This window comes from Phyllostomus hastatus, unplaced genomic scaffold (assembly GCF_019186645.2).
Source record: "Phyllostomus hastatus isolate PE091 unplaced genomic scaffold, TTU_PhHast_1.1 phas_scaffold_755, whole genome shotgun sequence".
NCBI lineage: Eukaryota > Metazoa > Chordata > Mammalia > Chiroptera > Phyllostomidae > Phyllostomus > Phyllostomus hastatus.
The window spans coordinates 7,634,834-7,779,012 of NW_025334039.1; the positions used below are offsets into that span (position 1 = coordinate 7,634,834).

Consider the following 144,179-nt stretch of genomic DNA (forward strand, 5'->3'; position numbering starts at 1 on the left):
TAAATTATTTCTCAGAGATCAATAAATATGGGTCTAGCCAAACTGAGACTAATAACTTCTAGCAGATACAGTAACTTGGAGATCAAATTCTGTTTACCTAATGGCAAAACCTGGTAATCTCCTGGTGCAGTGACATAAATTCCACAAGCATAAGGAGGGTATCTTAAGTAGCAATGAAATTAAAAATTATTCTTAAACTTTAAATGCTTCACATACGCAATTTCGCACATGAACCAAGTGGTTGGAATATATTCGGAACGCACAAAAAAAGCAAACTGAGAACTTGGTGGATATGTTTACATTTTAATATTTGAGAAAATATGAGTCCTATACAAACGATGCTGGCAGAAGGAATTACACAAAATTGTATTCGGATAGTCAGTATGTGAACTTGGGGGTAAGAATGCAGCACAACATCATAACAGATTGTTATGGAAACCTTTTAAAGAAGCAATAGATTTTTAAATCAGAGATAGAGTGAAGAAGGAACAGTCATTTATTTCTCACAATATTTCCTGTATCCACTAAGAACTGTAAACTCACTGTGAGGAGAAGAGTTAGAAGTAATCTAATTTGCTAAGGCATTTTGAAGATATAAGCCTTAGACACCTAATGTAAAAATAATCATAACTTCATGTTCCTCTAAAGATTAATTTGATATATTAGTCATGTTAAAAATTTATAGCAAGAAAAACCCCTTTATTCCATTTTTTAAAAAATACACATTATTTCTTCTTCTGGTTACTTTAGTAATTTAAGCTTAATATGAACTTATTAAATATCAAACACAAAAATCTTCATAGTCTTGCACTATGATTAAGAGAAATAAAAACTTTCCAACTTCAACGATATATATTTTTAAATCGTGAAAATGATTATCGAGACAGTAGTTCTTCTTTAATAGCACTTGAAAATATATTTGAAGAAAGTATCTGTCAGGCATTGTGTATTTCAAAAAAACTTTCATTTTGGAAGGGTAAACCATACGTAAATAAAAATTCACTCAACATGAATATAAGTGGAAAAATTTCCTACTGATGAAGAATAAGGCTACTTATAAATGAATTTCCAGTTTTTCAAAAAATAATTATTGGAATTTGTGCCAGATATCTATGGGATACTCTATTCCTGATGGCTCCCCACACAAAAGTTCACATATTGTGAAATATACTTGGATTCATAGGTTGGCTATAATATCATTTACTTTGTTTTTAAGTTCTAGAAGTTACCGATACAAAAGTAGTGTTTCTTCTTAAAAGGAAATAAACTCCTTCTTAAAGGTAAAATTTTTCCTCTCTGAAACATGCATTAAATATTTCTGATCACTAAAAATATAAAGTTTCTAGCATTTCTTGAACACTGACTTTACTTTCCAAAGTTGAACATATGATCTCTCTCAATGCCCAGATCAACAGCAGAACTAAACCAAATATTTGGTGAGTGTCTCTTAAAAAGAAAAGCATCAGTTATTCCAAAAACTAGCTTGCATATATCTTTGATTTTAACTAGATGCCTCAGACAAAAGATCATTTAGTTTTATACAAAGTTTTCTTGTTTTATGATCTATAGAACATTCGTAGTCAGCTTAAAATGCTTATTCTGATTGCACATTTGTATAAACCATTATTTTGCTTTACAAAACACATTACAGTTTAAAATAGAGAATCACAAGCCTCAATATTGAATATAATAACCTGCGATAACTGATAATACTGTACAGTTATTAAACATATCCCAAGACTTATGAAAGTAATATTTAATACTTTTTAAAATATTCACAATCTCTTAAAAATCCATTTACAAACACCATCTTACACTGATGGGTCTATGCAGTCAGACATGATCTGGATACGTCCCTTGGAGAATCTGACTACAGAGCAGAAAATGCTGCATATATACTCTTACTTGCCATTGCAAAACTGAAGGCAGCATGGTTTTATAAGAGAAAATGAATGTCGTTGGAAGAAAGCTAATTAAAACTGGTATTGTGCCATCTAAAGAAAAATAACCACATGATAGAATTTTTATATAGCACCTTTTAATATAGAGTTCTTATTCTCAGATAAGAATTCTAAGATTCTTTATCATCTTAATTTTAGGATTGTTAAAATATAATTCTGATGTTAAAATATTACATTAATGTAAGAATTCATATCTGCTCCTATAAGAAATTACATTATTAAAAATATTTTAATGTCCTAAAAGCTACTAGGTCAGTTTCCCCTTTCACACTGCACAACACCCATCTAAAATACAAACTGTACATTCTTACAAGTAATATGAAAAACCTTGGATTTTACCAAATTTCATTGGACATTTCACAATACCTCAATTGGCTTTCTTTTTTAACCAAAAATATTGATAACAAATTATTACCAATGGTAATAAGCCAGTTAAAAATTGAGTTCCCTCTGATTTGGAAAGCTTAAAGAAAAGTAACAACTTTACCAAACCCAGAATAACACAACCTAATCAGCAGCAGCCACTGGTATTTAACTTAGTATTGTCTGATCAGACAATCCTGATCAGAAAATTAAATTAGGTGCCTTTTGTAAGACAAGTGCCAAACCGTTTTTGTTTTTTTTTTTTACTAAAATCAGTAACTAATATTAAGAGCACCACTGTTGCTACTAACAGGTATGTAACATCTCAATATAAATATAAACCTATACTTAATACATATTCAAAATAAAGCAACTATAATTAAAGCTCCAGTAGTGTTATTTGACTTTACATTCCCCTTAAAGGGCAGACACTAACAAAGATTCCATGGACTGAAAACCAGATAAATGTCTATTATTCATAAGAACCGTGTGGTGATTTTACTACTGCCTGCCTCCAAAGGGTACATTCCAGTGAATTCAGATACCTAATTCCGATGAGCTCTCTCCTTACCACTCCTACCTCTGTCCCAGCCTCCAACCCCTATACTATTGTACTCAATGTCTGCACCCGTTTAGACAAACACAAACAGAACCTTTTAACATGTGAAACTAACACATTCACTCTCTTATCGGTTTTCTTAAAATGACAGTTTCATTTACTTTCTAGGTTTCTTACTTCCAGTCATAACAAAATAATGGTCATCATCTTCCTTTTTCTTTGCAGTAGGTTTTTTATCTCCACTAACTGCTTCCTTATCAGATGAGGGTGGTTTCCTGGTTGAAGCTGGGGCTTTGCCACTTTTGGGAGGTCCTCTGGCTGAATACTGGCTCTTTGTGGCAGTCTGTGCTGCCTTTGATACAGTGTGCATCTTTGTAGAAGACTGAGGAAGGCTCATGATGGACAGTGGGGTACGACTGGGGGACTTTGAGGAGCTGAATCCTGTCTTCTGGGATGTACTTATATTCCGAGGCTGCTTTTTGACGACTGAAACTATATTCTTATCTCTTGATACCTGTGCTTTTGCAGGAGCAACTGAGGATACAGAAAGTGGCTGGTTTAAGTTCAAGGCTGACTTAAGCTTCTGTGCCGGCACTGCCCCTGCTTGCGGGGCTCCATCAGATGGCTGAGACCGTGTTCCTAGACCTGCGGTTATTGTTTTGGAGCTGGATTTAGTCATTTTTGCAGGGGACTGGTCAGAAGGAGAAGGTGTAGGTAGCTTTGGACACTTTGATGATGAATTTAAATGTACAGCTGAGTGATACACTACGTTATCCCTGAAAGATACATGATTATGTTTCAAATGCTTTGGTGTGGTTTTTCCAGAACACTTATTTGACAAACATGTAGACTCAGGCACATCTCTTGATTTCTGGGCTGGGATAAACTTGGCCTTTGGAGTACTGGGTGATGAGATACATTTTCTTAATGACTCAGATACACAAGGTGTAGTTCTTGATAAGGCTGGTGAAGAAGTGCTTTTACCTCCTGGGTTTAAAGAAGCAAGTGAAGGTGATACACTGTTTGAAGGAGCCTGTGGTTTCTTTGTTATGCCTTTTGAAGATCTGAGTTTGAGATCAGAAGATACTGCTGGAGAACTTGGCATTTTAGAACGAACTGACACGGAGCTCAGGTCACGTCCTTTCAGGGAAGATACTGGCAGCGTCACACCTGGCGGACGTACCTGCTTTCCTTTGCTCCTTGTAACCCCAGCTGGAGTACTTGGTTTTGATTTTTCTTTCTGAATCATGCTAACTGCTGACATTGGATTCATCTCAGGAGGCTGAGGTGTTCTGGCAGGTGAATCAGGTACACTTTCATTAGAAACTCCTTTTTGAAATGCTAGAATTTTTTGTTCTAGTGTAGCAAACTGTAATATTCGACAGGGGTCATATTTTAGCAAAAATCCTTGAAGAGTATCCCAGCCTCCACCAACACGGACCATGACATGTTTTCCATGAAGCATCTTTCCCCCAAAAGAAAGTAAAAAACAAAGGTGTAAAACTGTAAGTTTCACAGTTACAATTCATTAGCAGTCACCATTTCTGATGTCTGTGCTCTATGAAATTCAGAGTATTTGCCAATAGCTTTATTATAAATTGACAGTCTCTTCTTTGTATTATTAAAATAATAAATTCAATCCAATATTAAATCATGCAAATGACAAAACAATATCCTCCAATTTGTGAGGAATATATTACACACAACTTGCATCCTAAACAATGAAAATTACTAATATACAAAATTGCAAAGGCAATATTGTTCAAAAAGGAATTCAGTATTAAAGGAATAAGAGAAGGAGAAATGGAGAATTACAGAAAAAAAATGCCACATAAAAACAAAAGAAATTATTATGAAAAAAAGATAAAAATGACTAATACATGTACTTTATGATTTAATAAATTACTCTCATATATATTATATCAATTTGATCATTTAAAAACTTTGATATAGCCCTGGCTGGTGTAGCTCAGTGGATTGAGTGCGGGCTGTGAACCAAAGTGTCGCAGGTTCAATTCCCAGTCAGGGCACATACCTGGGTTGCAGGCCACGGCCCCCAGCAACCGCACATTGATGTTTCTCTCTTTCTCTTTCTCCCTCCCTTCCCTCTCTAAAAATAAATAAATAAAATCTTAAAAAAAACTTTGATATAACTTATTACTAGTTCTTTGCAGATGAGAAAATTATGGCTCTGAGAGATTAAGGAAATAGTCTCAAATCACAATGCTTGGTCTCGCCTCAAACGCACCAGGCCGCGCCAACCCAAATGGTGCTTTTGTGCAGGTAAGGCACATCCTGAGTCTGCCAGTGGAGATTGGGCTGGATTTCTACCCTACCCCATCCATTAGACAGGAAAGCTGCACAACTGTATGAGACTGCTCTGAAAATCTGAACTCCAAATTCCATGCTCTGTGCGCTATCACTAGCCAATACTGCCTTCAAAAAGAAAGCAAATTTTAAGAAAGTACACGTAATGTTTCTGTGTGATTTGGGTAGGGTGTAGGGAAGAAATGACAATATATGAAACAAAAAAATACAGAGGCTGAAATTATATTTTTTTAAATACTTTTGTATTATATTCCTAAATTAGAAATAAAACAGCTCTTGTATCAGAAATAGACAGAATGCTGAACAGGTGAAACTCCTCTCCCCTTTTCAGCAAAGGGGATGATCAGTTGCAGGGACAAAGAAAGGAAATAAATATGTACACCAGCATTTTGTAAATATACTGATGCTGTCTGTATTGAAGTAAAAAGGTTTTACACCTAAGATACAATGTATATATTACTATAAACTGCAGTGCTTCTATTTCTTTTTCTTATTATGACATTTAATGTTATTAGATGTACTGTTTTGTGTTTTTCTTACTAAAATGAAACATTATTCCTTTTTAGGAAATTTGAAAACTGGAGTAAGTTACCTGAGATATACAAAGATTTTTTCCCCTGCTTATATTTGATTTCAAAATACTGTTAGCTATTCTGTAGTTAGTTGTTTGTCATGTTAAAGGTGTTTACCTAAATTTGTTACATATTCATGAAAGAACTCTGTATTTTTTCTGTACAGTGAGATTCTTTCATTAATAACACCAATTTTTTAAAAAGTGAAAGGGGAGCAAAAGGATGTAGGTAAAGCAGTAAATCTAATTTCAAGACAAGACTGTAAATAGAATATAAATGGTAGACTTACTCTTATAAAGAGTATTTTGTCCCCTAGTCGGTACCGTCCTTCAGATAAGTATTCGATAGAAAATCGATGAGAACAACTACAAGGAGGGTCTTCAGCAATATGTGTAACCTAAGATTAAAAAGAAAGAATAATTAGTGCTTGTGACAAAAGTATTTTGTTTAACGCTAAAATGTAATGTTATTTGATAGCTAGGAAAATCAAACTCAAAGATAAAAATTTGAAGGCAGTGCAACTTTAATTCTCTTCTTCACTTGCTGAAAAATATTGAGATTAGACATTAGCTAATGCATTAAAACTTCATCACTGCTAGTTAAACTAGTGGTGATAGTCTTCAGTTTCTTTCTGTTTCTTTCCTCAGTGCCATCAGGCTTGTAGTGCATTCACTGACTACTGGAGAAATTTCGTGAATGTGTACAACAGTAAAGTCAACTCAAAATACATTCATTAAGCCACATTAATTCATTAAGCTTGAATTATTTTAAGCCCTAGATTAATGTACCTGTGTAAAATCAAAGACAGGGTCAGTCAGCCCTGGCTGGGTGGTTCAATGGGTTGGACCATTGCCCCATACACCAAAAAAGGTTGTGGGTTTGATTCCTGGTCAGGGCACATACCTAGTTTGTGGGTTCCATCCCTGGAGGGGGTGCATGTGGGAAGCAACTGATCTATGTTTCTCTTTCTCTCTCTCTCTTCCCCCAACTCCTTCTCTCCCTCCCTTCCTCCCTCTCTTTCTAAAACCAATAAACATATCGTTGGATGAGGATTAAAAAATAAAAATAAAGAAAGATAGGGCCCATCAGATAAAGCTTATGTTAAAAACTCTCATTTGTCTCTTAACACTGGGCTAACTTAATACTGTGAGAGAATATCTAGATTTATTCCAAAGCTAATGCTAAAATACACAGAGACATTTATATATATTCACCCAAGGTTTGGTGAAATTCTAAAAATTTCAGTCCAAGAGGCATTTTTCTAGAAGTTCTCACTTTGTTTCAACAGCCTGCTAAAGAGATGAACGTCAGGGAGAAAATCCTACCTCTACACCTGAAGAAGCTTACAGAATTTTTTACTGCAGCAAATATCTATAAAATGTAAAAACTAGGATAAATACAAAAAATAAATCCAGGAATTCTATATTTAAAACATGGAAATTAAAATAAACAGCTTAAATAAAAATATCTATTGAGATATGCTTGACTGAAAAAAAAGTCACATATCAGCCACCAAGAAAAATATTTTGTTTTCCTAAAATTTTATTTTTTAAAAAGCCATAAATATTTTTCTCAATTACCTGTCACACAGAGTATCAAAACAAATTCATTTAGTTGAATTTATGCATGATATTTTAAAAAGTCCTTTCAGGTTTGCCCAGTTTAGCTGACCACTAATAGAAATTAATGACCGTCTTAATTGTCTACCCAAAATGAGTGAACACATGTGGATTCACCAGGGCCTGACCAGACGGGCCCAGAATTTATCTGCCTACATCATTTGTTGAACAAAATAACATGATCATAAATAGAACTGAGTTTCATAAGCCACTCAAGTTTATCTACTTCACTTCCTGGATGTATGTGTACATGTGCACACGTATTCATACGTACACATCCATAAAATGCCTAAAAATAAACTAAGCTTGGGCAAAGAATGTACAGTTATTAGAACTGTAATTCTAATAGAACTAGCACATTAGTTAACCAAAGTAATACGAAGAGAGGTATTTATTTCAATCACTACTTTCAATCTATAAAATTTTCATGTATACGGAATTGCAGCGGTATACTACTTCTTAACAATATTCTAAATAATGAATCAGATAATAATTGTTCCTTATTTTAAACACGACCCCAAGTTCTCTGTAGTTCACATATGCACAGGTGGACATTGAATATCTTATAACATAGAGAAATGTGTTCCTTTTTAGTTTTCATAACAAGAGTGCAGACAAGAGACAGTCACTTATTCTCTTTGTTTGAAATATCCAAATCTCATTTATATTCAACATTACAAATTAGCACCAACCCATTATCTAAATAAGGAAGGTGGGCCTAAAAGAAATAAGTGCTACAGATAAAAAATGTTCTCTTCTGGTTTTACATACTGCATGCTTGAGCTTATAACACCAATGGAACTAGCTAAAGAAATGGAAAGTGTCTGCAAAGGCACTTCCCTACTATTATTTCCATTCTCCTTATTCTTATACAGTTTGTCTATATATACACACTTTACACAAAATAAATATTTTTCTTATTGCTACACAGTCTTCAAAATCATCACATAAAATGACTGATTACTCGTTAGGATAACAAATCCTAACTTGACTAGCCATCGCCCTATTTGAGAGTATTTACGTTGCTCCCAATTTTTCACCATTATCCATAACAGTGCAATAAGCACTTGCACTCATGCTTTTTTCTCCCCTCTTCAATTATGATAAAAATGAAAGAGCAAAATTTTTGTGGCTCTTGATATCCATTTGTCAATTTGTTTTTCAAGTTTACCTCATTTGCCATTGCCCATAGCAATCCCTAAGTATAGTGTTACTAGAATTTACCAGCACTAGGTTTCATAACTTCAAAAAATTCTAACAGTGCAAATTATATATCCGATTTCCTTGATCATCAGTAAGTTTCAACACTGTATTTTCTTCTTGTGTGAACAACAGTCCTTGCCCATTTACCCACTGGAAATGTTTTTCTTACCAAAGAGTATATGGCCTTTATATAATAGGGAAATTAACACACTATATTTTCTACTTAATAAAAAATATTTTACAAATGTTTCCTTTTTATTTTATTGTCATTATTTTAGGTTATATGAGATTTAAAATAAGTTTTACTTTTACCTACTGCATCATCATTGCATCACATAGTGATATTCAGAGTCACCATACAAATCAATAATATAATATATGTCAATACATTTTGACCTGATAAAGTTGTTTAGGCTGATATTTTCTTAGTCTGTCTTTCAAGCCTATCCAAATGTTTTACTATATACTTTTACTATTTTAAACAAAACAAAGCAACACTTTCTACATACTTATTAGTAATGACTTGTTATTTCTTAAATAATTTTGCATATTAAGTACTTTCATAAAATACTACGATCCAAAAAAAAAACAAGAAATCTAATCAACAGCCTAAGCAGAAAAACTATTTGATACTTAGTTCACCTCCAACACTTGTTACACTATAGTAACTATAGAAGATCCACGGCCTAACCAACTGCAATTCTATCAATTGCCATGTAGTGATCATCAGGGAACATTAAGGAGACTTTCCAGCTGAGACCCAAGTCTGCATCTATCCTGTCAGCGGGGACATACTGGAAAACCCCATCAATCTGCTCTCTCAACTTTTCTGCCACCTATATGCCCCACGTTTCAGTGTACCCTTTACTTAGACACCTTAGTAATTATCCCAGACTTTCTCCCTCCCTATCAGAATTGGTATTGCTGTCAGTTCTACCTTCTAAATATGTCTCCCATTTTTTCCTTTTGCTTGTTTCCCACTACTACTGCTTGAATTCAGATTCTCATCATCTTATGCCTGGATTATTACCCCAAACCCATATAACTTCTATGTGACCATGAGAGTAATCCTTATAATTTTAAAATCAGATTATAACACTACTATGTTTAAAAAAAAAAAAAGAATCAATGAATTCTCATGGCCCATAGTACCCTTCAGGATGGACTAAGCTTTTATTGGCCCCAACATTCCTCAACTCCATTCCTCACCATACACAAGTAACAAAAAGTCACCTCTATCATAGTGCCTTGAACTCACCAGGGAGTGAAAGTCAGTACTAGTGTATATTCTGAATAAGAAACATTCTCTTTTGAACATAGCATCACTAGGCAATCTAGGAGAGGAACACATCATGGTCAAAAGTGCAGCAATTACTTACAGCTTCATGCAGCTCCTCGTGTTGACAGCATGATTTCGGGATGCTGATGGAATCTTCAGGCCCAGAAGTATTAAGTAAGGTCTCTTCTAGCTCAATTTCTTTCTCAAGTTTTACTAACACCGGTGGCTCAACCCCATATCTGAAAACCAATTAGGAGACCTCATCATTCAAGTGGAGTCTTACCCAAGCACTTCCTTGCATGTCACGACAGGTTATATTTTATTTTTAAATGAAGTCTGTATGACTCTCTTCTCCCAAGTGTTTCACCAAGATATCTAGAATGCTTTTTTATGTCCCACAGATTGCCAAAAATTCAGATTATAAACTTCACTTCAGAACATACATTTGGGTCATTAGATACTCTCAATATTCAACCAGGGATTTTGAAAGGCACCTCAAAGACCCGTGTGTGAGTAAAGATGGGGCTGAGCCAGGCAGGGAGGACACCAAGTGTGGCCTTCGTATCAGCTCCTCCTTGTGTCTTGAGGACTTGCCTTGCCTCGACCTGCTAACCAAGACTACGTGCTCTATATTCTTCACCTAAAAATATTAAGTTACCACTTTTACAGTTTAAAATATTAAATGAAGGCAAGTTATGTGACCAAGCAGATGTTGGTACATGACTTGGCTCATGCAAACAGAACAAAGTTAGTAAAGACATAGAAAGAAAAATAGAAAAAATGTTACTTATTTCAATAAAAGTATTTTCTTCTATTTATAGAAAACAGTGTTCTAGCTAAAATAGCTTAAAATATTTATGACATTGAAATTCTGAAATTGTGGAATACATACCTTGACACAATTCGACCAATTTCAAGAAGACAAAGATACACCTGTCTTGGATCTTTGTGCAAAACTGTGAAGAAAAAAAAAACACATTATACAGGGTAAAATTAAATAGAAAAATGTATTTCTGGCATAAAAGAAGTAAAATAAAAGAATGATGAAGACATTTCTCATTTGGAAACTTAGAAAAGACATTTTGTTTTCTCCACATATTACTGTCACCCATAAATTTTAAAACAACAGTTAACAAGAAGAGGATGAAGACTTACATGCACCTTTATTTGTATAGCATTTTAATTCTAAAAAAACTAAAGGCTTAAGTAACATTAAATTATTTATAATTTAGATCTCTCAACAGGAGATACTATTTGAAAAAATAAATCACCTCAATTTTATTCCAAAGTACCTTTAGTGTAGAACTATGTGTTAACGGCTTTCTTAAACTCTTTCAAAATAATAGATGAGGGAGCACTCCTAACTCATTGTACAAGGCCAGTATTACCCTGATACAAAAACAAACAAACAAACAAAAAAATCACAAGAAAACATAAAGACCTTTATGAATATAGATATAAAAATCCTCAATGCAATACTGGCAAACTGAATCCAGAAGCAAATGGGATTTATCCCAGAATGCAAGGTTGCATCAACATATGAAAATCAATCAATACACACCATATTAATAGAATAAAGGAAAGGAAATACACAATTATCTCAGCAGACAAGGAAGAAACATTTGACAAAATCACAGACACTTTCTTGATAAAAGACTCAATAAATTAGGAATAGATGGAACTGTATAAATATAAAACAGACACACATATAAAACCCACAACTATTATCATTCTCAATGGTGAAAGACTGAAAGTCTTCCTCCTAAGACCAGGAAAAAGACAAAAATGTCCATTTTTACCATTTCTATTCAACATTGTACTGCAGGTTTTAGCCAGGGAATTTAGACAAGACAAATAAATAAAAGGCATCCATATTGGAAAAGAAAGGAAACTATCTCCACTCACTGATTGCAGGGTCCTTAGTATTAAAAAAAGCCCTAAATAATTCACAAAAAAATAACTATTATAGCTAGCAAGCAAGTTGAGCAAAATTGCATGTTATAAGATCAATATAGAAAAATCATTGCACTTTAAACACTAGCAATAAATAATCTGAAAATGCAATTAAGAAAACAATGCCATTTACAATAGCTTCAAGAAGAATAAACTACTGAAGAATCAATTTAATGGAATAAGTGTAAGACTTGTACACTGAAAACTACAGAACACTGTTAAATGAAGTTAAAGAAGATATAAATAAATGGAAAGATATCCTGTATTCATGGATTGACAGACATACTGTTGTTAAAATGGCAGTATCCTCCAAACTGACCTACAGGTTCAATACAATATCTATCAATTCCTTTTCTTCCAGAAGTGGACAGGCTAATGACAAAATTCACATGGAATGGTAAGAGACCTGAAATTGCCAAAATAATCTTGAAAAAGAACAAAATTGGAAGACCCAGACTTCCCAATTTCAAAACTTACTACAAAGCTGTACTAATCAAAACAGTGTGTTACTGGCATAAAAATAGCGATATAGACCAATGGAATGGAACTGAGCACCCAGAAATCAATCTATATGTTTATGTTCAGCTGATTTTTAACCAAGGGAGCCAAGACAACTCAAGAGGGGAAAAACAGGTTTGCAACAAATGGTGCTAGGCAAGCTGGATATCTACATGCAAAATAATGAATTCAGACCCCTACTTCACACCATATACACAAATAACTCAAAATGGATCAAAGACCTAAATGTAAGAGCTAAAACTACAAAAATCTTAGAAGGAAACATAGGAGAAGAGCTAAAATTATAAAAGTCTTACAAGGAAACTTGGATTAGGCAATGGTTTTTTAGATATGGCACCAAAAGCACAAATAATCAAAGAAAAAATAAATTGAATTTCATCAAAATTGAAAACTTATACAACAAAGGACACTATCAAGAAAGTGAAAAGACAACCCAAAGACTGGTATCTACAATAAAGAATTCTTAAGCCCTGGCTGGTGTAGCTCAGTGGATTGAGCATGGGCTGTGAACCAAAGTGTTGCAAGTTCGATTCCCAGCCAGGGTACATGCCTGGGTTGCATTGCAGGCCATAACCCCCAGCAACCGCACATTGATGTTTCTCTCTCTCTCTCTCTCCCTCCCTTCCCTCTCTAAAAATAAATAAATAAAATCTTAAAAAAAATAAAAAAGAATTCTTAAGAGTCAACAAGACAAGGCAAATGACTCCTGGAAGTGAGCAAAAGATGTGAATAGACATTTCTCCAAGATATACAAATGGCCAATAAACCCATGAAAAGATGCTCAATATCATTAGCCATTAGGGAAACGCAAATCAAAACCACAATGAGATACCACTTCATACCCCCTACGATGTGAGAATAAGAAGGAAAAGGAGGAGGGGTGGGGGGAAAGGAAGACTAGCACAGAGGGGAGAAAGAGGAAGAGGAAGGAGAAGGAAAAGAAGTACAACAGCAACAAGGCAGAAGGAAGAAAAATAACAAGCGTTGGAGAAAAGGTTAAGAAATCGGAACCCTTGTGCATGCTAGTGGGAATATACAGGGGTACAGCCACTGTGAACAATCTGGTGGTCCCTCGAAAAGATAACCATAGACTTACCATATGACCCAACAATTCTACCTCCAGGTATGTCTCTGAGAGGATTTAAAACAAATGTTTACCCAAAAACTTGTACGTAAATATTCATAGCAACATTATCCCCATAACCAAAAAGTATAAACAACCAAAAGGTATTAATAGAAACAACCAAAATGTCCATTAGCTGATAATGAATTTTAAAAATGTGGCCTATCCATATAATGGAATATCATTCAGCTGTAAAAAGAAATGAAGTATATACTGTTACAATCTACAACATAAATAATCATTATGCTAAACAAAGAAGGCAGACACAAAAGGCCACATACTGTATGATTCCATGTATATGAAATACCCAGAACACACAAATCCATAGAGAAAAAGTATAGATTATTAGTTGCCAGGAGATGAAAGTGGGGAGTACATAATTAGGCCTAACTGCTAGTAGGTATGGGTTTTCTTTTGAGACTGATGGAATTAGTGGTGATGGTTGCACAACATAGTGAACATATAAAAAAATCACGGAAGGGTACATTTTTCAATGATGGATTTTATGTTATATAAAGTATATCTTAATATTTTTAATGCTATAAAAATCTCATATGCTTAAAAATGGTTATAGTAGTACATTTTGTTTTGCATATTTTACCACAATTAAACATTTTTTTACATTAAAAAGAAAACCAAATGCTAAGCCTAACAGTTCAAACAGAGATCCTTAAAAAAAAAAAAAAGCAAAACAAAAAACCCTGATGATTAGAACTCATGCTAAATGCACCAATATGGTAGCTGTGGATCATCTAACTTCCTTTCCCTGTGCTTAGAGTGAAAAGCTCTAGGTTAAACTCCTGAAACATAATATAGTAATGGTTTTGTGTGATAAATTGTACATATACTGACTCCTTGAATGGAAATGACAGTTGTTTTTTGATTTATCAATAACATCTATTATACCCCCAGCAGGAAGCAATAAAAAGGCCTGTTTGACTTTAAAATTCATACCAAAAGGAATTTATCCTGAAATTTTTATTAAACTTGTTTCTCTGAACACTTAGACATACCTTTAAATAGAGTATAACCTTTTTAAAATTGGCTTAAGTTCCTAGCACAATGTAAAAAATGAAGAAACTCATCTCTGAGATCTTAGAAAGTAAAAACATTAGCTCATCAGCTCAATGCCTAGAAATGAACTCGTTATTGGCAGTACTTTATTTAATCCTATACTGACTGTCAGAACAGTTGGAAAATGCCTCCTACTGAGAATGAGAAATATACAACAATCTTATATCCTTTCAGAAATAATAAACTGGAAACTAGAGAAGTCAAAGCATTTCCATTCCCCTTTGATTTCTAGAAGCAGTATATGCCATTAAATCAATCACACTGTCAATAATAATCAGCACACCTGGATTCAAGCAGAGTGCAACCTGGAGGTAAAACATCGATCAGCCGCATTGTTTTTTATTCTGTAGTGGATAGGAACCTCAGAGGCATACTGAATGGGAAGCAGTGGGGGCAGTCTGCCCTGAGTGCAGGCAACAAGGGTATGTATGCAATGTCAGTCAAGGACTTTAAAACAGTAATAAAGCCAACTAAAAGTCAGTTTGCTTTTTCTTATCACCATGAACCAGCAATTCTACACAATGTGATAAAATACTACTTCTCTCTACCAGGGCAGACTACCACTCCCATGATCCACTCTTGGGATACTACTGCTCCCAGCAAAACATTATAAATTCTGTGTGTGTGTGGTATAACATAGATAAAGAAATAACTATACACACACACACACAGCATATATATACACAAAGCATATATATATGCTTTGAGGAAATATATGTTACAGTCTAAAACTTAGATAGTTTCCACTTTAGTCACTGCACAGAGAGTAGCATGTCAATAATTCTTCAGTAGAGCATGACTTTGTCAAATGAATAGTCAAAAACATTAACCCATTTAATCAAGTTGGCAGCTGCTGCTTACAAGGTAAAGCTAAAATCATGAATGTACATCATTTAGTCTTGTTATTTCTATAATTATCTAGTTAAGTAGAGTAATTCTTGATGAAACCATTACTAATTAGTAAAGCATTCATCTAGAAACTTCCTCCAGCCAACTCATTTAGAAAGTAAAATATTTCTAGGGCATTCTAGATATATAAGATCTTTAACAATAAATGAAAAGCTTAATATATTTGATTTAGAATCAAATTCTCTAATTCTTTGACATATATTTAAAGTATACATTTTTCTAGGAGAATGAAATGTGGCGTTTGAGTCCTTCTTTGGAAAGAAAAGTCAGGAACAAGGCATTAAAAAATATTATAATAGACACTGAACACAATGATGACGACACTTACCTAAACCTTCAGATTCAAAGAGATACGTCTCATCAACCCCAATGCGCCTACACCAGTGCAGGAAGTTTGCAGTATTGTCTCGAGCAAAGAATGAACCTGAGGCAGCATCTTTCTTACAGGGCACTTTTCTCATTGGAAAATTCTGGAAAAGACAAAAGAGTAATTTCAAAAACGCATTAAGGATATTTTCATTAGATACCCATTTTAATATCACTAAACAAATGTCCAGTGCATTGAATGCAAGTAAAAAGTGTATAACATTAAACAGGTATCTTCAAAATTATTTTACTTCATTTTATTTTGCTCTCCTTTAAGAATATTTCAGAAACAATTTGATTAAAATTAGCAGTAGAATCAAGAATTTCTAACCTTTTTCTTTTTGAAATGACAAAAGAATCATTTAAATTTAAAACAAATTTAAGTTGAAAAATTACAGTCTACTACTTCCAAAGTACCTCTCTATAGTATGTCTCTCCATACATAATTCACTACAAACACAAAATTACTGCCTTGTAAAAGATTAACAGACACACTCATGTCTGCTTACTTCCTTATTTGCAGATTCATAAATATGGTTCTGAGTTTCCTGAGGAGACTATCAAATAAGGAAGTAGGAACCCATTCTTAATTCAAACAGAATCCTAGTTTTTTTGACATCTATTTTTTTTAACTTTTTTTTCTTTGTTGTTCAAGTACAGTTGTCTCCATTTCCCCCCCAGCCCCAGCCATCCCTACTTTTCACCCTTGATCCTACCCCTTTTGGTTTAGTCCTTTATAGAAGTTCCTGAAAACCCTTCCTCCCCCCCCATTACCCCCTCCCCCCCCTCTGGTTACTGTCAGTTTGTTCTTAATTTCAATGTCTCTGGTTATATGCTAAGCCAAAAGTATTTAGATAATACTGCTGAGGTTGGAAGGTCTTTTTGTTTTATTTTACTTTAAATTTTTACTTGATTAAGCAACTCATGTATGTAATCTTTCTAAATGCAATAGGCAGAGTAAATACAAGTCTCTCTCCTACCTCCGCCCCTCAGTTCCTTTATCCACCTAGAGATAACCACTATTACCAGTTCCTTATATATATCCTTCCTGTTGCTATTATTTTCCAGAATTAAAATAGCTTTGTGAGCTTTTCTAATGTATACAGAATATATTGACCATGCTCCGCTCCCCGAAAAAATCAAACAATACAACCAAATACAAAGGTTGTTAGTATCAACTAAATCCTCTGACCCACATTTTAGCAAGACATATCTAGGCACAAATATACACGTGGAAGATATCTGTGTGCCTACAGAACATTAAACAAACGCACTATTCTGCAATCTGATGTATGTGTGTATGTGCTTATGCACACTACTTTTTCCCTTTTTATTGAATTTATTGGGGTGACAATGGTTAACAAAATTATACATGTATCCAGAGCACAGTTCTATAACACATCATTTGTACACTGTATTGTGTGTTCACCAATGCAACTTGTGTTCATGCACACTTAACAGTAGGTTGTAGGCATCCTTCAGGGTAAAAAAGAACAGATTGAAAGAGTCATTTCTCATAAATGAATGAATAATATTCCTCTGTGTTTAGGTACCATAATTAATATTGAACCAATTTCTCTCTCGATGAGCATTTAAGTTGTTACTAATTTTTTGCACAGTCATTTTTGTGAATTTGCAATTTCCTTAGAACAAATTCCTGAAAGTAGAATTACGTTATGTATCACAGGAGGTGCTTTATTTTCTTTATTTTATTTTATTTTTCAATTACCATATATATTCAATATTATTTTGTATTAGTTTCAGGTGTACAGCACCAAGGTTAGACTATCACATACTCTGAAATACCAGTTCCCCCTGATATTTCCAGTACCCAACTGGCAGCACACACAGTTATTACAATATGACTGACTATATTCCCTATGCTGTACTTTACATTCCCATGACTCTTTTGTAATTATCAATTTGTACTTAACTCCTTCACATTTTTTATGATGTGCTTTATTTTCAATGTGAGATATGTAAGTATAAATAGATCACCCACTGTTCCCCAGAAAGATGATGCCACTTATACTTCACCAACAGTGTGTCGAGACCCCATGTGAAAACTCGTGTTTGATGAAAAGAGAGAAAACCTCATCTACTTCAAATCATAACTTGAGAGTCAACAGAAAACAACTGGCTAAAATTATTATTCATTTAACCAATATTTATAGAATTGTTACTCACCAATCCGAAATATGAAGAATGAAAAGATGATACTAGCTACTAACTGTGTACCAGGAGCCACTGCAAGCTCTTTTCTCATTGAACTCTCGCGACAACCCAGTGTTTCTGTTCTCAAGAAGATCTATCTGCTGGATATTTACTATGCACTAGGCAATAACTGAAACACCATCTATAGATTATCTCATTTAATTTTGCTGAATCCTTGCAAATAAATTCTACAGGATAAATGTTAATACCTCCGCTTCACAAGTAAAAACAGTTTTATAGATCCTCAAAAAGATTAAGTAAATTATCCAAGGTCTTACAGATAGTCGGGGTGGAAGTTTATAATCTTGCAGAGATAATAAGAAATGTACATAAACAAGTCAGTATGCACCAAGGTATAAAATCACCACTGTCAGGCATCTACTTACCCCTGGTTCTTCAGAGCTGCATGTTTTCACCATGTTTTGAAGAACATCAATCAGCTGGCATAACAGTACTCCATTATCAAGTTCTTCCAATAATCTTTCTGCCTTAACTTCAATACCTAAAAGCACGTTTCAAAGTTAAGATTCATGTAGAAACAGTAAATTCAAACACTATGGTTAAAATTTAATTAGATGTAATTAGATTAGGGCTGACATACTAGACTAGAATATTAGATCAGACCACAATTATTCACTCCTAGAAGGTACAGTTAAACAGCAGAGAATGTCAAGTTTAAAAATGACAACTGAAACCAAAATATCTGTGACACAGAAGTTCAAGGAAAAAAAAATAAAGGAAGTTGACATGTCTTTTATTTCATTTTAAAAAGACCAAAGTGTTCTGTATTTCAATATCGACTATTAAGGTTAAGTTTTGATTCACTGCGAATTACTGCTGCTTGCACAAGAAAAAGAATAATTCTCTATAAATAAGATGGGCTCTGATGTAACTTAAAAATTAAAGACAGTAACATAACAAACCCCAGGGAATACTAACTTTTCACTTCTAAAATGCCTTCTATAGAAGCTGTATTAGTTAGTTAATAACCCTTTAAAAACTTTCTAAATCACACAGATGCCAGATATCTGAAGTGAGTGTTTGCTGTTTTTAATTATCTTGGGAAGATAATTAAATACATAAATGAGGCTTACGTATTCCTTTTCACAAAAACCTTGCAATGATACGTGAAATTGTATATTAAAAGGAGAATTTTTTCCTGCAAAGAAAGTTCATAGCACTTATATTCTTTTTAAAAAAAATTATTAATTTGTTTTTAAGAGAGGGGGGGAAAGGAGGGGGATATAGAGGGAGAGAAACATCGACTGGTTGCCTCTCACATGTGCCCCAACTGAGGACAGAACCTGCAACCCAGGCATCAGCCCTGACAGGGGAATCGATTTCACTTTGTGGGATTATTCCCACTCAACTGAGCCACACCTGTCAGGGCACTTATCACAGCCTTTAACTGAGTAAAGCAGTATGATACCAGACATGCTCCAACCCCACATTTCCTCCTACGTTTCATATGCCTCTACCTCTCAATGCCTGAGAAAGAATAATCACTGCAATTGCAGTATGAATTCCACTCAGAATCTCATGCCTAATACAAGATTAAGTGGGGAAAATCAGTAAAATATAGATTCCAAAATTAGACCTATATGCTTAAAAGAAGATTTTAACATTTACAGTGAAAATTTTGATTACTCAAAGTTTACTGACCCCTTCTGTTAAACCTCAAACTTCATGACTATTCAAGCCCTAAGGGTCAGAGTGAAACCAAATCTCTCTCCAACTAGAATATAAGCTTTGTGAGAACAAGAACATTGAATGCTTCATTCACCAGAGTATCCCCCAGCCTCTAGGACAATCACTCCTTGACAAAGAGTAAGGCTCTCAATAAATATTTACTGAATAAGAGAACACAATTTTGAGTATCTTTTCAAGTCTTACCTAACAAACCAGATAACCAGATCGATAGATCTTCTTGCATGGGCAACAAGGTAGCTTTGTGCCTCACGGCTAACCACTCATCATACTGGTAAACGTCAGCCAGACCCGGCCCGTGTCTGGGGATCAGAGGGCTCCGTGGACTTAGAGGCAGGTCTTCTCCAAACCATACCTAGAGAAAACACCAACCACATGAATGGATGCGACCTTGTGAAGTCAGCAGAACCCATATCTATATTTAAATGATGCATTACAGACATATATAAATGTATATAACACAACATATATAAAACTACAGCAGCTCACAGAAAGTATATAATCTAGAAGCAAACTAGTAGTCAAGATACTTGAGTCACTTTCAATAGTCCATGTCTTGCTTGGTAAATGTAAGTGAACCTCTAATTAATGAATGGATCCTATTATCAAGCCAAGGGGATAAAAATCAGCAAGTTATATTTTTACTTCACTTGTTTTACTTCATTTATTTTACTAATTATTATAATTTTATTATACTAATCACATAAAAATATTTTTCCAAGAAAAACACTTACTTGAATTGCAGGCTGCATGGTCATCAATTTTGAAATGAAATTACTTTCCTGAAAATAGAACAAAACATTAATATGCAGACAATGGCAGCTTTCCTACTCCCCCAAGCCCTCAAATTACAAGGAAACTGTTTTACTCTACTTGACTGAAAACCTAAAACTTTTTCTTCTCATTAGAATTATTTGACTATATAAGAATTCAATAATTGCTCCCAGCTTCTTCATAAAAGTACTCTTCATTTGAAACAGCAATACCTGAAACACATTTCACTATCTAGTTTCTGGCACTAGTATCAAAGTGATTCTTTTTTCTCTTCTTCCCTAAGACAGAAAAATAATGCAAGGGAGGAAATGGTGTGCTGTGGCTCAAAAGCCCTAGTGCTCTCTCTCTCTTTCTCCCCCTCTCTCTTTTTAATCTAGTAATCTACCAAAAAAGAAAATGCTGTGTGGTGGGAGCTCTCACTAACTAACTATATGACCGCAAGCAAACCAGTTCTTGGAACATCTGGCTTCAAAGTAATTCTTGAAGCTCTGGTTAGTAAAATAAAATTAATGATAAAACTTAGCCAAGTAAAAGTCTCCCAGAATCTCCCCCCTGTAAACATAACGTAAACACATACGTCACAACAACCGATACTAAAAGTCAAGTATCTCTCACCTGATGTTTACATGGAGATCATAAAAGTTCATCTGGACTTTGCATAAACTCACAAGCCATCCATCAGCTTCTTTTGCCAGACAACAAGGTAATAGACATAAATATCAATTTTAACTATGAGACAACATCCAGTGCCTCTCTATAATAACTTTTCATCAGTTATTTTCTCCATGAGGTGCTAAAGACAAAAAAAAAAAAAGAAAGAGCATAATTTAGCTCCAAAGTACTCTTCTTGAAATCTACAAGACAACCACAACTTTAATTAAGTTAGGTTAATACAATTCATTAATGCATTTTCAGAAGGAAACAAAGTGAAGAGTTTAAAAACACTCAGAATAACTAGACTATATAAAACCTAGGATTTTTAACTGTTTACAGCAGCATTATATACCAGGGGGTTTTTTTCATTGCAAACCACTATTTAAAAATTCTAACAAAAAAAAATCTAAAATGGTCTATAAGGCTATAATGCTATCAATTTCCAAGAAAAAGTTATTTTCTCCTCTTAGTTACAGCAGACATACCTCATGCACAGCGGCCAACTACACATACCACCTTCCTTTCAGGAACATTTCTTCTAGTACTGAAGTTGAACTTGAGCTAGACCTAACTGAAAAGTCTAATATTACATCACATTTTCTTTGCGGGAAAGCAAAGGATAGCAGAATGTCCTTTTTGATATCGTTTTCCCTCTCTCTACCATAGCAAAAGGGCAAAGTACAACTGAGCATTACTAATGAGCTTGTTATGCTTCCCACGAGCTAAATCAGTGGGGAATACATTTTCCTTTAGCATAAATAATCCTTTGTCCCCAACAAAGATCCACAGTAAGAAGCTTCCGAGTCCATTTTTTAAAAATGCAGCAAAGAAGTTGCTCCCATTAACATAAAAAGTTCCACATAATCAGACAAGAGCTTTAACAGTTGGAACTTCCAACCCAAAACAAAAGAAGGCCTAAATTATAAACCATGTGCAAATCAAGAACAGTGACACTTTCACAAAGAAGCTATCACAAGAATGTTTAGTAGTGGCATTTTTTTATGGAAAATTCAGCAAAATAGGTTTTATGAAAGAAACAAAGAATTTGTGCACAACCTTCAGTCACTTGAACTTTTTTAGCAGAAAGTTTTTGAATCATGCCTCTTGTGTAATGGAAAAAACTACTTTTATGATGACAAAAAGAAAACCACCTGGGTTACCTTTAAAAAGAAATTCTTTAATAAAATACTCAGACAAGTACTCACATAAGTTATAACATACATTCCATACATTAAAAAAAAACTATCATGTCCACAAATATATGCTTTTATAAAAAAAAACCTTTACAAACTGATGAGATTTTATCAGTGAATCATTAATTCCTGAGTACTCATTATGTCCCAGATACTAAGAGCCAGTTATTGATATTGTCTAGTTATTCATTATTCTCTTTATAAACCATTTTTGTGTCTCAAGCATTTAATCCCAAGAGCAGCATCTATTTTGTGGTTGGCCCAGTTCTCATCTTCACCACGGTCACAATTCTTGATTACTTCTCACTCTTTTATTACCTGTCTTCCTCTTTCCTATCTTCCCTGAAAAAAAGTCTTGATCTCTACTTTCTCCCATAAACCAATCACAAAACTTCCTTTCTGAAGCTACATCATAATTAACAACTTAACGGCTTTATTTTGTTTCTGTTTTTGTTTCCTTGTCTTTTTGGAGATGCCTCCTACAAGTTGTTGCCAATTTGAGGAAGTCTTTTCCCTTAGCTGTGGGTGTAAAAAATAACAATAATAAAAGACTTCCCATGTGACCAAGTCCAAACTCCGCCTATTCTTTGACCCTGCTGGGAATCTCTCACCAGACGTGGAGCACCCACAGACTGCATAAATGAAGACAACTACACTTAATTTTTAAACCTGGGGGAAATGAGAAACACAGAATGTGCTCATCCGCCTGGAACTTAAGTTGGATTTAGGCCTAACCCACTCATTTTACAAAGTTTCAGTCACGAGGTCCTCAAGATTATTTATGGTGGGTTCTTGGTACCCATTTGACTTCAGATCATGATGGAGGAAAATGCCAACCCATCGATCTTTTGTCTCATAGTTGTGGGCTCTGAGACACACTTATGAGCGCATTCTTATTCCTCACCCACATTATAGGTATGGTGGGATGACTAGGTCCTGGTACAAATGGGGGAGTCATTTTTTTTAATTGGCAAAAAATAAAAAGCAGACATAAGCTAAGTTACTTAGGAAAAATAATAACATTAACACCACTGCAACGCATAAATTCAGCACTGAGCCACCAGACTGTTGCCGAGATACACAAGCTGCAAGGGTATGATATATGCCAACACTGGGAGAGCAGTTACTATAGAGGAGAAGGAGAAGGATGAGACTGGGGAGGAATGCATGGTGCTGGGGCGATTTTATTTCAAGAGAAGTGGTGAGAACACAGGTGTTATGATATGCCTTTCTGAATGTCAAAAACATGTTATCATTTTTTGATGCTTTATTTAGAAAAACAGTTGAAGATAGGCTCCCTGATTTGTTCAGGAAAATAAACAACAACTTTAAATGGTTCAATGTTTCCCAATTGCCTAGTAGAGAAAATGGAAATGCTATATTCACACCAAACATATTTCATATTTTATGTATATTAAAATAAGTCACCATAAAGACACTACTGCAGCAGTAGAAAGCAGTAGAAATATCTGGTGTGAATTCCAGCTATATGACCTTGGGATAATTAACTTCTCTGAGCCTCAGTGTTCTCACTTATAAAATGGGATACCACCTCCTCCGTGTGGCTGTTGTAATGATTAAATGAGATGATACGAGAAAAGTACCTGCCACATAGCTAGCACTTCACAAATGAGTTATAATGATTCACACTATGATGCAACATAATTATAGTACACGTATTTTAATTTATCAAATTAAAGAGATAAGAAAACAAGGCAAATAATACTCAGAAATCATTAAATGTAATTTGGAAAGCTGCTTTTACTGACATAAAAATAAAGATGGTAACAAATAAAAGTAAAAGCTTTAAAATATCCACATCATAATTGGGAGTACAATGAAACATGAATTCGTGACTTGTAACTGTCCTGCTAGAATAAAAGTATCCAGCAATTCATGTAACATACGTGTTTTGCTCCATTCAGCCTTCCTCCTCACTGTCCCCCCGCCCTATCAGTTTTGCTCATTTCTGTGGCCCTATCACTATTCAGAACGCATGTTTTTTCATGTGGGGTACACTCGCTCATGTATTCAACAAGCCTTTACTCACACCTTTTATAAAAGTAGGCATACTGGGAAGAGACACAGCAATACACATACCAGACATGTGACTGCCCTTATGGAGCTAGTAGTGAATACACAAATAAATATGCAATGTTAAGTCACGATCATTGCTTTGAAGGAAAGAACGAAGAGAGAGACATCAGGGGCCAACTTTAGACTTAGATTGAGTGGTTAGAAATGGTTTTGCTGGAGAGAAAACATGAATTTGAAGAATGGTAGAAATTAGCCAGAGAGAGGAAGAAGGAAGAGTTTTATGCATACAGCATCATTTGTGTAAAGACTCTCGAAAACAAGAGTTTGGTGCATGCCAAGAACTAAAAGAGGCCAGTATGGCCGAAGCATGGAGAATATGCAACTCAGGACAGGGTTGAAAAGTTAGACAGTAGCCCCACCACACAAGGTCATGCTGAGGAAACCAGATTTTATTCTAAGTGTCACGGGGAAGCCATGGAAGAGTTTTAACCAAGAGAGAAACAGAATCTAATTCATAGTTTTAAAAGAGCTCTCTCAGGGGTAGAACAAACATGGGAGTGAGATAGTGACAGGTTTAACAGTTTAAAGGCTGGAAGAGGAAGAGTTAGGAATCCACTGCAGTAGTAGTTCAATGGCGGATGATGGTGACTGAGCTAGAATGCTGGCAGTGTCTCCACTGGAGAGGAGGGGTGGGTTGATAATCTATTTTGGAGTTAGAAGCAAGACCTGATCATGGTCAAAGATTGATGGGTGAAGAACAGGGATGTAAGGGCAGAGTGAAGTGTCAAGAACGACTCCCAGGTTTCTGGCTTAAGCAACTGAGCAGATAGTGGTAGCATTTACTGAGAGAAGGATGATGGAGACTGAATAGACTGAAGCAGGGAACACAGCACAGAGAGGTCAAAAGTGCTGTTTTGGCCATGTTTAATTTAAGAAGCCTTTAAAGACAATCAAGGGGAATGTCAAACTGGCAGTTAGAAATAATATTCTAGCCCTGGCTGGTGTAGCTCAGTGGATTGAGCGCAGGCTGCGAACCAGGCATCACAGGTTCGATTCCCAGTCAGGGCACATGCCTGGGTTGAAGGCCATGACCCCCAGCAAGCGCACATTGATGTTTCTCTCTCTCTCTCTCTCCCCCTCCCTTCCCTCTCTAAAAATAAATAAAATCTTTTAAAAATACAGATGATCTTTTAAAAAACAAACAAAAAAAGAAATAATATTCTAGAGCTAAAGAGGAAGTTCAGGAGACAGAAACTGTCAGCAAATACTTGGGAGGTAAAGCTACTGGAAAGAACCAGATCATCTGAGAAAGAAATGAAGAAAGCAGTGAGTGATAAGGGTCTAAGAACAAGTCTGTGAAAATCCAAAATTTAGACATGGGAGAAAGAATCAGCAAAGGGAACAGAGAAGAACAGTTGAAGAGATTCCTCATCATCTCAGCTAATCGAGGATACAACTTTTTTGATTTACCCCTTCTCCGTAGTCCTTCTTAATTGGACTGAATTAATGAGAGCTTTAGCTTTTGAAGTCACATAGCATTTCTCCCAATCACTTGCCTTTACAATGTTTTATATTTGTATTTTGAGTTAGTTCTGTTGCTTACTTGGCCAAGTATATTATAAATTCCTGGCTTGCTACTAGAAAGTTGGGTTTCTTTTTTTTTATGACTTTTTAGAGAGAGGGGAAGGGAAGGAGAGAGAGGGAGACAAACATCAGTGTGTGGCTGCCTCTTGCACATACCCCACCCTCCCCTCTGCTGGGGGACCTGGCCTGCAACCCAGGCGTGTGCCCTGACTGGGAATCAAACTGCAACCCCTTGGTTCACAGGCCCACTCTCAATCCACTGAGCTACGCCAGCCAGGGCACTACTGGAAAGCTTTGATAGAAGTATTCAAGGCTAAAGTTTAGGCAACACTGTTGTTAGGAGAAATGTGAGTACCTCTAGGAAAATCTGGGTTGTCTCCCTTCTCCACAGTGTTTTTGCTGTGGAAGAGAGGTGACGGCACAGCTGAGAAGCAGCCACGCAGTGGACGATGGTCTGAAGGGAGACCTCCTTTGGTACTGTTAGTTTTTATTTTTATTTATTATGTAACCTGAATTGATATTTTTTCCTCTCGCCCAACATGTCCAAGGGGAAATATGTAGAGTGGTTACTAGTCAAGGTACCAGCAGTTCAGGTGAGTTGCCTGACACACCAGAGGAATCACTAAGAAAAATATTACTAAGACTGGTGTAGAGGCAGAGGGTCCAAGTGAACAGGATGGAACGCCGTGCCAAGGGGCAAGGGTTCTGGAGGCAATGTGCTACTCAGACATTCACGACTGCCCCAGTGAATGGTACATTTTTATTACATTGAAACACCGTTTATGCTGGATAGAATAATGGTCCCCAAAGATGCCTATGCCCTATTCCCCACCACCTGTGAATACACTACCTTCATGGGCAAAATGGACTACAGATGATTGAGTAAATTGAGGACCTTAAAGTGGGAGATTATCCTGACGGGCCCAATGTAACCAAAGGAGTATAAGAGGGAAGCAGAAACGTCCCAGTCAGAGAAGGCAATGAGAGAACAAAAACAGGAAGAGAGGAGGTGACGTTATGATGAAAGATAGGCAGAGAAAGAGACATGTTTGCACGGTTACACTGCTGGCTTCGAAGAGGGAGGAAGAGCCAAGGAATGCAGGTGCCCCTAGAAGCTGCAGAAAGGAAAGAAATGGACTCCTCGCTTCTGAGCCCCCAGAAGCGACACTGCATGTCCAGTATCTTTTTTAGCTCATTCCAGACTTTTGTTTTCCCAAGCGGTAAAATAATAAATTTGTGTTCTTTTAAACCACTAAGTGTGTGGTTATTTGTTCTAGCAGTAAAAGGAAAGTAACATGCTTAAGGGAAGAAAGGAAGATTTGCCCAGAGGGTCAAGACATTTGACCTACCCCAGGGAAAGCATGTGTATCAGTGAGCCCAGCACGTTGAAATGATAACAAAAGGGCATCACTTTTATACAGCATGCTCAAAAAAATAAGATGCAAAATGTATAGTGATATGTGTTTGCTATTATCACCATCTTCTCCATCATCACCACTAAATGCTCCTGCCTTTTTATATATTTAAAATAATTTATATATTCAATCGTTCATTTAAATATTTACAAAGGTTCCTGTATTTAGTATCTCAGGAAATGACACCAAGATTCCCCAAGTTACCAGGTCTTCTGTGATTCCATCCTCGCTTCCCTCCTCGCTCACACCTCCACCGCCTCATTCTCGGGTCCCTGCCTTACCTCAGCCAAAACAAGCAATGGCCAGGTCTTGTTGCTTCTATGTCTAAACTTTCTCTCTGATACTGATAGCCACTCCTCTAGTTCAAGCCACCATCACCTTTCTCCAGGTTTACTGAAACAGCCACCCAACTAACTCACCCTTTCTTCAGCCTTGCAGGCCTCCAACCTTTCTTCCTGTCCTGCAGCCAGTGGTCTTGACAAACTCCCACCTGAGGACATGCTTAAAACCCCTAATGGCTCTTCTTCGCTGCCTTTAGGGTAAAGCCCGGAACTTCTTAACAAAGCCAAATAGAGCTTTCCAGGGATCCCTAACAGCCTCATCTCTTGAACCCTACACTCAGAGCTATACTGAACTTCCTCTGAGCTCCATGCTCTCGCATTTCTAGTTCTTTGCACAAGCTGATCCATCTACATAGAACACTCTCTTCTTCCTCTTCTTCCAGACTCGCTCCTACCTATCCTTCAGACTCAGTTTCTCTAAAATTGAGCCCCATGGACCCACTCTTCAATTTAGGTTATATAGCAAGATATGTTGCAATTTTACTGTACTCCATACTTTTTAAAATAAGGTCCTTGAGGGAGTAACAGTCTCCATTTCTTCTACTTCTATGTAGAAACCAGTGCTAAAATTAGTGCTGGAATTACTCCTAAGTGTAATAAATGTTGCATTCATTACTAAAAGGAATAGGAAACGATAATGAAATAAATCTGTGGTGTATCCATTTAAAGAGAAAGGCAGCTTCCAAAGCCAAATGAAAACTTTTAAGAAAAAGAACTAAGATTCTTACAGTTTAATAAAACATCACATATTAGTTGCAATATATAAAAAACTGTTCAATTGTTGAGTCTTAGCTTTTTTATTTGAGATTTTCTTCTTTCAATGGCTGGCAGAGATTCAACCTGATAACTTAATTTTATATTAAACAGATTAATTTGTCATAAAATTTTGAGTGACACAAAAATTTAAAAGAACTTAAAATCAGTTTGCCTTTATACATGACAGACTAAAAGACTCTATGAAAAATATACACACAGAGACACTAATATAAAGAAATGTAGCCCTGGCTGGGTAGCTCAGTTGTTTAGAGCCTCATCAGATAAACCAAGGTTGCAGGTTCGATCCCAGTCAGGGCACATAAAAGCAATCAGTGAATACATGAGAAGTGGAACAACAAAAATCAATGTCTATCTGTTTGTCTGCCTCTCTCTCTCTCTCTCTAAAAAAAATGAATAAAAAGAAATGTAGAGCCAAAGCAGTCCCGCCTAGTCTCTCTCCTGTGGCTTCTCCCATCCTAGGTCCTTCCTTGTTTCACTGTCCCCAGCTCTAATAAAGGTACTCTCAAAATAAAAATTTTTAAAAACATAAAAATAACTTGAAGTGTCTGTTAGCAGGAAACTGCCCAAATAACTCATGGGGCCCTTATACAGTGGATTTTGTTAGCCACTTCAAACAATATATGATAGAGCTGCATCTACTGATCTGAAAAAATGTCTATTATACCTTATGCAACCAAAAATATAGTTATATTACTTAGATCACAATGTTTTCTGAAGTGTGTGTGTGTGTGTGTGTGTGTAAAAAACTTCTGAACACAGCTAAATTATTTTCAACAGCCAATTTTACTTTTGGAATCAAAAATATTAACAAATCAGCCATCAAGGGAAAACAAGTCATTATGTTTAAAACGACATAAAGTGAGCCGTTCACCATAGATAATACTATACTTCCCCACAGAAAAGTTTATGTTCTGGGACAGTAGGCAGAAGTCTCTATCAGTCAGCAGTCCAGCAATATCTAGCATGTCATGGTCATAATACTGCAAATGCCTCAGATACTTTTAGCACCACAGACGAAATTACATTTAGTATATATGCTACATTTTATTACATTCTAATTCTTTTGGAAAGTAGTAACATTTTGTTAAAACAACCTACTCTGTAACAATGTAATAATATAAAAAAGCTTTTGAGATTTTAGGAGAAACACTACAGAAATACGATTATTATTATTGCCTATATCTTGTAAACATTACTTCTGAGGCATTTTCTATGGCAGTTACATTTCAATTAAAAATAGGGAAGCTCAAAATGAGAAAACTGACAGACTCAAGTTTCCTATTTTCTCAAATCCTATTGTACATCACGTGGTTCATTAGGTATGGAGAGGCATACCTGATATCAAAGTATAGACAGCAACAATAGGAAGTAAAACAAGCACACAGATATACACGCAGACATGTTACTTTACGAAAGTAAAATATCATGATACATAATAACCTCAATCCCTTACTTTCCTCATCAACAGTTGGCTGGAAAACAATTATTAAATTAGCTGAACCTCCTTCTCTTCAGACTTAAATTAAGATTTACAGGAAAAAGTGACAGCACGGATGGAACTGGAGACTATCATGCTAAGTGAAATAAGCCAGTCAGTGAAAGACAAATACCATGTGATCTCACTTATAAGAGGAATCTAATGAACAAAATGAGCTAATGAGCAAAACAGAACCAGAGACATGGAAACAAGAGAATAGTCTGACAGCTGCCAGAGGGAAGGGGGGTTTGGGGGACAATGGTGTGAGGAAGGGGAAGGGAGTAGTCAAAGAACACGTATGAATGACCCACGGACATGGACAATGGCGTGGGGACCGACTGTGGGAGGGGGGTGGGGGGACAGAGGATGGCAAAGGGGGGAAAATCGGGACAACTGTAATAGAATAAAGAAGAATAAAAAATGACTTACAGGAAAAAATATACTATTAGAGTGCTGTTTAGTAAAAATATAGGGAATAAGCAAAAACTAATGTTTTTCCAAAAATATAAATAAGGAAACATTTCTGAACTGACCAATTCTACAAACATCAATGGACTCGTTTAGTTGTTTAGTAATAGCATGTATATTGTTGGCATTCTCTCTTTTCACATACTATGATCCACCATCACAAGTTATTTCTTATTTTTTAAATTAATGACGTATCAAAATAAACCCATACTCACAGAAGAAATGAACCTGGGCCCTACAAACAACTCTGGGCAGAGTAGTCGCTTAATGCTGGGAAAATAAATGCAAGGGCAGCACGATACAAAAAAGAAGCTGGACATTGGAATGCGACAGTCTGGACTGAATGCTGATGGACCTGAGTTGGCTACGACCTTTAAACTCTGTCAGTTTACTCATCCACAACACGGAGATAACACCAACTCCAGGGCAGGATTCCTCAGAGGTTTAACAATAGTATAAATAAAAAAGCACAAAGAACACAGTACCTGGCACATTCTAAGTAATAATGTATTTGATAACTGAGAACGTTTAGTACCAGCCAGATGGTAGTTTAAGAGCCTTGCAGGTGTTAATCAGTGAGTGATAACCATCACTGCCTCTCCGCCAAACTAAACAGCCCAGACATAATAGCTGTGTGTCAGGCACTGTACTAAACTAGTTACATGGATTATCTCATTAGGAACTCTTAGCAACCACCTTTTACAGAGCAGGGAATGTAGGCTTGCAAAGATGAAACAACTTGCCTAAATTCGCACACATAGTCAAGTCTGGTTTCAGAGCCCACACGACACTCTGATACACTACAGAGAAATTACTTTTCATTCAGTAACCTCAAAAGAGCAAAGACACCTACAATTCCTTGCGCACTAATTTTTAATGAGTTTCTAAAACAGATCACAGACAACACGAACCAGTTTCTACACCAGAGTTTCCCCTTTTCCGTTTAAATCCATTCCAATCTCCTCCCAGAGGGAATCTCAGCTGGCAAGAATTCCAATTCCTAATCATTTAAGTGTCATGAGACGTGATCAGAGAGCGAGCAGTTCACAAACCACTTAACTCGAGGCAGAAGTTATCATCAGCGCTCTCCACACACACGAAGCAAAACCCAAACTGACCTGGACGGGACCTGCAAACACCACCTCTTCACTGAGAAGCGACTGAATCAGCTCCTCCACCATACACGTGCCCCGAACACGGTAAATCCACACGATGCAATCCCTGGGTTTGAAAGGGTTAGGTAAGGAACCAGGACTGACCGCATGGGCAAGCAGGCCCTCCTACACTTTCCTCCGGTTTACGCGCCATCTACCAGCACCCCCACCCCAACCCACGCAGCTCTGCTGCGCGAGGGGCGTGAGTAAGAAAGCACCGCGCGGATCTCCTAGTTCCGTCCATCTCAGCGATCTGGGCCTCGCCAGGAGTGGAGAGGACAAATAGGGAAGAGAGTGTAGGGGAAATGACTGCGTCGCTCTCTTTCCAAGGTCTGTGACTTCATCAAATCTTCCCGACGGTGAAGTGGGGCAATCAAGTGATCCTACATTTCCTAAGTGCTCGCGTAGGCGGGTGCCCCGGGAGACCCTAAGCTAGCTTCAGGGTCTGATCCCTGTTTGGATGCTGAAGCTAGAGTGGTGGCGGCTGCAGACGTCTTCCCCAGACTAGCGCGCAACCACCTGCCGTAAGCCACCCCTGCACACCTGTTGCCCCTCGCACCGCACCAGAGTGGGCAGCTGACGGCAGACCCCATTTCTCCTTGACGGCCCCAGGAACCAATCAGAGCACGCGACTCCCGCAGCGGGCCAATCACGGAGCGTCTTGGATCCCGAAGCTTAGGGTCCCAACCTCCCGCCTCCTCGACTCCTCGGAGCGTGGGGAATTCCTCGAACCCGAAGGCTGAGGCGCCGCAACCCGGAGAAGGCGAACAGAAGTTCGCGAGGATAAGAGAAAGCAAACAGGGAATACTCACCAGCGCAGATGCAGAAGGGTCACTTCACCCTGGAGGGCGACATCACGACTCAATCTGTGCCGAGCCGCAACGCCCCTGACCAACCGCCGCCGCCTGAGCCTTACCGTTTGCCGCGAATCGCCACCGCCTATTTCGAAGGGACCAATCGGAGGGCGGGAAGGGGGCGTGGCTGGAGGCCCCGCCCCCGCGTCTCCCGGGGAGCACGAGACTTGCGCGAGTGTCTCAGTCAGCCCCGGGGCGCCCCTCCTGGGTTCACGAGTTCAGCGTGCACGCCAATCTCGGTCACTGAACACGTCCTGCCCTCTAGCCCCTCGGCTACCGCAACATCCCCTTCTACTAGTCCCGATGGGCAGGAAAGTTGGGCCAGCCTTTCATCTTGGAATGTGGCCCGGGGGAGTGTAAGGGCGTTGTCCTGAGTTTCATCCTGATCAGTTAAGAGTCCCTCCCAACCTTAAATCCACTGCTGATCCGGCTGTACTGAAGGCGCCTTCTTTCGCGGAGGCAGTCGCCCAGCAGGAATGGGAGTCCTGCGCAGAAAACTTTCAGCGAGAGGCCCCTCTTCTCATAAGGGGGTCAGGGTGACAGAGGAAGGAAGGGAATCCTGTAACTTCAGGCCAAAACCAAAATCAAAAAGGGGATGTTGGCACTTCCTTAAGAAAACACAAGAACTAGGGGAGAAAAATTAACCTCAACACAGTGAGCAGCCCGGCACCAAGGAGTAGACAAGAGTCACACACACTACTATGCTATTCACTCAGCCATTATTAAATGCAGGTTCGCTCTAAGTGGAACATCAACATACCTTGATATCCTACTCACACTCTAACAACCTAAGAGAAACATAACACACACATAGCAATCAATGGGGAATAACGAACCCCAGTCTCAGAGTCTCAGGCTGCAGGTCCAGGAGACAGCACGGTGGGCGAGGGAGTTGTCAGTGCCTTGCAGGGAAGGATCTCCTGGGCCAGGTGGGCAGCAGGGCAGACAAAGTCCTCAGTCCGGCAGGGCAGAGCCTTGGGTGGCCGATGCCAAGGGAGATCACCGTGGCGTGGAGCAGCATTCTGGTGTGTGGAGCTCGGTAGTCTCAGCAGTGGTCTGGAGCCTTCCTCAGTTATACCTTTAAAGTGGTGCACTCCAGCCTTCTGGGTCTTTTTGATAAGTGTCTTGGCAGCCCTGATGCCCAGTAGGGAATTTGCCCAGGAGCCTATCTATGGGTGGCCCCACTCTGCAGACATGGCCGTTCTGACCACGTGCGCGGATATCTTAGTGTGTCTCCTTGCCAGATGTGTTTACTCTGACTTAGGTAGTTTTCTCTTGAACCAAAGTGTCAGGGCTGACTGACAGACATTTTAGTTGACATACGTGACTCTACTTTGTTGTATATACTTTATGCTATCTTAATTGGACCTATGCCATTTTATTCATCCTGCTCTCCACAGGTTGACATAAAGCAGGGACTGGATTTAAATGGAACAAGAGATGGGTCTGTAATAACTGTAAGTGTGGCATGTTAATTGAAAAAAAAAATCAATGACCAAAAACCTGGAGTTTCAGGCCCTTCTGCTCTTGTTAGTTTAGGTTTGTCAAATTAAGTCACCTCTGTGGGACTACGTTTCCCTGTGTACAAAGTGTGGGGATTGACCTGGAATGATTCACACTCTCTCTCTTGCACATGCATGCGCATTTACTCCTTCACTCACTCACCAAAAACAAACAGGGAGTACTATTGCTGGTGGAAGAGACTAAAATGAAGACAGTCCTGCCCTCAAAGTGCCCTGCAGCCTTGTAAAGCCCCAATCAATGGAAGTCTGTGGAGGTCTGTGCAAGATGGAACCCCTAACAGTCTTGGACAGGGGTGGTCAGAGGTTTGAAAGAAGTTGAATTTTGAAGGATGAATTCGAATCTGCCAAAAGGAAGGATAATTGGGAATAGGAAGTGCTTTCCAGGCATAGAGAACAACAAGGTTCCAGGGATGGGAGAGCACCTGGGATAATCAGGGCATAGCAGGTATGAGTGAATGACTGAAGTCTGGAGATCAGGAGATAGATGAGGCTGAAGAGGAAGGCACAAGTCCTGGTAGGTGCCAAGGACTTTAGATTCTTTCTTATAGGCAATTGGAATTGATTAGTAGGAGGAAATGGTATGAATAAGTTTGTTTTAGGAAAAAAATTATTTTCAAGGATTTTAAAGAAAGGAGTAAGACTGGCAGCAATTTATAAAATAAAAAATGACACCCTGGCTGGTGTAGCTCAGTGGATTGAGTGCTGGCCTGAGAACCGAAGAATTTCTGGTTCGAACCCCAGTCAGGGCACATGCCTGGGTTGTAGACCAGGTCCCCAGTGGGGAGTGTGTGAGAGGCAACTACACATCAAGTTTTCTCTCCCTCTCTTTCTCCCTCCCTTCCACTGTCTCTAAAAATAAATAAATAAAATCTTAAAAAAAACACAAAAAATAGATGACAGTTATCTAAACTAGCTCAGAAGGGAAGGTGAGGAAGAAGTATCAAGAGATACCTAAGAGTTTGATGTATCTGGACTCGGTTATCATGTGACACTGATACCCATCTAAGGAATGCAGGAGAAACAACTCTGGGGAAAGAACAATGTGTTTTGGTTTGGGATGTGTTCAGTTTGACGTATGAGAGGAACATGTAGGCAGAGGTGTTCAGAAGATATTTGGGAAGTTAGGTCTGAAGGTGATTAAATTGGTTTGTGCAAGAGATACAGATTTGAGAAATCAATTCAATGAGTACTATTGAGCACTTGCTCTTCGCCAGACTGTACCCTAAGCACGGGGTCCTGCTCTTGCAGAGCATATCTGCTTTGGGGGATGGGCAAAGATGGACATCAAAAGGTTGGCATGTAAGTGGTAACTGAGCCTGGTGCCCAACAGCCCCTCCCAGAACACTTTATGGCCCGTGACTGCAATGGGTCAATTTTCACAGGACGTGCTATTCAAATCGGTCTACGTTTTATAGTGTTTCTACTTAAAACTAGAGGTAACTGTCATACCCCTTCATTTAGCAAAATGTCCAGCTGCTTTGTAGTTTTAAATCAGATTTGTTGAGCCCTACTATTGAAATATGTACACTTCTCTGGAGAACCTTAAAAATAAATTGTGTTATATAGATCTTGTTCGATGAGTCATTAGTTAACAGTTTTTATTTTTTCTTACATGCATAAAACATGCCTAAATATTTGAGTACCTCTTGTTAAAAATTGCTATATGAGGTATATACAGCAGTGTTCTCTCTTTCTCTCTCTCTCTCTCTCACACACACACACAAACAATAATTCTAACCATTTATTGAAACTTTGGTAACAGGGTATTTTATGGTTACTTACATTTTATTTTCATTGTCTACTTGGCTTGTCCTGGTAATTTATCTTCCTTATACAGATATAAGACTGTGGAAAAGCGCATCCATAGCCAGCCTGTGGAAATGGCTTCTCATCTCTAAGGCCACATTCTTCACTGGTGAAATGTGGGGATTCTCTTCTAGATTCTTTGATTCTTGTTGTTTCCCCCTTCCACATAAACACGAAAACAGCTGTCTTCCTTTCCCAACCTTGCTTTTACATGAATTGTCAGTTAGTGCCCCACTTGATAAGTGCACTGATCATCTTACCTACTTTTAACACTGCAATTAGTAATTGAGGGTTCCACCTAATGAGCTGCAATCTACTTTCATGTGCAGATTTCCTAATTGGTGGTTGGGTTAATAGTCACATTTTAGAGAATCTCGCTTTACTTGAAATCGACATGATTGCAACATGCAGAGCAAGCCCCATTCATTTGCTTTCATCAGATGACAGGGTCTATTAGTTCTGTCTTCCCCAGCACTGTGAAGATGTGCCCCACTTTAATGAGTATTGAGCTTAGAGATCTAAATTTTGAGTTATTACGTTAGGAATAATCAATCATCTCACTAACCATCTTTACAGAACACCGAAGAGACTCTCTCATGTACCCCTTGTATATTGAGATATGATTTGGCTCTTTCACAGTTCTACAGGAATGCTCTTTTGCTTTAAATACACCATAGTTGAAGGGTTTTTATTTTTGCTTTTGGTTTCCTAGTTGTTTTGTCCTGCATTGCTGTGGTTGCTGCTATTGATTTTAATGTCTTTATATTATTGAGTCGATCTCAATATTTCTTCGGGTGATATGCTAGATGAAATTTTGGGTCAACAGAAATCTTGATTCATTCACAATTAATTAAACTACTCATTCGGCAGCTAATCTTTTGAAAGCCAACTTCATTAAAACCAATACTAAGTTCTATCTTGGAGGACTGTTACCAATTTACATGAACAAAATGACATATAAGTAATTCAATGATATAAAATTTTATAATCATTGTTATTAATACTAAAATATTAACTATATGATGGGTTGAATAGTGTCCCCTCTAAAATTTATGTCTGCCTGGAACGTCAGAATATGACCTTGGGAAATAAGATCTTTGCAGGTATAATTAAGGTTAAGGGTTGACATGAGATCATATTGGACAAGGGTGGGCTCTAAATCCATTGAGAGTGCCCCTATAAGAGATAAGATTTTTTTAGTTCTATATGAAGGGAAAAGTTCTCAATTTAACATACGAAAAAATAATTGGCTCATGTAATTAAAATCCCTTGATAGAATTCTCTAGTTTTAGGTAAAGCTTAATCTAAGATTTCAAATAGTGTAACCTGAATCCAGCCTCAAACGGCTCTGCTGTTTAACTTGGCTTTATACTCAGATTTTCTCTGGTTACAAGATGGCTTCCAGCAGTTCAAGTTCCATAGGTTCAAGTATAACCAAAAGAAAAAAAGGAACTGTCTAGTCAGGCTCAAGTCAGAAAACGTGAACCAGTCTACGGCCATACCACCTTGAACACGCCCAGTCTTGTCTGATCTCGGAAGCTAAGCAGGGTCGGGCATGGTTAGTACTTGGATGGGAGAAAACATGAACCACTGTAGGTGCCTCAGAAAGAAGAAATTTAACACAGGAACCTGGTTTCATAGGAGAAGAAAGAACAAAGACAATAAACAGGAGCAGACGAGACAACCCAGAGATGAGCAACCCTAGGAAGCCACTGCACTTTGAGGGCTTGGAAGTTCAAAAGAGGAATCCAGAAGCCCGGGCCTTCAACAATAGGGTAGGGTTTGCCCAAGAAGGGATTCAATCATTACTAGAGATGCCATGTGAGGCAGAGAGCAAGGGGGAAATACCCTGAATTTTCCCTTTCTGTCCTTCCATTGATTTAACTTAGCCACAGCTAGCTGACAGGGGAACCTATAAAATGCATCTCCCAACCCCCAATACGAACCGAAGTCATTTCTGTGTGTCCGTCATCTTTGAGTTCTCCCGTGGTGTTCAGCAAAAGAATCTTGTACTTTTAGTGGGGATTCAAGTCTCTGTTGTTGGAGCAGATGGAATCCAACTGATGCAGCCCCAACTCACCCTCTTTTCCACTGACTAGCTAACTTTAGGACTTCAGGGTTGCCCCAGTATTTTAATACAAAAAAAAAAAAAAAACTTTGCTTGCTAAGCAAGCTCCATTTTGGCTGACTTCAGGAGAAAGGGAGATAAAAGCCCATTACTTACAGAAGGTGTTTTATTGTATTCACCAAAGGATAATGGGGAGAAGAATGCAACAGTATAACAATGAAGGAAGGAAATGAACTAATTCCTGCTTTGGAGTAAGTATACAACAGCTGTGCACCTGGCTAATGGAGTGTTTTCCAAAAGTAAAGCAAAACAAAACAAAAAATGATTAATTATATGCACTAAGTCAACAGTGAGCACTTTTCAGAGAGAGGAGGAAATGCCCCATCACTGGAGTTATTTGCATCCTCTGAATTTGTAAATGCTGCCTCAGGACGATGACTATGGGAAGTATTCCTCCTAAAAGTGTAACTAATATCCATGGGGATATTTTATGTGACAATCATTCATTTTTTCGTATGCTATTCTCTTTGTATGTCAAAGAAAATTAAATGATCAGAGGGTTACTACAAGTGAATGAATGTTCACCGTGGCTTCTCCGGGGGTGAAAAATATACCATTTGTGTTGTGAGAATTCATCTTTTTATAAATTATCCCCTCAGGCTCAATAGGGTGTCATTTGTTTGCATATTCTTTGAAATCCTGTTCCCAAATGAAAGCTTGTTGCCATTACGTTCAGTTTATTGCCAAAAGTACACACAACTGTTTAATAAAATATATGCAATAAGGGAAGATGAAGAACGAAATGAGATTTTCCCTATTTCAACATAAAGAATTGAAGTAATCATCAATTTTATTAGGCAAACAGGGCATGCCAATTAGAATAAAAGATTCCCTGAAGCCGTGTCAAATACAAAGTAGAGAAAGTAATTCTACCTAGCCCCCTATTTACAGTTGTGGAAGTTATATAATTACTGCATAAATACTCATCAAAATTCTGGTGCGAAACCAGGTACAAATGAAATAAGGGAAAGTTACACATCAGACTTATAACAGGCGGAAAACGGAGAGGCAGCCCCGCCCCTGCGGCACTCATCACTGCACGTCCCAGATTTCGCAGAGCAGCGGGGTGAACTTGTGGTCGTTGACCCGCCACGACATCAGCATCTCCGCGTGGTGATGATTGAACGTCCGCAACTCAGTCAGGCGGCCCAGGAGGCAGGCGAAGTGCTGAGGGTTTTCCGGCTGGTGGATCTTGCACAACTTCTGCAGCACATCGAGCAGAGGTTCCTGCAGCTTCTCTACTGCCTCTCTGTCCTTTATGTATTGCCTATCTGTTTGGAAGTTGAAGATAAAACCACGAAATTAAAAAGTGGAATGTTCAGCATAAGTATATCGTATCGTTACCCTTTTCTGAAGTAGAACTTAACACCTGTTGTACATTTGAAATGTACACATGAAGTGTTAAACTGGATGAATTTTTACACATGCATTCAATCACAACCAGGTCATTTAATCACACTCACTTAATCACGTCTAGATCAAGATACAGAAAATTTACTGCCCTCAGAGGCCTCCCTAAATTCCTCTTCTGATCAATGCCCCCAAAGTAACCTGAGTGGTGAACCTAAGCGTCATTTCTGGTGGCATATCCCATGGACCGGGATTGCTGGGTCACAGGGTTTATGCATGTGTAACTTTAGCAGGTACTGCCAACATGTTTTCCTTCTTTTTAATTATAATTTTTATGGTAAAACAACTAGCTTCTGACTTAATACCATGTATAAAATGGTTTAAGGCCACAAATTAAGGCCATAAATGTGGCATCACTTAAACCCAAATAATTAAGCAAAAACCAGAAAAATATATGTACAAAGGTATTCACTTCAACATTGTTTAAAACAACAGAAAATTGGAAATATTCTGAATATTCAAACATATGGTAAAAATTAAGTAAATGACTGGTTATCAATACAATGTTATATGATACATGCATGACAATAAACTTTTACCAGTATAATTTTTAATGACATGAGTAAAGACTTTTAAATAAAAGTACACTTTTTTAAAAAGCATATTTTATATTATGCTAAAATGTTTATCACAATAAATTTAATTAAAATTATAATAGATAAATACAAAGCTGTAAAAAATATATATGTAACTTCATTTAGGTCCCTGCCCATATCCAGAGAAAAGCCTTCCCTGACCACTAATTAAAGTAACACTCGACTGCCACTTTCTTCTCTTATATTCTCATCTCTAGCATTCACTACCTCCATGATTACCGCAAATTATTTTTGTTTCTTCAGTTATTATCTTTACCCTACTAGAGTGTGGAGAGCTCCGTGTTGCTGTGTTCTCCCCGTTTCTTTACCGCATGTCCCCCAGTGTCTAGAACCATGGTTAGTGCACAGTCGGTATCAAAAGTGCATTTACTGGATGGACATGAGGTTTTGAAAACAGGCTGAGGAGAAATACGCTGATGTGTAACCATGACTCAGTGTGAAGCCATGGGGGTATAAGCATTTTACTTTTTTATGTTTCTGTGTTTTCCTGATTTTCTTCATAACAATATTATGATTATGTTGAAAAAAAAAAGAACCAACAGCATGCAAATAAAAATCTCACATTGAATTACCTGGAGAGAGGATAACGATTGCTGTAAGCAGAGCATACTCTTCTTGAGTCATTTTTAATTCTGCCACACTTTTATAAAAGCTAAACATCGGTGTTATATATTCATCAGAGATACCTGTGAGGGAATTTAAAAATTGCAGAGGTAAAGTTGTTGTAGAACTGAGAAGCATAATATTACAAACACATGACACACACACGTTAATATTTGCACCCATGCGCAGCCATTTAAACAATACTATATATTCCATGTTCCAGCCAAAGGCAGGGCAAAAAAGGTCAGATAACAAAATCCTCAAAATACAACTAAATCAATGATCTGTATGTCTTTCATTTTGACAGCGCCTTTGTTTTAGTCACTACTGTCTGACAATAAATGACAATGTTCCTGAAGAAGTTGCCAGAAGAATCTTCCAACTTCACCATTTTCTACATGGGATTTGTTCATCTTTTATATATTAATATCTCTAATTAGGGCATAGATAGCATCTTACACCCCCCACCTCCCGCAAATTATTGTTCTTCAGCCCAGAAGTATGAACAGCTCCACTTAATAATGGGTAGAGTTCTTATCAGAGTTCTCGTCTCTCTCTGAAGTACCAAACCTGTTTATCCATCGCCTACTAGGCTCTGGTACTTGGCTGCTCTCTTCAAACTCAACATGTCAAAAATTAAAGACACCACGCACAGAACTAAACTCTTCATCTTCCTCCAAGTCCACCTCATTCCTAGCGTTCATGTGATTGGTATTCCTACCCACCCAACTGCTCCCTCCTGAAAACTGAGATTCAGCCTCCCTCTCACTCGGCCAGGTGCTGACTCCTGTGATTAGACCTGCTACCTCTCACTTAGGGGCTCCCTTTCCTCTCCACTACCCCTGGAATTAACTTAGTTTAAGTCTCAATTCTTTTCATCTGGAATACTGCAATGGCCTCCTCACTGGCCTTCCTGTCCTCAGTTTAATCCCCTTCCACCCATCCCGGAACTACCTTTCTATATAATTCAAATCCCACCCCGACTTCCTACAAACCTTCTAAGACTCTCCGTGGCTTTGCATAGACATTCTTCCTTTTTACATAGGAAACTCCAGGACCTGCCCCTGCCTATCCCACCACCCACTGCTCACCCACATGATAATCTAAGAGATCAAATTACTGAGTAGTAGTTATATATTGGGCAACATTTCAAATACTCCTCATGGCATAGCTCATTTAATCTTTCTGACACCCCATTAGATAGGACAGAGAGGTTATATAGTTTGTCCAAGGTCACACACCTGGTGAGGGGTGGAACTAGAGTTCAAACCAACGCTAGCAGGCTCCGGAGTCCTGGCATTTATTTGTGACTAAGCTGCTCGACCTGTCCGTCATATCACAGAGCCCTCAGTCCAGCTGTGCTCAGCCACTGCAGTCCCTACACGATGTACATTGCCCGTTTCTGTACCTGTGGTTCTCTCTGATTGGAATACCCTCCTTCTTTCTTTAGCTAGCTTACTCCACTTTGTAAATGAAGACTCCTTTGTGTCACTTCCTCCACTCATTCAACAAATACTAGTTTGGTGCCTGTGCTGTGCACGGATCCACTCCAAAAGAGCTTTGACTGGGAAATGTGGAGAGAAAAAGAAAGCCTATGATGCGACCTAGGGGTGGATTACGATGATCACGAGTTCCCAGGACTGGGCCAGACTAGAATGCTCTATTCCATCCCCAAACAGACCTGGAGCCATAGAGCTTTGGCGAGTCGAACCAGGATAAAATTGGATTCCAGATTCTAGAAGGTCTAATTATCATCTAATATTACATTTCACAGAATCAGAAAGTCTAAATCCTCACCTTTATTTCTTTATTTTAATTGTTTCCTTTTTATTGAATTTATTGGGGTGACACTGGTTAACAAAATTATATAGGTTTCAGGTGCACAATTCCACGACACATCATCTGTATATTGTATTGTGTTTACCACCCAAGTCAAGTCTGCTTCTGTCACCATTTGTCTCCCCTATACCCTCCTCTGCCTCCCCCCACTCCTTCTGCCTGGGCAATCCCCACACTGTTGTCCTTGACCATGAGTTTTACCTCTTTTTAATCCTCACCTTTAGCGGAACCTAAAGAAGTGTGCCATACTGACCCCTTAACCTTACTTTTAGTCAAAATGCCACGCTTTTCTCCCCTTTGACTTTGGATTCTCTGAGCAACTCCAATGGACTCTCCTAACAGCAGTGTCTTTGTTCAGCACCTTGGGGATTACACCATGTGGAAGGCTGTCCTCTACCCAGCTGTTTGAGATCGAACTGAATACCCACGACCAACCTAGACACAACTTGAAATGCAGAGGGTTGGAGTGTGAGTCTGGCAGTCCCAGTCCTGTCTTCCAACAAACATAATGGTTCAGAGGTACTGAGCCAGCTCTGAATTTGAAACCTGATTTATGACTTGATCTTGGGCATATTATGTAATCTCTTTAAGCCTCAGTTTTCTCATCTATGAAATGTAAATTATAACAATAGTAAACCCTCCATAAATATCAGAGCAAATAATGACAATAAGAGCTATTACCATTGTTATTCAGGAGAATTGGATTAACACATTAGTTCCATCTTAGTCTCAATCATCATAAACTTAGATGAAGCTCATGAATTTTTGTGTTTGCAAAGCTATATTTTGCTTTGCTTTTACATTCTGCTGCTTACTAGGGATGAATACAAACTGACTGATCAGTGATTTGCCTCAGTATTTTTCAAGGTAATAAAGCTAAGATCTGTATTTTCCTGGGAAAGTTGTTCTTTTACACCTTCAAACAATGGCAGTCTCTGGCATTTGGGGACTACACAATCAGTTGTGTTTATCTAAAATAATACCTCATGACTGTGTTATTATTTTAAATAGTAGGTGGCAATTTGGGAATAATATTAAACACAACTGATTTTAAAATATTTAATTTTGAGAGATCATCTTTGACTACCTAATTTTCTATTTTATTTATCTTTATAAATCCCAAATCACCTTTCAAAGATGTTACTTCTACTGGCTATCTAATTGCAGTTGATAATTCTGAAGGTTAAATGAAGGTTAATTTTGATAGGTTAAAATGCTTATTACACTTTTTTATCTCATACATGTTGTAAAGAACAAAAGTGAACATAGAGAAAATGTAGAAAATAAATAACAGAAGGGTTTAGAAAAATAATTTTCCTACAAGATGAATCAAATACAAATATGCTTTTGAATTAGAATCAATCATCAGAATTAACCACAACAGCATAAACTAAGTGGTGTTTTAAGTCTCTGTGAACAGCAATTTCTAGCATGAGAAATGTAACAATAACATCAGCCTGAAGGGGCAGTCTTTTCCCATCTTCCTGCTTCCTCCTTTCTGGAGGCTGGTTTCAGGTTTGTTTCAATTGGGCTCTTTATGCCCAATTAGCTGATTTTTGGTCGCAAGGTGGGGCTGTTCTCTAACTTAATCACAAAGGCTACTATGAAAAAGGTTAAAAAGTTGTGAAGAAGCATTTATGTTTCTATTCCTCTATTTCTTCTTTTCTTTTACTTTGTTTTTTAAAATTTTCATGTTTTTATACATTTTTTAAAGAGAGATCTCTTTTAAAAAAGTGATTGATAAATTAATTGTTCAATGATCAGAAATATTCTTGGAAAGAATAACCATTTGGTAGGATTAACACTGTGCTGTTGTAAGTTGTTATTTTAAATATAAATTTCTATATTTCCCAATTAACTTTCTAGTTTTAATAGGAGACAAAAATGGAGCAGAGGTAGGGGTGTGCGTATTACATATAAGTGTGCATTTTATACAAGGGATCCTTGTCAGGCTAGGACACCCCATCAAGGCCAAGGTGAAATCGTGTTTTCTCTCTGAAGCTTTCTCTGTCACGGTGGAGCAGAATTAGTTGCTCTCTTCTGTATGTTCAATTCTATTGCACCTGTCAATTCATTTCTCTCCATCATATTAGGGTGTGAAATAGCACATAAATTTGAGGACAGCAGGAGCCAACTGCTGTACCAGTGCCTGGCACACTGCCGGGCCCGTAAACTGTGCTCCATAGATACTGCGCATTCATCTCTGTCTCCTTGGTAACTAGCATCCTGCTGGAGACATGGCAGGGGATTAATAAATGTATACTAAATTAGGCAATATTACATTTTGCTAGTATTTCTGTGATGAAGGTGACATGGGTATAAGATGTGAAGGGGGACAAGGGTGCCATTAAGACAATGGAAATGTTCTCGTGGTGCTAACAGATGGGACCCTGGCCTCTGTACCACTGCTTACTGTACTCAAGAGTCATTTGTGCCATAGGGTTGGCCTGGAGGTAAAAGCTCCCAACAAATTAGCAACTCAAAACAAAACTATTTACATTATAAAATATTTAATATAAAACATTTCATAAATAATATACTTTTCATTAGTCCTAGTGGCTTAAACTTATCTGGCCACATTAGACCTCACCAGTGTTCAGGAGCTGACAGGGTTTGGACCATCAAGTCCCAGATTCATCTCAATGAAATTCACTGCGTTTTGCACAGCTAACCTGTGCCAGGCACTGTGATAGTGCTGGGCACAATCCTGGAGCAGTTCACAGATTAATGGAAGATGCAGATACAGAGATAAATACATAATGCCCAGAATGGAACACATATTAAAGGCTTGGGAAATACAGCTGAGCACTGATGGGAATACAGACTCTTCCATTAGTTTAATATTTTCCCTTATTTTGAAAAAATGTTCTTCCTATGATTTGAGCCCCAAATTTGTCCATGCCAAAATTATCACATGACCACTTTGAAAAGCCAAAGGAGAGGTGTTAAGAGTTGTAAACTCTAATGTAAGCATTTACCTTCCTTACAAAGATGCTGCCATTTGTTTACATTTCTAACCTTTCTTTCAAAGACAGTACTGGAACCACAGCTTACATCTGCTTCTTTAGAAAATTTAGTTTATAGTATTGTCTTTCATTTGTTTTCAAGTCTAAGGCAGCAAATTCACATATATTTAAAGAGCAGAAAAGTAAACATAGTATACTATATACAGTATACTTTACTATGCTACTATAAACTAACTGTGACTTTATCACTCTAATAAGAATTTCTCCTTTCTCTGACCTCACTGCCTCTATTCGTTTTATCATTTACTCAAAAACCACTGGAAATTGCTAACTGTGCTTATACTTTATCTCTCAACCAAAGGGCAGGAACCATGTCTTCCTGGTCTTTATATTCCCTACCAGCTGATACGGGGCAAATATTAGATCTTGGTGAGTGACAGGTGCAACACAGAGAAAGATTGCAGGGCTTTGAGGGGAACAGCTGTGTTCATCCCTGGCACTCTGCTGATGTGATTAACTGCGTGACCTTGGGCAAGTCGTCTAGCCTCTCTAAGCCCATTCTCCCACCTACAAGACAGCAGCACAGCATCCACCTTCGGGGGCCACTGGGAATACAAGGATGGCATATGTAAAAGCAAACCACTGCCAAATCACAAGATAGACTGTCCCCCTGATAAACACTTACTAAATTGAACACTTCACTTCTGCCTGTTATAGAGATCAAAAAGGCCACAAAATACTATGAACTTCAGAAGTTATTTATATTTTAACTAACAGAACAAGTTTCATTGGTTTGTGAGATGTCATGGCTAATTTCTTTGTTAAAATGTGAACTCTTTCAGTGTTAGCAAGCCTATTTCAGTCCTATCGTATTTTATGGTATTATATGATTATTCCTATTTTTAATGAAAATTTCATCTTAAAATCTAATTTTCATAAAACTACATTACGAATAAAGAAATTGATGCACTAGAATTGTGTGGAAACAACCACAGGTTGTGTCAGATATATGTTCTGAAGCCTCACTTCACATAAATAAACACTGTAACCTTCATTAAGTAAATGTATCTCAGGAGACAGTATCTTAATGCATGTAATTGGGATTTAATAATAGCAAACAAAGGAGTATGAATTTGGACAACAAGAAAAGAAATTTACACTATATTCTTTAAAGAGTTGTGTAGGCATAAACAGGGCAACTGAGATATTATTTTACTGTGGAATTAGAGGTACAATAGAAATAAGAATGCGTTATATTTTCATAGGAATGAGAAGTTATTCTAAAAGGTCATCTTGCAAGATCAGGTTGTATGTGATGTGTGGAAGAGCTAATGTTCTGAAAATCCACTGGGAGAAGCAAATTCATAAATATTAATAAGTAGAACCATAATTATAGGTAATAAAAGACTACACAGCATGTGAATCTGATGCTTTTTATTTTCACAATATGTGGTTGATGTTTGGGTAAAGTATCTTATTATGATCTAGAGGCATGTGTATTTATTTATAGAGATCGCCCGTTAGAAAACGTTGATTTTGGACTTTTCTGAAACTTGCAGAATCAAGTTCTGAAATTCATGCTATCGAGTAAGATTTTTCTTTTTGCTTACATGTTTTTAACCTGCAAGACCCTCACCATTTCTTACCTAGTGACTTCACTGGTCTCTTCACAGGCCTCCGTGCTTCTTGCTTAATCCCTCTAAATCCTGCCTCGTATCACTGCTGGGAAGATCTTTCTACAGTACCTCTGTGGTCATGTCACATCTACCCAGAATATTACAAAGGCACCGCATTATATAAGGAATAAATTAAACTACAGTACTTTTGTGGCATTCGACATCCTTAATAATCTAGTACTTACTATAATTTTAGCTTCATAAATATTATTTTTAAATAATATTACAGTACTTCTGAGTCCTAGGCATGCTTATTCCCTCTCTCATTCCTTCACATCTCTGCACTCCTCTATTATTATATTATAATGGCTATATATCTTGGAATGCCTTCCTCAGACTTTGGTGGCTTGAAAAGTTCCTAATCCTCTTCCATGATTCAATTGTCAACTTTCAAGCCTTTCTGACTCACCAAACAGACTCACACTGGAGGCAGGGATTGTCACAAGGAACGAGACTGAGCCGAGTTCCTAGAATTAGACGCAATATAGGGCTCCCCAGAGTTTGCTGAGTCTGGGGCAAGACTGGACCTGTTGGGGTGAATGGGGTGTTCTATACAAGGAAAGAACCATCTAAAAAGAAAATAAATGTCCAGAGTCATAGCTTCAGATAATCCACCCACCCATCCAACCATCCACCCATCTACCCACCCACCCATCCATCCATCCATCCACCCACCCACCCATCCACCCACCCATCTAACCATCCACCCACCCACCCATCCAACCATCCACCGACCCACCCACCCATCCATCCATCCATCTATCTATCCATCCATCCATCCATCCATCCATCCATTTCACAGATGTTTGTTGAGCACCCACTCCAAGCCAGGCAAATGCTGGGTACTTAGGATAAAATACTAAGTCAAAAAAGAGGCCCCCCCTGCCTACAGTTTTTAATATCAAAGTCCAGGGGAGACTCTAGAACAAATACTAAAGTTAGACATGATTTCTAAGAGATCAAATTATTCATGGGGGTGTATTTCAATAGTTTTTAACAAAAAAGGGGGGGACATATAGCTGATAAGTAGTGGAGCCTGGATTCAAGTCAGATTCTTAATCACCAGTGTCTATTGATGTATAAACCAAAAATACATCAACCAGAGTAATATCTTCTGTTAATGAGACATAGCTGTAAAAATTAAAAATATTTCATCCCATGAGTCGTCATCTGTTTTTACTTTATTAGTTTTTTAAAGACTAGATTGGATTCACGTATTTTCTTAAACAGGGCCCTCGCAGTGTACAGAAACCAGGGCCCAGAAACCAAGAGCCAACAATTCACATTCAACAGCCTGAACTAACAGATTCATGCGTGTGAAAATTCAGCAGCTTCCATCCTTGATTCCTTCCTAAGGTGAACTGTTGATTACTAACCACAACTTTAAAATCAAGGTATTTGCCCATTAATTAGTAACTCCTTCCCCCACCCCAATCAATGGGCATAAATTTTCCGTTAAGCAAGATGAGTCAATTCTGGAGATCTGTTGTCTGTTCGACATTGTGCCTATAGTCAACAATACCACTAAAACTTTTGTTAGGAGGGTAGATTTTATGTTAAATGTTCTTACCACCATAAAGTAAGTTAAAATAATAAAATTAATCAGGATACTTAAGCAGCTGATCAAGTGACTGGCTAAACCATCAATCAGGAATATTTACTGAGAACATTAAATTGAGAAGAATTAAGAGAAGCAATAAAAGTTGTAGAACTCGATTGTGCCTTCCTGGTTACCTGATTCAACCCTTCTCTCTTACCCCGTCTCCTGGAGACAGACAGACAGACAGACAGATGCACACGTGCGCACGTGCGCGCACGCGCACACACACACACACACACACACACACACACACACACTATAATTAAGACCTTGAACAGGTAAGTGATACTATTGGTCCCGGACCAGAATCCATATTTCTGGACAACACAATGTCTTTCAAAGGGCGAAAAGCTGCAGTAATGTATCTCTTAGCTCCTTCTCTTCCTCCCCATTTGCCCCAGAGCAGGGGTCACATTCCTGGTATCTGCTGCCTCCTACCAGATGTCTCCCATCCTGGCTTATCCTAACATTGCTGGAAGGCTTGTAAAGCATGCCGATATTTTCCCTTCCTGCTCAAAAATCTTTAATGTCTCCCCATTACGTAGGAAATAAAGAATAAAAGCTTTCACCAAGCATTCAGAGTCCTCAACCATTTGGTTCTGACTCTATTTTCTTTTTATCTCTTTTTAATATAACTCTTCATCCAACCAAAACCAACCATTCACTCCGTGTGCATAACCTGAGCTTTCCTGCCTCCGTCCTTCTGCTCCTGCCCGTCCTCATCTCCTGCACCTCCACTCTGAGTGTCACATAAAACATCCTTCACGGTCCTGCAGAAATGCCAATGAAAACTTTCCCAAGCCCTCCCAACTGGAAGTCATCTCTCTCTGTTATTCCTTTTCCACATTTTATTTTAACTGTCTCTGTACAGTTCACATCTTCCCACTAGACTGCAAACTTCCCAGGGGAGGGAGCATGGCCGATTCCTCTCCTCACTATCACCATAGTACTTTGCTCTTACAGAGTTGTTAAACTAAAAAAAAAAATTAGTGGGTATATAGAAATAATGAATCTTTTTAAAATGTTTTAAAATCTACCAATGATGCTAATGATGCTTTTAGTCTTAAACTAAGAGGAGAAAGCATAATGACTATGGTAAGGCTGCGTTTAAGAATAATTTTTAATTTTCTTTTTTAAAAAGACTTTATGTATTTATTGTTTAGAGAGATGGGAAGGGAGGAAGTGAGGAGAGAAAAATCCATGTGTGAGAGATACATCGACTGGTTGCCTCTCGAACGCCCCCAACTAGGGACCTGGCCCACAACCCAGGCAGGTGTCCTGACTGGGAATCAATCCAGTGGCCCTTCGGTTTGCGGGCCGGCACTCAAGCCACTGAGCCACACCAGCCAGGGCAATTTTCAATTACTTTACTTATATTAAAGATACAGAGTGGCCTGAAAATGTTTCTTCCAATCTCTATTTTATAATACTGGTTTTATAAGTATTTAAACTTGTTCCAGTCAATTATAGAAATAATAATACTTTAGGAAAAAAACACCTTCAAAAGTCATCTCATTGCATTTATACCCCCAAACCATACATAAAATCTCTCAGGAAAATAACAACTTATTCATATCTTTTAAGAAATATTGCACAAAATTCTTGGTAACCCATTCTGATGTCTATCATTATTATTATTATTGTTTCATAATTTTCCTCATCCCTTACCTTCTCCCCTTTAGTAACCATCAGCTTTTCTCTGTGGGTTCATCTATGGGTTCTGTTTCTTTTTTTAAAAAGATGTCGTCTATTTATTTTTAGAGAGAGGGGATGGGAGGAAGAAAGAGAGGGAGCAAAACATGATGTGAGAGAGAAACATCCACTGGTTGCCTCTTGGACTCGCCCAGACTGGAACGGAATCCACAACCCAGATATGTGCCCTGACAGGGAATCGAACCAATGACCTTTTGTTTTGCAGTATGATGCCCACCCAACTGAGCCACACCGGTCAAGGCTGTTTCTGTTTTGTGTTGTTGAGACATTGTTGTTTTTCTGTTGTTCTGTTGAGATGTCACTTGACCCTCTGTGTTACTGTTACTCTATAATTAGTTAAACTGAATTACTCATACTATTGATATTATTTCATTTTCTCTTGAGAGGCACTGCAGCACAATGCTTAAGACATATGGCTTTCCCATTTATAAAATGGGGAAATAGGAACAATAATGGTATGCATTTCACAGGATATTTCAAGGATTTGATGGAATTATATATGTAAAGTATTAGAACAGTGTCTGAAACCTAGTAAATTACATATAAAAGTTGCTACTATTATTCCTTCTTATTTTTCCTTGAATAAAGATTGATAATAGTTTGATATATAGGCATTCAGCACTGGGGGCTTTAAATAAATGAATTTTTTTTCTGGACCGAATAACCAGGGCTCCTTTATGCTATATTTTTTACCAGACTAATTTTCCAAATTTTTGAAAAACCCCTCCTGTGGCCCTTCCTCTCAGCACAGTGAAAAGAGTACTGTTCGTATTTTGCTATTGCAACAAGGTTTTTTGAACCAAGACTCTGAAAGTCCCACCTACTCCACATGTATCTTTGCAGAGCCTTTCTCCTTGTTAGTCATAATGGGCATGTAACACTGTGGAAGACAAGCAAGAGTCCTGCCTTCATGAGTTGTGCAAATTCTTTCTTGCAAAAACAAACTCTTTTAACCATGAACCACGTCACTTACCACTCTTTCGAATTCTCTCTTCCAGCAAGTCAGCATGTCCCGCCGGAAGTTTCTTATTGAAAATCTCGGCTGAACGGAGGAACATGGCTTCAACTGCAGACCCTTTCAGCAGAGCGATCTGATCTTCGTGGTCCAACGTCTGAAATCCTGGGTGAAGAGGATAATCGAATCAGTATCAAGGTGCTGTGGATGCTGGAAAACAGTATTTCGTCAGCACCAGCATCCTCTCTGATAAAACATTTTCATAAAATTATTTTGTAGTTGTTTTAAGATTGGGTAGTCAAGCTCAGTCAATAATTATCTATTGATCTCTCCCAAAGAGATGGTGACTCTTATCTTCAGCAAGTAGGATCTGACAAACAAGTTGGGCAAAAGAGAATGTCAAACCCCGTCAAATATATATAATGGCAAAGACAGGCTGATACGGATGAAGCAACCCTCAAAATGTACAGGCAAACAGATTCTCTTTGATCATGTTTGTTACATCTGGTGTCACAGGTCAACTCTACAGAATGGAAGTATTCACAAGCCAAAGAAATCTTTATGTATCCAGAGGTTTAAAGAATTATTTGGCCAACTCATGAATCTTCAGCCAACCTGGAGAATGGGTAGCATTTCCAACAGGTGGCTCCATTGTGCAATGGATATGTGCAATGTGCACAGCGCATTGGACTTCCAATATAAAATCTAATGAAGGTCAAGTTGAGATACCTTCTCTGAGCTCAGCACTGCGCTGTGCAGGGCGGGGGGCGGGGGGAATGACTGAAGTAATGAATGACGAGAGTAATGAATGGGAAACAAACACAAGCTCATGTGCTCATGTGTATACACATGCCCCATGAATAGAGATAACATAATGCCTCCAGGGTCTAAATGGCTTAGGGAAGTATTAAATAGCAACGGGAGTTTGGGAGTTTAGAGAAGAAGGTAATGCTGAGGATCAAGAAATAATGTCAGAGTTTTTTTTAATTGTTTATGCTATTACATTTATCCCAATTTCCCCCTTTATTGCCCCTCTCCACCCAATCCGATCCCCACTCCCCTAGTCAGTCCCCACACATAGCAGTGCTATTTACAACAGCCAAGATGTGGAAGCAGCCTAGGTGCCCATCAGCAGATGAGTGGATGAATGTCACTGTTCTGGAGATTCTAAGGACCCCTTTGAGGGCAGGAGACATGCCACGTCTCTAGCACCCTGGACAGGGCCTGGCACAGATGCTACTCTGTGAACTGCAGGATGGGATGAGTCAACTAGGTCCCTCACAAAACACTCTTTCATTATTAGTATTGCATTGCTATTATTACTATTTGTAATAATGGCATTGCTATAATTATTGTTAAAATGTTTTTTTCTCAAGGGTTTTATTTTTGCCTTTTCTTTCTTTCCGTATTTTTAATTTTTTCCTTCTGATTTATTCACTCAACACACATCAATTGTACTCCTCTTCTCCCTCAGGAACCAGTCCAGGCACCGGATGGAAGAGACGTGTAAGATATTGCCATTGCTTTCAGATAAGCTACTTCTGATGAGTGAGACAATTTTTGTCTTCAAATATTTCCTAGTTCAAGACCAACTGAGCATTTGAAATGAAAAATCTTTTTCCATAAACAAATAAACATATTTCTCTCTTCCCAATGTCTTCTCCCATGGTTTTTACTCTTGAATAATCTTGTTTGTGATCAAGATTGCCTTCAGCTTAATTAGCATATAACAAATTAAGTTCTGCTTTCATTGTTAGTAAAGAAATGAGAGAATATTAATGTTTTAATGATAACAAGAAATTTCTCCTGAAATTTATGAGTTTTATGTAGGCTTATGTTTACCAATGACACATTTAATAAAATAATAGCAAATGCTGACAAAAGAAGGCAAATTAACATGTTTAATTAAAATCTGATGTCAGAAGTTACCTTCTGTAATTTAATATCACAGTGTTATGCAGCTATACAAGGTGTTTATTATACTCTTCTAGATCATGAAATTTTAATTTTTAAAAACTTACATTGAAACTGGGTCTAAAAGAATTGGAGGCTGAGAGATAAGAATCTTGAATTTCGGTTTCTTGTACTTTTCACAACAGATTTCTTGACTCAAATGCCCCTTCTCCTTCATACCACCTGAAAAACTCCTTGTTGTTTTAGATCCAACTCAAATATGATTCTCTCAGAAGCCTTCCTATCCTTCTCAGATACAATTAGCAATTACTCCCTCGCTATTTAAACAGCACTTTGTATATAGACTTTTACTATAGCATTTAATCTCTCCTTGAAGGTAATAGCTAGATACTTAGTATAGAGTAGGTATCAACACATATTTTTAAATGAATAAATTACAACTTTGCAAAGTCTCAATTTCTTAATTTGTCAATTTGGAAGAATTACTGGAAATGATTTTAAACATCCTATCTGGCTCTAACATTTTTATGTCTATAGTAGACACATTAAATCAGATGTGAGGTAATTCTCATTTTGCAACAAAGAGATTGGCTTCTCTTAACCTCACAAGAGCATTGCACAGCATAGCAGAGAAGTAACCACATGTAAAGATACCTGGAAGTTTCTTTGTGAATTCTACAAGAATCTGTACATGACTGGTAGCCATTTCAGTTAAAATGAGAAAATTTTCTTCTGCACTGAATTCTTCTTTTAACTAAATTAGAAGAAAAAAGCAAATGATTAATAAATAGGTAAAAGGATAAAGCAATATAAAAGCATTAGGCTCTAGAACCAAATTTCGACAATAACATTTAAAGACTCCACTCATATTCTGCAGATCCTTGGACAGCAATTACTGTTACCAAGATAGATATGAGACTTCTTACTCATTAGTTATTTAATGCTGCTAAAAGTTTAATGCATAACAAATTCTCAGCTCTAATCATCTCAAAGTAATATATTTATATATCAATTGCACTGGTAATGTAGGAAAGGCCCCAGAAAATATTAACTTTAGCCCATGCATTTTCAGATATTCTACATACAATTTTATTTGTAATTTCCTGAGGCATCCTCTGTTTGCTGTATGAATCCATAATATAATGTAGGAGAGTCTGTTGTTCCGGGGTGAGTTCAGTTTTCTCCTACACTGGCAGAAAAATGAAAGGTGTTAGGGAGGGGGGTTGTAAGGCATTTTTCATATACGCGCACTCATCTGGAGTAAACCAGTATCAGACATTGTTGGGAATACGCTCTGATACAATGTGTCATCGCCTCTTCTGAGTCCCTGGGCAAGCCAAATCATATTTCCCTAAAGCTGTCCCAAGTTACTCATTTTCTTCTCTGTAAAACAGGGAAGACAAAATATTTTGTCATGTATTTCTGAGGAATAAATAATGGCTTGGATATAAAGCCTATTGAGCCCATTCATAGACAAGTTCAGTGAAAGTTCAAGGTTTAGTCATAACTAAGGAAAAGTTCCCAAATATCAAACGAAGAATCCATTTGAGGTTATTCATTTAGAGCAGGGGCTGACACTATGGCCCATCAACCAACTCCACCTGGTTTTGGAAATCCACTGGGACACAGCCATCCTCCTTTGTTCATGCATTATCGATGCTACTGTACATTGAACGGTAGAGATGGAGACCATGTGGCCAAAGCCTAAAATAGTTGGCTCTTTACAGAAAAAAATTCACTGACCCCTGAAGTAGAGAGTCATTAATCTGGATGATTCCGACCTTAAGCATCTCTTTCTCCCTTACTAACATCTTTTGACCAGGGTGGACAATTGTGTTAATTCTTTGCTTCCTTCTACCAAAGTGTTACTGATAAAGCATTATGGCAAATAATACATTTATACCCAATAATTTTTCTGAAAAAAAAATAAAATAATATATTTGAAAAACTAAACATGGATGAAGTTTCTTTTGCCAGTAGTATAATAAATATTAAGAAGGATGGGACTTGAACAAAAATGGATTATTGGATTTTCAGCTATTAGCAAATTAAAATTCCTTGAAATGCCCCGTGCCTTATCAATTTGTTTAGCTAATCATACAAGAAGCTATTCCTCTATTTGTCCCAAGTTGCTCAAAGGATTTCTGGAGCAATTCGTGACCTCAATGAGAAGGGCTTTTCTCTTTCGGTCCACAAATGTGTATTCACCCTGTGTTACCCGTGAATAAAAACTAACTCATAAGTCTCTACTGGGTCCACACCCTTCCCAGTCTGATCCTCCCTTCTCACTGGCAGGTCATCAAACTCAGTTTGAAAAATCCATTTCATACACCACACCACTTTTTACTGGCAACCTTTGGGAAGTAGGAATGGAATGGAGCCAAGGAGAAGACCTGTCACTTATTTGAAATTTACACATAAGGATGTATTACTCCCTTGATTAAAAAGAAGCCCATTTAATGCACAATTGAAATGCAGTTCTGCTCATAGCTGTGGTTCTAATTTGCAAGTCCCCCAGCCAGATCACCGCATGCCTAGAAGCCCAGCCGCTGCCGGCTTTGGCAGGCGCCGTTGCGTGTCATTACCCTGCAGGGCTTGGTTGTTGAGGTCACTTGTCGCAAGTCACGTCCTTTGCTGTCTTCATTAATGGTCTGATCTGCATGCTGTTTCACGTTTTTTCTCAGTCGTTTAGATTTACACTGAATTTCAGTTAACAAGCCTGAAGGAAAAACAAACACAGAGACTTAACTGACCACAGAAAGTACTGTTGGGCGTGTGGCCACGAGGCAGCTGATATGTAGTTGGCTCATAAGATTTTCTACACAGTTTGGCCCAGAGCTGATTCTACTCCTTCTGATGTTTTAAGACTTGGCTTTGAACAAGAAACTGATTTTCTGTGAGTCTCAGTTTCCTCATTCATAAAGTGGGAATGATATCTACCTTGCAGTATTTTGTGCAGATTAAATGTTACCATGTCACTTTTTAAGTGAGTTTTATATAAAGAGGTAATGCCAAAGCACTGTACAAATGCAAAGTATTCATTCGATCAATAAAATGAAGAAAGACACTCCCTATTCCTGTCCTTGGGAACTTTGAAAATTATTGTTTCAAAACATAGTAATAATATTATTTTTCATCCATGTTTACATAATTGTACCATAAGATACATATTCAATTTCATATTAAATATATATATGTAAACATGCTGAATAAAACAAATGCCAAGATCTTTTAGGAAAAACTTCAGATCTTGTTAATTTTCAGAACTGTATAAATTATTGAGACCATAGTTAAAGATGAAAATAACTCAAGGGGACTTAAAAATTTTCGTTTGAATAATCATATATCATCACTAGTCTACACTTAATAGAGCTATAAAAAAAATAACATAGAATGATCTTCCACATTCCCATTTAACTTCCTCATTCTCTCAGTGTTAATGAAACTAAATCCCAGGAATTTCTTTGTCCAGGGAATTTAGTTCATAGGATCATGGGACAGCTTTGCATCTGTTAAAGCTTTCATAAATAATATCAGAGGCTCTTACAGGAGGAGTCATGAAAAATGTCCTCAGAGCTTCAGTTGGGACAAGTTCATGTTTAAGTGATGAGCAACACGAACCACCCAGTATCGAAGTAAATGTTTCCATTGCAAGATTGGATTCCAGCAGCAGCGCCTGCTGCAGGCTCTTGTTTCATATATGCCAAGAGAAGATTGTGATCGACCACTATAAAACTTTCATCCTTCCAGAGCTGGATTATTTACACCGACCTATTTTTTTCCCTCCTGCACGCATTATTTCTCTGGGTGCATCCCAGTTGCCTGTACGGTTTGGAAACAATAGAACTGGAATCGCCTTCCAAAGGCTTTTATTTCATGTGGCATTCCCTCCCTGACTGTTCCCATCCCCTTGGTGACATTTGTTTGTCTATTTGTGTTTTGAGGGGGAAGAGGACATATCTCTGAATCTGAGTAGTCTGTACAATTTTCAGAATGAAAACTTAATATGTTATATACTAGCACGCATTCCAAATGTTGATGAAGATTACGGTTTCTCACAAAGCCAGCAGTTAATACGGTGTCTTTTGTTATCAGATTGAAGGGCCAAATGATATTAAAACTCAGGGTAGTTAATTTCCTGTGTAAATCTATACAAATTGGTTTAGAGCTGCACCCAAAAAGGAGGATTCTTAATAAAATGACTTGGCTTAAAACTCTATTTAGACAATTCAGAGGCAGTTACACCTTAGTCTTATTCTTTCCCACGACTGTGAATTTTTATGCTAATTAAACAATAAATGTAAAAGATGCTAAATCTAATTTGGAGGAAACTCTTAGACTGTCATTCTTTGTAGTTTATAAAAACAATGCCACTTCACTCCATCCCTAATTTAATGCAACAATGAACAATAAAACACAGCAGCTTCAGGTGAACGGCACACTCTGTAGCTGACAGTTTGGACAATTCCAGTGGTTCCATTATCCTTCTCTAGAACTTACACAGATTAGTATACTCCTTCTTTCATACGTGAAGTACCACTCTCATGAGACGAGTTACCTGACATCTGCCTTCTTAAGAGATATTTAGTGGAATTTAATGGCTTGATGTGAATACCTCTATACATACATTCAGCCAACATTCCCATCTCTTTGCATTTCCTTAGTCGGCACTCCTGACACTTTCTCCGCATGTACATGTCCATCACACAGTTGCCCCCGTTTTTACACTTGTACACGGCGTTTTTGGTGATGCTTCGCCGGAAGAAACCTGTGGCAGAAACACAGAAAGGAGTAAAAGGCTCCTGACACCTTCTCCGCAGAGAAGCACACTAGGATCAAGATGCCCGGGCACTTTCTCACGTGCCCCTGGGCACAGCATCCAGGCGATCCTCAAGTGTAACACTGACGAAAGCACTTCCAACTGCCCCGCACCATCCAGGAAGATTCTGATCTCAATTTATCCCTCAAAAATAAAGACACATTTCAATGATAACTTCTCTTAGGAAAAAAAAATCTGAGTTTTTTAAGGTGAGTTATGTTTATTTCCCTGCACTGGGGGGTCAGTTATGCGCCAGCGCACTTACTCCAGGTGTTAGTGATTCAAAGGTGAAGAGTCTTCCCTGCCCTCTTGGAGTCAGGGGAGTCCAACCCGCGGCCCGCGGGCGCATGTGGCTCAGGATGGCCATGAATGAGGCCCAACACAAAATTGTACATTTACTTAAAACCTTTTTTTTTTTTGCTCATCGGTTTTCGTTAGTGTTTGTGTATTTCATGTGTGGCCGAAGACAACGCTTCTTCCAGAGTGGCTCAGAGATGCCAAAAGGTGGGACACCCGTGGCAGGTTGAGGGCAAAGCCGTGTGAACAACCAAACAAGTAAATCCAGCATTCATGGGCTGTGCGGGGGTAGGGGAGGCAGGGAGCATGGTCAGCTCTGGAGGAAGAGGTCAGACTCAGAAGTGAGCACTGAGCTAAGTCTTGGAAAATGAGTTGCTGTTTACCAGGCAGATAAGAAGAGGTCACGTTCAAGGTTTTAATTCAGTATTTAATATGCCCAGCTTGGTGTAACAATAAAGATGCTAACCTCGATTTAAAAGCAAACATCCCCCTGAAAAGGGGTAGCTGTAGCTGCAGCCTGCTACAGTTAATCTGTCTAGAGTCGGGGACAGGAGACGACTCTCCTTTTCTCCACTCGCCACTTCTATTCTTTCTCCTCCACCTGACCAACCATAGTTCTTGAAACTTCCAGAGTCGAGGTGGAGGGGCAAATGAGGAGAGGAGGGTGGGGGGTGAGGTAGGAAGTGACAGGAAAGTACTTACAGCATTTGCCTCTATTGTTAGAAGCTGGCTTGGAAAGCTAGCAAGTCTCTGAAATTGACTTCCTTTTGGGGGCTGGGCTCTCTAGAGAACACCTCCCATCACTGGGATACTTTCCTCTGTAAGTCCTTCACTCAGGCAAGTACATCTCTATTCTAGCCCACAGCTTGTATCTCCTTCAGCATCTAGGAATCTGGCAATTCACCTCCACCCTGTTGACTCTGATGCCCCTCCACATGGCCCTCTGGCCAAGGACTTAAGATAATTCCATGCTGACTTTCTGTGGTCCAAGAAACTCTGTGCGGCACAGAAATCTCTCCCACTTATCCATAAACAGTCTTCCATACGTCTTTCTGTCCTTTCAACTTCTTGGGTGAAATTCAGATGCCAGCCTCCAGTCTCCCTCAGCTTCAGGGGACACGTGCCAGGCTCCTCAAGTGGTCCCTGTTGAAGGCCCTTCCACTGAGGAAAGGGGGACCCCTTTCCCTAATTCTCACAGAAGTACCATATGTTTCAGTCGTGGGCCCCAGCAGAAGACACCGCACCCCACATTCACCCCTTTCCAGTGGGGATGTGGGGTTCATTGCACAGTAGTCATATGCGCCCAAATCTTGGAAGCAATGCTGTTCTGTAATTTCCATTTCCTGCTTACTTCATACCCTCAAAGTGGGTGAGGTATTTAAATAGTTTTTTACTATCTGTTGCAAGATGGGTTCACTTTGGAATGTAGCATCTATTGTTATGTTACAGAATTACATGCTTATGATTTTGTAATAAAAAAGCGGTGTTATTTGCATCAGACCTTGTCTAATAGGACAATTTTCTTACAGCTAGAAGTCAAGTGTCTTGAGAAAAAGGCATTATATGGCCTGGGAATAACCCTAATTAATTTTAAGTAGAGGGAATCATGGAGGAATCCATGAGGGAAGTAGAATTAGAGCTGGATCTTGGAGAACAAGTAGGATTTTGAAATACGGTCTGTGAAAAAGAAAGGACACTCTGGGAAATGAGCAAAGGCAGGGAGTTACAGAAATTCCAAGGAAGTCTGAACAATCTATGTCGATGGGAGGTTAGCAAGAACAGCTAAATGAGTGGGAGATGAGTGAGGTCATGCAGGGGGACAGATTGTGGTTGAGTGCCTTGGAATGCCAACCTAAGGAGTTGAGTCTTCACTGTGTAGAAGGTGAAGCCATTAAAGGGTTTCAGGGTTTTTGGCAGGGGAGGGTGTGCCCTAACCTGCGTGTTGAGAAGAATCCTTGGTATGAGGGGAAGAAAGGGAGAACAGGGAGACTGGAGAGAGGAGACCAGCCAAGATGCCCAATGTCTGAACCTGAGGGGGGCGGGGGTTGTGGTGAGAACAGGGAGGAGGACACAAGAACAATCAGGACGTGGTAACCAAATACGAAATCAAAGGCTGAAGGAAAAGTTAGAGATGTCCAGGCTAAACAGTGATAGACTTGCTTGCGAATTTGTCATTGAGCATAAGTTGCAGTAGGAAAGATCTTACCACTTTCCTAAAAGTCAAATTCAACCGTGGAAAGTCTAGAAAGAGACTGTGCTTCAGATCAAAGTTGATATTAGGAATGCAAATACCAAAGTATGTATTTTAAAGAGACTATAGGCAAAAAACTCTTTCTTTCCTGGTACCACATTCTTGAGCTCAATAACCACTCTAGCCCGAGTCGATCTTTCTACTAATTTTCAGCCCCTGCCAGGAACAATTCCCTTTAACACTGTCAGATACTGATGGCTCAATCGATAACAGAAATAAAACTCCTTATTCCAAGATGAGTCAAAGGAACAGTGCGTAGGAAAAATCCGCAGCTTTTTTCTCTGATATTAACTGAGAAAGAAATCATTACCATCTCAATAGCTGAATTAATTAGCTTTCACTCTGGGGTGGCAACACAATATTATCATTAGATCACTTAAATATGGGTACATATACTGTATTTATATTTATGCAAATCTATCCATACACCTACTTTTGCCTCTAGCGTGTGCATATTTAACAATGCGCATATCAAAGAAGTCATTTGAAAATGAATGAAAAGGGATATTCACTGAGGAACAGAGGCTCCCTGGTAACAAAAGATGAGTCGACAGGGCTGGCTTTGCCCTATAGGGATTCCTGCGGTGGCAGGGAAACAGCCTTAGAAAATGGGTGCCTCAAATATGCCGAATATTGCACAGCACGCTTTTCTGCTTCCTCACAGACATGGTACTTACATACCACACCCAATTCATACACACACATGTACATACATGTGCACACAAACACAGGAGCACAAGCCAGGCTCCACTAACTGACAGTAGGCTACCCACGACTTTGAAACGATGGTTGTTTGCAAACAGACACAAACAGCAGCTTCAGAGAGGTGAGCAGGGGATTTCAGAGCCTACTCAAAGAATGGGATCACTCCTCACTCTAGAGTCAGGTAGGAATTGCCCGTGAGAGTTTGCCCTGCAGGCAGCTGAGTCTTTCTCCTTTTGCCTTCACCTACGGGGGTGGGGGGGGGACTCCCCAAAATGGAATTGGTTTATAAAACACTGTGTATTTATTCTTATGTGTTGAAACGTCAGTCGCCTTCAAAGTACTCTCCATTTGACACAATACACCTATCGAGACATTTTTTCCACTGCTCAAAACATTTGAACTTGTCCATTTTGATGCCTTTTGGTGCTTCTGCCATTTTTTATTTCACCTCTTGCATATTGGCAAAATGTTTCCCATGGAGGATTTTTTTCATGGGGGTGGGTGGGAAGTTGCTCCGGGTGAGATCGGGTGACTAGGGAGGGTGGGACACCAGGGGGTCATGGTGTGTTTGGTCAAAAACTGCTGAGCACTCAGTGCCATGTGGGCAGGTGCACCTGTAAATCACCCATCATGAAATGGGGAAATGCATTGGAAGAGTCTTCAAAAAACATTCACTGAAGCTGAATGCATTTCCCCTTACAACAATGCCAGTTGGTACATTAACACAGATGGGTTCCTAGAACAATCACCTAGCATAGGAAGCCTGCACTACAAGGGGCCTGCCCTCCAGAAGGCAATTCCAGGGTTTTTGGGGGGCCCCCTCTTGTATTAATAGCAAGTGCAGGGTCCACATCTAAGACCTTAAAAGTTGTCCTATTGATAAGCTGACTGACACAAGCTACAAGTCAATGGCTTTTAAAGTCTTTCCTATAAGAATTTTTAGAAAGCTTGACTTATTCACCAGTTCAACCACATAACTGAACTGGGAAAGAAAATTAAATCTACTGCATTTTAGCATTATAAATAAACATAATGAATCTTCCCAATTTTGATTATTTAGCCTAACGATTTTGGATGACCAAAAGATAACTCATGTCCCAATCAAGCTCAGAATAGAAAGCATTGTAATTGGCTGTAAACAACAACAACAACAACAACAACAACAACAACAGAACCCTCATACCCTTTAGTCAGCTCCTGTCACCACTTCATCCACAGCAGTACCTGTAGGAGGTCCACCTATCCCTTTCCCGTTGTCCTTTTTGCATTCTTCACATCACTTATCTCTCCTTAAATTTATCTTATCATTTTTGAAGAGTTCATTATTTTCTGTGGCTCAAATTCAATGGACATGAAAGGATATAAAGTAAAATATTTCCTCCCTATACCCGTCCTCATGCGACCTAGTTGTCCTTCCCTAAGACAATCAATCTTACTTGCTTTTTATTTTTGTGTGCACGAGTGCACACATCCTTATAAAATCACCTCCTTGGATTCTTTTTATTCTGGGTTGAATTAAACTCACCTTACCACTATTCCACGCCTGCCCTTGAGTACCCTTGATGTGTCAGAAAGAAACGCCCAACCAAACTGATGTGTCTGTTTATTCTTAACAAGAAATCTGAAGTGGGCCCTCCATGCAACAAGCATCCGGTCACACCCCTAGTCAGGGCCTTCTTTCACTCTCCTAGATTTTGTTACAGCTTCTCTTTAATCTCCTAACACCACTTCCACAGCTCCGACTCAGCTGATGACTGATCTTCTTATTTGACTGAGAAAATCTAACCTATCACAGGAGAATTGCCACATGCAGCAGCATGAGATCCATTCCCCTGTCTGTATCTGTGAGGCAGGAGATAGTCAGGAAGGAAGCTCCAGAGGCCCCGCAGGGCTGAGGTAGAAAACATCTATACATGACAAAGACCCCCTAAGACGGGTTGTTCCTGTTTTCTGGGATAACTCTGAATCATAGAATGTGCCTGCGTGCTACCCCTGATTCATTATAATATCATTATAATGAAATAACATTGCGGGACTCCCTTCTCCAGTAGCCAATCAAGAAAGTCATGGGAAACCACACATGCACAGTAGCTTTGAAATCCAACTCCTTGTACCTGTGCAGGAAAAGCCCGCCAAAGACTAGCAAGGGGGCTTCTGCCCTTATAAGAATAGAACCCCCCAGCCCACGTGTCCCTTTTTCTTCTCTGATCAGAGTTGGCTCACTCCCGTGTCCTGTGGCGTGTACTATCACCTAATAAACCTCCCCTCTTTCTTTATGCGATAAACTTTGTGTGTTCGGTTCAATTCTTTGTCCGCGATCACGAAGAACCTGGTTACCTGTGCACACCTGTGACATCTGCACTACATAATCTTCCTTCCTTCCTTCTTTCCTTTTATTAAAGATGGACTGGCCCTGTTCTAAGCCAATCTCACCTTAAAATAAAGCCCTCTTTTGAGCCCCACCCTCCATCCATCACCCTATTTCTCTGCTCCTCTTTAGGGCAAACCCTCTTGAAAGAATGGTCCATATTCACTGTCTCTGCTTGATCTCCTCTTTTTCTCTTGAACCCCTGCCAATCCGGCTTTCACCCCCAACCATGCCACCAAATAGGACCCTCCTCTTTGCTTTAATCCTCAGTTCTCCCAATCAGCAAAGATCCACTGATACCTTCACCTCTACTTGGTGTCTTTTAGGAAGGTGAGGGAAACGGTAATGATGTTCTGGGTGAACTTGGCTTTGCATGCCTTTAAGAGCTACTTAGATTCCCCGGTAGGCAAAATCCCAGGAGCTGGAGGCTTAATTAATTACCAGAAAGAGACATAGTTTTGAAGATAGATGATTCAAATGAGGGAGGCTAAATGAACAGATAAATAACAATGATAAAATAACAAGAATTAATCAACAAAATAATAATAGCTATTGCTCACTGAGCACTCAATTGTGCCAGACACAGAAGCTAGATATTTAAAAAACTGTATCTCATTTTTTTGCAAGAACCCAATAAGAAAAGTAATAGTAGTAGACATTTATGGAGGGTTTGCTGTTGGCAGGTACCAAGTTAATTGCTTTATACAATTAACTGATTTAATCCTCCTTACAGCCCCTAGATGCCTGCCTCAAAGGGTTGTCCTGAAGATTACAGGAGTGAGGACATCTCAAGTCCCCAGATAAGGCCAGCCCATAATAGTCACTTGATATATGTTGTCTATCTTTCTTTCCTCTTCCTCCCCCTCTTTTTGTTTTCTTCCCCCTCCTTCTTCGTCACCCTTATCATCATCTCACTCTCCTTAATCATTTTTATTATTATCCTTATTTTGCAGGCGAGGAGTCTGAAGCCCAGAGATGTTAAGGAACAACTAGGGAAAGAATCAGCTGGGTCGGAATCTAGGTTGGCTGCCTTCAGAATTCTACTTTTCTTGTGATTTTCACAATATATTACAGAAGGCTTTTTTTATTTTTTTTAAATTTTTTATTTATTTTTTTCATTTATTTTTAGAGGGGGAAGGGAGGGAGAAAGAAAGAGAGAGAAACATCAATATGCGGATGCTGGGGGTCATGGCCTGCAACCCAGGCATGTGCCCTGACTGGGAATTGAACCTGCGACAGTTGGGTTCGCAGCCCGCGCTCAATCCACTGAGCTACGCCAGCCAGGGCACAAAAGGCTTTTAATGCAGTGAAACAGCTTAAACACCACCTTTTGCAACATGCTTTTAGATCATTTGACCTGCAGAGAACATTAGGATTATTATCAAATTATGTGAAATCATATCTCAAAGTCAAAAAGGATTTTAGTGAGTTTGTGAGTCAGGGCACCTGAGTCCTGACCCATAATCAAAAGAACTATTGAAAACTCTCTATATCTGTTCTATACACTAGAATAGTTTCAATAATTCTGGAATCTTTCCTAAAACTTTAGAACTAAGTCCGACCCTGGTTCACCATCTCCCATAAAAAATGTTCAAAAGGACAACAGGTCACCCATTTACTCAAAAAATGCCTTTTAAGAATTCTACCATCCTCTCAGCAAGAAGGATGTGACTGACATTGACCTATTTGAAAATGCAGCCATTTGAAAGTCCCAGTCAGATGCAGATGGGTTTTGTTAGTTGGGGTTTGAAGTCTGAATCGAAATTCATTCTGACATTAGCATATTTCCATATGCCCCACAGATAACTGAGGGGAAAGAAAGCTCAAGATATAATCGAGCGCTGAGCAAATGGTAGTCATTGTCACTCTGCATTATGCTTGTGTGCTGCAGTTATTTTTAAAAAGATCAAAATTTCTTGATGCCATATACGCCTACAAGGAATAAAATACCCAGAAAAATTAAAGTAGTTCTAACAGAAACAGATATAGAGACCAATGAAATCAGGAAGTTTAACCATGATCTTTGTTTTATTTTCAAGTTTTAAAAAATTCTCGTGTGTGTGTGTGTGTGTGTGTGTGTGTGTGTGTGTGTGTGGTGTGTGTGTATTTAAGTATCAAAGATCTGACACATCTGCGGTAAAGTCCTAAAGCAAGAGAGCTACCGGGTCTTCACATGTAAAAACCTAGCTTAATCCTCAAACTGACCCTGTGAAATAGACAGTATCCCTTGACAGGACAAAGTCAGCCCCATTTGCTACTGTGGCACCATTTGCCTACCAGGCCCACAATCTTGTTAAGTATGGCTGGCATTTTACTCTTCTGAACTATCTCCCCAAGACTGGAAATTTCTGGAAGCAAGAACAGAACTAACGGCTCTCTATAGCCACAGGCGGAGGGTAACATTGGAACAAACTCGCCCAGGGCCACACAACAGCAACCCCCCACCCTTTGTTAATCCAATTACAATCCAATAAAAGCTCAAGGCCCCTACCCCTCAGTGCTGGTGTATCTCTCCACACCATGCCTCTCTCCTTTCTTGGAGAGTGAATAAAAACTTGATTCTCTACACTCTTGTTTTTGTGAATTCTTTCACAGTCCATGTCACCAACCCCCCTAACATCCCTGTTTTGCAGATTGTAGGCTTAGAGAAGTTAAAAGTTTTGTAAACTAAGGATTGGCTAGTTCGATATCCACTGTATCTCCTATTCTGGGATGCACCCTCTACTTTAAAGGCAGGAGAGTTGAACCCACTCTTTCCCAGACTTCCTTGCAGCCAACCTGTGGATATGGTTTAAGCTCTGCCAAACAGGTGCCCTTGTGAGACATTTGGAAATTGTAAGTGAAGCAAAAGATGTGATTCTGCTGCTTCTGTTGTCTCTGCTGGCAAGCAGGACCATGCGGTTTTGCTGTGTCTGCATCTTGGTTTCCAGTCGCTAGCTCTGAAGGTGTGAGAGGCAAGACAGGGGGCATTCATCGTTTGTATGGGCACATTTAGCAGGCAATGCATGGCTCTGGATCCAGTCATTACGGTGAAGGCAGCTCCCTGATCCCTAGATGGCAGCTAAGGTGGCCAACAGTTCTTGGGCTAGCTTCCTGATTCTTCATCTTCTTGGATAGCAACTGCCTGGCAGGCCAGCTCTTCAGGGTGGCTCTGAGCACCGTCCTGGAGGCTCAGAATAGAGCCTGCTCCGCTGCCCTTCCAACTTCTCCAGTATTAATTCCTTTCTACTTGAAATGTGGCTTCTGTTTTGTTTCACTGAACACTGACTGGTATCTTACATACCTTGCTTACTCCTTCAGCAAGTACAGAGCCTAGATTCAATGCATGCCTGTCGAACATCAAAGCCCACCCTCTCTTTGGTGGAGAGTCGGGGAAGGGAGTTTGTCCTGCACTTCATAGGCGCAGCCTATGCCAGGCAGCGCAGATAGCCAAGCGGTGTTGCGGGGAGGACCAAGCTGGCTCAGCTAACAGGCTGCCTGGCATAGGTTGCTGGTTCTTTCACTCGTCCATTGCCCTGTTCAGTGGGCCACTTCCCTACTCACTAAGCCAGGGCAACTTTCACTTGTTTTCTCAAGGGAACATATGCAAAGCACAAAGGAGTCAATTATTGGCTTTCAGTCACCAAAGCCTAAGCTTCAAGATCCCAGACACTACATTTCCCCGGTTGGGAGAGGCAGACAGTCACAGAGGAAGTGAACGAGCTCAAACGTGTTAAGTACCTGCCAAGGCCCTGAGTAGCTCTGTTCCTCTCAGCCCCCATCCCCAGGCTGCGTCCTGGGAGGGGTGCAATGAAAGATTACAGAGACTCCACGTCATTTGGGAATCCTGGGGCACAGGAAGTCTTGTGTCTTTTCTTGGGGAGCATCTGTCTGGAGAGGCCCTCGGGGTTCCCTGCACCCAGCATGGCATAGGAGCAGGTAAGATGGCTGTGTGGGCTCTCTGGACAGCTGGGCATCCCAGCATGCCACTGGGGCAGCCTCAAGAATGCGTCCACCTGAGCTGCAGAAAAGCAGGAGGGCACGAGAGGAGGGAGGGGTGTGGCCAGGACCCCGGGACAGAGCCTCCGAGACCCTTCCCACCGGTGACTGAAGGACAAGCCCGCAAGGAAGCCACACTGTGTTAACAGCCCTGAGAACCAGAGCTTCCCCTCACGGACCAGTGCCCAATCCCTCCACGAGGCTACAAAATCCAGGAGCTTAGGCAAAACCTCAGAAAAATGACTTTTTGTGGGGATGGAGATGGTGAGTACCATACTCCTCAATTAAAGGAAATAAAGCTGTCACCAGGGCTTGAATTAAATCCAAAACCCAATTATGCAAAATGTGTGGTTACATTTGTTGCACCCAGGTCCTGAGGGTAGTGCAGCTTCCAGTTCATCTGACACTGGCCCTTGAGAGTGTCTGGTCTAAAAGAGGGGTCACCAAACTACAGCGAGGTCCATGGGCCAAATTCAGCTCCTTGCCTGTGCCTTTTTTTTTAAATTTCCTGCCTATTTTGGGGGAGCTAAGTAAAGCCAAAGCCATGCCTCTTCTTTGTGTGGCTGTGTTTGCCAAGTTGCACAATTGCAACAGAGACCGCTATGGTGCAGAGCCTAAAACACTTACTCCCTGTCTCTTTACAGAAACAAATCGCCAACCCTGGCGCAGAGCATGTGTCCCGCATGACTCCATGTCATGTCCTCCCTGGCGCTCGGGTCCTTCTGCTGCCACCAGGGGGGCAAAGTCTCAAATCGAAATCAATGAGAAAGCTCTGCTCTTGAAAATGTATCTACTTTCAGTTCCAACTTTTCCTTCCCGCACTACCCTGACCACTGGTTCTCTTTTGACCACTCTTCGGTCCCCTGCCTTGTCCCCTGTGACCCTGCACTTCCCCGGAGCCTGCTGCCCCTGACTTCTATCCTCTGAACCCTTTGTGGGCTTCTCCTCCTTGCCTGCCTTTAACGTCAGTGCTTTTTGTGTGTTGGTTGGGTTTGGTGTTTTTTCTCAATCCTGAAGTCGGTGTTTCTTAGGATTGTCCTTGGCACACGGGTCTCACTCTAGTCACCCTGCCACAGCACCGAATAATTCTCAGGGGGACCAGGTTTCACCATAGCCTTCACCTGCAAGGAGGGGAGCTGGCCCGGGTTACTGCCTTGAGGGGTTTATGCCCTTGGCGTGGGCAATACCAACGCCTTAGCACCTAGCTGAGCTCTTGAGTTGCTTCCTTTGGCCGCTGAATCAGTCAATATTGGCCTTGAACAAACAGCTCAAACAGTAGAATGATCACTTAGTGGACAAGCAATAAAAGGCATTGTAACCTAGAGGTTAATGATAGAAGCTCTGGAGTTAATTTTATAAGCTATAGATTTGAAGCTCTACCTCTCATTAGCTGAGAAGCCTTGAAGAAGTTGATAAATTTCTTGTGCCTCACTTTCTTCATCTATACAATGGGGATAAGGTATGAGGATTTACAAGCTGACAACTGAAGTATAGTAAATATATCACATAAGCTATTAGCACTGGCCTCCAAATCTCAGCTTCTTTTTGAAATGAAGTGCTTATTCCTCACCTTTAAAATAGGCTCTGTAATACCTACTTCCCATAGTTTCTGCAAGGATCTGAGAAAATGTTTATAGCATTGGCTTGTCATTGGCACTGAGATTTGTAGGTTCAAATTTACAAAGGGGGTTTTCTTCTGAATCGGATTTTCAGAATAAACTATGTGTGTTCTCTTCTCTTTCTCTCCAAGCAGGAAACATGACTTGGTTAGATTTTGTGTGTTTCCAGTCAACATTTCCATCTATTGAATTTTCCTGCTGATGACTGGACAGCAGCGTCTCCCCCTCCCCCACCTTTGATAATTTCACAATCACAATACACAACCGAGCTGCCTGGCCAGATAAGTCAACTCAGGTGCCTTTTAGGTATGATTTACATCAGTTGTCGTCAAACTTTACTGCGGAGGGTTTGTTAAACTACAGATTCTTGGACCCCACTCCCAGAAATTCTGATTCAATAGGTGTAGGGAAGGGCCCTCAAATTTGCATTTCCCACAACTTTCCAAGTGATGCTGAACTGATACTTTTGGACCGGCGACCACACTTTGAGTAGCACTGGTCTACACAGTCAAGGTGGGAAGGTTTTTGGTAATAAGTCAACATCAAATAGAGTAAGTGTTGCCAAAAAAATGATAATGGTCTAAGACCATGTCCTTTGCACATATAGAATCTGTTTTTTTATATTTTTACTTTATGGATGTCTTTAAAAATTAGTAACAGCATTCTCTGGATCATCTCTAAGATTTTACCCTCCACAGTAACAGACACAGCCACTTTTTAAAATTGATTTTTAGAGAGAGGAAGGGAAAGAGAGCAAGGAACACTGACTGGCTGTTGCACTTCTTTATGCATTCATTGGTTGATTCTTATAGGTGCCCTGACTGGGATTGAACCTACAAACTTGGCATTATCAGGATAATCCACTGAGCCACCTGGCCAGGGTCCACTCACTTTTTGACTAGAGCTACGACAAAACTCTTTTTCTTTTATGTAGGTTGGCAATTGACTTCTCAAACCTACGTGTAGAATTTTCTTTTTATTTTAATCCAACTTTCAGGCTGGTCATTTTGAAATTTTCATTTTTTCTAACCCATTAGCTATTCCTCCTTGCTTTCTTTCAACTCTCCCTCTTTTTCATTTCAGCTTATTTTGTTTCTTTTTTCCAGCTTTATTGAGATATAATTGCCATACACCATTGTGTACATTGAGAGTTACAACATGTTGATTTGTTACACTTACATGTTGCAAAATGATGACCACCACGGCCTTCACTAACACCTCCATCGGGCAGCCACATCCCCACCGTTTCTTTTCTTTTCTTTTTTTGTGAGAGCATTTAAGATCTATCCTCTTAGCAACTTTCACTGCTTTTTTTCTAACTGTCACAAAAGCAGCTTTCCATCTCCAAAACTCTGCTTGCTCAAAAAAAAAAAAAAATGCCACCAAATATGGGAATGGGAAGGTAATATTACTTTTATCATTTGGGGGTATGCAAAAAATCAAGTAGATAAAAGAGTTTGAATATATTTTTACAAAGTAGAGTTATATATACTAAGCACCAGCGATGAACGTGGATTTTCACATGTCATTCAAACAACATTCATCCCTCACTTACTATGCAGCAGGCATTGTGTTGGGCACAAAGGGGAGTGGTAGAGCTGAAGACATCACTGACACCTTCAAAGAATTTATAAGTTCTCTTTTTACCTACACGCACTTGGCTCTCCACAAAGAGATGAAGGATATTTTGAAGGCCATAAATGAGATATTTTAAATTTTCTTTAGAGATGTTTTAATTTTTAGATGTGGGACATAAACACCACTTTATGTTTTAAAAATGTAATGACATCGTATCAAGTTTTTAAGAGGTGACTAATGTTGTTTTTTTTACACAATCTGATCATTTGAACTTTCAAAGGTTTGAAATGTCCTTGAGCCATTCTTATGTGACTGTTTATTTGCACGGCAATCATGGCCATCTGGGAACCTGAATTTGGCAAACCATTCACAGATCTGCTCAAGGGCAGTTCTTATTCAGCTTTCAATGTCATAGACGCTAGCAGAGTACCTAACACAAGGTAGGCATTCCATAAATATTTGTTGAATGAAGAAATACAAAGATAAACAAGTTAACCTACTAGTCCACTCTGTTCTTTCCTCTGAAATTTTATGAACTTATTACCTTGTCCTTCTTGGGATAGTAATCACATAGGATTTTAAATTGAGTTGTTTTTATATTTCATGTGTTATATTTTTCATTCATGTGTTATATTATTCATTCTAAATGGATAGAAATTTCCCTGATCTCCCCACCCCCAAAGCATCTCACACGGGTCTGCTAAGTGAAATACCTGTTGAAATAATCTATTAATACTTCCTTCTTTCTTAATTTTAAAAGACTTAAGTTCAAGTGTCTCTTTAAAAAAAACAAAATCCACAATCATAAATTTCTTAGCTAAGTATAAGGTTGTCAATAGGAAAAAAGTTACTTATATCTAAGCAAAATATTCTAACAGGCTCCTCCTGGAGATCTAAGACATTGAAACAAAGGTGAGGAGAAAGGAAGAGGGAGGGGAAAGTGGGAAATTGTCTGGGGAAAGGGGAGGATCCAGTCGGAGGGATTTCGACAACCAATATAGTAAAACCTTCACAAGGAGAACACTGCCAACCAAAAGATGCTTACCTTTGCACCCCTCACAGGTCAGGGCATTGTAATGGTATCCAGATGCTCTGTCTCCACAAACGACACATAGCTCATCTCCTTTTATTCTCCCCGCTGATGCGCCCATTCGGGCCTTCTTTGTCACAGGAATCTCTACTATCTCAGTCTCTCCCTGGTAGAGAGCCTCAGCTGGCATTGGCTTGAGTTCATATATTCCAGGAGAGTACCATTCTTCAGGCTGCTGGGGGTAGAAACCCAGGTTGGAATAATAGGATGATGAGGAAATCTGTGGTTGAACTTGGGGAAACTGAATATTGTTGTATTGTGAGTATGATTCCACTTCTAGATTCTGTCCCAGGGGGCCCGCTGTTGGTTCTGTGAGTACACCTGGACAAAGTGACAATAACACTGGAATGAACATTATCATTCTATACATCAGAGAGGCAGTTTAGCATGCATTATGTTTAAGAGTGTGGGCTCTGGGAAGAGACTGAGATGTTTAACTATACAAAAATTAACAACTTTTTTACATCAAAAAGTCTGCACAAAGAATTAAATGACTAAATTATAAGCTCAGAAAAATATCTACAACATAAAGGACGGACCAAATAGTTACAGCATTAATATGTCAAGAGTTCTTGCAAACCAGTAAGAAAACATTCAACATGGAAAACTGAAAACAAATAGGAACATTTTAAAAACAAAAACAAAAAGACTGTTAAAGAAGCACTCAACATGGAGAATATTTAACATTCCATGGAAAAATGATGAAAGACATGAATGGTCAGTTTTTAGAAATAAAAACACGAGTGCATTAAAAAGATATAAAAATGTGTATATCTTTGCCGATAATTAAATTTAAATTGAAACGACAATAGAAAATATCATAATCTTCACCCTTAAACATGTAAAGGTTAAAAAAGTTCAACAACACATGCTCGGGAAAGCCAAGTTCTTGAAGGGCAATTTGTCACCAGCTTTCCGCATTTAAAATTTAAACACTCTTTGAACCCAATGATCCTCAGCTAGAAAACTGCTTTCAGAGGTATACTTGCATCTGAACGAAAAAAATGTTTGCGTAAAGTGTTCATTCGCAGCAACATTTGTAAGAACCATTGAAACTGAAAGTGATTTAAATAGCCATCAATAGGAGTCTGGTTAAATAAATTATGTTATGTCCATACAATGAAATACTATGCAAATGTGAAACAACACGTGTGCTGATTCGGAAAGGTTTCTATAATACGGTGCTTGTTGAAAAAATTAAGCTATAGAATAATGTGCACATTTTCATGAATGGTAAAAAACACTGTGTGCATATGAGGGAGTTCTTCGTCCAGGGCAGAGGGAACTGGGTGCTGGCGGCAGTGGCACGTGAGATTTCTGCACTGTTCTCTGGGGCGGGAGAATGCACACACACACACACACACACACACACACACACACAAAAGAATGTCGTGCCTGAAATTTGTCCACCTGGGTTCAAATCCCAGCTTTATTTTATTACCCACTATCCATGCACGTGGACTGTTTACTTAACATCTTTAAGTCCCTGTTTTCTCTTCACACAAGATTTAATACCTGCCTCATTAGGCTGATGTAAGGATTCAATGAGGTAATGCATTCAAAATGCAAGTACTTGGCTAAATGTGTAGGCACATAAAGTGCTAGATGAATTATATAGCTGCCACCAAAATTGTAATAATCATTATTCCCCCTGCCATTATGAAATGAGACCCTTATCTAGAAAACCTCTAGGTCACAGAAAACCATCAGGTTGTGAAAATGCTTCTATTTCCTAGAAACATAAACTGTGGCTCTTTAGAAAATAACACTGTTTAAATTATACAAAACACTAGAAAATTTCACAGACATAAATAAGATATAGGAGAGTGTCCAAACATGTCTGATTCTTCAAAGCATGATCAGGCAACCCTAAACCAAATTTCCATCTCCACCTCTAAGAACCATGAGACTGAGCAAATTACCTGGAGTACTGATAACCCCAGTTTTTACAGCGGTGGGCTTGGGATGAAAATACATAGATCAAGGGTGGCTGAAGAGTGAAATAATACAAATCCACAGTTCCTCATCTGAAACTTTGGAGTCGCCTGTGTTTCTAAATCTGGAGTTGTTTGATTTTAGAATAGAATACAGTATTATTTCTCCCGGCACCAAACAGCAATCCTTTCCACGATGCAATGCATGAATGCTCACAGTCAGAGAAATAAACGAAGTCCGTGAATGCCCTCACATTCATTTAGGTCAGGTTTTGCCACTGAAGAAGTTTGCGCCACACTTTGAAAAAAACACTTAGTTTTTGGAGTTTTGGGGATTTGGAATTGTCGATTAGGGATTGTGAATCTATGCGTCTATACACGTGGAATGAATGCTCTTCACAATGCTCGCAAGATGGTTGTTACTATTGTTCTTATTACTACTATTACTTTTGGAAAACTTTATTATGGAGTTCTTCCTAGTGCCAGGCACTTGTATATTTTCACATGCCTCTCACAAAATCCTATGTGGTAATTAACATTACCCCACTTACAAACAGGTAGCCTGTGGCATAGAGAACTTTGGCAACTGTACTCAGGTAGGTACCTAAGTAGCTGAGCTTTGAACTCTGGGAGTCCGACTTCAAAGCCCGTGTGCGGAACTGTCCCTCTCCAGGATAACTTCAGATGTGCAACACTTTAGAGCTTGACAGTAAAGCCTTTCTCTTCCTCTCTCTGAGTTCTTTAGTCTCTTCACTGCTCTCCTTGCAGATAACCTCTCACTAGATCTGTAGGGCTCAGTGTGATCCTACCCTTTCTTTTCCAGCCATTCCACAAACGTTCCTTGCCGATTCCAGACTCAGGAACTTTCCCGTGTGCTGCTTTCTGAGCCTGGGGCTACCTGCAATAATACATCCATCCCCTCTGAGGGCTTCGTCTCACTAATAATATTCACTTACTTCTCACTTTTCCTTTAAGTATAGTTTCTCTCGGAAGTTTCCCTGAGTCTGAGTCCCTGCGAGTTCTGGCTCTGAACCTAGTTACATGGCACCTAGCTTCCCTGCCTGGGCCAACCTTTGCTCATCTGTACAGACTCCGTGCTGGATAATCTTACTACAATCCTTCTTCATACCTAACATGTCTGTAAGTGTATGACTAACGGTCCATGGACATTAGAATTCAGAGCTTTTGGACAATGGTAAAGTGGAGTACATGCATATTTAATGTTTGTTAAAAAGAATGCTTTCGGCATTGACCCAGAGAGTGACTGGCAGAGCACCAAGCGTACGGTATCTGTGCAGACGTGAACTTCTTCTTTCATGCTCGACTTGTTCGTGTGAAACCGGAACATCGAGTCAGAACATCGAACAGGTAAAAAGATTGGTCCAAAGACCACAAAATGGAAGAACATAAGTGTATGGAATTATGGCAGAAAAAAAAGAAACATATAAAATCCCAATTTATTTAATAATCACATGACTAAAATTTCCGGAGTGAATAGGATCGCAAAGAACTTAGCATTAAAAACAGTTTCACGTGAACTTATAGCCAGATTTTGTCCTCCAAACCATCTTACCCCTAATCTACCCCAAATCTCCACCCCCGAGCCTGGTTTCTCTCCGCCTACCCTTGCAGGAAGGTGAAGCAACTTGCCCAAGGCCAGTTAGTGACAGAATCTGGATTCTGTGGAATCCAAGGAAATGTGTGCGTTTTTCTCCTCTTATGACAATTCCAAGATCTCTGAGCATCATTTCAACAAAACAAAGCTCTTTGTAACCAAGAGGCACCCAGCGCATCAGACCCTGGTATCAACAGCATATCAATCTCTGGAATCATCTCAGTTAAAATGGGAGGCTTTCCCAAAGACATCACTTCCGTTACATGAAACGACAACACATGGTAAGAATAGGAGAGTGGCACACAATGAATAATAATGCCTGTATTCCCAAAGCACACGTATTGAATACTTCAAGTATTTCATTGTCCCCGCTCCACTCTCTACAGAGTGGAGACAATAACTATACAGGCAACTTACAGTAAAGTAACCCCGCCACGGCCAGCGTATTTCAACATGGGACACTAGAACAAATTCCACTGTGAACTGACTGTGAGACCTTGAACCACTGCCAAACATTTCTGTCTTGATTTCTTCCATAAAATGGGGCTGTTAACAACACCCAGCCTTGCTATCTCAGAAGGCAGTTCGGACTGTAAAACAGTCCTTGAGTTTTGACAAGTTGAGTGCTATAAAAAGGCATGTTTGATTCCTGAAGAAACTCGTAAAACTCCGACTCTAATGACAGTTAATTGATAATTAGTAATGGTTAATATCTATCAGTCTGTTTTGATGACATAAATGATAGGGTACCTTTTCACTTATATGTATATATTGAACACTTACCATTTGCTAGATACAGTGCCAGGCTCTGAGGATAAAGCAATGACTAAGAGAGGCAGACAACAGAGAGAAAAGGCCACTCCTCTGTGTGTGTGTGTGTGTGTGTGTGTGTGTGTGTGTGTGTGCTGCAAGGGGGGATATCAAAGACTGGGACAAAACCGAGGAAACAAACACAGAAGTTTCTGATAGAGCATAAGCAGAGGCAGGTCAAGTTTAGAGTATGCGTTCTGAAAAGGTAAATTTATTTCTATTTGAATAAAGAGATATACATATAAGTTTGAATTTGTGAGTGGGTTTTTTTTTGGGGGGGATCAGTTTATCAAGCAGTTGGAAAATCTGGATTCCTTCTTACAGGAAATTCCACATAAATAAGAGTAGAGAGTTGAGGAAAGAGTTTTTAAAGGGGAACACCTGAACAGATTCCCGGGGCGGGGGGGGTCCGAGACCCCCTGCAGAGGACACGAATTCTGGGCAGAGACACTGCAGCATGTAACAGTTTCTCTAGAGGAGTACCTACCGTCTAAGGGAACTTTCTGAGATGATGAAGTGCTCTCTGCCTATCAACACATTAGCCACTGACCATATGGAATAGTGAGCATTTGAGACATGGCTAGCAATAATGGGGAAATGAATTTTTCATTTAATTTTAAATAATTAAAATTTAAAATGAGGTAGCTACATGTGGCTAACGATATCACAACGGTGCAGCTCTGAGGAGTCCGCGGTCAGAACCACTGCGCACCCGCAGGGAAGAACAGGGTTCGTGTAAGAGCGATGGCACTTTCTCAGGACCTCACAGCTCCGCAGCCCGACGGCATGTCCAGGCTTTACCCAGTTTTCCTTTCTGGCACTGTGCCACCCACAGTAAACACGACGTCTGCTAAAGTGTCTCATGAATGGGAAAATTGCCTTCTCTGCCTCATTTACTTCCTAATTCATGGATTCTTGACTAGAGGATACAGCTTCATTTGCGGAGTTGTCTGCTTTTCCTGGTGCTGGGGTGTCGGTGGCCACCTCCTCTGTGAGGTCTGTCTGAGCCCCACTGGGTAGCACTGATCCCTCCTACCCTCTGTACACACCTCTACCGCAGCGCTTAGAAGCGGTGATAACCATTTTTGTTTGTTTATAGGCTAATCTTCCACGCTGAACTGGAGGGGAAATGCCAAACTGGTTACAAGGGGCCTACCTCATAGACAGCTCTGGATGCCATTCACCTGCAATTTGCTACATGTATGAACTTGCTAAAGACATTGACCTTCTTTAACCTTCTGTCCTCTACAAAGCTGGACTAATACAGTACCCAAATGAGAGGTTTTAGCGAAGACATAGGCAGACAAGGAACGTAAACTGCACAGGGCCTGACGCGGCAATAATGTTGAGCACGTTTTTGTTATTGCTGGGGCTAGCCTGGGAGCTTCCTGGAGTATCGTATCATCACATATTCCCTTTTGTAGTCCTGGCACCTTACCCAAAGCCTGACACGGTGCAAATGTTCAATAAATGTTAAATGGAAATAGTAGGAAATTTACTTCCCCAGCCTTTCAACTAACTTCCATTTCTAAATAGTCACTTTTTAAAATGTAATCTTTCCTATGTTTTTTCCATTACCATTTTGTCCCCTTAACCCCCACCCTCCCAACAATCACCACACTGCTGTCCACGTCCATCGGTCACTTTTAAACATCACATTCAAACAAACTACTATGCTGCCAAGTCTGTGGTCACAATATGTTCAACATTGAAATTACTGTAAAAAATGGTTAGTTCCTCTTCTATCTGGAAATTTAAAAGGTAAGATGCTATTTTGAGAAGAATGTTAACACAGACAAAATATGCTGTCTTCATTCTACTCCTACGTTTTAATTATAATCCATGTTTTGCTTCAGAAAAAAATAAAGACCTTAGGCCTAAAGTTGAACTCTTTGTCCATTTGATTTTCCATAGACTATTAGGAGAAATAGACTGTGAAAGTAGTTCAGAAAATAAGTGTTCCTTAATCTCTTTTTATTTTTCTCCCCAGAACCCACAGTTCGAAATAGACCTTCTGTCTCTACCCCTGTGCACGCTTACACGTAAGTCATTGAAACAAAATTCCTACGAAGCAGCACTTCTCTTTGCTCCTCGAGGGGCACGCTGAGATTTCCGTGCTACTCTACCTACTCTGTACTTCTATCCTATTCTATTCCAGTGTGTAATGCTGGCGAAAGCCACGAAACAGATTTCATGAGCCTCTGGGATCTGAGACTTGCCATTTCTAAAACACTGCGTTAAATAATATACTTTACAATGCTATTTCGAGGGTTCGTGAGCATTCAGGTTAGAACTGCTTAGTGTTTCCCTTGAAACAATGGTGCTAATTTTACATAATATCTACTGAAGAATTTTAGGAAGAACATCCTTAGGTTTAAAGTCAGTGAAATACCTACCTGGAGGCCTATAAAAATCACTCCCGCCCCGCACTTCTCCCCCCAGCCTCTCGGTTCTGACCGAGCCATCTTTGATAGAGACCTGTGACCGTCATCTCGACCCCCAGTCTCCCCCTTTTCCTCAGGCCAGTTGCAGGAGCCCGACCGAGAGCAGCTGGGAGCAGTGTCCTACCTTTAGCAGGCTTCATGCCCATCATTTCCATGATAAATCCTGACGGTGTGCGGCTGTGACAAGGACTAATCTGAACGGGATTTTCTAACTCCTGAAACTGCATTACCATTCTTACCTTATTCCCAGCAACTGAAAATGAGACTTGGGAAGGAGTGACAGGGGCCAGAGGTTGTGTGGCTTACTGATTAACTTCATTACCGAGCAGAATATTTGTAAATGTTTATGAGAAAAGTCCTCGATGCCAAATTGCCTAGTAAGCTGGAAACCAGTCTCTTAGATAAACATTTTGGGGGAACACTTTCCACTTTAAGAAATTTTGCAGGGTGTATTTCTGTTCTGTTGCTCTAAAAGTGGATTCAGGGAATCAAGTGCCATGCTCCAGAACTTAAAATTTGTTCCCATCGAAAGGCTATGGAACCGTATAGCTCGGTAACAACAGGAAGCGTGGAAGCATAATGTGTCACAGTGTGCAGCCACTCGATCTGGGTTTACATCCAGTGTTCTGGTGGAATTGTGCTCCCCCCAAATTAATATGTTGAAGTTCTAACCCCAGTATCCAAGCAGGTGACCTTATATGGAGACAGGGTTTTTATAGAGGTAATCAAGTTAACATGAGGTCATTGGGTTGGTTCCTAATCCGGTAAGACTGGGGTCCTTATACTAATGGAATTTTGGGCCAGGGAAAGACACGTGTGGCGAGAAGACATTGTGAAGAGACACAGGGATGAAAACAGTCACAAGTCAGTGCTCTCCAAGGCTCTCCAAGGCCAGGAACAGATTTCTCCCTCACAGCCCTCAGAAGGAACCAACCCGGCCGGCACCTGCAGTTTGGACTTCTTGCCACCCGTATGATGAAACAATACATTTCTGTTGTTTAAGCCACCCAGTATGTGGTATTTCATTACAGTAGCTTTTATTTCATCCACACCTGAGAATACACTACTGATTTTAGAAAGAGAGAGGAAGGAAGGGAGAGAGGGAGTGAAGCATCTATGTGAGAGAGAAACCTCAACAGACTGCCTCTCGTATGCACCCTGAATGGGGACTGACCCCGCAACCTAGACATGTGTCCTGGCCGGCAATGGAACCCTTGGCCCCTCAGTTTACGGGATGCTGCCCCAACCAACTGTGGCCAGGGCTGTGGCAGCTTCAGCAAACTAATACATTCAGGCTCACTTGGCATTCACTAGCTCTGTGGACCGTGGACAAATTCCTGAACTGTTTTCTGCCTCAATTTCCTAATAATCAGATAATCTCATAGAATTATTATGAAAATTAAAATAATGTTTATTAAATTGTCAGTACAATGGGTGGATACCCAACATTATATTGATGCTGTGCGTATTCAGCTTTGGACTCATGTTTTAGGTAGCTTGCATACTGAGTAGGAGTCATTTCTGCAGCATAACTGGTAGATGTCAAGCTTGTGACTGTGGATTATTTCTGGAAGAGGGGCCTTTAGAATAGGACTCAGTAAATCCAGGGCTGGGCAGGCAGGTGCACTGTGTAACCTTAGGCCAGTCTCTCAGCTTCTGTGGCCACATCTGTATACATCAACAGATGGTAAAACATAGATAATTCCTGCCCTACTTCCCTCATAGACCTTTTGTGAAGATAAAATGACATAATAAATATCAAAGCAGTTTTGAAAGGCAAACATGACCTATATAAATGTAATAATCATCACTAAGATGTTTCTACAGCCTGTACAAGGTTAGTGTGGTTTCACATGCATTCTCTCTCACCTGTTCCTTATTTGCACCCGTTGAGGAAGCTGTTATTTATGATACCCACTCTCTCTGCCCTATTTTACAGACTCAGAAAAGCAACTCAGTGAAGCTCAATGAGCCATCTAAAGTCACCCAGTTATTAAGGGATAAAACTTAAACTTTAACTAAGGTCTTCTGACTCAAAACCCTGTGGCTAAAAAACTAAAGCACACTTGTCCTAATTGACGAGAAGGAAGAGTAATGGCCCATGGCGTCCTTCAATTTGAATTGCTCAATCAGCGGTTCCCTTTGGCAACGCTGCTCTCAATCCTATTTGCTTCTGACCTCATGCTCCTCTCCTCACAGTTCGAGCTATCCTTGCCTCGAGAGGACTTGAGGCACAAGAGCTACCCACAGGATGTGAACCGGGGCAAACCACCTCTGAATTTTCTATTGCAAGAATTCTGTGCTCAGTTTTGCACTGGTCAGACAAATGGGTCTGTCTTTTGCCCTCAGACACTTCTATACTAAGAAAAGAAAAGAAAAGAAAAAGAAAAGAAAAGAAAAGAAAAGAAAAGAAAAGAAAAGAAAAGAAAAGAAAAAATGAGCAGGATAATTTAGCTAATCTAAGAAAACGTCATTGCTGAATGAAATCCATACAAGATGTTCTTATAATTAGACTAATTGGATTTCTTTGTTTCTCTCAGTGATGACCAACTGCCTTGTTTAATTTTCTTTTTAATACACTTTTTTATGGGAAGGTGGAAGAGCCCATAAGGGGGATGAACAGTGATGAACGGAGACTGGACTCAGGACAGGGAACACACAGTGCAATATACAGATGATATGTTACAGAACTGTGCCCCTGAAGCCTGTATAATTTTGTTAACCAGTGTCACCCCAATACATTCAATTAAAAAATAAAAATTCAAGTGAATATCACTACTGGAAGGCACCTGTGTTTTATACCACAACTAGGAATAAAGAAATACAAAAGGTTAAAAAAGTGGAAATATGGTACATTTCCCCCCTGCAGTTCTGTACTGTCTGAAAGAGTACACACTAGCCATACAGGGCTACTTAAATTAATTTAAATGAAATAAATTAGAACCCAGTTCTCAGTTGCACTAGTCACATTTTAAGTGTTCTGAAGCTACATGTGGATAGTGGCTGCTGCATTGGACAAAGTGGGTCTGGAACATCTTCATCACCACGAAAGTTGGACCAAACAGCGCAGTTACAGACCGTGCTTGGGAGCAACGTGAATGACACACCAGTCGGGGCAAGTGGGGGCATCAGCGATGAAGCTATGAAAAAAGGAAACTCCCAGAGTCTATGTGGGCAATGCTCTTCTGAGAACTAGCCTCAAGAAGGGACTTGGCCAACACACTTGGAGTGGCACAATCTTCTCGGAAAGCCTTTCTCCGCTGAGGTGAACAGGAATACTCTCTTAGCCTGGCTCCTTAATCATGCAATTCTGACTCTTGCCCTGATCACATTTTGGTTCCCCACTTACTACCTGGGGAACCTTAAACAAGTTATCCAACACATTTAAATCTCCACTTTCTCACCAGTAGGTGGGGAATAGTAATGGTATCTACCTCATAGGAGTGTTGCAATATTAGTATTAATGGTAAATAGCTAATAGAGTACTTATGATATGCCAGGCATTCTCCTGAGAGCTGTAATAAGTAAGGCAAGTATCTTGAACGAAGTTAACGAATTTGCCTAACACCACACACTCGTCAATGGCAGAGATGGGACCGAGTGCGGGAAGTCTGCCTGCTTCAAAATCTAAAACGTACTCGGCGTGATGCCTGACATGTAGAAAGTGCTCAGGAATTGGTAGCTGCTGGCATTATCACAATTTTTTTTATCACTGCAAAGCTGTGAATTTGTAATCTGACTTTATAGTCAACTCCTCTCAGCTCAGTTCTTCTAAGTGCCCCTGAGATTCGTGTCTTAGCCTGTAAAGAGCTGTGCCCTGGATGGCAGCGGCTGCACCTACCAGCTGGCCAGCTTGTCTATCATTCTCTGCCTCGCTGCATGCCTTTTCCAAGCTACGCATGCCCATTCTTAAAAAGGGATTAATATATTTTATAATAAAGAAATGCTTTTAGATACTTCTTTTCTTTCACCCATTTCTTAACTTCAGTCACAAAAACACCAGATCTAAGATTCCTCGGAGACCAAAAACCAAAGCCACAGCGAATTCACAAAAATCTCGGAGACCGCTTAAATTTGTGGAAGAGATGTGGATAAGAAATATTTAAATTATACTCAAGCAAAACTCCATTTTTTATGGTGTCTTTCCACGTTCTGGAAACTTTCGGCTTTGCTTCACCCACCAACCCAGGACTGTGCTCACTGGAGTTAAACTCAGTGAGATGAACAAACGCCTGGACTCAAATGTCAGGAATATTCCACAAAACTGCATCTCAAGACCTTTAATTGTATTTTAAAACATCTGGCTGACTCTGCAACACCGGAAATATTCTTTTAATTTAAGCGAAAAGACAGGCAAGAACCATATTCCAATAAAAATAAAGCTACCCAGAGAAAACAGGCATAAAGGGCTGACAGGAGCATAAAGTGATGAAAAATAGCTAAGGGAAATGGAATCCGAGGGAACAGAATTATATAGGACATGCCTCCTGCCACTGGTGGGGCCTCATCTGGAATGGGGCTTTACAAAGACTGTTAGACACAGTAACAGACTAATGTAAAAACTCGGATGTCACAGCTGTTGTTAGCCATGCTGCGGTGCCAAAATGAGAACATGTGTTTCTTTCCCGAGAGCACCCTGAAATGTATTTCCACAATGTCAATTTTTGTTGGCTCCTTGAAAAATCTTTGCGCTCAACAGTGTTAAGATAAACAGAACTTCCGCCTTTTAATGAGCAGAGTGGTGTTTATCATTTCAACAATTTAAATAATAACAACTACGTATCAAGCCCTGAACTAATGATACTGTTTGATGATGACTTCAAGTTTCCAGAACACTTTCCCACCCAGCCATTCGGTCCTCCCAAAAAACTGGGAAGGGGATGCCATTATTATCCCTGCTTTATAGGGGAGGAAAAACTGAAGTTCAGAGAGTCTCAGTCGCCTCTGAGACTATTTCTCTCCGTTTCATTGCTTGTTGTCACTTACATTCAGTGAACCTCTCCCAGTGTCACTGAGCTGAGTGAGCCGGACTCACCGCACTGAGAGCATTTGGTGAGAGACTGTACCGTCTCTTGCGTATTCTGTGCTATTATTAGAATGCTCTTCTACTTAGTCTGAAATTCAGTGATTTTGTTTTTGAATTCTTAAACCACGGTTTGCTAAAAGAATAGATTTTAACTAACATAGATTTAAATCTATTAACATAGATTTTAACTAACATGCTACCTCCTACCCTACTCACTATGTCAAACCATGAGAAGCTGTGGACTTTGTCATTATTACCTTTTATTATGCACTAATTACATAAAGATCATGCCTTCTCCATGCACCAGAGAAGTCTTTCTTAATCCACTGAATTAATCTTTGACCAAGTTTCCTGGCGTGCAGGATCTCCCAGAGGGAAGGAGACTTAACTCTCTTGGGTCACCATGTCCTTCCATTCTGAGGCCTGTGTGTGGATTGAGTTACCAATGAGCTAGATTCCCATCTGGACTCGTCAGGGGTATGTGGCAGCCCGATAAATTAAAGGCCCTCGTGAGGTGATTCCAGCCCCATTTTTTAAATTCCATTCTGTCCAAGCTTCTTTCCTTCTTTTCTACAAGGACCAGCCTGAGAAAACAGAGCTATAGAGCAAGTCTGCACCCACCCCCAATCTTAGCCTTCCTGTGAGTATTCCAATTATTGGGGCGAGGGCAGGGGGCGGTGTAGAATCCCACTACACTGTGTGACAGACCCATCTGGTGCCACATGCTTTTGGCTTAGCTTCTCATTTCACATGGAGCTTCAGTACATATCACGTTGACAGACTCACCTCGTGTTGACAGCCTGTCACTTCAAGAACACGCCACACATCTCTTTGTTTTCTGACCCAAACTCCTTTAATGCCTCCAGAGACTACCTGGCCTTGTTCCAATGGGAGTGGCAAGAGCACAGCCCAGAAGTGCTGGGGAGTTAATGTCCCCAGGGGCTGCCCTCGACCAACTGGAGCCAGAGGTCAGTTAGTAAGTGTCCCCCTCCCCAGTCCCTCAGTGGCCAATTTCCCAGGCTGCTCCCAGTGGGATCAAGGCCCCCTTGCCCATGGCAGTGATCTTCTTAACTCAACTCACAGTGGTTTCCCTCCTTTCTTCTCTCAAAGCCCCAGTCCTTTGCATCTGCCCTCTGAGCATACCTCTCACATAAGCTGTCTGCACACAGATCCTGGCTTTCCGCTTTTCAGGGTAACCATGTAAGGACCACGGTCATGGAGTTCCAAGTCTAACAATCTCCTCTTACAAGTGCTGGTTCAGGGACATGCAGGGTCCAGAGCCCATTCTCTAGACTCCTTCAACTGCCCTAAATAAAAGTGAGAAGACCCTTCCAAGTCCATGCTAGACTTTGGGCCTCTGCATTTGCTATTTCCTCCACCTGGGATGTTCTCCTTAGCTTGTCTTTCAGTCTCAGCTCAGCTTGATAATTCCCCAGAACCCTTGTCTGACCAGGACATTGAGAACAGCCCCATTCTTCAGTTTACTATGACATCACCCTAGTTTGTTGTTTTGATAGCTCTTACCACTGCCTGATGTTATATTGTTTATTTATTTGCATGTTTCCTGTGAGTCTACCCTTCACTAGGAGCTTGCCTGTCTTGTTTCCTGCTTTACTACATCCCCCCCGTATATAGTCAGTGTTCAACATTGAGATGGAAGAAATGACAGCTATCCACAAACTTCACTTGCTCTTGTTGTGACAGTGTGACTACTGATTTTGATTACTCCATTCACCAAATGGAGTTTTGTTTGAGTATAACCTGATTTTGATTGGACCATTGGAAAAGAGTTTAGCCCTCTGGCTGGTTGAGCCCATCAGTTACCACTTCTGAATTTCTGCTATATTTCAAGGTCCCAGAGTGGTGGAAGAGGCACTGTGGGTTACTCATCCATGGCCACAGTCTTTTCCCTGGTGCTCTGTATCCTAAGCTCTGGGTGGGAGAGCCAGAGAATCCATCAGTGTCACCAGAGCATAAAAGAAGATGGACAGGAGGAATAAAGAGATAAAAATACAAATCTTCACCCCATAATTTGGCATACCTTAGCTCAAGTATGTAGAATGGAGTGAGACGGAGACCCTGGGGAAAAGACATGTGGGGGGAAAATGCTTAGCCCTGGCTCTAGAACTTAATGGGGAAAAGGGAAGGAGCCCCGCTTGGCCACACATGGTTCAGATTAGTTTACCAAGAGAGGTGACCAAATGAAGATTTGAAGAAGCTGCTCCAGCTGAGAAGAACAGCCGTGCATCGTGGCTTATGCGTCTTGTGCTGTCTAGTCTCAGAAGCCTTAAATGAAGTGTTAGGAAACTGGATAAGAATGTGGTCCAGCAAAGGAGACATGAGAGAAAAAGCACGCTGGATACACGAGTCACCGTGCTTCATCAGCAATCACTTTCTGATGCTTCTCACTTGACAACACCCTCCCCACTGTTCCTCTCCCTACTCACATCTTTTCACTGCATGCTGCTGAGGTCAACCTTCAACCCGATACCCTTGCTCAGAGACCTTAACATGCAATCGTAAAATTTCAGAGCAGAGTATGGAGTTTTACAATAATATGGGGGGAAAAAACCTTAAGTGGAATTTTCCTTAGTCTCTGATGTGTACCTACAGTCTTAATTATTCCATGCATTCTGATTGGTAGAGCAAAAATTATAAAGATGTCTAAACACTGGTTACTTTAAGGATTTGCAGGATAGGCCAGAAGCAAATGGTCAAGTAGCTGGTCACAGAGATAGGGGCCTGCTGGCCTAGAACGCATCCACAGGATGAGGAAAAGGCAAACGGGAGAAACAAGATGCAGCCAGTATGTCCAAGAATTGGCATTTCATAAATAATTACTGATGCCTTTGGTCTCTCTGAGTCACTGATAAGCATCTCTTGTTTTCCTTAACCTCTTTTCTCCTTCCCTTCTATTATTTATGACTTGATTCTTATTTATCAGGTGCAAACTACGATTAACACAATATCATCACTGCCCTTAAATGCTCTTATACTGTTTGGGGGCAGGTAGACATATAAACAGGTAATACAAATAATGGTCTCCCCTTGGAAGGACCTGTCAAACCATTATACACTAAGGTGCTAATGACTCGTACGCAATAGCATAAACTATCAACATCTCCCAGGGACGTCTGCAATTAAATTGGGGATCTTGCCTTCAAACACTGACTTTTGTGGCATTTCAAGTGTTTGCATTTTCACTGTCATTATCTACCATGGTCCATATATTAATGTAGAGTGAATAACTGAGAGCATTCAAGTGCTCTCTCTTTTAAAAAAACATTTTATTCAGTCTTAGCTGGTATAGCTCAGCGGATTGAGCATGGGCCTGCGAACCAAAGGATCACTGGTTCAATTCCCAGTCAGGGCACATGCCTAGGTTGCGGGCCAGGACCCCAGTAGGGGGTGCATGAGAGGCAACTACACAGTGATGTTTCTCTCCCTCTGTTTCTCCTTCCCTTCCCCTCTCTCCAAAATTAAATAAACAAAATCTTTGAAAAATATATTTTATTCATTCATTTTTGGAGAGAGGGGAAAGGAGGAAGAAAGAGGAGAAAAACATCGATGTGAGAGAGAAACATCAACTGATTGTCTCTCACATGCCTCCAGCTGGGGACTGGGCCACAACCCAGGCATGTGCTCTGACTGGGAATTGAACTGGTTACCTTTTGTTTTGTGGGATGAAGCTCAACCAACTGAGCCACACTGGTCAGGGCCAAGCTCTCCTACCACGGCTACTATGCAAAAGGGAATTATTTTAAGAGTGGTGCACAAAAATTCCCTGTCCCATCCAAAATTTACCTCTGATGAGTCATTGCTGATATTCCCAATGAAAACTGTTTATAATGAGTTTTTCCATAAATGCATAAAGTGGAGCAATATATCATTTTATGGTACCATCTAGTTACAGATCTACTGGAAACATCTTAGCACAATTTGTCCTCATGCCAGTTGAAATGACTCACCCTGGCACAGTGCCACATATGCCCCAGCACCAGAAGGATGGTGGGTAGAAAACCTATCGCAGAGCTATAACCTAGAGTAACCTCAGCCTTTAATGGGTATAATATTAAACCGTAAAAATCATGACTTCATAACTGAGTACATGCTGCAGTAAGATCAGACGCAGCCCTAGAGCAGGAATTTGTTTCTACTCCCAGCTCTGTTAATTACCTAGCCACGTGGCCTTGGGCAAGCCTTGCTGTTCGCATCTATAAAACAGGACCGTGAGGTTCAAGGAATCCAAGGTTCTACCTACCTCTATCCTTGCACAGGAGCTAACGTTAACTGCGGACTTAGAAGGAACAAAAGCATTTTCTGGACTCTTTGTTGCACTCATCATCTAAGTGTTTTTCTCATGCGTTTCCAAATCGTGGTTCGTTGTACATATTCATAGATTTACATGAACTTGACAACTTACCAAATAAATGATCAGAAAGAGAAAATTCATCCGTGGCAGGTAAGTGAGAGTGTTGGATGAGATTCATTTTTGATCCCATCCAAACTTTTCTATTTGAGAATGCACCTTTGTTATTGTGGTCTTCAAAACAACACCCTGAAAGGCAAATAAATAAACAGAGAGTTCAGGGAAGAGGAAGGAGCTAGTCAAGAGAGAGGAGGAGGGAGAGTGCGAACTAATTTACAAAACAGCGAATGGCTCCCTTTTGTCATTTGCCAAGGCCTTTCTGTACGTATTTGCTGTCACTATGTATCATTTTTACACCTCGTCTGAACTTATCCATGTCCAGGGTGTGTGCTTTTGGAAGAGATACTCTCTGATTTATCTAGGAAACATCATATAGTCTCATTTAAATTTCAACACTTGGGAAATTTGGGCAAAGTGTAATGACATTTTGGTTGTCTTTATTTCTTTAACACACAGAAAAAATAGAAACAAATATAAAGGCCTCGAATCAATGATTTAATATCTTAAATTTCATTCTAAAATTGAACAGTTTTTTGCACGGATACAAAAGTAATTTAAGACCACTTTCTACTGGAATTTTCTTGAGTAGGCACTATGTCGGCAAATCAAAAATTCAGAAAACATTTCCCCAAGATCTTTATATTTGCCTTTCAGAGAAAATTTAAGGGATTTTCATTTTTACTCTCATGGTCTGCCTTGGCCATTTTTTTTTATCTAGGATAAAAAGAAGTTATGATAAATAGAAAAAATAATGGTAAATCTCACCAAAATGTCTGAAGTTGCATCATGAGTAGATGTACGGATTTCATTCAAGAACCTGAGAGCAGCAGTGTTCACTTTTAGTTTTATCTCTAAGTCTTCTTTGCTTCCTTCTTTTCTTCCTTCCAATATGTCTTCTACCTCCCTGAAGAAGGAATTTGAAAGGTCAAATAATAAAAATATGTGCTATCAGCCCTGGCTGGCGTAGCTTAGTGGATTGAGTGCGGGCTGCGAACCAAAGCATCGCAGGTTCAATTCTCAGTCAGGGCACATGCCTGGGTTGCAGGCCACAGCCCCTAGCAACCGCACATTGATGTTTCTCTCTTCCTCTCTTTCTCCCTCCCTTCCCTCTCTAAAAATAAATAAATAACACCTAAAAAAAAAAAACCAGTTTTAAAAAATATGTGCTATCAGAACTTCCTTTCCAAGGCTGTTTTCTGAGGGTGACTTTCAAATCTTTTTATCCTATCTCCACAAGGAAATCACTTTGTTTACAAATATATAAATATTTATATTTTCTACTCAGGAAGGGAATATAGGGGTTTTTTATTGGACTAATATTTATTACATTAGGACTGCCCTACTATTCGTGTCTCTCTTTCTCCTTCGGTCAGCGAAATGATCCAGCTCCAGCAGAGGTGGGCGGCAGACGTGGCTGCCGGGGAGACAGTCCACCAATCCGTGTTTGCCGCATTCATTCACTGATTCATGCTTTCAAAACACGTTTGCTGCCCTGGCTGGCGTAGCTCAGTGGATTGAGCGTGGGCTTCGAACCAAAGTATCGCAGGTTCGATTCCCAGTCAGGGCACATGCCTGGGTTGCAGGCCATGACCCCCAGCAACCACACATTGATGTTTCTCTCTCTCTTTCTCCCTCCCTTCCCTCTCTAAAAATAAATAAATTAAATTAAATTAAAAAAAAAACACATTTGCTGAGGACGTATTCAGCACTAAGCTCTGTGGTAGATCTTTGGAAATAAAATGATGAAAGGGACCCACAGTCTATGACATCAAGCTTAATGAGGAATAGAGATATTAGAAAATAATCACACAAACACACAGACCATTACACAATGTACTCAAAGCTGTTGAGGAAGATGAGGATTAGGGTGCTCTAACAGACAGGTCAGGTGGGAAAAGGAGTCAAGACAAGGAAGCAGCAGAGGGAGGCTGTGGTTTCAAGGGCAGCTTTTACTTTACTTTAAATTTTCTTCAAGTGCAGTTCACATTCAATATTATTCTGCGTTAGTTTCAGTGGTGTAGCATAGGGACATATACTCAGACGATCACATTACACTCCACAAGTTGTTTCCCCTGATATTCCCAGTACCCAACTGGCACCGTCCGGTTATTATAATATTATTGACTCTACTCCCTGTGCGGTACTTTAGATTCCCATGACTATTCTGTAACTACAAGTTTTACTTCTCAATCCCTTCGTCTTTTTCTACCAGCCCCCCGACACCCCTCCCCTCTGGCAACCATCACTCTGTATCTATGAGTCTGTTTCTGTTTGTTCACTGATATTGAAGATATCACTGATATCACATTTTTAATAACAACATTGAACCGCCTAGTCAAACAATTGTAAGAGCTACCCTACCTGTAGACATCTCATCATGATGGGCAGTACTCCACAGGGTACATCTGAATTGATGAGAACACACGGCGTGAGGGGCTGAAGAAGTTATAAAAGGGGAGAATCTCCTATGAGAGGGTACAAACTGTGTTCACTGTGGGAATGCAGACATACTCACGTCCATGTGATGAACCAATGGCTTGGCATGGTCCTACCAAAGTCTACTGTCCAGCAAGCCAAAGGACTTTTTGGAAGGAAACTCATTCTAAAGTCAGAGGGAGCCAGGAAGCATGACCTTCACCCCGAAGCCAAGCCACACTCATCAGAGGAATGTGTAATTCTCAATGTGGCACAGTGTTTGACCAACCTGTACTGGATTCAAGAGGCCTTCTTGCCACACTGGTGTGGAAAGGGAGGAAGTTAAAAATAAAAATGAAGCTTGGACACATCGAAGTCTAAGAAAGACCTTTCTAACAGAACACAATAAGTAGGAGAGAGAACTCATCTCAACTCCAGCCTCACCCTCCAACAACTCCGCCACATGTCACAGTGGAACTTTGACCCCAACAGGACTCAGGGCCATTCTGGGGCAATTGTGAAATAGCCCCAGATTTCACAGATTGTGGCTGCTGAGGTATCACCATAACCCGTGAGACCGTCCAGCAGAGGAGCTGTGACCACTGGTTGGGTCCTGCTCTCTGCAACGCACACAGAAAACAGCAGAATAAGTGGCCGGAGCAGCCTGGATTATGAACAAACATGAGGAGACCCCAGAGCACTCCGGAAATACTGGCAGGGAGGAGGACTCTGGTAGGGAGCTGCAAGTCCTAAAGAATAAGCCAATAAAAGTTGTTATTAATGGGCCCTCCTTCATCCTCACAAGCTGCTTGAGGACCTGGGAAGTTCAAGTTTTAATATGTGTAGTGAATTGTTATGTATCTATTTAATGTGTATATATTTTTTAATTTTAAATATATTTTATTGGTTATACTGTTACAGTTGTCCCATTTTGCCCTTTTGTGCCCATCCACTTGGTACCCCGCTTTCCTCCAGCATTCTTCCCCTTAGTACATGTCCATGGGTCGTGCATGTAAGTTCTTTGGCTACTTCATTACCTCTACTGTTGTTAACATCCCCCTGTGTATTTTGTACCTACCAATTTGTGCTTCTTTAATCCCTGCACCTGTCCCCCCCATTTTCTCCCTTCCCCCCCCAACAGACAACCCTCCAAATCATCTCCATATCTATGATTCGGTTCCTGTTCTGGTTGTTTGCTTAGTTTGTTACTTGGATTCCATTATTGATAGCTGTGAATTTATAGCCATTTCAATGTTCACAGTTTTGATCCTTTTCTGATATAAGTCCCTTTAGCATTGCATATAATAATGCCTTGATGATAATGAACTCCTTTAGTTTTACCGTGTCTGGGAAGCGCTTCATCTGCCCTTCCATTCTAAATGATAGCTCTGGATAGAGCAATCTTGATTGTAGGTCCTTGCTTTTCATCACTTTGAATATTTCTTGCCAGTCCTTTCTAGCCTGCAAAGTTCCTTTTGAGGAATCAGCTGCTAGTCTTACAGGAACTCCTTTGTAGGAACTTGCTGCTTTTAAGATTTCTTCTTTATCTGTAACCTTTAGCATTTTAATTATGATGTGTCTTGGTGTGGTCCTCTTTGGATCCAACTTGTTTGGGACTCTCTGTGCTTCCTGGACTTGTGTGTCTGTTTCCTTCACCAAATTAGGGAAGCTTTCTTTCATTTTTTTTTCAAGTAAGTTTTCAATCTCTTGTTCTTCCTCTCCTCCTTCTGGTACCACTATGATTTGGATATTGGTACATTTAAAAAATGTCCCAGAGGTTCCTAAGCTTATGATTGTTTTTTTTTTTAAATACTTTTTTCTTCCTGCTGTATTTACTGATTGAATGTTTTTTCCTTCCTTGTGTTCCAAATTGTTGATTAGATTCTCAGCTTCATCCCCTCCACTATTGGTTCCCTGTAGATTTTTCTTATTTCACTTAGTGTAACCTTCATTTCTGCTGGGTCTTTTTTATGCCATTGAAGTACCCAGTGAGTTCCTGGAGCATTCTGATAACCATTGTTTTGAACTGTGCATCTGACAGATTGCTTATCTCCATTTCATTTAGTTCTTTTTCTGGAGCTTTGTTCTATTTTTTCATTTGGGCCATATTTATCTCCTCATTTTGGCAGACCCCTGTATTTCCGTGTTAGGTAGAGCTGTTTTGACTTCCTGTAGTAGTAGTGTGGCCTACTGTAGAAAGGGCACCTATTAAGTTGTATGGGGTGGAGCCTTAGGTAATTGCCAGGGCGGGGTAACACGTATCACAGCTCCGTTGCTCTGTGTTGGGGAGCACTTGCAGAGGGGACAATGCTGCCACCTGGCCTCTGGCGTTTTCCTGTCTCCTGACACTCACACTTCATCCTCTCCCCATATGCCACTGGTGCCCCCCCAGCTGCTGCCCTGGTGCTGAACACTAGAGGGAGTAAGTCTGCATGAGTCCTAAGTCCATGGTGGACCATTTAAAATAAGTCTCTTGAGAATCTCACAGTTTCTTACTCTACCTCAGCCCCCATTGGTTTTTATAGCCAGAAGTTATGGAGACTTATCTTCCTGACACTGGAACCCTGGAGTGGGTGGTCAGGGCTGGGGCTGGGATCCCTCACTCCCAAGACGTCCTCCCATTTTTTATCCACCACAGGCGGATGTGGGACTGCCCATCCTCTCTCTGCGTTTCTCTGCACCACTCGTTGTCTCCACGCCGCTTTGCGCCTCTCCACCTCTTCACTTTCCACGCATCTCTGATGCCTCTCCGCGCCTCTCTGCATCTCCACCCCTCCTCCCCATCTGGATGAATGCGGCTTCTTTAAACCCTTGGTTGTCAGACTTCCACGCAGCTCAATTTTCTGACAATTCTAGGTGATGTTTGTTTTGTAGTCTATTTGTATTTTTTGCTATAGTTGTGCATGGAGGCGAAGTGTGTTTATCTGCACCTCCACCTTGACCAGCTCAATGTGTATATATTTATACACCTGAACTATGTATAATTATATATGTGTCTGCATATTTTATAAGTGGATTGAAAAGTCTCAAAATTTATACAGCTATTGTTCCATATTGAGTTTCTCTTATTTTTGTGAGAGGAAATTCCAGCTTTCCCTGAAGACCCAGTTGCTCTGGCCTTTAAAAAAACAGGAGATTTCAGGTCTCTGACTCTTAGATTTTCCTCTATGCTAACTTTCTCCCATATTTGTCTTTTTTGACTCTTAGTCATGTTCATCAAGCTCCCCATCCTTAACACGGCACATAAGAGCTTTCTAGTATTTTCCAGGTACAATCACCTTCATTTTGGATTCTTACAATGTATTTCCCTCTATACACTCATATCAGCTTGGCATCTTCAATGCCAGTGCCTAGCACACAACAGACCCTCGAGAAATGTTACCTCAATTAAATGATTTGTACTGTTTTTTTCCTTAGTTCCTCCAAATCCCCTGACATTCACGTTCTTTCTGAATTTCATTCGGGAAGCTAAGAATTTCATTCTCCCGTTGGCACAAAGGACAGAATTTATCACCCTTACCCAAACAAAAGTCCCATCCCCTAATTCTGTAACATGTGAGTTATGACCCCTGGAGGGAGGGTGGGAGACCCACTATGTGTGTGCCCCCAAGGAACTAACAGCAGAGCCCCCCAGAATCTAGGCAGGCAGCAGTCTGCTCAGGTCAGGTTGGCTGGGGTTCTGATTCCCAAAGGGGCTTAAAGAAAAGGAAATGTGAACTTTTAAATGGCGACAGAAGCACAGAGTAAGCAATTCAAATAGCACACCTAAAAATAGGTCCTTCTTCCAGCTCCATCGCCCATTTCCCTTACCAACACCTGCTACAAGGGTCAGCTTCTTGTGTGTCCTTCTGCACGCTGTGCCCACTCGTAGCACACAGGGCCCCGAAACACCGTACCTTAAATTGGGGTTTGGCAAACTATTGCCCACAGGCCGAGCTGGTCAACTGCCTTGTTTTGTACAGCGTGTGAGCTAAGAATGGTTTTACATTCTCAAACAGTTGGAAAAATTAAAAGAAGAATATTTCGTGACACATACAATTACACGAGATTCACATTTAAGTGTTCATGAATAAAGCTGTATTGGCACACAGCCACATCTGTTGGTTCATGGGTTATCTAGACTTCTTTCCCTCTACAATGGTAGAGTTGAACAGTTGCAACGTACCTCTATGGCCCTCGGAGCCAAAAACATTTACTATCTAGCCCTTTGCAGGAAAAATTTGTTACTATCTGCCATAAACAAACAGAAGAATTTTTTTTAAAATCTAGTAACATCATAAGTAAACTATGAATAAATGTAACGAATACCTTGGAGGTGTAAACCCACTTAATTATACACATCTCATAATGGTGGGGTCTTCTTTGCCTCTTAACAGTTCTTTCTTAGGATTGGCAGCGTTAGCCAAAATTGGCTTTTCATTTAATGTGTACCTAGTGGGTCCCAAGTATATGGCAAGTGTTTCCACATACACTGTTTCTTTAATCAGGGTTACTTTCGGGTCTTTTTCTCTCATACTCTTTACCCCCTTGTTGGGGTAAAAACTGCAGTAGGATGAGTAACTCCAGGAGACCCCAGACCTTGGAGCTGGAGTCTTTTTTTCCCCCTTCAAACACTCTCTTGCATATAAAGAATCATTTTATAGGCTGAGAATAAGCGATGGGAATTCTCATTTGCCTCCATAACAAGAAGTTGGCAAAACAATATGTTTCCTCAACACGTTTTTGGATTGACATCTAAAAAATAAAACAGATGCAAAAAAATTTCTGAAAAATTGTAAAAATTGCAATTTTACATGTTGTTAAATTACTCTTCAATTTAAATACCATAGCAACTTAATATCCTCCTTCATCCTTCTAAGGAATACAAGAAGGTGTTCTTTAACATTTGGAGATTTTTTAATTGTCCCTGCCCTTCCTTGAGTTCACATTTTATTCCACTTCTCTACAGCATTTTATCCTAGTGCAGCACATTTTTATAACTGAATATCTACTATTGATCATCCTGTCATGCTTTTTTGCAACTAAAATACGTATATAAATTTGGATTTTAAAATAATTTCACTCTGGCTCATATGGCTCAGTGGACTGAGTGTCAGCCTGTGAACCAAAGCATTGCCAGTTCGATTCCCAGTCAGGGCACGTGCCTGGGTTGCAGGCCAGGTCCCCAGTAGGGGGCATGTGAGAGGCAACCACACATTGATGTTTTCCTTTCTCCCTCCCTTCACCTCTGCCTAAAAATGAAATAAATAAAATTTTTAAAAATTTTCTAGTGACTTTATGATTTTAAGTGTTTAAATAAAATTTTTCTGGATTGAGTTTATTACCACTTATTATTAGCACCTATGAGACTTTTTTCGCAAATAGGGTGGCACATGTCTCCTCATGCCAAAGAGCACAACTAGAAAATATGGTCTGCTGTGGAAGAGAGCCTGCAGATAAGAAAGGAAGATGCCGCTGTCACATAACAGCCACAGCAAACACTGCCGGGGCACATGCATTACTGGAAAACGCCTCCTTAGGAATAGAGTTAAAACTTCTGTTTAAATAATGAAACTTGAGAAACTGCAGATGGGGAGAGATTAAGAATTCTCCGATGTTACTAAGAAAAGCCCAGATAATGGGAAGCCACCATTTCTCTTAAGATGGATCGAATTATTTGTTAATACACAAAGGATTAAAGTTCAGAATCAGAGCAGATAATGAAAAACGGCTGAATTTACACTGCTTTCCAGAAAAGTTGTTAAAATTTGTTTTAAATGAAAGTATTTTTAAAATAAAAGGGCCATTGCAGAAAATTCAGACAATACAGGAAAGTGCTTTTAAATGCCAAGTTGCATTCTATAACTTTTTTTCGAGTTTACACTCCCACCGGCAGTGAGTAAGTCCCCTTCTCACCACACCCTCACTGGCATGACTACTCTCATTTTCAACAGTCTTTTCTCTTTACTAGGTGACAAATCCTATCTCACTATACAAAACTGCATTTCTTTGATTATTAGTAAAATTGAAAAAAAATTGAAAACATTACATCTTTATTATCTATATGTAGTAGTTTCTCCTTTCTGTTTATATCCTTTACCATTTATCTATGGAAGTGTTCACCTTTTTTATTGACTCACAAGAGTTCTTTGTATCTTGAATGCATTAGCATTCTGGTATATTTGCTATGAATATTTTCATTTGCCTTTTACTTATATTTATCTGAAAAGTTTTATATTGTACATAGTTAAATATGTTAACCCTATGTAAAGCTTTCCTTTATTGCTTTTTATTTTTAGTTTATGGTACAAGGTAATTTTTTTCTTAGAATTGCTTGTTAAATACTTTTTTCCTTTCACATTGATTTATGAAGCTTCTTTGATCAAAACTGAATTTAGTTTTTCATGGATCATGCAGTTACATCTTGTACCAATATCACCCTTTCTTGTTATTGTCTATTCTTTGTCAACATTTCTTAAGATATTCTCCCCTTTTTGTTCTCCATGATAAACTATCACATCTTGTACCACATATTTTTAAAGTAAGTTTCATTGGGAATCTGAGATGGTACCAAACACATATTTAGGTAGGAAGATCTACATCTTTGTAACATTCATTTTTTTTGCCTTTTAGGGGCAAGGTATATCTCAAGTTACTCACAGGTACTCAGATCTCATAGCTTTGTAGATTTTTTTCCATGTATGTCTCAACTTCTTCCTGGATGCTTCTCCTGCCATTCACCTTCCTCCCTCCCCCACCGTGTGGTAATTACTAATTTGACTGCATTGGTCTTGTCTTCTCCACTTTATCCCCAGATGTAAACTCCTAGAAGGCGGAAATCATAGATCATATTTCTTTTGCATCCCCCTCTCACAGCTAGTAGTATTCTGCACACATATCATTAATAGCTGTGGTCTAGCAGAAATGCCACCATGAGGCATGAGGAGATTAGGATGGAAACCCAGTCTTAACCTTTTATAGCTTCATGTGTGACCTGGAACTCTTCACTCAACATCCGCCCCCCCTACCCCACCCCCGCACAGTACACGGAGGCATTCAGCTTGCTAAGGGTTTATTGAGCCTCAGCTTATTAAGGGCTTAAAATTTTAAATAATATGGCTGCTATAAAGATTAAAAGTTGAATCATTAATGTTTTCACACACATATATAGGGTAACGTGCAAAAATGTTCACTGAATTGTTTCCAATTATAAACAATTGGAAACAGCATACGTGTCCATCAACAGAAGAATGAACACAATAAAGAAATAGTATATTCACGATCAAATACTATGCAGCACTTAAAGTGAAGAAACTAGGACTATATGTACTCATATTGATAAACTGAAAAACATCATATTGAGCAAAAGAATCAGGTTGCAGCATAATAAATACAGTTGTATAAAAATGTATATGTTTAAAGATATGCAAAACAGTGCTACATACTAACATTGACGCTGTAATGCAGGCATCAGCAAGCTATGACTCATGGGCCAAATTCAGCCTGCCAAGGACCAAATTCGCCCTTTTGTTTACACATTATCTATGGCTGTTTTCACGCAACAGTGGCAGAGTTAAGTAGTTGCTACACAGGCCACATGGCCTGAAAAGCCTAAAATATTCATTATATGGCCTTTACAGAAAAAGCTTGTGCTGTCTGCTGTAACCCAGAGAGACAAGCAAGGCAGTGTCACACCTGCATCCAGAACAGCGGTGCAGAGCAACTGGGCAAGTACAGAGGGAATTTCCACAGCACTTATAGTGCCTCCCTTCTGAACCTGGGGGGAGGGGGATGGTACTTACAAGGGAGTTGATTACATTACTTCATTTTTTGCACGTTGGAAATATTTCATAATGAAAAAAAAGATTGAATGAAATTATATATGTGAAAAGCCTCCTCATCAGTAAAGATTTGCAAGTTTATATAGCAATTCTTTCTTACACACTCTTACGCACACGCAAACATACACGCATACATTTTTAAGACTTTGAAGAGAAATTAACTTCTTCCCATAAGATGTTCGGAGGCCCTAACTGTTCAATGAGGCACTACTGGAAATTTTGAACGGCATGATGAAATCTATTTGGGTGGACAAAAAGTTTCTTTGTTTTTTTCTGTAAGATGGCTCTAGCAGCACTTTAACTTCATTCGAAACAATTTTGTTAGATTGTATTGTGACAGCTGTCATATCAGCATGTATTTTTTAAAAACTTAGCAAAATTGATGAATTTTTGTGTAGCCATTGTAATACTGAAGATGGAAGAAGATAAGCAATATTTTTAGCTTATCATGCTTTATTATTTCAAGAAAAGTAAAAACACAACTGAAAACACACAAACAAAAGATTTGTGCAGTGTATGGAAAAGGCACTGGGATTGATCAAACATGTCACAAGTGGTTTGTGCAGTTTTATGCCAGAGATTTCTCTCTGGACGATGCTCCATGGTTGGGTAGACCAGTTGAAGTTGCCAGCAATCGACTTGAGACGTTAATTTCCCAACACTGAGAAAATCAGTGTTCTACCATGTGGCAGATGGACAACATACTCAAAATATCCAAATCAATAAAATTATTGGTGAAAATGAAAAAATGTGTCTTTTATTTTATGGAAAAAACCATACGGCCTTTTTGGCCAACCCAGTATCTTCAAGAAGATTACTTGAATGAAAAAGTGGGACAGGAAGGGTAAGCAGCACAAGGAGGAGGGAAACTCAGGAAATGTGCCGCTACAGTGGGATGACCGGGCGCATACCACCGTGGTGCCTGCAGAGGCTGAAGGCGGGAACTTGAGCCCAGCACACAGAGAGAAGAAAGGAAAGGAAGAGGCCTGGTGATACAATGTTTAAGCCTTAAGCATTGGTGGAAACAGGGACAAAATGTTTATTTTACTTTGTGTTTATTTGTATGATCTGTAACCTCAGTCTTTTTTAAGGACCCAGGAATAATTTCAGAAATGGTATGTGCTGTTTGTTTTTAATGTGATAAGACACTTAGTGGCTGGTAGCTCGGACTCCCACTTTCTGGTTATCAGTTTTTACTTGTTTAGATACTGTGTGTCACAGGAAGTTCACGCTGTAAGGAGCTCCCCTGATTTACCATAAACCACATGCAAATAGAGACCTCGGAAACACCCCGTTCCGGTTAAATGGCTTTGACTCTGACTTAGAAGATTCTCAGCCCTCAGAAGTTAAAACTAAAAATCAGGTTTAGTGCTGATTACCTACAAAGTCTTCACACCCAAAGACACCATCCTTGGTGGCATTTTTCTTAGATGCAACCAGCTGTTGATGGGCAAGTATACACTGTGTTGAACATCTATCTAATCCATTCCTAAAGGGCAAGAAAAAAGTGATCTTTTTCTAGTCATCAACGTTTCATGCTCAGGGAAAAGCCCTGGATTCAACCCAAAGGCAAGAAGAATGTTCTTAAGGGAAAAGAAAAGTCATGATCCTTCAGGAGGCTCAGAGGACAAGTCAGGCAAGGAAAAGCCAGTAGAACTGGTGTGGGGATTGCTGTGAAAGAGGTAAGTGCAACTCCCTTCAGAAGGGTCCGGAAATGACAGCCATTCATTGAACATTCATTAATTTTCAGCTATGTATCAGGCTTCGACATGGTGGAGGAGGCAGAAAAAGATATCCCTGTCTTCATGGAGCATACATTCAAGTGGGAAAGCTGGATGATGTGTAAGGAAACACGTAAGATGTCCGGTGATGATAATGAGAAAATACAGAGGACAGGGAACAGGGATGTGGTGGGCGACGGTGACCTGGGAAGAGCTCTAGGAAGAGTAGATTTTTGAACTGAGATGTGCAGGATAAGAAGGAGCAGGCCATGTCAAGGGAAAGTAAGTCCAGGCAGAGTGGTCAGCAAGTGCTAAGGACCAGGGCTTGGAGTGCTGGAGGAACAGCAAAAGCCCAGTGAGGCTGGCAATGAGTGAGCAAAGGGTGGGGAGGGTGGCGGGGAGGGGAGCAGGAAAGGACATCTAAGAGTAGACTGCTCTCATGTGGCCTGTTGACCATGGTAAAGAGTGGATTTTATTCTAAATGGAAGTCATCGGGGGGTTTTAAGCAAGGGTGTGACCAGGAGGATGAGGAAGTCTACCTGAGGATGGAAGGCTAATTTTTGAATTTTGTCTTGAAGGAGCAGGCATTAGACCATGCAAGAGTCATGTGGTAAGGAAGGCACAGGACTAGAAGATAGCATGGTACATTCTGAGCAACCACAAATCATTCTCTTCGCTGTAGCTAGTGAATTCAGCTCAAACCAGTGGAGGAAGGGTGGGCTTTTCAAGGAACAGTGTTGGGAAAACTGGCTATTCCTCTGGTGGCAGGCAGGCAGAATAAAGATTTCTATCTTGCGTCATCTTAAAAATAAGTCCCAGGTGAAATAAAGACTTTGAAATTATGAAGTCACTGAGAGAAATATAGGGAAATGCATTTATGATCTTCATTGAACTTACAGACCGAGAAGGACTTACTAAACAAGAAATAAATTGAAAAAGAAGAATGTTAACTACATTAAAGTCAAGACAACAGCAATCAAGACACCATAAACAAAACTAAATATATGAAACAGACTGGGAGGAAATGTTTACAACATAAATAACAGCAAAAAAAAATAGTATGAACAATACATAAATGACTCATATAAATAAAAACAGAAAGGATAAACAACCCGGGGAAGAAACTGGCAAAGGATATGAGAAGGAAATTTACCAAAAGGGAAATTCAAGTGGCCGATAAACATACCAAACATGTAGAACTGATTAATAATTAGAAAAATACAAATTAATATAACTAGATACCATTTTCAGATTATCATACCTTTTCAAGTTTGATAAGATTAAAAGGTGGACTAAGGGTATAGGATACATGTTTGCATACACCGCCAGTGGGAGCATATTTTTTAATCTTTTGCAAGGGTTTTAGCAGTGTATATTACAATACATGCAATTCTAATTCTTAGGTATCTGCCCTGGAAACGTCTGCACGTGCGCACAAGGATGCTTATTGCAGCATGGCTTCTGCTGCTGCGAAGGTGGAAACCGCCAAAATGATCATCAATGGTGAAATGGCAAAGCACGCTGTGCTCTGTCTGCAGTAGCAAATGTTAGGCTACAGTTGAAAGGACAGAGGTGGTTATACATGTGTTCACATTGAAAGAGGAAAAACGAGGGGATAGCTTTGGGGAAGATAGAGATTTTTAGACTTAGTTATAAGGCTGTGACTTTTTAATGAGATGAGTGCATTGAGGATATCATTCCCTATTCTCCATTTGGCCAGTTATAAAGTTGAATGTCATAAGCAGGCATATTTAAATACCCTGAAAGAGAGGGTTACTGTTTATACCCTCGTCTCCACAAATGTACAGCCCCTCCCACTATCGACTCCACCACAGCTGTACACTTGTTACACCTGAGGAACCTACACTGACACATCATATTACCTGAATAGTTTACATGAGGGTTCACTCTTGGTGTTGTATATTCTTTGGGTTTTCCATTAGTGTCATACAGAATAGTTTCACTGTCCTACAAATCCTCTGTAAGATACATGTATTTTTTTTAATACAGTGTCAAAGAGTTCCTCACCCCTTGAAATGCAATCATGGCCTCAGATTCAGAGTGTGAACTCCAGAATACACGACCTCTTTGGAATGACATTCCTTTGTCCTGCTCTCTGAACACTAGACCACAGCCAGCTTTTGCAGCCAGCTTTTGCTCCTTAAGTGACAGGCTAGTGCAGAAGTGGCATCAACACTAAGGACTTCAGTAGCTCTCTAGGAAATAGAAGCAGACAGTTCTTTGCGTGGCCAGGAAGCTCTGAGCCCCTGAAGAGTGGGCTTTTCTCTGATCGGCAACATCCCTCAGCAGGACTATCTTCTCCATGGACTAGTGTCTCCCAGAGGACCATGTTAGACAATTCTGCCGGGACTTGAAACCGCAAAGCTATGCCATTTCTCCTTTCCTTTGAGCTAGTGACATTAATTAAAGTATAAGGGGTTCAAGTTATCCCAGGGTCACTGGGACAAGGAAAAGGCCTTCCAAATCTACTTAAAATGGAAACCAAAATCTCAACGTTCTATTTGAATTTTTATCTTAAAAAATGAGGATTAATAACAATTTATTTTTTATTCACACATACTAATTTTAGTCACCAGAACTCTGTTGTAATTATTTGACTTAAGAATATATCGACCAGAGACAGTGATCTCTTTCCCGGGCAAGGTTTTTTCCTGGGCAATATTTCACTTCACAATTATGCTGCATTCTATTAGCACAAATTTACAAAGAGGAGAGAAAGAATAGCAGACATTCCTTTACTGCCAAAATTGGAAAGGTGCAAACTGAGGGAGGAAATACCTCCCCGTGGAGGGCGGGCAAAGGGGCTGGGGGATCACGGAGAGAAGAGAGGGGAGGTGGAGAAGAGAGGAGGGAGGGAGGGGGGATATTTCTATATAAGGTGACTTTTGCCTCCCCATGCAGCTTGGTGACTAAGCACAATCATACAGTGCTGCCTTGTGGCTACATCTCTGCGGCTAGAAAATATAGGGGCAATAAATAATACCTGGGAAGAAGAAAATTGTTCCTTGTTCTTTTCCCCCCTTGTGATCTATGTTGCTAGCATTTAAAAGAAAAGTGAGACTGTGAGTAAAATGAAGGGAAAACTCTCCCTATCAAGAAAAGAGCGGACACTTTATTCTTTCCTTTCTCTACCCACCTAATGACCACAGGAGCCTTCTGTATTCTCGTGGCATTGATAACCCACAGCCTTTGCGAACCACGGCGGTTCGGAGCCTGTCTCAGACGTCCCTGATCACAGCTCTTTAATTAAGATGCTGATAACTGAAGTCTCCAATCAGCTCTTCTACACTGACCTCAGGGTTAAAGCAAACAGTGCTGAAAACTTTCCACTTCCCCTGCTCATGGTATAGTCATTAGAAAGTGCCCTATGAATGTTCGCATTTGTACTGAGGCTTCCCAACTCACTCCTGTCACGCTGAAATGTGTGCAGGCTGGTCCACCTGCTGCGCCATCATCCCGGATTTCAGGTTCTGCTGGCCCTCAACGATGTCAGAGTGGCAACAAAAAGACTTTTGAGCCAGAAAGACTCGCCCTCATATTCAGATCCTGCTTGTCCTAAATGTGTGACCATGACAGGTTATTTGAACTCTTTGGGCCTCAGTTTTCTCATCTGTAAAATGAATATAAGGACAACCTCCAGGCAGGGTTATTGTGAGAAGAAAATGGGCAGTTTAAGGAAAGCCTGTGACCTGTCAGTAATCACTCAACTAGAGTTCACTCTGCCACACACACACTCTTGCACACACACACTTCTTTTCCTTCCCCAAGTCCTCGGGGGCTCACAGCTAGTGGGTGTTCCATTACAACTGGCTAGATCTTGGAGATTTGGAAATAAGAAGAACAATGATTACACTACTTTCCATCTCCACCTGGGGGGCGAGGGCAGAGGTGTGTGGTGGAAAACGAACCTGCAAGTCCTGAGGAAGGGTCTCACGACAAGAGAGTGTCATCCCTGGCCCGCCCTGCCTGGCTAACTCAGAGTTACATCAGCCCGTATTGCAACATTCTCAGCAAAACAGAAGAGTCCACGGTGCAAATGGCACAGGTCCAGAATTTGGAGGTGGGGGAGGTGACCAAGACGAAGGTGTCTATGACAGCTGGAAACCCAGTGATGGACTCCTGAACATCTTTCTCTGTCCATCTTGTAATTTTTTTTTAATCCTCACCTGGGGATATGTTTATTGATTCGAGAGAGAATGAGAGAGGGAGAGAGAAAGAAACATTGATTGGGTGCCTCCTGTGCATGCCCCAACCGAGGATCAAACCCACAACGTAGGTATGTGCCCTGATCACGAACTGACTCAACCTGCAGACTTCTGGTGTATGGGACGATGTTCCCACCAGCTGAGCCACCCAGCCAGGGCATCCCTCTTGTAGACCCCCCCGAGGTGGCTCTAAGGCAACAGCAGATTTCTTTAAATCTAGGTGTGTTTCTCAGAGCAAGCATCCAGAATGAGCCATGTACAAACCCGCACCATCCCCACTTCTAAATAAAACCTCATCCGAAAGAAATGATCCAGGCTCACCCCATCACTGCTAACTCCCTAGGGGGCAGAGGTGCCTTATCCGTGGATTCAGACATCGGACACTTTTAATAATAAAGTTCTCCCTAATAATTTCCCTCTTTTTAAAGTATTTCCATCTGCTCTAATATGAGAAATGAAAAGCAATACAAGAGTTTACCGTGGAAGTCAAAAGAGAAAGCTTTTTAAACCTGCTCTCCTAGGAAGAACTTGCATGTCAATTAAGCATAACTTACACGTTGTGCTACGCCTAGTTCCCAAGTCATCTGACAGCTGCGATGTTCCCAGACCCACACCAGGATCTGACAGATCACCAAAAAGTAGAACACCACACAAGTCAAATCGCCTATGGAATCAGAACAGAGGCATTTCCAGAATGCACTGCCCCAGCGATTCTCCTGGGTGACCACAATGTTAAAAAAACATTTCTAAATAATTGTTCGATAAGGTCAACAACTCGTTTTTCAATAAGGTCTGATTAGACTCATTAACTTGTGCTCCTTTTTGTTTGCTTTGAAGAGTTTTCCCCTTTTTTTAATTTTCAGGATTTTATATCAAATTCTACTAACCTAGCATTTATTTGTCCACCCAACTTCCTGATGTTAAAGAGAAACTTTAAATGACCACTTCCCCTCTGTCGCCATGAGACAGATAAACACCCCACTTCCAGAGGAATGAGGTACTCACTCCGATTGTCTCAGGTCAGAGATGAACTTTCAAAGCCAGGGAAGATCCCAAGTCCAGTCTTTCCTCTCCAAATCCCAGCAATTTTTCTACAAATGTTCACCAAGTTTGCGTCGCTGGGGTGAATCCAGGAGACGGCAGAGCGAGGAGGAGGGAGTGCAAGCAAAAGCTGTGGATGATCTCGGGTGGCCTTCCGGCCCAGCCGCATCTCTGGGTTGGCTCCGAGCCTCAGGGACGCAGATTAGTCATTAACAATCCTGTCCCTGCTAAATGATATAAACACAGAAAGGGAGAGGCTGGAGATTCCCAGGAACCACTCCCAGTGCCCCCAAGCAGGGAATGGGACAAAGCCAGGAGCCCTGAGGCTTGCATTTGAAAACACTTCTCCTCAGGCTGCTTTTTGGGGTTCTGAGTACCAGATTTCTGTACACGTTATTACTTTTTTTTTCTGGACACGTTTTCTTTCTGCAATTTCTTTTCATTGTTTCGCCGCCTCCCAGGGACTGAAGTTTAGAAACTCTGAGCCTTCTCGACCCTTCCCCTCTCCCTGGCATCCTCTGTCGAGTAATAACAGATTCTTGTGGACTCTATGTTTGGAATGTTTTTTATTTTCATCCCACACTTTTCCTCTGCTAATTTGGGCCGATCACAGCTTCCTTTCTTAAGGAAAACATTGGCCACATAACTCTTTTCTCTCTTTCTTCTCCTTTTTTCTCTTTTCCTAATTGCATAGCACTTACAAAGTATGAGCTCTGGTAAGATGCTTGCTCTGGTCAGGCATGACCTTCAGCAGGATCCTTTAGCCTCTCTGAGTTCGGTTTCCTTGTCTGTAAAACAGGGATGGAGTAACTAACTATCTCACAGACATACTGTGAGAACGATATGAATCGCTAAAAATATATAAAATGTCTAGAAAACTGCCTGGCATATGGCCAGCATCCAATAACATTTTAGCTGTTATGATTTCTCTCCTTGAACAAATATCGATTGATTTTCTGCACGCTATGCCCCCAGCCCCTTGCTAGACGTTCTGCTAGTCAAAGATCCCCAAGGGGTTCCCACTGCCTAAAAAAGAAATGTAAAAATGATATGTATGACCTGACATTTACAGGCCCCTTCCATACCCTGACAATCTATCCTTAAACTGTCTTTCTAGCCTTTTCTCGAATCCTGTCTCTTCAGAGGCCCAGACCTCTTGCCCAGCAAGCGGTGCCAAGCGCTCCTGCCTTCATGCCTTCACCCAAGCTTGTTCTTTTACCTGCATTATCTTCCCTTCGAAACCACGCGGCTTCCAGGCCCTTTGCAAATGCGGAGGGAGTTCTCCAGGAAGCCAGCCCTATCTCTCACCTGCCCTTCCCACCAAACTCCCTTCATCCTTCGTTTCCCTCTGCTGTCCCTTAATTCCTCTGACCTTGCAGATAAGATAAGTTGCCTACTTATCTCATCCTTATCTCTGTTACAGAAACAAAATTTCTAGAGGACAAACACAGGGAGCAGACTTTCCTTTGTATACATCCCTGGGCTTAGCACAGTGTCTCTTGGGAAAAAGTATTGCGTAACTATTTGCTAACTGAATCAATGAGTGAGCTGAGAAAATAGCAGTTTTTCAAAGTAACGTGTCTGCACGTAAATGGCAGGTGTGTGCATGCTTGTGTGTGTGTGTGCACATAATGCTCCCTTTGGTAAAGTAAGTGAGTGGAAGGCCACACTCAAATCTGTTAGTGGGGCTGTATTTTACTTCTTTTATTACATAGCATGTGTAGGTCCCACAGTTACTCCCTACCCCATGGGCTCCTGATGTACTGAGGAACCCCCGCCCCATACACCTTTATCACAAGGAAGAGGGGAGCCTGGCCTGTACATGCTCCCTCGCCCAGCCCAGCTGAAGTGGCTTTGTGATGACGCTCCCCAGGCTCTCTGTAGCTCCTGGCTGCCCAGGGGACTCCTGCCTGACTCCCAGACCAATTCTTCGTGGATGACGAGGGCCTATGTTGTGATTTCATTCTCCCCAGTGGCAGTGGAAGGTGATGGCTGAGGACACAGACTCTGGAGCTGATGGTCTGAGTTCAAATCCCAATTCTACCACTTATAAGGAGTGTGACTTTAGCTTTTAGTTGACATCTCTACGTCTTAGTTTTCCCACCTACAAAATGGAGATATAATTACTACCTATCTCATGCTAGTATTGTAAGGATTAAATAAAGTAATACATGGAAAGTACTATACATATAGTGTATTTGAAACACAGAAATGAGATGTAAGCATTAGTTGTTATTTTTTGCCTGGCCTTTCACACTGACTGTCATATTTGCCCAAGTGCGCTAGATCCAAAGGATCTCAGGTGTACTGGGAGGAGGAATAAGGAGGAGAAAGAGGGAAAGGTGGGGAAAGGGCAGCAGCAAAGGCTCTGCAGCAGGAGGTAGCTTGGGGAATCCTGTGAAGTAAAGCAGAAGCCTTGGTTTCACAACTAAGCGTGTGGAGGAGGCAGGAATAAATAGGGGTAGGACAGGCAGGGGCAGGGCTGCGCTGGGAAATGTCTAACAACCAGCTCTCCGAGGCGCGCAGTGCACACGTGCCCAAACACAAACATCCCCCCCACACACACACTAACATGTTCATCTTAAAATTTTTTGATACAGAAGATATGCAATTCATGTTTTACAAATAATAAAATATACAATATACAATTTTTGTGTATTTTTGTAAATCCCATGTGGCCAGTTGATTCCCACAGAATTCCTTCATTGAGTTTTGCTGAAATCTAGTATTGGTGGCCATGGTTACAGTACAGCCAAGATTTGACCAATGGAATTGCATCCCAGTCCACTAGTTCTTTTCCCAATATATTTATTATCATCGAATCACATATGTGATCTACTGTTAAACTGCTACTCACATACAAACTATACTCACTAACTTTGTAAGCACCTGTTCAGCTCCAACACTACATATATTGGAGAATTACTTGTTCACCAGTGATATGAGCAGTTTTGGCTGAATTACATGTTTCTGAATAGAGAGAGGGGAAAGGAGGGAGAAAGAAAGGGAGAAAATGTCGAATGGTTGCTTTCTATATATGTCCCACCGGGAAGAAACCTGTAATCCAGGCAAGTGTCCTGACCAGGAATTGAACTGGCAACCTTTCACTTTGCAGGACAATACCCACCCAAATGAGCCATGCCGGCCAGGGCTCTTCAGTCATCTCTTTTTTGTGGGGCTTTCACAATCTAATAGCTACAAATATGACATATTTTTATGTTTAATTAGCATTATTAACTTCTCCATCCTTTAGAGGTCAGCAAACATTTTCTCTAAAGGGCCAAAAAGTAAATATTTTAGGTTTTGAGGACCACATGTGATCTCTGTCATATTTTACAACCTTTTAAAAATCTAAAACCTCTTTTTAGCCTGCAGGCTGTACAAAAACATTCATGGCCAAATTTTGTCTGCTGACCTTAGTTTACCAACCCTTAGACCAGTGGCTCTCAGCGGGGAAAAGAGGGCAATTTTGCCTCCCACAGAACATTTGACAATATCTGGGAACTACTGTGGCTGTCACAAGTTTGGAGGAAGTGCAACAGGAATCTAGTAGGTAGAGGCCAGGGATGCTGCTAAACATCCTACGATGTACAGCGTATCCCTCCACAACAAGATTATCCAGCTCCAAAGGTCAAAGAGTATTGAGGTTGAGAATCCCTGCCTTACACAGTCAATAAAGCAATAAATCAAGTCCTGATTTATAGATTTTGCTAACGTCCAAGTGGAACGCTGGCTGGTGTGGCTCAGTTGGTTGGAGAGTCATCCTGTAGACCGGAATGTCATTGGTACGAATCCAAGTCAGGGCACGTGCTCTCAGGTTGCACATCTATCCCCAATCAGGGCGCATGCAAGAAGGCCACCCATCAATTTTTCTCCCTCCATCTTCCTCTCTCTTTAAAAGCAATGAAAAGAAAATGTCTTCGGGTGAGGATTAAAACAATGAATTTCCAAGGTTTAAAAATTCTCGTGGCCAAGTTCAAACTATAACATGATTCACTTAACATGGAGTTGGGAAGAGATGTACAGGGGTTCGTCATTACTTAGTATTTCCACCATACAGATATAATAGACATAAGTGACCATTTTATTAAAGATTTTACTTATTTTTAGAAGGAGGGGAAGAGAGGGAGAGAAACATAGATGTGCAAGAGAAGTATCTGTCAGTTGCCTCTTACAGCTCCCAACTGAGGACCTAGCTTGCAACCCAGACATGTGCCCTGACAAGGAATTGAACTGGTGACCTTTTAGGTCACAAGCCAGTCCTCAATCCACTGAGCCACACCAACCAGGGTTAATAGTGGCTATGTTCAACAAACAGCTCAAAAAGTCCTGAAAATTTAACAACTGGCTGTCATAACTCACTGCAAGTCAACCAAGCACATCATCGGGTAAATGAGGGATTCTTACACTTAGTCTTTACAAATTAGGAACTAGGAAGTATTATCTCTACTTTATGAATGAGAAAACAAACAAAGACTTGATATTCAGTGACTCATCAAAGCAACAAGCTGGACTTTAAACTTCAGCTTGTTTTCTCCAAAGCTGATATACTTTCTCTTACTTTATTCCACTATCAACCCAGGCAAAGGGGACTTAAAATATTTGTTCTATGAAATGCTTATCAGTCCTCGGATATTTTAATTAACTGCTGAATAGGATAGAGATGAAAGAGGAAGTCATTAACATACTGTTGGTGATCAGCCCTGGCATAGTATTCGGTATATAGCAGCAAAGCCATTCTGCCAAAAAATAAAAAATAAAAGACTTCCATTCATAGAAATTGTTATTTTTGGGCTAATGCTTTCTATGGCTTCTGTATCTTTCTCCAGGATCTATCCTTTTTTTTTTTTTAACTGAAGCTGGGTCTACATTGGAGAGATAACTCTCCTACAAATGGTGAAGGATGCAGCTAAACCTTCATCTGAACCTGGAGGGCCATTCCTAATTATCAGAACCTTCTAAAAATATATATTCATACTTGTTTTGTTGAATATGTAATGCATAAGCTAAAGCGTTATGAAATATTACTTAGAAAATCTCAAATAAACTCTTCCCCTGATCAGACGTACTTTGCTTCAGTATCTTCCCAGTCCCACTCTCTTCGGGGGGAGTCCTTTGTTGTTGTTATTTTACTTACATGAGTAGTCATGATCATCATAGAAAAATAAGAACATAATCTTAAAGGAGAAAATAAAATTCACCCATATTCCCCAAATACACTGTTACCACTCTGATATATTTTCTTCCAAACTTTTTAGTGCTGAGTAGTCCTATCCATGTCTTACCTTTTGATTTTTAAAAAATGATATTACTATTACATGGTAAACACGGTTCTGAATCTGTTTTTCTCATTTAATATATCACAAATATTTCAGTATTACTAAATATTTTATTATATAAATAACATAGTTTAATGGCAGTATACCATTCCAATCCAGAGATATATGCCTTCATTTGACCAGTGCCCTACTGTTGAACCTTTGATGCTGGTTACTTTCCTCCCATTGTAAATGATGTTGCAGCGATCATCCTTTGTAGATAAATCTTTGGCTACATCTATCATTATTTCCTTGGCCTGGTTTTCTAGAGGTGGAATTATTGGGTCAGAGCGAACACATTTTTAAGACTCTACAGCAAGGGAGTCAAACTCATTTTCACCGGGGATCACATCGGCCTTGCAGTTGCCTTCAAAGGGCCAAAATAATTTTAGGACTGTATAAATGTAGCTACCCTTGACAGTTACATTCGACTCCTTAGGGGAGCCTTCCTGTGAAATGCCTCCAGCCCTCGCCTACCCCTCCCAACAGACAAGAATCATAGACCTTCGGACAGTGTTTTTCGAGTTGTGTGATACAAACCATTTGTGGTTTATAAAGTCAGTTTACTGTGTCATGACCCTATTTGTTTTCAATGAAACAGTACATTAAAAAGAGCAAAGCAAATATTTGCATTGCAAGGAGAAAGACGAGTACTGATTAATGAAGCTTTTGGTTTACTTACATATGTGTGTGGATGAGCCCTAGATCTCAGTATAACATAGTTTAGAAAGGTCACACTTGAGAAAGCTTGACAAGCACCGATCAGTCAAAAGATTGGTGAATTGGGTGGGGTCCACGAGACTAGAATTCTGGACATAATTGGAGGGAGAAGGAAACCACGGGAAAAGAGAAAGGGTGCACATCCCATTTAGGCTCTTAGTAAGAAAGTATTGGTGGAGATGTGGTAGACCTCTCAAAGGTACAAAATTAGCAACTAAAAAAAAAGTGTGACGTCATAGTTCTATAATATGGGGAATTAGAAGTTTCTGGGTGTGACAAGTAATGCACACACACTGCTCTTCCCCAAACATTTCTTCTCCACATCGTGTCTGTGGCTATAGATCTGGCTTTGCCTCTGCCCAGCTGTGTTTTGGAACTTAATCAACTCATGTACTCACTCTAAGCCTCGGTCTCCCCTGTAGGACGGGGATGTCCAAGCAGAGGACAGCCAAGGTTCCTCCCACATCTGCGATCTGGGGGTCTGATGGAGAACCCAGCTGCGCAGTGCCGATCCAGTCCGGTTTCCAGCAGCCCGTCAGCAGGGCTGCTCCAGGAGCATCAACCTGTCAGTCACCGGGGCCCCCCAGCAGCATGTTCTGTGACTCATTTCACATTCTGCTAGCGTTCTTTTGAAACTCTTAATTTTTCAACAAAGGTCTTCCTATTTTCACATTCTACCGAGCCCCGCAAATTATGTAGCTGGTGCAGTCTATTCATTCAGACAACAGGAAGTCTTTGATAGGAGAGTGGAATTTTCTTCCTCGGCAGTGCTGGGAGCTGAGGCAGTGACACTTGGCCTTGGTGGATCAAGTATGAGGCCCAGAGGGCTTACGATACACAGCATTTCAAAAGTCTGCCGTGCGCTACAACGGCACACACGAGGGAAGCTCTTTAGAACTTTTGTTCTGCTGAAGGCTTCTGTTCAATTGTTCTAGCCCCAGCTGGGGTGGGCTGTCCAAACCGCATTCAACTCCTGTAAAAAACAGTCTTAAAATAGGATGACCCACTTAGTGCTACGTGCCACTACACGGGTTAATTGGATGTGAAACACTCACAGCAGGTTCTTGATAAAAGATAGAATAGAAAGATGAAGGTCTGTGTTGGGCCTGAGTGCTATTATATTATGACCAGCATGCGTTTTAAACCAAAAAGATTATTAATGGGTAAAACAAAGGACCACATTTGGGGACATGGCCCCTTTTATATTTGGAAAGGCCTTCATCCGTTTGGTAAATTTAGCTGACAGCCCAATGGTTAGCATGTGTCTTCAGTAGAGACAAATCTACTTATCGTGAAGAAAGTAGATTTTCAGAGCTTTCCAGTGGTCAGGATGAAGCGGCTACACTATTCCTTTCATGTTTCAAGGGCTGGATATAGTTTATGACCGCGGAGCAGAATCAGAAATGATAGATATCATGATGCCTGTTGTCCGACAAATGTGTCTGATATAGAGAAGTCAGCTAGGAGCTTAAAACATCAGCCTTTATACACAGAACAAGCATTATTAAGCATCGCTGCTCAAAGGTTTGTATACGCTTTGCAGAGTTACCTAATTAGACATGGCCCACGTGACTGTTACCTCTCCTCTGTGCCCCAAAGCACCCCACATGCAGCCCTCTTAGCACTTGTTATTCTTTATTGCAATCATTTCTTTCCATATCTTCACTAGTCTGTGAGCTCCTCGAACGAAGTTCTATGGAGCTGTTTTTAATCTCTGTATCCCTAATAAATCTGCATAGTCAAGTAAACGAGTGAATGCCATTATATATGAAGAGCTCCTACAAATCAATAAGGATCGACAACACAAAATAAAAATGGGTAAAGCATGTGAAAAGATGGTACACAGAAAAGGAACACAAAGGCCTGCAAACTCGATTACACTAAGAGAAATGCAAATTAAAACCACTCACAGATACCACTCCCAAATTCAGACCCATCAGATGGCATCCTTCACCTATCAGATGGGTAAAGACAAAAAGACGTTACTAACATGCTGTGCCAGTGAGGGTGAAGAAACATACACATCTTTTGTGTATGGCTGGTGAGGATATAAATTGGTACAACTTCTAAGGAGGACAAATTGCAAGTGCAAATAAATGTTTATGTCACTATTCCACTTTCAGAAATCTATCCTAAAAGATACATATGCACAGATGTGTGAACTGATGTTTGAACACAGAGATAAATACACCTGGCGTGCTATACTGGCTATTAAAACATTAAAACTCTTATTTACTGGTAAATGCTGCTGCCCCTGAGCCCATCCAGTGCCCTGTCATCCAGTCCCTTCCCTCAAATTCCTAGACTTCGCTGCAGCCCAGCAATTCCAGAGGTAGCACCTGATACAGAAGGACCACGCCTCAGCTCTATGGCCTGCATCCTTCTGATTGGCCAGTGCTTGTGATGTAAGGGTTGTTGAATATTTGGGTATCATTCCTGTGTTCAAGGTTATTCAATGCAGAATAGAATGCAATAAGAAAACTTGGGAAACAATCTGATCAAAAACTAACATTTATTGAGAGTTTACTATGTGCCATACACTGTTCTAAGTACTTTACAATGATTAACATATTTACTCTTCACAACACCCCTAGGGAGGAGGTAGTGTTGTAATTCCCATTCTTTCAAAAGAGAAAACTGAGACACAGAGAAGTTAAATTGCCTGAGGTCATATAGCTGATAAGCGATAAGCCAAAATTCTGTAAAGGTAGTCTGATTCTAAAGTCTCTGCTCTTAAAACCAAATGTTCTTCAACAGGAATTGGTGAAATCAATGAGGATATGGGATGGAATACTGTGCAGTCATAAAGAAGATAAGACAGCTCTTTACAAACTCATAATGAAAGGGTATCCAAGCTATACTAGCAATCGAAAGAAAGTTCAGAAAAATGTGTGTAGCTGTTAGCCAATTTATGGATACACACACACACGTGTGTGTGGTATGTGTGCATTTATGTGGGTGTGTGCATATAGTGTTTTTAAAAATTAAACTGCAAATGAATTTTTAAGTGAATAATATGATATGTACACAAGGATTCTGAGGTAGAAGGTCAAAACAGCTTACAGAGAAATAGAGAAGGCCCAAGTGGCCAGAGACGGATGAGAGTCCCTCCTCCTGGTCGTCACAGAGAGCTGAGTGTCTGAGCAGAACCCCGAAAGACGGGAGAGCTGTGAGGGTATCTGGAGAGTGAGGGGAGAGCACTTTAAGGGGAGGGGCAGGGGTAAGAAGCCCAAGACAAATTTTAACACCAAATGAGGCGAAGATCACTGGAGGTCCCTGTGCCCTCTACCGCTGTGAGTAGAAGCCCAGGAAGCTAAGATCTGGGTGTGGGGGGCCTGGGAGGGGCTGCAAGGGGCCCCTGAGCCTGGATGCAGATGACAGGTCAGCCCAGTGGCGTCCATCTCAGGGAAACCCAGAGGAATGCCCACTGGAAGGGCCTCAACCCCATCCCACCCCACACCCAGGGCTGGTGAGGAGTTCAGCTGTGGAGTTTTTCTCGTACGGGAGGACAAGGAACAAGGAAGTCATTAAGGAAAAACAGGGCCAAGAGAAAATGTTCGAGGAGCGGAGATTGTTGGCTCCAAAGGAGGACAATGACTGTCCCCTACTTGACCACGCATCGTTGTCAGCGGGATGGCGACCAGCTGTTCTCTGCTGCCACAAAAGACAAAGAGGGGAAGGGCTTCAAGTGCAGCGGGAACAACTGCAGTTAGATTCCGAGAGAATCTGCCCATCAGAAAAGCAATAAAGTTGTTCATCATTAAGGGCACAGATTCTGAGGGAAGACAGGTGTTGCTATCCGCCCCCCTCTAAATGAGACCTGACGATGCCAAAGAAGCTGGATTTGAATCCGTCCTCTTTTCTGTATCCCAGTGTCTTCATCTTCAACTGTGGATAACAATGCCAACCCCATAAGGTTGTTGCAATGGTTAAAGAAACCCTGTGTGCCGACCATGTAGGACAGGGACCCACATGTGGAGAATTCTGAATAAATAGCAGCTATTGAGTTCTATGGTACAACAGACAGTATCTACCAACTATTAAGTTTTTAAGTGACTTAGATGGTTATTTGGGATGGTCCCTACAGGTCTCTTTAATTCAAACAAATATCTCAAGTCCTTCATCAATGGTTTCATGTCCACAGTTTTATAATGAAATTCTAAGTTTTCTGGAATAAAATATTAGACCATTCATCACATCTGATTTGGTTCTAAAGAGTTCTCCAGTGTCAGCCGTGTTTCCAAAAGTCCTGTTTCTGACAACCTCGCCCTCTGGAGAAATGCTATGCAGGGCGGAGTTTTTTCAAATCTCTTGGTCTGTGACCCACAGTAATAAATAACTTTCTCTTCACAACACAGTACACACACACACATTAATATATATGTAACTGCAACACAAGTTTGCAAGAAAATGCTTAGGCTTTCTATTTGTCACCTATGCAGACAGTTTCTATTTTATTTACCCTGATTTTAAAAAACACTGGTCATGACTCACTAAACTGATTTCATAACCCACCAGTGTATTGTGACCCAGAGTTTGAAAAATGTGTATAAAGTCCAAGAGCCGTGACTCCTGGTAGCACTGGGCAACAATGGGCAAGTTTCTGAACTGTTCGGGATCTACCTGCACACTGATAGAAGGGGATGAAATTATCTGTATCTTAGGGTCTCGTGAGGTTTAATTTAGGACACCAAGGACAGTGTAACTAATATTTATTAAATAGACCATCCTCAAAAAAAGTTGACTGCATCATTCAAAAGGCTGCAATGAAGTCCGTGCACTGAAGCCGGGTGCAGGTCCCAGCCCAGACAGAGCCTGGGGCACCGTGATTTTGCCGGCATCTTCTCCAGTTGTGGCATTTGGTGTCCCCACTAACGCTGTGGGCTCGTCAGCAATCCAGAAAAAAGCCTCAGAGCCAAGAGAGAGGGGGAAGCGATGCAAGGGACCCAAGCACTCCCCCAAACATGAGAAGACTGGACTTAGTACTGAAGTCCAGGTGGGAATGAGTGTTCAGAGCTGCAGAGAGAGAGAGGTGAGCTATGTCCTGCATCCTCCATTGAAAAGGCCAGTTCCAACAGAATCTATTTCAGAAAAAATATTTCATTCCAAGTGGCAAAAAAAAATTAAAAAATAACTAAACATTTTGTTTCTTAAAGGGGTACATTCGTGTGTTTAAAAAAAAAATCATTGTGAAAGAGCTCTTTCTCCAGCTAAGATGAATGGGAGATTACCACTATAGTTTGAAATAAATTGGCAGAAAGCGTAGCTGGGCATTTTACCCGTAAGCAGGCATCCCACGGGCTCCCTTGAACCTGGCAGTTGTCATTCCTTGCCTTGGTCCTGAGAAACCTAAAGGCAGTTTCCAGGTTTTGCTGCTGCCGCTTCCAACCATGACTAGGGGCAGCAGGGCATTAATGCAACAATGGTCATGTGTGTGTTGTCCCTCTGCTCTTCAGTTTCCCTCCCACAAAGCCACCACTGCAAGCAGGTAGGTAAACCTCACGTATTTCCTTTTCTTCACTCCTCCCCAAACACACACACACACACACACACACACACACTCAACAAAGAAGAAAGCAGCAGCTACCTACCAGAAGAAAGACATCTTCAAGGAGACTTTACTGGTAATCTTAAAGTAAGAGAGTCCAGAAGTGCCTACTAGGAAAGAAAGAGACCCTGACTGGGAGGAATATGGTAGCAACACCGCGGTTCTCCAAACATAATTCAAAATAGAAACTATACTCTCCAAATAATCAATGCAAAGAAATTCAATTTAAACTTTTTTTCCTTTTGATCAATAAAATTTTTTGTAATATCAACTCTTTTGTAAGTTTCTCTGTGTGTGTGTGTGCACATATGTGTGTGCCCCTTGCATTGTTGGTGTCCTAATTGAGAATCTATTCCGCCTTCGAGTTCAGCTAGCACATAGTGCGGAAGAGGGGAGATGGTCCCAAGGCTGGGAAGTGGAAGGAGGTTAGTGAGAACTTATGCCCTGCTCTGCCTTGAGTAGTGGGGAGAATTTCTGAGAGAATGGCCTCAGATGGTTTCTAGAAAGTGTGGGCTCCAGACCCAGGGGCGTCTTGCCAAAGATGCAGGTACTCCGTCCGAGTGTGCCAGGAAGGTCCCTGCACGCTGGGACAACAGACAGCCCCACGGGGTGGTGTCCCATGGTTGCCTCTTACTCTGTATGTAAGATATACAACACTGGGCAGTCTCAACACTGACCAAGACTTCATTTCTTGCCAGCATGGCAGAATGGAATATAATATTGTATTTTACACACTTGAGATTCTGGCCTGCTATATAAACCTGCTCACTCCTGGACCCATCACCTGGGTGGTACCTCTGCAGCTGTGGCTGAAATCTTCCTTCCTGTAAGAGGCAATTTCCTCCCCAGCCCAGCCAATCAGACTCCACCCCTTGGATACAAGCTGTCAGGTTGGTGTCTTACAAGCAGGACCTGAGCAATAGGCAAAAGGTGAGCTGAATATCATGCCAGTCTCTGGGTTTGACGTTTCAGAAATAAACTAATCCTCCTATTACAATGAGTTATCACCATGCGTTACATTGGGAGGATATATTAAGACAAGATGACACTTGGAGGGGGGACACATCTCACAGCAGAATGATGAATCATTTCAGGCAGTGTTGTCAGCCGCCCCCTCCTTCTCTTCTCGGCTCCAGGCAAAGGAAGTTAGTCTGTCCCTATCAGATTTGGGGATCAGATACGGAGGAGGAGGCTGAGCGAAAGAATGCTTTGTTATTTTAACAAAGCCCATTTCAAGGCACTGTCCCTCCCTGCTACTGTACTTATCGATAAAAAATCAGATTATCATCAGAAGAGGCCCAGCATTATTTTGTAAAGAAAGCCAGATCATTATTCATTGGGCTTTAATTACTGGGTTTAATTTTGTCCCCATCACCCCTTTTCATTTTCTTCCTTTGAAGAAAATTTCTTCTTTTGAAGAAAATTCTTGGAAATTCCTTCCATCCTTTCTAATTTTATTATTCCCTATCTATGAGTACTAAATACCTAGTTTAATTTTTTTTTAATTGGTTTTAAAAATTCAGTTCTAGACACCAGTCTCTATGAGTCACTTTGGTAATATCATCCCTGTGAATCCATAAGCAATTATTAATAGAACTAATCAGGGGCTTTTTTATTAATGGACAGTTTATGAAAGTATTGCTCTTGTAGTATAATATTAAACCACCTACCTGTAAATGTGGGCTTCCTTGAGCTTAATTGCTAAATGCACCATATTGAGAAGGCAAAGCTATTAGCTACTTGATAAAATGTGTCTATAGAAACCACATATGAAGTCTAAAGTTATAATCAGACCTGGAGTTCATCATCTCCCTCCTGAAGTGTAACAGGAAGTAAGATGGAGAAGGGAACTGCGAAACTCAAACAGATCTTCGGCAGCAGCAGGAAAAAAGAGCCTGTGGACATCAATCAGATCAGTGAGGGAGCCATACCCCTCCACCTCTTTTAAAATAGATGACCTCATTCTCAGGTCCAGTGTCATGGTAGAAGAATATATCACGATGTATCCGAAGTACAATGTCATCCTTCTAATAGTTCCAAATCAGAAACCCTGATGCACGGTGTAATGAGGAAGAGTATACTTATGAGTACAAGCCCTCTTCACTTCACATTCATTCATGCATTCACTCATTCATTCATGCATGCATGCATTTATTCACTCATTCACTCATTCATTCATTTACTCATTCATTCATGCATCCATGCATTTATTCACTCATTCAGTCATTCATTTATTCATGCATTTAATCATTCATTCAATATATTCTGTGCCAGTTGCTGGGTATACAACAAAGCACAAAACATACATTTTCTATCTTTGTGAAGTATATTATCTAGTACAGTCTAAGACTACTTCACATAAAAAAAAATTTATAAAACCAAAAAACCCCCGAAGAGAATTGCAGTGAATCTTAACTTAGACCTCCATAGCTACAAATAGAGGAATCAAAGACAATTAGATAATCATCACCATATTTCTTCTGTCTGACCTGCCATTTGCATGTAATTACCCTAATGCTTACAGAAACTGTCCAAAGTGGATCCTGTCCCCTTCTCTACAGCTGAGGAGCCTAAGGGCTGCCTAAAGCGCAGGGCTAGAACGTCCAAGAAGCGGGTTTGAACCAAAGCCCTCATCCTTCCGAGGCCACACTCTCCTGCGCAGGGACTGTTCCGGGGCAGAGGGCCTGTCCCCCAACGAAGAACCAGACTCAGCATATTAGTGTAACAGAAAAAGTCCTACCTAAAGCATATTGGCTTAGCTCTTCAAAGAGCTAAGCATTCAAAGAAATGCTTCATAAAGCTATACCATCTCTTTCTTAAAAGCATTTGAAAAAGAACTTTTATATATAGAGACCAGTTCTGTTTCTTCTGAAATACGGCAGTAGGTATCATTTGTTAGCCCTATTATGAAAGTCCACACAATAACTTGTTTTGCTAAGCTTAAGTGCTTTCTTAGGTTAAATATATAACTCATCATGTTTCTCCTTTTGTTCTAGTTTCTAGGTACTTCCGACTTAAAATCTCTGATTTCAGGTTAATTTCTTCATTTGCTCATTCAACAAACATGTGTGGGAAATGAATACTTTAGTGTATTGCCATATCCCTGCCTCAAAAGGCCTTTTGATTTCCTTCTTATCTTTATTGTACCTGCTTTTCTATTACACGTATATTATGATGCATTTTAGCAAATGTGTACTTTGGAAGCAATCAGGAGAGTACACAATGTAAACGATAAATAGACAGTACAACAGTTTCACTGTAAATATGGTAGAATCTGGAACACCCTGCAGCAGGGGGACTAGGAGCACAGGGCTTACAATCACAGACTCCGGGTCCGCATCCCAGTTCCACCCCACTCACAGTGTGAACTGAGACAAATTATACTTTCGGAGCCTTGGTCTTCCCTCCTGGAGAATTCCCACCTAAAATGTTTATGAAAATTAAATAAGATAACTGTATATAAAGCATCTAGCACTGTCTAGCACATAGTAAATGTTTAATAGTCACTACCTGTCATTAAAGCAGGTACATATACAACAAATAAATCTATCCATAAGTACCCAGACTCTAAGATGGGTTGAGCTTTGTTTCCATTGGTGGCGGGGGAGGGGGGGGTGAAAGGACAATTTTTAAATGTCAAATTTTTAATTAATTTAAACCATTTCACTTTGGCCCTCTCCAAGATTCTCGGCAACGTTCCATCACCCCTGGTTGTTGAGCCCTCTTGTCTAATTATAAACCAAGTTCTGGCTTGTTAGCAGAAAAGATTTTTCTCAGGCTCTGTTCTATAAACAATACCAGAGAAATCACAGATGCTTTGAAAACTAGGAGGGCCCCCTCAGCCTGCATTTTTTTTTTCATCTTAAAGACCCCATACATGGCACTGGCTTTAAAAGTTGTGTATTTGCCAACAGTAAGTACAGCACCTTCAGTTTCCTTCTCTAACAGCATGCCTCACACTGTCATGTGGTTGGTTTGTGTTTCCATGTCTGCCTCTCGCATACTAAATTTGTGGAGAGCTGGCATTCTCCATTCATCTCCTGTTCCTAATCCAGTGATAGGTATGTAGTCGGTGCCTAGTAAATATTTGCTGAATCAATGAATGAACCAATCAATGAATGAGGACAAGGATCATATTGAATATACTGTGTTGTCATCCCATAGCACCCATTACAGTGAATGAGTGAATATCGTTGAGTCCACTTGAGGTACAAAGAACTTTTTTAACAATAACAATTGAAACATAATTCTTTTAGCTGAAACTACAAGAGAACAACTTTTTAAAATCCCAGAGTCAATTTTTGAAGGGTTTTCAAAGCCACACCCAGCATTTAAAGTTTGGATTTCCTTGTCTATTTTCACCAAAACTCTCAAATAAATCTTGCTAAGGTCTCATAGTGTTCTGGGCATGGTGTTCCACTTTCTCCCTTAGTGACGGGAAGCTTGGGCAGAGAGGCGGGAGTGGACCCCTCAAAGATCAGACTGAGTTTAGTAAGGCCTGCAGCTGGAGCCTGGCTTAAGTTTTTCCTAGAACTTGACGAGTATCATGTCTGGAAGATATGGACGAGGCCCAGGACACTCTTCCAAAACTGTGCTCAAGGGCACCAAGCCAGTGGAATGCCGAGGGGTGATTCCAAGGACTTTCATTCATGAACTGTTCACTTTCTCAAGTGGTCTGTCTCCCTGTCAAGCATGACAGTGGCTCACACGTGAAACACTCCGTCCTGGATTTCCATGCTCACCCACACACAAAACCCAGCCTTACGGAGCCTTTCTCTGGAGCGGCAGACTTGGTAAAAGTTTGGGGAGTTCAGACTTCCGTCAACCAACTTGGTACCTCTCCCGTCACCCCTCTTTTATTCTACCTTCTCTTTCTAGCATTTGCTCTGCTTCTTATATGTTCACACCCAAATGACTCATAAAGATATTTTTCTAAACAAGGCATTTCTCTCCCTGAGAAGTATCTCATACCTACTGCTAAAGAATGATTTTTGCCTCCCCCCAGCAGGAAAATGGGGACATCTGTAATAGCGTCAACAATAAAAACCAACAAGGGAAATAAAAAGGCCAAAGTAAAACTTAACGGTATCATTCAAAAAAAGAAAAAAGAATGATTTTTGCCACTTGAGTAGATTCCCAGTATCCACTCTTCCTTCTGCACTTAGCATTGGTGCTCCTGAGCTTTAGCTGTGCACACGGACCCCCAGAATAAAGATGATCTTATCTTGTTTGACCTCCTTACTGCCTGGTGTAGCCGTGGAACCTAAGCAGAAGTGATGCGAGCAACTTACTAGTCATGTCCTTACAAGGAAGGAGCATGCCCTCCACTCTCTTTGTGTCTCCTTCCTACGGGATGAAATGTGGGCGTGACAGTGAAGGCTGGAGAAGCCCCCTGGGCCGTAAGAGGAGGTGGTGCGTTGAGAAAGACAGAGCAATGGGACTTCAGGAGTCAGGGTCCCCACCACTGTGCACCGCTGTTTCAGTGCGGAGCTGCTTCTACTCGGATTAGCATGTGAGAGAGAAACAGACTTTTCCTTGTTTCAGCTATTTTAATTTTTGGTTTTTGTGACAGCTGTTAAACCAGTATTCTCCATAATCTACCTCTTTACACAAGTATTGGCAAACATCAAAGCATCAGTAAATGCCGTGATAGGCATTCTAATCAGATTATCCATTAGAGTAAACCCTGCTCATTTCCTTTCTGTTGCTCTTTTGTTTTGCCTTTTCATGTAGAATCATTCTGCAGACTCTCATCAAGTCAGCAGCTCTCTGTTGTTTGGGGTTATAAATAAAAATTTTAGCATTTTATATGCAATGTGATTTTTTCCAACCATTTCCAATTAATATTACATGCTTCTGAATTTAACTTTAGTTTACATTTTTAAATTTAAATTTTCTACTTAAATGTTACGCTTATAATTATTTCTTTCAGGTTTTTCTTTTTATAGGTTTAAGTATGAATTCTTCAACCATATAGAAAAATAGAATATCTTTTTTAAAACAAAAGAAGAAATAACTAACCAATCATATTAAAGAAATTTTAAGATTCTGTCATATTTGGTTTATTTAAACTTTATGCATATCATATAGCAGTTTGCCTTTTTGTTCAACATTAGGCTCTCATTCAGGTGTCCACATTCTATTTCACAATTTTTCTGCACTGTGTCCATTCTAACTCCAAGGCAACAGCCTCCATGCTTTCTAGGATATGTGTGTAGAAATGAAACTGTAGTGTTTTCGTAGTTTTTGCACACTTTCAACTTGAATAGACGTGGCTGAATTGCTCTGCAAACTTGCTCTCCCATTTATACTCTCACTTCTCTGTACCTTCACTAGCACATGTATTGTTAGGTTTTTTACTCTTTACCGATGTGATGGACATGCAATGGTGACTCATTTTCATTTGCATTCTCTAATTACTGGGCAGGTTTATTTACCTTCGGTTTACCTATTCTGTGACTTGCCTCTTTATACTCTTTGCCCATTTTACTAACTGAATTATCTAGATTTTTTTTGTTTCGATTTGTAGTTATTTATTACATATTTGAGATCTTAAAATTTCTATTTATATGCACTGAAAATATATTCCCCCAGTCTATGGGCTGCCTTTTCACTTTCTGCACAGAATTGAAACATTTTAATGTAAGTTGTTCTTCCCTTTGAATTTTGCTTTTGTTTTCTAATAAAGAAATCCTTTCCTAACCTGATAGCATAAAAAACATTCTTCAATATTTTATTCTAATCATTTCTAAAGTTTTGTTTTTCACATATAGAGCTTTAACCCATAGAGAAGTAAATATAAATTTAAATGTTTGAATTTTGGGAATACCAAATTATGGCTTTTTGACATTTGAGGATTTGGTGAAAGAAAAAAAAAATATGATCACATTTTGAGAAAGTAGAGGATCCAGAAAAGTATCAGCAGTAGCCGAAAGAACTCTGTCCTGTGTGCTTTGTTCTGTTTCGTCACTTGTGAAGTACTTTCAGGATCCCTTCCTCCATTCCTCGTGCAGCGTGTGATCCTTAGTTCATGCCTGAGCTCAGCCTTTGCGCCTCTGCAGCTCTGCTGGCCCTCACACGCACGCCAGCGCTGGTCACTTGCCTTTCCTCCCTGGCTGGAGCAATCCTGCACGTGGCTCTCATCCCAGCTGCTGCCGCCATTGCCCCATATGCTAACATCTCCAGCTCCCTCAGCCTTCCCAGGGGCCAGGCCTGGCCTCAGGCGTGGACTTTTTTGTGCCGGTTGTGTGGGGGCTGTAGTGTGCCCACTGTGCAGGCCCAACCTGACAGAGCCCTATGGCGACACTGGTTTTCCCAGCCAGTGGTTGCCCAAAAGGATTGGGTAATACAAGAGGCAAGCGAGGGAGACTCAATGCCCCGCAGGGCAGGTTTTCACTGATGAGCCAGAAGATGGAAACAGGTTTACAGATGAATGTGGTGCCCTTATTTTTCTTCCCCAGAGCACTGTCCACAAGCACTCAGGAGGTGTCTCATGTTAGCTAGCAACGTTTTCTTGAGGAGGTGTGCCTAAGCTTGGCAACACACGGATTTGTACTGCTCTCCCTCCTTCTCTGCTTCATTCCCTTCCCCCTCCCTCTGGCACCCTCAGGATCGCATCCTCTTCTCCAGTACGCATCAGCATGGGAGGTTTGCTTCATGTTCTCTTCTGGGGTTCCTACACTAAGAGAGTTTGCTTAAAATATTATAACAGGCATTATCCATCAGTAACTAAAAATAAAAATTTTATTAAAACTGGTGAAAATTTCTATTATAAGCATTAAAACTATTGTATGTAAATTCTATAAATACTATATAACGAGTTGGTTCGCTGACAGATTGATCATTTGGTGATTTGGCTTGCTTCTATGCAAGGGGTGATAAGGGGGAGTACAAAGATCTGAGCCACGTTTAGAAGACACATTGGATAGGAATTTGTCCTTGACTAAATGTGAGAGTCAAGGGACAGGTGATATTAAGAAATGATGGTTTCTGTTCTGGGCAACTGAATGAAGGTCAACGTCATTTATCTCATTAAAGCAGAAAGGGGTCTCTGTGTGTGATGTGGCAGGACCCCAGGGTGTAGGCAGAGGACTGTTGGGGAGAATTATGAGTTCACGAAATCTAAAACACTTGAGATGTTCTGTAGGCCTCTGCAAAAATGGGCCTAAACTTCATAAAATAGATCTGGGCTGAAGACATCAATTTTTGAGTACTATAATTGATTGATACTACTGACCAATCATCCACAACCATTCCCCCCCTTGCAGACAGAACTCTAACTCTGTTCAGACAGTGATGTACCCACTTCAGGGAGATGAATAAAAATTGGTTCATTCAACCATGGTAACCCCATTCTTCTTTGTCACTGAACAGCTGAAGTTACATATATGAGCAACTGAAGTCTACTGAGGAACTCCTAGGAGAAGTTTCAGTCCTTGATAAGACAGAGAGAGCATTAAGAAAAAAGTTCTTTTATGCCTTCAAAAGCCAATTCCTTCCCACTCTCCAGGCTCTAAGTGGGGACCTGAGGTTTGGAGCTGCAGCGCCATGTAGAAACTGGCAAGGTGGCTCTGCGAACAGCAGAGCTGAAGGGGGCAGGAGCCATGGTACCTAATGATACCTCTGAGCCCCCGAGTCAACCCTGGGACAGACTACATACGCCCAGGCTTCCTGTTCTGTCAGATACTTAACTGTCGTCACCAGTAAACCATTAGTGGGTACACTGATGTTTGCAGCCAAAATCTCCCTAATTACTACAAATATCTGCACACCCCTTATCACTGGAGCCATGGGAATGGGTGAGACCAGCAGAAAAGGCCTTGGACAGAAGTCTGAAAAATACCAACGTTTAGAGCACAGAGAAGAGAGAAATCTGCCAGTGGGTATAAGAAGGATGAGCCCCAGAGATGTTAACAATCCCATGTAACAAATGTAGCTGTAATCATAATCTAGCAGAACCATTAAAAAATAGGTTAAAAGACATGTAATTGAAAACTGTTGATGTAGCTCTTTTGTTGCAAATCTGTTCAAATATTTGGCCAAAGATAAAGTAGAAAATAGGAGACATGGTTATTGTTTTTTTTTAAATCTAAATAAAGGTTGTTGTTGTTTTTTTAAATTCTGGGAGCTTCATTCCTTTTTTTCACCCCATTACTCCAATCAAGAATAAGTCTGGAGTCATTCATTGATAAAGGGAACATCTTCAAATTCCACACATAAGAGTTTTCGGTGGGTCTGATTCATGAAATTGCCTTGGCCATGCGAAATTATGCTTGTCAGCATGAAGCGAGGCTGGTGAATGATTTTGACAATATCACACACCAAATTAGTGAACTGGCCAACTTCAACTTTCTCCTCCAGCTACTGTTTTTGCCAAGTATTTAACTGTGAATGGATGTGATAAAGTTACCCCCCTCTCCCTTTGCTGAGAATAAACATCCGGAGGCTCACTGACATCACACTACCCATATAATGCATTTATTCCTTCACTGCTGCTGAGGACTTAAGAGAATACTCCGCTGGACCAGAGCGTAAAAGACGAGATCAGGAATATTTCGTGTGAGATAACAGTGTGACTGTAGAAATACTCCAGGTAAACTAATTTAGCACCAGGAAAAAGAAAGGACATGGGAGAGAGCTCTGAGGTCACAGAGAGTTAGTGTTGAATTTCGGCCTCACCACTTAGAAACTGTGAGAAATTAGGCATGTTGCTAATATTTTCTGAGTCTCAGTTTCCCGTCTGACAGATAAGGATGATAATACCAGCTCCATAGGGCTGTTCTGAGGACTAAATTACATCTCCAAAGAGCCAGCACAGTGCCTGGCTTACAGTACATTTTTGATAAATGACTAAAAATTCTACATTAGTACATTTATAGATTGTTTTAATATTAAAAAGTTTATTGAGGCTAAATATCTGTTAAGTATGTTGCAAAAAAATTCTCCCAAGTAGCCATACATTTCATAACTTTGTATAAAGTGTCTTTTTAATGATTTCAGCCATATGTGGAAACCAGTGAGAAAACTGAACTGACAAGCCAAACAGAGACAGACTCGTAGAGGGAGAGCAGATGACAGTTGGTTGAGGGGGGAGGGGAGGGGGTGGAGGGACTGAGCAAAAAGGGAAAAGGACTCATGGACATGGACAAGAGTGTGGTGATTGCTGGGGGGAGGGCGGGGTTAAAGGGACTAAATGGTAATGGAAAATATAATAAAGGTTAAATTTTTAAAAAATGTGTCTTTCTTTTGGCAAAAAATTCTCATTTAATGCAGTCAATTCTGTCCAATTTTTTTCTCTTTATGGATTCTGTTTTTAGGAAAGTCTCTGGCATTTTCAAGATTTAAATATGTTGTCCTATTTTTTCCTAATACTTTCCTAAGTATTTTTTACTAATACTTTCTTTGTTAAGTATAAGCAATTAATTTGAGACTTAGGGTTAGATTATGATTAAAAGTTATTTTTTCCAAATTCACATCCAATATTCTCTTTTCCAGTACACTATTGGAGTGACAACTTTGCCATTCCATGAATGTATGCCTGTTTCTAAACTTCATCCTCTGTTTCATTGATCAATTTATCTATTTCCTCATAGCATCACATTGTTGTAATTAATATCAACACAATATATTTGATACCTAGTAAGGCAAGATCCTCACTGTTCTTCTTTCTTAAAGTACTTTTTATTCTAGCCCAGTTTTTTTTCAGTCAATTGAACTTCAGAATCAGTTTATTAGCTTTTCTTTACAAATCTACCTGTAATCATTTCTGGAATTAGACTGAACTGATATTTTTATGAAATTCAGTCTTCTCCTCTAGATCTATTTATTCAAAACTTCTTTTGTGTCCTTTCAAGGAGCTTTCTGTTCATTTCTTGTTAGCTTGATTGATACATATATTGTACAGTTTTTATTGCTCTGTAAAATTCTTATTAGATTCTTTTGCTATACATGTTGTAGTTTTATTGTTAAGAAAATAAATAGGAGTTTTATTTTATATGTTCTAAGGGATCATCACCGACATCAAGGGAAGTTTATTGCAAAATCATAAGCATGTAATTCTGTAACACACCAATATCGCACTCAGGCACACCATATGACATTTTCGGTGAAATGTTCAAATTAAAACTATAAATTATTACACCTGTATTATTACCCTACCAACCACACTCCAGCAGGCCGTACTTCTGCCAGGCCCCGTGTGACCATGTACGCAACCTTCTGAACCTCTGTATTGGTCTTACTAGTTTCTCCACTGTTTTCCTTGGATTTAAAAAAGTAGAACATCAGGTTTGTATCAGTAGTGACAATTTTATCTTTTCCACTTAAATACTTATACTTTCTTTCCTTTTCTTTTTAAATTGTTGTTAAGCCCTCCAGTACACTGCTGAATAGTGGCAGACTCGACTGGCCTCCTCCTCTCCTTTTCTGACATTAGTAGACAGTTTTCTGATGTTTTGCCGTCAAGTACAAGGATTTTTTTTTTCTAACTCTGGTTTTGCTAAGAGATTTTATCAGGAACAGGCATCGAATTTCATCAAACGTCTTTTCAGAATCTATCTACTTCCAGCTGTTAATAAATATCTTTCTGAATATTGAAGCATCCTCATATTCCTGGAATAAACCCTACTATGTTGTGACATTATTTTTCTACATTGCTGCATTTAATAAGCTAATGTTTAAAAAAAATTCCATCCATTTATAAATGGGGTGGGCATCAATTTTCCTTTGTGTGTGTGCTTTCTGTGCCAGTTCCTAGGTGACTGTCTTTCAGCTCCAAGCCTGCCCCTCTACACTGTGATTTACGAGGCTGGGGCTGGATCCCCTCCAATCACAGGTCTGCTTTGCCAGCTGGCTTCTCCTGAGTCTCTGGCTAACAAAGGAGGCCGTGAGGCCTGAAGAAGAAGAAGGGATTTGTTCCTTCCTGACAACTTGCTACAATCTTCCTGTCTGCTTCCTGTTCCTGTGTACAGTATCCTGGCAACACTTCTTCACCAGACCAGCGGCAGCTCCTTTCCATAGCAACAGCTGCACCCAGTGTGTGGTTTTTCCAGCACTTGGAGAACCAGCCTCAGCCTGCTCCATACCCACCTCACCCTCCCCAGGTGCGGCTGCAGCCTCTGCTCGGAAATCTGTTTCAGTTCATGGGGACCCTCCTCCAAACTTCTACATTTTAATGAATTCAACTTCTTCCCTTTATTTCTTCATACCCTGGGGTGGAGACTTCTTTCGGCAACTACTACAATTGTAACACCTTAGAGCTCTCTTTTGGGGCAGCTGGGTAACAACTTTACATGGAGTTATCGATTCTTTCCATTATTTCAACCTTTTTCAATAACCAGCAAGGTTTCTATCTCCTGACAGGACCTTCGCTAGTTCACTGTCTTTGTCTGGCTTTGATAAGAGGGTCTGGCAGCCCCTTTGACTGAGTTAGAAAGCTATCCATATTTGTTCATCTGTTCATCTGTTCCTTGAAGATCAATAAAACTCTCCTATAGATACTTCTGGGCCTGGTGTCTTTTAATGTGTATATATTGACATTAATACCTATTAATTATATACTCAATTTCTTTTATAAATATAGGTCTCTTCAATTTTTCCATTATATTTTCTTGAGTCAATTTTGGTAATCTACTGTATTTTCCAGGAAAATAATTGATTACAACTTTATTTTCAAATTTGTTCTTATTAAGCTCTTCACAGTATTCTCTTAAAATTTTAATATCATTCATATTCTAATTTTCCTAGTTATGGAATTTTTAGATTCAAAACAAATTCTTTCTTTCCTCTGAAATTCTGGTCCATTGTCTTTTAGCATTCTGCCAATGAGAGGCTGTTAACTACTTGACTTCTTTTAATGTTAAGAATTTTTACAGGATGCATTTTGTTGCATTCACTCTGCTCTGGGCCCTTTCAATGTAAGAGCCAGTGTCTATTTAGGTTTAGAGTTTTTTTTCTATTGCTTTGAAAATGTTTGACAATTTCCTCTCCGTGTCCGGAAACCTTATCAAATAAATAGGGGACCGACTTCCACATCTACCCAGTGATGAAGTAACAGGGACTGAATTTATGCTCTTGCCTTAAACAACTACCAAACTGGACTAAATATATGCAACCACGGTGTTTAGTTATTGGGTAACAGAATTTAGGACGATCATCCTGAGAAAAGTGGAGCCAGTGAGGTGAACCTTATGACGGCCCAGCCGACCTGCCAGAGGTGATGTCCAGGCCACGGTGCAGGGAGGATGTAGCCAAAGGACTTGGCAATCTGGCTGAGTTGAAGAGAGAGACATCAGAGCTTGGGAAGGTACCAATGCTCAGCTATCAGAATGACAGCAATTAAAAATTATGACCACATTTTCTGTTGGTAAGACTATAGGGAAACAGGCACCCACATGCATGCTGGGGGGAATGCTAACTGGTAAAACTCTCAGGAAGGAAATTTGGCAATACATTACAAAACTACATATGTACTTAACTTTTGAACCAGCAATCCCACTTCTAGAAATCTACGTTGAAGATACATATACCTTTAACAATAAAAAACATGCATACATATACTCATATGGTTATTCATTATGTCATTGTTTACAATTGCAAAATAATAAGTAGCCTAAATACTCAAATATATGAGACTGGTTGGATAAATATTGATGCATCCACACAATGGAGTATTATGCTGCTACAAAAAAAAAGAATCAAAATAAGGAAAATTTCTATGAGCTGATAGGGACTAGTCTCCAGGATATATTGCCAACCAAAAAGGAGCAAAATTCAAGAGTGTGTACAGCATGTTATCCTTCCTGAAAGAAAGAAAGGTATATAAAAAAATACATTGTACATGTTTTTACTCATTTGTGCAATCCAAGGAAGATAAACCAGAAACCAATGAGATTATCTGCAAGCATTGGTGGGAATGAAGGAAAAAGAAAGGGGGAAGGGGGATGAGGTAGTGGGGAGGAGGTGAATAGGACACTTCTCTGAATGTGTCATTTGGGTAGCTTTGACTCTTAGAATCATGGTAATATTTCATATGCCAAAACATAATCAACCAACATCCATTAAAATGGGTGAATGCATGGGGTGAAAGGAGGAGGGACCCAAAATGGAATACAATCAGTAACAAGTGAACCTAACTGTATCACAGGTGAATGACATAGCTACACTTGCTGCACCTATGTAAAGCCAAATCAAAATGCAAACCATACAGCAAGAACTCATTGTTCAAGACCATGGCTGCCTTATAGCGAGATATCTAGCTTTGTTCTCATGCTTTTCCATGCCCGCACCTCTGGGGCCCTCCAACTGAATTTACTGGATTGTAGTCATTTGCCGTCACCCTAAGTGACATCTTTAGTTAGCAGCTGGAGAAGCTGTCAGTTTAGGAAAATGTATAATTTCTAGATTTGATTCTTAGTTTTAGAAATATCTACTCTTGAGCAGAGGAACATGCCCTGCCAAACAGGGGGCCAAGAATGACAGAGATTGGCCCAGAGTTGGTTGAAAAGGAAACTGTTCTCTCATGAAGTAAAGCACACGACATTGGATGAGAAGATTTCAACATCATTAGTTTCTACATAACTTCCAGATGTTCTTCATGCTCATTAACACAGATGAATTATAGTTAGCGTTTTCAGTCTAATCAAAGTTGCAGAAGTAGGCACTGGTTTTAAAAGCCTGAGTGTCTAAGTGACTCACTGTTGGGGACCTTAAACTCTCAGCTTATCATCGTATGTTAGGTATAATGCTGAGAAATGATCAATCATCAAGAAGTATTTTTTTACCTTTAAAAATATTGACCTGCTGATTCCAGGTTTAGGAATTTCTCACGAGGAAATCACCAAAGACGCATGCAAACATTTACAAAGACTGCAGCATCATTTTTCATAGCACAAAAAAGGAAAGTGCTTAGATGTCCACAACAGAGAAATGGCTAAGGGCCTTAGGCGCAGCCATACTGTGGTATCCTATGCATCTACTAAAAATGTTTTCCAAAACCAGTTAATGATGTAAGAAAATACTCAGAATATTAGAAAATAATGATACAGGGAAGTTTGCCTGTATTAATGCTGCCTGTTTACAGAAAAATGTTATATAGCAACAGCTTAGAGTTATTTTCATTTTGTTAAGATTTTTTAAAGAGCAGAATAAATTTGTATTCTGTACAGCTCAAGCAATATATGTGTGTGTATACATATATTGCTATATATATGCATTTATATATTTGTGTATATATTTATACAAACACACACACAGAAAAAAACCTAGAACAATTAACAAAGAAGATAAGAAAATGACTAGATGGAAACACACCAAAATGTTAACAGTGCAATAATATGGAGGATAGTTTTCTTATTTATATTTTAGATATTTTCCAAATATTCTACATTAAACATGAATTACTTTTACTAATTCTATTTTTCTTATTGCTTCATCCAATAATCTTGGAGACATGTTGACTGTTTTTTGTCTAAATCCCTGTATCCAATCCATCAGCAAACCTGTCAACTTTAACTTCACAAAAGTCCAGAACCTATTCATTCACTTACCATGTCCCCTTATTATGGTCCAAGTCATTATCAGTTGCCTGGATTTCTGCCATAGCTTTTGTTCTGGTCTTTCTGTTTCCACACTTGCCTTCCCATACCTGCCCACGTCTCTAAAAGGACCAGGAGGCATTGAAAGAGAAAACTATGGGGAATAAATCAGAGTCCCCTTCAGAGAGGAACAAGCTAAAGTCTAAAGGGAGCATTTCCAATGGGGAATTGAAGGATGCTGATACACTTCAATGAATCCCGAAGTCTGACATTGCATATGAAATTGTGTTCCTATTCTGCACTTAAATCACACACCTCATCTCCCATTATCCACACAAAACACACAATGAAGATCTTTTATACGCAATAACCTTGAGTTCATGGTGCTTTGGGTCGCTTGTAGTAAAAGGCATTCAGATCTGGCTCAGAGGAGGGAGACAAGATGACAAAGTGGGGAACAGGGAAGAAACTGGAATAAGACACAGCCAATAGGAATGCTCAGTAAGCTGAGGGTGGGGCACTGAATTTCCCGCAGAACACGCGATGAAGGCTTGGGCCATTTTATTCCTGTATGAAGAGAAAATCGGACCCCAAAAGTCTGGGGAACATGAGGATATCCATTTGGGCATCATGTTACATTAATATAATGTCAGGAAGAAGATGGGTTGGACAGATGCCATTTCCACATTATTTTCTAATTAGCTTCCGGTGGGTATCTCATGCGCCAAGGAATAGAATGGGTGTAAGAAAACAGTCATACTATGAATGAATTTGTGAATTAGGAAGGAAGAAGAGAGGGAGAAAAAAATGAATGACTGACTGAGTGAATGAATTTGCAGATAACGATAAGATTGGCTAGTGCTTCTGGAGCATTTACTACACCAAGTACTCTTCTAAGTGCTTTCACATATTAATTCTTTGCCTTGAGATTAGAATTCCCCTGGCTTTGTGTATCTTGTATACTTTCATCATCAGCTTCACCAGTGACCAGATTTATGGGCCAAGAAACTCTCTAATGAGACTAATAAAGGAAGCCAATGTCCTTAATTAAAAAGAGGATGCTCATCAAGGGCATTCTTATATAAGTGGTCCAGGTGTTGTTGACTTATGAAAATGCATATGAGCACCAGAGGCTAGAAACTCTGAGGGGATGTCCTCAATATTCCATTATATGAACAAAGAGAAATGACAGGCTGACTCAAAGCAAGGCAATTATCCTGTTAATTTAGGTCTCCTCAAAAGCCACTTTGTTCGGCAGTTGTCTTAGTTCATTAATACTAAATATAAAATACAAACAATAAACTAAAACTATAAAGATTTATATATTTTTCCCAAAGGTCTTTGAGTGCGTTCTCTTTCACTTAGTCATCTGACAAGTGTTTATTGAACACCTATTACGTGCCAAGCACCATTTGAAGTGCCTGGATATAGCGGTAACCCAAGGTCACTGCTCCATCGAGTTCACACTGCCTCACAACTGAGACAGCAGAACTGTAATCCCCATTTTGTAGAAAAGGAAGTTAGGGTTCACCAAGATTAAGTGGTTCTGGTTAATGTCAGAGAGACAATAGCACTAGACACTGATTTTTGATATTTAGAATTTAAAACACTATACCTTGTATAATATGAGTAATTGTTTTGATGAAATGGTCCCTAGTATTTTGGTTTCTCCTGACTGTAAAGTACTTTGCCATGTGCCACACACACATTGTGAAGGTTCTTGAACCCCCCGTTCCTTTTGTGACAGTTGCTAAGAGAGTTTGAAGCGGGAAAGTTATAGGCATTGATTTCTCTTTCTCTCAAGTCCCTCAGTAGATCTTATCCAGAACCCAGTACCTCCCCTCTACCCTCACTGGTACCTCCTGTGTGGTTCAAACAAGCATCATCTCTTGTCTCGATTACTCAACTAGACTCCTAGCTGGTGTCGCCATTGCTCTCCCCTTCCCTTCCCTCCACACAGCAGCCAGAGAAATCCTTTTAACATGTAAGTCAGATTTTGTCCATCTTCTTCCCAAGACCCTACAAAGTCTCCCCTGTTTCACTGAGAGTAAAAGCCAACCAACGTCTTTACAATGGCTTAGAAGGCCCTGCAGGGCCTGGCCCCCATTTCCCGTGACCTCATCTCCTCCATGCTCCTCTTTCGCTTTTGCCGTTCTAGTCACACTGACCTGCTCCTGTGTCTCAAACCCACAGGGCATGTTTCTACCTCAGGGCCTTTGCACTAGCTCCTCTCTCTGCCTCAAGTACTTCACCCCAGTTATCTTCATCTTCATCTTCTTCAAGTCTTTGCTCAAGTATTACCTTTTTAGTGAAGGCCCTGACTACTCTGTTTGAACTTGGCATACCCTCACACACTTCCAATCCCCCTCACCTTGCTGTTTATTTTTCTCATCACACTTAAAACCTTCTAAAAAACTATACAAATTGTTTCTATAGTGTGTTGTCTTTCTTCCCCTACAAGGGCAGAAATATCTCTTCCTTTTATTTGCTTATATATTCCCCAATGCTAGAATAATGCCTGGTCTATTGTAGACACCTGGAAAATATGTGTTATCATTATTGTTTGTGAGTGTCAAGGGACAGAAACTATAAGAACTTCAGAGAAAGAGATTGTCTTGCTTAGAGACGCCAAGCTTCAGAGAAAGATATCAAAGATTTTCATAGACCAAGAAAATTAGATTTTAATCTTTGTTCTGCCATTTATTTGGGACCTTTGGCAAGTTATTCAGCCTCTGTGAGTCTCAAGTCTGCTGAATGGGAGAATGGAAAAAATAATACTAAGCTCACAGGTTGCAGCACTCATAAAGTTCCTGCAATATAGAGAAAGTGTATGGTAAACTCAGAGGACAATTAGTACCAACTCTCACAAATTAGTTTTGTCCTACTTTGGCCAGATTCTTAGTGAACAGCATGGCTCTGTGCACGTGACTTCCCCTTTTGGAAGCTCAGTTCGCACAGCTATCTCATGAAGGGCCCAAGCCCATGACCCCCGTGGCTTGTAGATTTCCAGGGGGGGCCGGTGGGAACCCTGGGCTTCACAAGACATTGCTTCACCCTTTCTGATGATGGGTTAGCTAATCTGCCGCTGTGCTGTTCATTACTGAGCCCTTTAAAAGTCAACAGATAGTAACAGGAGATAAATAAAACCTTTGTCACTTACTGCTGCCTCAGTTTTACACAAGTGCTGCCAAAATCAGTTGCAACAGGAACCTTTGAACAGAAGCAGTCAAATGGTATGTGCTGATAAACGTTTGTTTAGAATGCAGTTCTTTCTTTTCCTGGAATTTCTCAGCAATTAACCAACAGCACTAAACAAGACCCTTTCAGACAGCTGTCGAGAATAGTTATTCCCAAAATTCTTCCCACTAGGCAGGCCCCTTTTCCCCCGCCACAACCTCTCCCACATAAACCCAGATTCCCAAAGTTTTTTTTTCCCTACCAAACAAACCGCATTCACCAAGTGATAATTCTGTATTTTTTACATTAGTTGAACTAATGAGTAGAGTCTAAACTCATGCTCATTACAATGTCCAATCAGGGTGAGTTGATATCCTTTCAGACTACATGGCAATCCTTTGAGCTAAAAACAAAGAAATCTGATGTTTTAGATGCTAGCTTTGAGCAGGCTAATTTGAACTATTTAATTTATTCATTCAATACATATTTAATGAACACCTATTACCTGCCAGATATGACCCTAGGTGCTAGAGATATAGGAATGAACAAAACACAAAGAAGTTCCTACCCGGGTGAAGTCTGCATTCTAATGAAGATAACCAATAAGCAAGATAAATATATAAAAGGACAAATAAATAAAATACACAAACAGAATAAGTTCTAAGGGAAACATAAAGCAGGAAGTAAGATGGGAGGTGTGAAACACAGCAGGGGTGCAGGAATGTTCTTTTCAGGAGTGAGGGCAGAAAAGGTTGGACTGAAAAGGTGATATCTGAGCAAAGATCTAGAAAAGGTGATAGAGTGAGCCACCTAGATGCCTGGGAGAAGAGGAGAAGAGGAGATGCAAGGGAACTATAGGGCCTGAGGAAGAAGCATGCCGTGAGTCTGAGGACCAACTAGAAGGCCACGGCATCTGAGACAGAGCATCGAACCAGGAGACAGTTAGGAGGACAGACTGAAGGAAGTCTTGGGGTTGGTGCTCAGGATCGGCTTTTATTACGAGTGAGAAGGGAGCCACGGGTTTTGAGAAGAGGAATGGTGCGATCTTCCACTTTAATGGTGTTATTCTAACAGTTCTGTGAGCCAATCAGATGTTTCCAGTGGTATCCTTGAAACACGGAAAAAGGCTCATGGAAGTAGTAAAGGTCATCTAGAAAATTCAGGACTTAAATATTATTCCTAACAGCCAGAAGGTGTAAACACCTTAAATGTCCATCAACTGATGGACAAATAAACAAAATGTGGCATTTCCATACGATGGAATTCATTCAACCATAAAAAGAGATGAAGTGCTGACAGGTGCTTCAGCCACGGAGGAACCCTGAAAACATTATGCGGAATGAGAGAAACCAGTTACGAGACGCCATATATTATGTGATTCCCACTCATATGAAATGTTAACAATAGAACAATCCATACGGACAAAAGGTCAGCTGGCGGTCACCAAGAGATGGGGAAGGGGACAGAGTTATTGTGGGGGTGATAAAAATGTTCCAGATTAGAAAGTGATTTCAGTTCAACAGCCTTGTAAATAATACAGGGTGAAGCAAAAGTAGGTTTATAGTTGTGAGTATGCAAAACAGAGAGTTTATTCCTCTATTAATATTTATTAGTTATTGTATTGTTTATGTATTATAACTGCAAACCTTCTTTTGCCCCACCCTGTACTAAAAACCACTGAACTGTACAGAGTGTATTTTATGGAATGTGAGTTACATCTCAACTTTAAAAATAAAGAATTTAGGCTTTTAGAAACTGGTGCCAGGAAAACGGCTCTTTCTCTCTGCCATTTGCCTTGTGTGTCCCCCGCCCTCAGGTAACACACAGCACTAAGTGATGTTCATGCTGTGAAACTGACCCATATAAATGCTCACCTGGAATAATTTAACCGGGACAGCAAGGCCACCTTTCTCTTCTCCCTGTGACACTGCTGACCCATCATCATGGGATGGGACCTGCTTCTTTCTTCCAGATGCCTCTCACATCTCGATTTTCTGTCCCCATCACCGGGACCCTTTCCCATTCCACATGGATAAATGCATCAGCCTGGACGGGGCACCTGCTTCTCTCCCTTTCCTGTCTGTAATCTCCAGTTTGTTCTAAAAGAACAATCATAGATACCATTCTCATCGCTCCTGTACCCCATATAAGAATCCAAACTGGCTTCCTTGAGGTGTTCCCCATATCAGAGAATATATTTTCTGGGGGAAAAAATCTATCCTTTTTTTATTACATACTTATTTATTTAATCCTTACCCAAGGACAAGCTTATTGATTTTAGAGAAATGGGAAGGGAGGGAGAGAGAAAGGGAAATATCAATGTAAGAGAGGAAAATCCAGAGGTAAGAGATCAGTTACCTATTGTATAAGCCCCAACCAGGGACCAAACCCACAAGCTAGGCATGTGCCCTGACTGGGAATCGAACCCACAACCTTTTGGTTTACACAAGACATCACTCCCACCAACTGTGCCACACCAATCAGGGCCAAAGATCCATCCTTTCACTATGATTTTGTGTTGCTTCTGCTTTAAAAAAGGAATTTGGATGCTGACATGTTAAAAGATGTTGGTTTATGTGGAAAATGAAATAAAATATTTCAGATCAGAACTAGCTTGGAAAATTCAGGAAGGATGGTCATTATACCAACTGCTTATTGAATCAAGTTTACAAGCCAACTCCTAGCATTACCCACTCTAGCACTCATTTCTTTTCCACCTTGCTCATTCTATGTCCACTCTGCTCGGGGGTGGGGGGCCTCTTCTTTCCTCTGCTTCCCAAAATTCTTCCTTCTCTTTACAACCCAGCCCAGGTTCCAGCTCTTACATGAAGCTATCTGGGGCACAGCCTGGGCACTGCCCCACACCTTCCATGTGGTTCTAAAGTACAGCCGAGGTTGAGAACCATTGCACTGGGCATATTTTCCTCCCCGTACATGTAAGAATAAACAAGAAGCCCCAAGGAACTTATATTCCAGTGTAAAAATAAGCAGTAAGCATAGTTTTAAAAATTAAGATAATTTCAGAGAGTGATGAAATGGATAAAGCATATACAATAATAAAAGCAGCTAAGAAAGTGGGAGAGACAACTTTAATTTTTTTTTCATCCTCACCCGAGGACATTTTGTTCATTGCTCTTAGAGAGAGAGGAAGGGAAAGAGAGAGAAATATCAATGTGAGAGAAACCAATTGGTTGCCTTCCATACGCGCCCAGACCTGGAGCGGGGATTGGACCTGCTATCTGGGTATGAGCCCTGACTGGGAATCGAACCCACAACTCTTGGGTTATGGGATGATGCTCCAACCAACTGAGCCACACAGGCCAGGGTGGAGGAGGCAACTTTAAACATTCTGAGGGTTCTCACTTATATTTGAAATCTAAAATAGTCAAACTCATAGAAGCAAAGAGTAGAACGGTGGTTACCACGGACTAGTAGGGGGAGGGGGAAATGAGCAGGTGTCGGCCAGAGGTGCACAGTTTCAATTATGCGAGATAAGTAAGTTCTGGGGATCTACCATACAGCATAGTGTCTACAGTTAACAATGTTGGGTTCTATACTTAAAATTGGCAAAACAGGTGGATCTTATGTTTAGTGCTCTTATCACACAATAATAATACTAATAATAGGGGTGGGAGGAGACTTTGGCAGGTGATTGACACGTCCATGGCCTTGATGGTGATGATTGTTTCACTGGTATGTGCATATCCCCAAATTCATCAAGTTGGGCACATTAAATATACACAGCCTTTTACATGTCAGTCATACCTTAATAAAGTGGTTTTTTAAAAAATTTCTCAGTGACATTTAACTGAGACCTGGATGACAAGAAGCAGCCGAGATATGAGGAAGGAGCACTTCAGACAGAGGGTGCAATGAGGTGGAGATGTTTGAGGGACAGAAAGCGAACTGTGAACAACACAAAACTGTAATGAGGTAGGGACTTGTAGACTATGCTTAGAAAAAAGATTTTATTCTAATTGTGGTAAATTGTTTGCCAAGATGACCACTATTCTCCTCACATCCCTATATGATGTCCCTTTGCAATGGGCCTTTAAGATGCCTCCCATCAGCAGGCGAAGTCTATTTTCCCTCTCCTTGAACTGGGGCTGGCCCAGAACCAAGGGCAGGTGGAAGAAGTGACACTGTGGGACATCTGAGACTCAAGGACCCCCACAACTTTCACTCTTCTTTCCTTAGAATGCTTCCCTGGGTGCACCAGGTAAAGAGGCCTGGCCTAGCCAACTGGAGGGTGAGAGGTCGTGTGGAAGAGAACCAGGACACCTCAGTCAACGGCGAGCACCAACTGCCAGTGAGGCCACGTAGACCATCCAACCTGGTCAAGCACAAGATGACCACAGTCACGGGAGAGACCAGCAGAAGACCCACCTGGGAGTGCAACCCAAATTCTGACCCACAGACCTGTGAGCCAATAGTTGTGTTTAAAAAACATAAAAATTTAGTGGTAGTTTATTATGCAGTGACAGATAAGTAAGCATTAAATAAAGAGTGAAATAATGTTTTTGTTTTTTTAAAGACCAATTTCATCCCAAGTACAGTGATAAGTCCAATCATAAAAGCCATGATCTCTCATCTTTCTAAAGAAGATTAGAAATATGGAGACTTTCATCAGAGACTCACAGAGAGAGAGCAGACCCCAGGGCTATGTTGGACTACTAAGGCCTTAAATTCTTCTCTTCAAGAGGAAATCTTATCCTCAAGTATGTTAAAACTGTGTGAAACCACAAACACTAGACAAAAAAAAGAACTGAAAGTCATTGAACTCTTTTCCACATTCCTGCTAAGAATAGAATTAGAAAAATTCTGATGAAAACCAAGATTGTATTTTAGACCAGAATCATTTTAAATGTGTTTCTAAAGAAGAATAAAAAAGGAAGCATCTGTGAGCTCTATACTATGGAGTTTCGGGTCTACATTATGTTGAAATAATCAAGAAAGCATTACATCATTCAGAAAACTGGGAAAGATTGAAAGATGATTTTTGAACACAATCTTGAAAACAAACCAGCACTCCTAACATATAAAAAGCTATTTTGTGAAAAAAAAATTCTGTAATTAGTAAAAGCCAAGACACCTGCTCTTGCTGTGCATAATTATTTGATCTGCAGAGAAAAGGGATTCATTTAGTAATAAAAATAGCATTATTTTCAAATAGTTCTTTAAGTGATAATATCTAACCAGCCTTTATGGCTATTTATTCACAGGACCTCACAGTATTTTCCATTAACTTCTCAAGGATGTTAACATTATCTTCCCAGGGTGTTACTACTCATCATGCTTTTTTGTGATATATGATGGTTAGATGTTATATGCCTTGAAAAGAAACTATGAACATACTTTCAAAAGGAGTTTATTTAATTCTAATATCTTATAGTCACTACTAAGAATGGTGGGGAAAGATGATGGAGAAATAAATTGGAGAAGTTCTCGCCTACCTGACCACACCACCACTCCAGGCCAAGGTCCCCCAGTCAGCCCCTTACAAAAGAAAGGCGGATGGAGTGGACCGGACACAAAAGAATCCAAATGAAGGAAAGAGGGGAAATATGGCAGAGACAAACAAAGGAAGTCAGGTGTGTAAGAAGGAGGGGAGATGAGGAGGCCAGATGCCTGAGCCAGAGAATAGGCTCCCACAAAGGGCCTCTCCGGCAGGGTCTACAAAGCTGCTGCATGATTATTAGGATCCTTTCACTTAGCACACCATCTGTAGCTCCTTCTGGGCGTTCTCAGCCTCTTCGGGACGATGGACGACTTTGGGCAAGTGACAAAAACAACAGAGATAGACCCCTGTCTCTAGGGAAAAGTCAACACACACACTTCCCATTTAGTTTGTATTTTCTGAGGTGTTCCGTGGACCCCAAATTGAGAAGTCTCATGGTCTGCATGCAAGGCACTTGGGTAGCTACTCCCACACCAGCGCTGTCCAGAACAGCAGTGGTTTTACCCAGCTTCAGGCCCTGCTGATAATCTCCCCTCCTTCTCTGCGACATTCTCTCCACGTGAAACTTGTGGCGAGTTAGAACTTCACCCCAGAAAGCTCAGCCTCCTTTCCCCGTTTAGATGAGGGACGTCAATTCTGCTCTGCCACACGCCCTGGCTGAAAGGCGGCATCTGCCCCCACGGACGAAAGCCGAGGAGGAAAAAGAAGGGGGCCCACCTGGCAGCAGCTCTCAAGCCAGACTACCCACGATTCTCCAAATGCCACCATACTAACGTTAGGCTGAAAGGATCCAGTGTCTCTCCAGTTAGCCTTATGTCTCATTACCTGCCTGACCTCAAACTTGATTTCAGAAGCCAGACATTATGAGTGGATATGTGTACGTGCAGTGATCAAGTTAACTCGTGTATCAGGACCCACGAAATGCCGGCTGGCCCAGTGGCCCGGCCCACATCCTAAATCTAAACGAAAGTCAGCCTGTACTTACTGGAAACACCTGTCGGGGACACCTAACACTCCAATCACAAACCAGCAACTTAGTTTTAGGTAGGTTACCTTACCCTGGATGACAGGCCCTACTTGCCTTGTAAGGAAACCCCTGACCTCCTGGCCAATCACCTGGTTTCCTAGTTGCCTCTCCTGATACTCGGTAAACTGGCCCTTGCTCAAAACCCGTGGTGGGGGAGTGTTCCACTGCGAGTGAGACTCTGTCCTCCCCGACCCATGCACTGCCTTCCCTTAAATAAAGGACATCGACCTCGCGACTAAATAGTTTTAGTTGTGCCATTTGACAGGAGAGAGAGAGACACGAGGGAGGGGAGAAATAACAGACATGTTAGTACCTTGTGCTGTTCCTGTGTTTGACGTACAGTTAGTTGCCCTTTGAACAATGAAGGTTTGAACTGTGCAGATCCACCTATACACGGATTTCTTTAAAAAAAAAGAAGCCGGCTATTTCTACCCACGGTTTCGCATCCGCAGATTCAACCAACCACGGATTAAAAACATATTCTCACATTCCCAGCCACAGATTCCCAACCCACATGGAAAATACTGCTTTCACCTGTGATTGGTTGAATCCGAGGATGAAAGGCCAAGTGTAGTTCAGTTTTGGAGAATCAGGAGTTATACTTCAGTTGCGTGGGTGGTCAGCACCCCTAGCCCACTCATTGTTCAAGGGCCAACTCTATCTACTTCAAACCCTGGAATTTTAGTCATCCATCTACTTCAAATGTAACTTTAAAGAAATGAATTTCAAAGCCACCTTGAAATTGTTTTTCAGACACACACAGTTTTGCATTATAAGTTTAACCAACTAATTACTTATTAAATGATAAATACTATAGAAATGGAAAGTCAGGTTAGTTTTCCCATTTTCAAGACAAGAATGCTTATAGCAACCTTGTTCACAATAGCAGCTTCTCCCCAAAGTTGGAAACAATCCAAATGGTCATCAATGGAACAATGGATAAAGAAGTTTTGTCTTAGCCATACAATGTAATATTACACGCCAATAAAAAAGGAACTACTGATAAACACAATAACATAGATTAATTCTAAAAATATACTGAGGGGAAGAAGTGGAATTCAAAAGAGGTGATTCTGTATGATTCCATTTATGTAAAGCTCAAAAACAGGCAAACTTAATCTAAATAATAGAAACCAGAAGGGTGGGTACACTAGGAAGTGGTATGTATGTATATGTATACATTAAGTTAAAAAATCAGTTGATCTGTAAACCTAAGATTTGTGCCTTCTCTGTATGTAAATTATACCTCAGTAATTCTTTTAAAATCATGTTCTTAAAGAATAAAGGCATAGGAATTTATTATATAAGGTCAGGTACAAGAGACAAGTTATAAACTAAATATTGCAGCATTATCCCAAGTTGCTCAAAAATACATACGTGTAAAAAAAAAAAAAAAAGACTGAAGACAAATGTGCCTCAATGTTATGATTAATTAAACCTTCTGTAATTTAGGGTAATTTTTATTCCCTTCATTATATTTTTCTAAAATTTAAAATTTGTACAAAGAGTATATTTTGTTTAGAAATTTTGTTTTCAGTTTTCCATAACTACTCTTTCTTCCTCATTTCCATTGTTTCAACCCTGGCCTCTGTAACTGACTCCCCAGACTCAAGATTCTCCCTGCCTAGCCCAACCTGCTTCTTTGGATATTTCTTCCTTTAAAAAAAATAGAATTATATTTTTGTGTCATGCATGCAATATTTTTTTCTTCTTTTAGATTAAGGTTTATTCTAGTCCTGCATCCTCTGGTTTCCTCCAAGTATCTTCCTTCCTGTCTGTGTTAGAAATTTCCTAAACTCTAGGCAATCTTTGGCTGTTTATTATTCACATGTAAGAGCAAGACAATTAAAAGCTTACCTTTTACTGAATATACTCCATTTGGAGTTTTGCCATCACCCCTACATTGAAAACTACTCTTGTCAAAGTCACCGGTGACCTCCATGCTGCTGAATCCAAGGTCCATGCTCAGTTCTCACTGTACTTGACCTAGCAGCAGCTTTGACACA

At 40.1% G+C, this 144,179-nt stretch overlaps 2 protein-coding genes across 6 annotated transcripts; both read right to left on the reverse strand.

The window, feature by feature from the left end:
• Positions 1-287: 287 nt before the first annotated feature.
• GAS2L3 (growth arrest specific 2 like 3) lies at positions 288-32,545 on the reverse strand. Of its 2 annotated transcripts, XM_045826697.1 has the most exons (11): positions 32,436-32,534; positions 31,588-31,690; positions 21,139-21,316; positions 20,484-20,531; positions 19,936-20,104; positions 18,429-18,544; positions 15,791-15,932; positions 10,777-10,840; positions 9,985-10,123; positions 6,073-6,180; positions 288-4,348 (listed from the first exon to the last, which is right to left on the reverse strand). In XM_045826697.1, exons 4-11 carry the CDS (start codon positions 20,505-20,507, stop codon positions 3,041-3,043), a joined length of 2,070 nt encoding a protein of 689 aa, XP_045682653.1. In that variant the 5' UTR covers positions 20,508-20,531; positions 21,139-21,316; positions 31,588-31,690; positions 32,436-32,534; the 3' UTR covers positions 288-3,040. The 2 variants fall into 2 exon arrangements, with proteins under 2 accessions (XP_045682653.1, XP_045682654.1); XM_045826698.1 differs by lacking the exon at positions 31,588-31,690 and having other exon boundaries at positions 32,436-32,545.
• Positions 32,546-38,594: 6,049 nt separating this feature from the next.
• Positions 38,595-105,591, reverse strand: NR1H4 (nuclear receptor subfamily 1 group H member 4). 4 transcript variants are annotated; one of them, XM_045826479.1, is made up of 11 exons: positions 105,357-105,591; positions 88,935-89,073; positions 88,164-88,298; positions 71,867-72,232; positions 57,834-57,974; positions 55,792-55,925; positions 54,292-54,390; positions 53,861-53,960; positions 51,311-51,457; positions 40,513-40,626; positions 38,595-39,205 (listed from the first exon to the last, which is right to left on the reverse strand). In XM_045826479.1, the coding sequence occupies exons 3-11, from the start codon at positions 88,240-88,242 to the stop codon at positions 38,967-38,969; spliced, it is 1,419 nt and encodes a 472-aa protein (XP_045682435.1). In that variant the 5' UTR covers positions 88,243-88,298; positions 88,935-89,073; positions 105,357-105,591; the 3' UTR covers positions 38,595-38,966. The 4 variants fall into 4 exon arrangements, with proteins under 4 accessions (XP_045682435.1, XP_045682434.1, XP_045682433.1 ...); XM_045826478.1 differs by having other exon boundaries at positions 57,822-57,974; XM_045826477.1 differs by lacking the exons at positions 88,164-88,298; positions 88,935-89,073; positions 105,357-105,591 and adding an exon at positions 78,839-78,969.
• Between the last annotated feature and the right edge of the window lie 38,588 nt (positions 105,592-144,179).

Bases quoted from the DNA above. Each gene is read 5' to 3' on its own strand.
- GAS2L3 (XM_045826698.1), bottom strand. From the start codon at position 20,507: ATGACCATGCAGCCTGCAATTCAA. The intron at 20,105-20,483 runs GTAAGTGTTTTT...TGTTTTCTCTAG, and splicing joins CCATGCAGCCTGCAATTCAA to GTATGGTTTGGAGAAGACCT. The intron at 10,124-10,776 runs GTATGTATTCCA...ATTGGTTTTCAG, and splicing joins ATTGGTCGAATTGTGTCAAG to ATATGGGGTTGAGCCACCGG.
- NR1H4 (XM_045826476.1), bottom strand. From the start codon at position 78,947: ATGGTAATGCAGTTTCAGGAGTTAGAAAATCCCGTTCAGATTAGTCCT. The intron at 72,233-78,838 runs GTAGGACACTGC...CACTTTGTCCAG, and splicing joins GGGCATGAAGCCTGCTAAAG to GTGTACTCACAGAACCAACA. The intron at 40,627-51,310 runs GTAAGTGACGTG...ATTCCCTCACAG, and splicing joins AGAGAGAATTCGAAAGAGTG to GTATCTCTGATGAATATATA.